This window comes from Onychostoma macrolepis, chromosome 15 (assembly GCF_012432095.1).
Source record: "Onychostoma macrolepis isolate SWU-2019 chromosome 15, ASM1243209v1, whole genome shotgun sequence".
In the NCBI taxonomy this organism is placed as follows: Eukaryota; Metazoa; Chordata; class Actinopteri; order Cypriniformes; family Cyprinidae; genus Onychostoma; species Onychostoma macrolepis.
In genome coordinates this window covers 5,835,258-5,957,153 of record NC_081169.1, presented here as the reverse complement: position 1 = coordinate 5,957,153, position 121,896 = coordinate 5,835,258, and the positions used below count along the sequence as shown (strand labels likewise).

The window sequence follows — 121,896 nt, the reverse complement described above, 5'->3', positions numbered from 1 at the left end:
TATATATACAGTGGGGCAAAAAAGTATTTAGTCAGCCACCAATTGTGCAAGTTCTCCCACTTAAAAAGATGAGAGAGGCCTGTAATTTTCATCATAGGTATACCTCAACTATGAGAGACAGAATAAGAAAAAAAAATCCAGAAAATCACATTGTAGGATTGTCGGTAAAATAAGTATTTGGTCACCTACAAACAAGCAAGATTTCTGGCTCTCACAGACCTGTAACTTCTTTAAGAGGCTCCTCTGTCCTCCACTCGTTACCTGTATTAATGGCATCTGTTTGAACTCGTTATCAGTATAAAAGACACCTGTCCACAACCTCAAACAGTCCAACTCCAAACTCCACCATGGCCAAGACCAAAGAGCTGTCAAAGGACACCAGAAACAAAATTGTAGACCTGCACCAGGCTGGGAAGACTGAATCTGCAATAGGTAAGCAGCTTGGTGTGAAGAAATCAACTGTGGGAGCAATTATTAGAAAATGGAAGACATACAAGACCACTGATAATCTCCCTCGATCTGGGGCTCCACGCAAGATCTCACCCCGTGGGGTCAAAATGATCACAAGAACTGTGAGCAAAAATCCCAGAACCACACGAGGGTACCTAGTGAATGACCTGCAGAGAGCTGGGACCAAAGTAACAAAGGCTACCATCAGTAACACACTGCGCCGCCAGGGACTCAAACCCTGCAGTGCCAGACGTGTCCCCCTGCTTAAGCCAGTACATGTCCGGGCCCGTCTGAAGTTTGCTAGAGAGCATTAGATCATCAACGTTTGACCTCTGTCATTGCCAACAAAGTATTGAGATGAAATTTTGTTATTGACCAAATACTTATTTTCCACCATAATTTGCAAATAAATTCTTTAAAAATCCTACAATGTGATTTTCTGGATTTTTTTTTTTCTCATTTTGTCTCTCATAGTTGAGGTATACCTATGATGAAAATTACAGGCCTCTCTCATCTTTTTAAGTGGGAGAACTTGCACAATTGGTGGCTGACTAAATACTTTTTTGCCCCACTGTGTATATATATATTTTTTTTGAAACCAAAGAACCTATATTATTCAATTGTTTCATCAAAGAAAATTATGTTTGACTTATTAAAATATAATTTTAGTTTTCCTTTCAGTGACACATGCAGAGGACATTTAATTGCTGACATGTGCGATAAATAGTGACATTATCCACCATTATACAGACCTAAAAATGTATCAGAGGTGCAATCTGTCTGAATTTCTATTACATTGCAGAAGCTGTCGCAGCTAAATTTTATGTAGCTGAAACTTCAGCCTCTCTGCCTGCCAAAAACTAACACAGTTCCATTTATCAGGACAAGGAATTTCAGGGGACGTCTAAAAGAGTCAAGACTTATTTGCTGAAGTGACAGCCTGCATTTGGCCTGCCGTCTGCCTATGTGTTTGCCATCTGAGCCCAGCTCTGACAGATGGGGTGCAGTGGCACATATGGAAATGCCCCTGCTAAACTGCCCTCGGACAAGCAAGGAGTCTGACAAAGCTTCTGGGCTAAATGATCGGTCATCAGAATGGGCTTTGAATTAAATTAAGTGGTGATCTATCAACAGTGTCACTTTTTTGATGACCTCAGATATTTCGGTGGTAGTGGGAAGATGTGGAATTGGTAGAAAGATAAAAAGTAGTGCCCTGTATGGTAACACCATAGTACTTTGATATATGCCATGCTACTGAATGATTGCCATAGTCACATACCATGGTATTTATACAGTACAGTATTTATACAAAACTGTGGTATTACCAAAAAGTAGTTTTCTCTTGAATAGTTGTTTCTCTATGTGTATGTTTGTCAGTTTTGCTGTTATACTATACATTTTTATATTTCTGTGAATGTTGTAAATTCCCAAACCCATATTATAAATATGAAATGGCATGAAATCTTTGCTGAGCAATTAAATAATTTTTTCATGGCTGCTTATTGCCCAAAGCAATTGTATTTGAATTGATGTTCCATGAAAACTCTTTTCTCCTGCATTTGTTTTGCGGACACAATAGACTTCTCACCAGTTTAATTGTGTTTCAGAGCATTTTGCCAAAGGTGAGACAATTCCACTCAATGGTTTTGTTGTACCGTATATGTTCCGGCTGACTGCTGCATAATTGCTAGTTATTGTGCTGTTGTGAAAGGTATATTTTCTAGTAACATCCCAGTGACACCCAAGAAATGAGATGTGAGGCCAGCAACAGAGCTTTGTGATGAGAGATATTTGTGCATCACAGTTGTAACGTGAAATAGTGATTTTCAATTAAGAACAATTTACTGCAACATTGACTTTCCAGGGAAACAAAGAAGCTGAATACACCAGTCAAAAGTTTTGGGGATGAGATCAATTGATCTATTTTTTTTTATCCCAATAATCTGCATTATTAATTAATAATAATAATAATTCCTTACATTTATATAGTGCTTTTCTGGGTACTGAGCAGCTGAGTTCTTAGCCATCTTCAAGAAACGGCTAAAAACACATCTCTTCCATCTTTATTTGACCCTCTAACTCTAGCACTCTCTATTCTTATTTATTAGTCTTCTTTGTATCTATCTGACCCTCTAACACCAGCTTTCTTTTTTATTCCATCTACTTGTTTTCTTTATAAAAAACACTTGCTACGTGTACTGCGTTAGGCTTACCGAGACTCGTCATAGCGCTTGCATATTGTTGCTCTTTCGTTGGTTTTGATTGCTTCTATTGTCCTCATTTGTAAGTCGCTTTGGATAAAAGCGTCTGCTAAATAACTAAATGTAAATGTAATGTAAGTGTACTCAAATGGTGTATAATGTCACAATTGTTAAGACATTAACAATAGTCTTTAATAATAAATTATAATACATTATTAAATTATTAAGCAAAAAATATAACTTCTTAACATTTTTATCAATTTATTTTAGCTACATTTAAATAAACAAATTTAGTTGACAAACTTTCAACTAAATTTGTTCATTTAAATGTAGTTAAAGTAAATTGATTGCAACCGCTTACCTTAAAAAAATTTAGTAAATTCAATGAATCTTTTTGTGTGTGTGTGTGTGTGTGTGTGTGTAATTAAACACAGCTAATCAAGGTCTTCGTGAACAGTGTGTTGGAGCAGTCTGTAGCTGAACTCTGTAGAGCATTGGCCTTCCAGAAGCAGCATCGGACACCGTTGCCGTAAACCATCAGCCGACCGGTCAGAAACTTTGCATTATTTAGTTGCCAAAACCTATTTTTATTTGTCACATGCTGACTGTACATTTTGGAGCCTGCATGAGTATTTGGAGCAAATGTGTTGAGTTTGATACCTCAAGCTTCAAGGAAGAATTTTTTGTCCTTCAGCAAATTGGGTTTGGTTTTGTCGGTACGCATTCTCTGTGATGAAACTCTGGGTTTCTTGAAGTGTATTTAGTCAGACAGGGCTGTTCACTTTGGGAAGCCAAACAAGGCTTCAAGTGTTCTGCTGTTAGCCTGAATTCACATGGTGGCCATTCTCTGAGCTCTGAGTTTACACATAAAAGAAACACTAGATCTCAAATGCAAAGCTTTTCTGCATTTCCTCACCTCATCAGTTTTTAAGAGCCATTAATCTGCTAATTACGTGGACCTTAATTATGCTAACAGCACCATGTCAAGGGCTCCTGTCTTCAATTTCCTATAATAGCTAGTCACTTAATACAGTGGCACCTAACTGACTTTGGAAGCACTTAAATGCCCTGTTGTAAGGATGCACTGGAGAGGATTGCATTTCAATCACAGAGAAGACATGCTAAGTTATTCATCAGCGTTGCAGTGAATCGCGCTGTGTAAAGCAGACTGCAATTGTTTCAAAGTACCGTGACTGATTCCAAAAGGGTTCATTCAGATGAGGTCAATTACATAAAGACTGAATCATTGTTTGGAGGTGAAAACCTTTATGTGGTGGCTGGGTTCTAATATGCATGAATAAAGATTTATGGTGATGATTAGATGCTTTCATTTACATGATTGCAAACAGTGCCTGCATCTCATATGTTCCAGATATAACACAAATGTGTTTCTGAGATACACTGTAACATTCACTGCACATTAGTATGTGAAATAACTGAATGAAGTTGCATATCATAGAACGTTTAGAAGATTTTAAAATTGTAGTTTTCATTTTTTTTAAGAAGGGTTACTGTTGTTAGCTAAAATTAAATAAAATTAAATTAAATTAAATTAAATTATTTCTTGGTAACACACTAAAAATAAACCTAAATATGTAACCTAAATATATTAATATAACTATAACGTTTTCAGTAAATAAAGCATATATATATATATATATATATATATATATATATAACTATATATAAACTGAAATAAATATTGAACAACAATGAAAATTACTAAAATACTACAATAAAATTACTAAAAATCAAACCGAATTAAAATGAAAACTGCAAATATAAAAATAAAAGCTAATTCAAACTATTAATACAACTATGAGTATATTAATAATACTAAAATAATACTGCTCTAAAGATCATTTTCTCAGAACAGAGAGAGACAATTCTGTGAAATCACGTGAAATAAAACAAGACGAAAGTGGCGGAGAGAAGGGAAACAGACTTCAAAAGCAATGATGCAGAAGTCTTCGACAGACAAACAGTGGCCTCTGTAAATCACCCCAGAGAAACAGTCTGCTTGACCCTGACATCAATCCACCGCTTGTGAATGGCAAATGAAAACCTCAGTAACACAAGCAGGTCTCGGAAAGATAACACTGGTCTGGAGACCCAAACAAAAACAAAAGGGTTGTGTTATCACCCTCTCATATCACGACAGCTTTGTGTGACCTACTAAGGGTGACCCTAATTTATTCAGCAGTTGCCATCCATGACTGACGAGCAGCCAGCAGGAAAAAAACATGAAGGGAAAGAAATTACTTACCTTACATTACTTGAACCCTCTGAGAAAATAATAATATATATATATATATATATATATATATATATATATATGTTTTGGAATACTCAAGGACACTATTCAGTATACAAAGCAATACTTAACCGTACAGTAGTGTACTGCAAAGATACACTGTAACACTAATTTTCTTTTTGAAAATAATAATAATAGAATAAATAAAAGCAGCGAAATTAGTTCGCAGTTTATCACTTTGGGTTCCATTGCCCAGAAGTCAATGTATTTTTTGAATGGGTTTGTGGTTAAATGCTTTCATTAAAAAAAAATCAAGAATTTTGACATTTGATTCTATGACAAAAATAAATAAAAACACATATGCATAATACCAACTTTTTTTAAGCTTTTACTTTCTTGTAAAAGGCGGCTGCTAACAAGTTGCTAGATAGAACTACAGAGGATGTCGAAAAGGATAAACTCAGCTACTACTTACTAGTTCACAGCACATTGTGTTTATAATCGTTCGCTTGCAAACTATTCTATGACTCAAACTTTTCAGGGATTTTTTTTAATAAGGACTGAAAGAATTTATTTATAGCCTATATTTATCTTTTTACTTCTGCCGATTGCATTTAGGCCTAAGTTGTGAAGATTTGTGAAAATTATCATGATGAGCAAAACGTGTAATTATAAACTTTTGTTGGTCTCAGAGCTTATTTTCCAAAAACCAGGGTAATGCCAACTTCCAGTTTGGCCCACAAAAATACACTGCAGCCCTCTATACTGATAAAGATGCAGACTGATGTACAAAATTGTGTAAAGTATTGATCAACAAAAAATAACTTAAATATTTTCATTTGAACAAGGTACAAAATAATCACATCCAATGTCATTGTCTATGAAAAAGAACATATGCAGTGTTGATGTGGCTGATTTAACAGCAGCCATGACTATAAATGACTGCAGGGCTCATACAGTATGATTATGTCTCATGCAAGCCACCGCATCTTCATCTTCAGCATATAAGACCTCTTTGGAGTAACAGTAAGGTCAGACTGAATGTGTGGCGTCTCTCTGAACAGAAAGCTGGCTCTTTCTTGCAGTGGGTGGTTGATGTGGGGTTGACCCTGAGGTCAAACAGTGGTGACCCGACGGACTGTCTTTCCTCCCTTGTAGTACAAGGTAGACAAATCTTCCTCTTTCTGATTTTGTGAGCGGAAAATTATGATATCAGGAACCTGTTGAGAACAATAAATCAATTTTGCATTTATTAAAATGTATCATCCTGGCATAGTGGTTCCCCTAGTGTCTATGATGATTATGAACCTGGCGGTTTTCCTGAGAGTTCAACAGTTTCAAATGAAATGCTTAAAAGTTACAAGGTGGTTTCCTGAAAATGACCCAGCATACAATTAGCATTAATGTGATCTTTTTTTTTTTTTTTTTAATTATCTAAAAATGGATTACAGAAAGTATAAGACATTTTCAAAAATAAAAATGATTAGATCAAAGTATCATTGTGCATCATTTACAGCACTGAATCTTCCTTCACAAATACTACAGTACAGAGAGATGATCAGTGTTTTCCCCAGGTGTCAGAAATCCCACCACTAGTTTTGAATAATGCAGAGGCAGTAATTCTCGCTCCTCTTACCCGCGGAGGGCTGATGATGTTTATCGTGCCGTCAGCTCTGCTCCTGAGGTCATGGTGTCCTGAACCTGAGAGGTGAAGAGCAGTTGTGTGTGTGTGACTTTACATCTTACAGACATAACTAACACTGCACAGTGTGCTCTTATGCTGCACTTAAATACAAACATCATATTTAGTTTGCTTATCTGGTTTCCCAGTAGAAATAAAGCAACATATTTATAATAATATAATAAGCGTTATACCTTTTTTGTATTCTCTTATATATAAATAAAACTTTTCAGACAAAGAAATATCCAAACTGCAAAAAAAAAGAAAAAAATATGTTCTTAGTTTTATTTTATTTATATTGTTCTCATGTTTTCTAGTACAAATATGTAAAAATTCTTGCATCAAGATACATTTACTTATACAGGTGCTGGTCATATAATTAGAATATCATCAAAAAGTTGATTTATTTCACTAATTCCATTCAAAAAGTGAAACTTGTATATTATATTCATTCATTATACACAGACTGATATATTTCAAATATTTATTTCTTTTAATTTTGATGATTAGAGCTTACAGCTCATGAAAGTCAAAAATCAGTATCTCAAAATATTAGAATATTACTTAAGACCAATACAAAGAAAGGATTTTTAGAAATCTTGGCCAACTGAAAAGTATGAAAATGAAAAGTATGAGCATGTACAGCACTCAATACTTAGTTGGGCCTCCTTTTGCCTGAATTACTGCAGCAATGCGGCGTGGCATGGAGTCGATCAGTCTGTGGCACTGCTCAGGTGTTATGAGAGCCCAGGTTGCTCTGATAGTGGCCTTCAGCTCATCTGCATTGTTGGGTCTGGTGTCTCTCATCTTCCTCTTGTCAATACCCCACAGATTCTCTATGGGGTTCAGGTCAGGCGAGTTTGCTGGCCAATCAAGCACAGTAACACTATGGTCATTGAACCAGCTTTTGGTACCTTTGGCAGTGTGGGCAGGTGCCAAGTCCTGCTGGAAAATGAAATCAGCATCTCCATAAAGCTTGTCAACAGAAGGAAGCATGAAGTTCTTTAAAATTTCTCGGTAGATGGCTGCGTTGACTGTGGACATCAGAAAACACAGTGGACCAACACCAGCAGACGACATGGCAGCCCAAATCATCACTGACTGTGGAAACGTCACACTGGACTTCAAGCAACATGGATTCTGTGCCTCTCCACTCTTCCTTCAGACTCTGGGACCTTGATTTCCAAATGAAATGTAAAATTTACTTTACTCTGAAAAGAGGACTTTGGACCACTGAGCAACAGTCCAGTTCTTTTTCTCCACAGCCCAGGTAAGATGCTTCTGACGTTGTCTCTGGTTCAGAAGTGGCTTGGTAGCCCTTTTCCTGAAGACGTCTGAGCGTGGTGACTCTTGATGCACTGACTCCAGCTTCAGTTCTCTCCTTGTGAAGCTCTCCCAAGTGTTTGAATCGGCTTTGCTTGACTATTTTCTCAAGCTTGCGGTCATCCCTGTTGTTTGTGCACCTTTTCCTACCCAAATTCTTCCTTCCAGTCAACTTTGCATTTAATATGCTTTGATACAGCACTCTGTAAACAGCCACACCTTTCAGTAATGACCTCCTGTGACTTGCTCTCTTTGTGGAGGGTGTCAATGTTCGTCTTCTGGATCATTGCCAAGTCAGCAGTCTTCCCCATTATTGTGGTTTCAAAGAACAAGAGATACCCAGAATTTATACTGTAGGGATGGTCATTTATTCAAACTCAAATGTAAATATTCTAATATTTTGAGATACTGATTTTTGACTTTCATGAGCTGTAAGCTCTAATCATCAAAATTAAAAGAAATAAACATTTGAAATATATCAGTCTGTGTGTAATGAATGAATATAATATACAAGTTTCACTTTTTGAATGGAATTAGTGAAATAAATCAACTTTTTGATGATATTCTAATTATATGACCAGCACCTGTATAAGTAAATGTATCTTGATGCAAGAATTTTTACATATTTGTACTAGAAAACATGAGAACAATATAAATAAAATAAAACTAAGAACATATTTTTTTTTCTTTTTTTTTGCAGTTTGGATATTTCTTTGTCTGAAAAGTTTTATTTATATATAAGAGAATACAAAAAAGGTATAACGCTTATTATATTATTATAAATATGTTGCTTTATTTCTACTGGGAAACCAGATAAGCAAACTAAATATGTAATGTGTAACCTGTAATTCAAACAAAGATTATAAGTTTTACAATATATGAGAGAATACTATTTCAGTCTTTCTACTTCAAAATGTCATGGTTAATTCAAATTTGCTAGCACCATTTTCAGTGTGCAAAGAGCCAGCCTTATTGTGGTGCAGTTTTCTTTTTTTTTTTTTTTTTACAAAAACACTTAACTAACTTTTTGGTTAGTAATGTATATTTGATATCCCAAAAACTTGCTTTCTTGTTTAATTTCTGTAAAAATATATTACATAAATTAGACATAATATTTTTGCATAACACATCATTTCACTGGGTGTTCTGTTTGGAGATGTATTTTGGTGCTTTTACTTTTTACATCTTCAGCGTGGTATCCTAGGTTAACTTTTCCTCTAGTTTCATCAGCAACAGACCTCCTCCTGCTGCTTAAATTGACAGTCCACAAAGAGGGGCTGGAAAGACAAACGCAATACATTAAACTTTTTCTCAAGCCACACTGTAAAAAGTGCTAACCTGCAATTATTACCTTAAAAAGCCATTGCTACCTGATTTAACTTATAAAAATAGGTTTATTGATATAAACTTGTGTGTAGAAGTTGGTTTAGTGATGTTAAACAATATTTGACTGCAAAGTGGAACACTATAGTAAACTGTACTGTATAGTGTGCAGTAAATATCATAGACTGATTTCTGTACAAAACAGTATTTTGTATGAATACTTCGCCACATTCTGCCAAATGAAGTAGGACATCAGGTTGTCTTTTGCATAAAGGAACTAGAAATATCAGTAGTATGGTAGTACGCTAAGTACTAGGGTAGCATGTAATTTTGTAGCAGTGTTTGGAATTTATGGAAAACGCTGTATTTCTCTTCAATATTTCCATGATGTGTTTCAAGGCTGCTGTTTCAATTGCTTGAAAATGTGTAATGGTACTGTGTTGTTACAGAAGATGTTGTAGTCATTAAGGTCATTCACTTGTGTGTGCAATTACTGTCAAACATAAAGCTATCTGTTCATATAGTACAACAGTAGTGTGATATGATTATCGTCTTTGTATGCCTGTCAGTACTAGCAGTGTAGAACTGGGAAAGCAGATGCAATGTTCAGAAAGATTCACTTATGGATCATTTTCCTTCTTCTGGATGTTATATGTTTAACAGAGGTCCAATTGATGCATTCAGGAAAGCTTCAAAAACATGGCATGGTATAAACAAAAATGTCTTACCTGACTTTATTTTCAGAGATCGATTCTGTAAAAGAAAAGAGAATAACATACATGTAACTTGATATTTCTGGTTTTAACCTCAGGCAGCATTAGTCAACTGGTAGCAAACTTGACCAGCAGTGACATCTTAGTAGCTGGTGCAACAAGAGGATATGAGACAGTAACAAATTCCAGAGTTGCATTGTGTGTGTGTGTGTGTGTGTGTGTGTGTGTGTGTGTACTGGTTTTTGTGGTATACGGGGACAAAATTTGTATAATGACATGGGTATGACAGAGGTATTACAATTTGAAAGTGGTTTATGAGGACACTGCCTATGTCCCCATAATTCAAAAGGCTTAAAAAACATTCTAAATGGTGTTTTTTTGAAAATCTAAAAATGCACAAAGTTTCCTGTAAGGGGTAGGTTTAGGTGTAGGGTTGGTGTAGGACAATAGCACATACAGTTTGTACAGTATAAAAACCATTACGACTATGGAGAGTCCCCACAAGGATAGCAAACCAGACGTGTGTGTGTGTGTGTGTGTGTGTGTGTGTGTGTGGTGTGGACAACACTATATTTTGGCCTGTACAATTCCATATATATATACAGGTGCATCTCAAAAAATTAGAATGTCGTGGAAAAGTTCATTTATTTCAGTAATTCAACTCAAATTGTGAAACTTGTGTATTAAATTAATTCAATGCACACAGACTGAAGTAGTTTAAGTCTTTGGTTCTTTTAATTGTGATGATTTTGGCTCACATTTAACAAAAACCCACCAATTCTTCCACTCAACTTTCTGTTAACATGCTTGGATACAGCACTCTGTGAACAGCCAGCTTCTTTGGTAATGAATGTTTGTGGCGCACCCTCCTTGTGAAGGGTGTCAATGATTGTCTTCTGGACAACTGTCAGATCAGCAGTCTTCCCCATGATTGTGTAGCCTAGTGAACAAAACTGAAAGACCATTTTGAAGGCTCAGGAAACCTTTGCAGGTGTTTTGAGTTGATTAGCTGATTGGCATGTCACCATATTCTAATTTGTTGAGATAGTGAATTGGTGGGTTTTTGTTAAATGTGAGCCAAAATCATCACAATTAAAAGAACCAAAGACTTAAACTACTTCAGTCTGTGTGCATTGAATTTATTTAATACACGAGTTTCACAATTTGAGTTGAATTACTGAAATAAATTTCACGACATTCTAATTTATTGAGATGCACCTGTATATAATAACATATAATATATAATAACACATATATATGGAACTGTACAGGTCAAAATATAGAGTTGCTGTTCCTCAATGTCATTCTATACAGTCTTAAAAATGTATGGAGCACAAAAGGACAGGGTGGGGAAAAAATTAAATGTTCTCTTGCAGAAAGTGTGTGATGGAAATAATATGAGGTGGGAAGAAGAGCTACATTTCAGTGCTTTTGTGAACAAGTGCAAAGTTTTGTGAGCAAACGCAAAATCATTGAAATCTTATGTTTTCCTCCTATCTCACTTTTTTTCATCATCATGTCCCTCCATAGGCATGCTATAAAACCCTACTGAATATTCTTACTCTCTAAACATTTATTAACATTTTCTTGAATTGCATTAAACATATAAAAATAAATATTTGCATTGAATGTTTTAGTGTTGAAACTTATACTATAATAAACTTATAGGAGACAAAAACAGGTGACGTTCCCATTTTCAAATCTGCCAGTATTCTTAATGAATATGTAATACGTCGTACAGTTGGAAAAAAGAAAAATAAAAAAATAAATAAATCAGCTGTAAAGAGTTTTAATGGCATTTTAAAGTCCAGGGAGCATATTTTCTACATTTTTTTTTTTTTTTTTTCACATTTGTTGTTAGAACATCTCTCTAATTTAACTGAAAATGAGTAGAGAAAGATAATAGAGCAAAGCCATCGTTAATAGGTTTGTCTGTTTTCCTAAATGCTGTGCAAGCACATTGCAGGACAAGGTGAGTGATGCAGTAAAAGCTTTAAACTGCCTCACTGCTGACAGCTCAACCTACAAAGTGTCCTTGCTGTTGGTCCAATTTATGGCAAGCACTGCTTTAACTTCCCTCCTCATTGGTTTAATAACTTGCAGGAGAGTTTTAAAGGGAATTTTTAAGAGAAATGTAAAATGGATTTGCTTACTTGTCACTTTTTTTCTATAGCATAAGATCAGGATGAGCACTGCCAGCAGAATGATCGTACACACCGACACTATCACAGCGATCACAACTGTGTAGTCCTGTGGGGTTTTCGGTGCCACTGCAAAACACATTTGTACATTTATGGCCATTTTATATGGACAAAGTTGACCCAGTGCATTTATTCATTATTTTGTAGCTATAAGGAAGAGAAATTATTTACAGCCCACTGTAATTACTGTCATTTATATCACATAAACTGTCATTTATATCATAGCATTAGCTCTAAAATAAAATGTAATTGAAAACATATTTTTTTCAAATCTATTTAGCTTTTATGAATTTCATTTTGGGATATTGTGCATCTTTTTAGCGTTTTAGAATTTAATGTGATGTGAAGCTGAAAGAGGTAGCCGTCCTCATAATAAATAACCTCCCCATGTTGTATACAATTGACAATGGACACATTTCTCAATGCACTTACTTTTCCTTACAGCTTGTCACTGCAGTAAATTTTACTTCCAAAATGCACTAAAATTACCAAAACAATTCAAACATGTCTCAAACCCTTACCCTTAAACAAAGCAAAAATATGTTTCCTAATATATGAATGATCAATATATTAAATGACATAACAGTATATAGGAAATTATACAGAATAATATATTGTGTAAATACAGTGTATTGCAATATATTAAATAATAAATAAGGAATTGCCGCTTTCGTATCTTGAAAAATATGTGACAATATATTTACTTATATATCACAATACATGTAATTTTATATTCAGTAATATACTTTATAATATATACTGTAGATGTATATGTGATAAGTACGACGGCGTTTTAGTGCCTCGTTAAAAAATAAAAAATCGAAGATTACGAGAATAAAGTCGAAACTACGAGAATGAAGTCGAAATATTACGAGAATAAAGTCGAAATACTACGAAAATAAAGTCAATATTACGAGAATAAAGTCGAAATACTACGAAAATAAAGTCAATATTACGAGAATAAAGTCGAAATGTTTCAAAAATAAAGTCGAAATGTTACGAGAAAAAAGTCGAAATGTTTCGAAAATAAAGTCGAAATGTTACGAGAATAAAGTCGAAATGTTTCGGTCATTTAAATCGTAGAAATTAAAGTTATAATATTCTGAGAGTATAGTATTGCGCATGCAAATGGCCCGCAATGAGAGCAGCTGGAGAAGTTGCCAGGCCACCGGAATTGATTTGAATATTGTTGTGTCCGAGCGCCACATTATCTTGCAGAGATGTCAATTTTAAGGACTCGCGGAAACAGCTTAATATCAAGAATATGATATTTATTAATAGACTGAACAGGAACAACTGTTTATCTTAACATCAGCTCACACACTCCATCGATATTCCTTTGGGGGTGCGCTGTAGCTCTCTTATTTAACCCTTTTCTAATACACTACAAATATATGTGGGATTATTAGCAGAAATCATACCATGTGTCATACTCGCGAGGACAGTATGCTTGGAAATAATATTTCATGTCTTCCATTGCATTCATTATTTGTAGTGCGCCAGCCACACAATAGCAACAGCTTAAGCTTTGTGCTTTTAATATAAAACAAAGTCTCAGCTTTCAAAATCAGTTTTATAACGAAACACAAATTATGTGTCTTACAATAATGTGATTTTCAAGATCTTTAATGTGGCGTGACAGATCGCTGTATTTATGTGAATAAATTCATTACATTATTGTGAAAATTCCACCACCTGCTCCGCAAAAACGTCCCAAACTTTCATCCCTCACACAGCCTGTTTCATTAAACAGCAATAAAACGTTCTAAAGGTTGAAGTGGACTCAAATTTGTTAACATACGTTATATTGTTGTCTTTTCTGCTGTAAACGTTAAGTGACTATTCACAAACTGTTTTATTCATGGTATACTGTAAATGAGGACATAATATTTAACGTTCCATTCATTATTTGTAGCGCGCCAGCCAACCAGTAATCGCAACAATTCTGTGCTTTGTTGCTTTTACACACAGCTCAGCTTTCAAATTCTGCCAGTTTTATAACGAAATACAAATTATAAATGTGTTTTTGCTCTTTATTTCAAGTTTATAGCAAGATATAAATTGAAGGAACATCAAGGCATAAAAAAAAAAGTTTAGCCTAATTTATAATGAAAATGTCTCGTCGTTCATTATTGTAATCGGAAAGATGATTGACTCGCATGCCGCTTAACAAACACATTATTGCAATATAGCCTACATATTGTTTGTATTTCGCTATAAAACTGACAGATTTTGAAAACTGAGATTTGGAATATCTCCCGGTGCTTCCAATCCGGGCCATCTGCATGAGCAAAAAGCTAGAATAGCCTATCTCAAAATATTACAGCTATATAATCTTTATTCTCAAAACATTTCGACTTTAATCTCGAAATATTTCGACTTTATTCTCGTAATATTTCGACTTTATTCTCGTAATATTTCGACTTTATTCTCGTAGTGTTTCGACTTTATTCTCGTAGTGTTTCGACTTTATTCTCGTAACATTTTGAGTTTATTCTCGAAATATTACGACTTTAATCTCGTATTCTTAGATTTTTTTTTTTAACAAGGCACTAAAATGCCGTCGTAGATAAAATATGGTACTGCATGTGTAAAAATATTTTGAACATATATTTACTCATGCAGTATATACACACATGTGTGACCCTGGACCACAAAACCAGTCATAAGTGTCAATTTTTCAAAAAATATATAAATAATAAGCTTTCCATTGATGTATGGTTTGTTAGGATAAGACAATATTTGGCTGAAAATCTGAAATCTGGGGGCTCAAAAAAAAAAAAATCTAAATATTGAGAAAATTGCCTTTAAAGCTGTCCAAATGAAGTTCTTAGCAATGCATATTACTAATAAAAAATTAAGTTTTGATATATTTATGGTAGTAAATTTACAAAATATCTTCATGGAATGACCTTTACTTAAAGGTCCCATGACATGCTGCTTTTTGGATGCTTTTATATAGGCCTAAGTGGTCCCTAATACTGTATCTGAAGTCTGTTTCCCAAAATTCAGCCTTGGTGCAGAATTTCAGCCACTATGAGCCAGTCCCACAATGAGCTTTCCTTAGGACGTGCCATTCTGTGTCTGTATCTTTAAGGACGAGAGAGGCGGGGCAAGGTGGAGGGTGGGGGTGTGGCCTTAACCAGCTTGCGCTACCATGCGCTAATGTTGACAGTGGATGTATCGCAATGGCTCATAGACATGCAGTCATTCAAGCTTTTCAGTTTGACCCAGAATCTGATCCGGATGGAGAAGCACCGGATGAAGAAGTTGCAACTCAGCGGCTACAGCAGGACGTCTCCGAATGGTTAGTTTAAAATATTGTGTCTGGATACGGTACTTTAGTTGGTTTGTTTATGTATGCTGTTACAGTTATTATCATGTAGCTAATGCTAGCCATAGGCTGGGATGAAGGAACTAAAAAAATACTTCGGTGTTCATTTGTACATCCAAACACTGAGCAACTATCATGCTTCGCTCGTTTGCAAGCCATAATATCTCTCGAGGAAAAAAAAAATATTGCGCTCGCCTCGCACAGTAGTAGCTCATTTTCTGATGGGCGGGCAAAGCAGAGAAAGGGGAGGTAACCTTTCCCCGTATGACGACATAAAGGGAAGATTCCAGATTGGGCATCTGAGCTTTCATTTTCTCAAAGGCGAAGCAGGATACCCAGGGCTCGGTTTACACCGATCGCCATTTCTAGCCACTGGGGGACCATAGGCAGGCTAGGGGAACTCATATTAATGTTAAAAAACCTCATAAAGTGAAATTTTCATGCCATGGGACCTTTAATATCCTAATGATTTTTGGCATAAAAGTATTTTTGGCTATTGCTACAAATGTACCCGTGCTACTTAAGTCCAGGGTCACATATAAAAATATGTTTCTTATGATATACATGTTTCATATTTTAAAATATAGCTAGTTTACAATAGCATAGCACACCTGCTCATAATAAAGCACTTAGTGAACAGACTATCAGACTAACAGACTGTGCTGAAAAGCCATTAATTTTTTTAATAAAGTAACACAGGCTCTACTCTTCTGCACTTACCAGAAACCCATTTAAATTTCAAAATAATACAACATTAAACACTAACAGGTCTCCCCCTATATTAATACTGAGCAAAAACAGATGAAATAACACTTAATTTTAATTTTTTTACTCTCCTTTAACAGTCAGAAGCAAAGCATGCTGGGAACTAGAGATCTGCTTTAACTCATTCAGTACTCAATTCATACTCAATAAAGGATCAAACATTATGAATATTAGATTTATCTTTGTCTAAATATATTTGCATATATCAATATATAGCCATATATTGTCAATGCATAAATTGCTGTACATTGAAAAATATAAGCTCTAGTTTCCAATATATGGAAATGTATTATGTAATATATCACATTACAGTTTGCAGTATATTCCCATATATTTTTGTTTCTTAAGGGTATAATGGAAAAAAAAAAAATCCCAGTTTAGCCCACATACTGTGGTTGTGCTCACTGTGTGAAGAGTACTAATAAAAATGACCTTGAGAAATGGGTCCTAGCAATTGTAAAAAACTGAAGACAACTCATGCTTATTAGTTTATGTGCACGAGGAGCTCATTAATATCCATTCACTCTTACCTACAGTCAGCTCGACACTGCTGCTCTGGTGGGCTCGAGCGGCAGACACAGATGCCCAACACTCCACCGTGGTGCTCGTCTCTGCTTTCATCTGAAGCACACTGGTGGAGTTGAAAAGGCCGCTGGGGTCCTGAAGACTGCTGGTGTTGCAGTCGCTTCTGTCCACAGTGGTGCCATTGACCACCCAGGACACTGAAGGGTCTGGATACCAGCCACTCGCTTGGCAATGGAAGATAACAAACATCCCCTCTTGAACTGACTGATCACTCTCCAAAATCCTGACATTGCCTTTTTCTAGATTTTCAATACAAGACATGAGGATTTTGAGTTATATTTTCTCAAAAGGTTGAAATATTTCAAATACTATTATTTTATAAATGTTATTATGTTTGTGTGCACTCTGATGAAAAAAAAAAAAAAAACATTTACATTGTCTTGCAAAGCTTGCAAGTAAGCACAACATTCTCAAGGTATGCATAACTTTTGTGAGAGAAGTTTTGCACTCTGGCCCCATTATGTAGATTTGGAAACTCATGGCACACCTAAATAATTGTTAATTTTATTGCATTATATAACAAAACATCAACACTCTATAAATGTCTGTAAAAACAGGGCGCAGTGTTTATATGAAAGAATTTTCAATATTGATTTTTCACAGGTGTTTTCCCCTTCTTCTTTTTTTATTATGCATTGTATTGTGTTGTCTATTTTTGGGTTTAACCCTTGTGCGTTCTTCGGGGTCTTTTTGACCCGCAAATGAAGTTTGCTAAATTTAAAAAAAATGTTCTCTTTTTCCAAATGGCATGAGACTTTGTACGGTCGTCAACACTTTCTAGATCTACAAATAAAAAATAAAATTGGAATGATTTCTTGATTTTATGTTAGTGTGAAAAAACTAGTGTGACCCCTTTGGGGTCTCTAGAGATGCTCCAGGCAACAAAATGTAATTTTTTAACAAAATATATATTTTTTTAAAACAAATGTAATTTTACTCTGTTTATTAATGTTTTTACTCCACATTTGTGTAGTTTTTGGAAGACTTATGATATATTTTAAATTTATATAAATAAATTAAAAGACATTTTTATATAGGTTTTTATACAAAAAACAGCTTTTTATGTAAAATTCGATGTGTCAGTGTCACCAATTTATTTTTGTGGTGGTTTTGCATTTTGGATTATTTTATTTGAAGAGACCCCGCATAGAAAATGGACAAAATTCATCCTCAAAATCAGAAACAACACAGAACACACATGGACAGAAATGAAGTGTCACACTTCCAATATTGCAAAATGATCATGCTGTGAACACACATACAGTCACACACACAAACACAGAGGAATAAATTTGTGAGACTAAAAAAAACTGCTCTTTTATAATTTGTCAAATAAAATAATCCAAATGCAGAGCCACCACAAAATAAATTGGTGATACTGACACATTGACAATGCACACACACACAACCACCCCCCCCGCCCCACACACACACACACACTTTCAAAATTATATGAAACACAGATGATTGAAATAAATGATGAACTCTAAAGACTCCAACCTTTCTCTTTGTAACATCTTGTTCAGGTTTGATTCGAATCATAATGTAACATTATTGAAAATTTGATTTTTTTTCAGTTCTAAAAATGCAAAACTTTGACAAAAATCATTTTTATTGTTATAATTGTGATTTTACAATATGTAGATATGAATCCAACTGAAAAAAACTTGTGAAAAGATATCTTTCAGTTGGTCAAATAGCAAATAGTAAATAGTGGAGCTCTGCAGCCATCTAGTGGTAAACATGATAATTTTTACTTTTGAAACTGCAATTTCCAAAATATGGACAAAAATTTTACACTAAACCATGTCAAATGATCCATGTTATCCCCATGAATGAAAGTTAGAAATGTGGGCCTTTTATTAAGTGAAATTTACATAAAAAGCTGTTTTTTGTATAAAAACCTATATAAAAAATATTTTTTAATTTATTTATATAAATTTAAAAAAATATCATAAATCCTCCAAAAACTACACAAATGTGGAGTAAAAACATTAATAAACAGAGTAAAATTACATTGGTTTAAAAAAAAAAAAAACTATTTTGCTACAAAATTACATTTTGTTGCCTGGGGTCTCCAGAGACCCCAAAGACCATAAGTGCACAACCCAAAATGAAGACCGCACAAGGGTTAAGGAAATGTCTGTAAACTTAATCTATTTATTTATTTATTTATTTTATGTATTTTGGAAAATCTAAAAAAAAAAAAAAATCATTTTTTTTGTTATGTATATATTTTTTTGTTATGTGTCATATTTGATGAATCAAGCTTTTATGGCTCATATAGTCTTAATAGCAGTATAACAGACATAAAATAAATACAGATATGTATATATCACTCTATATCTCGCATAGTATAATGTTTACACTATAGTACATATATAAAACAATACAAACAAATGTTCCTCAAAAGCCTAATGTATCATATTTGATGCTCACACTTCTAGAAAGTGGCATATGCTTAATCAAGTGAATCTATGTTGCTTCAGTCCAGTAGCCTAAATGTTCATCTTCAAATGTTTCTAAAAAATATTTTTAAAAGTTACTTTTATGTTTAGTTTATAAAAATCATTAAATATTTGACAGCAAAAAAGACGTGTTCCACATCTTGAATAAGGGCATTTTTTAAATTTAAAAATAAATAAATAATTAAATGTATTGCTTGGGAATCATTCTTCTGCTGTTTTTTTTTTTTTTGTTGTTTTTTTTAAATTAATTAATGTCACTTGGTTTGATGTTTTGTTAAATATTGCAGTGCGGCTCAGGTGTTAAATCTTTTTTGGAGCCACTGTATATGTGCGTTCCTTTCCACTAAAAGCAGACGTGATTGTATTCTTTTTAAATGATTGATGCTTCATAATTGACTGGTTGATGTGTGACTGGTAAATGTGTGACAGCTAAATTGTCTCTTTTATAAGCCCACATTATGGGCATTTTTATTCACCCTGGAAAGAGAAACAAAAGGTGCAGTGGTGGATTGTTATAGACAGCTGCATAATTAAATTTTCGCTTTCTCTTAGTGAATTGCATGGCCACAGCAATTCATTTGTAAAAGCTTTACTGTGTAAGGTTACTGATTGTCTTATAATGTAAGCTACCTTATAAGTCATGCCATAAACCTTAGAGTCTTAGTTAAAAATATATATATATATATATATATATAGCCTTTCAGACAGTGCACAATGTGGTAATAATTAAAAAAAAGATCACTTATACTAATAGGTATTATTGAGGTATTATTACTTTAAAGCTACACTTTAAAATCTTAAAATGAATAAAATTGATTCTATACGAATATATATACAGTATATATACACATAATACATCTTTATTGTCAACCATGGTTGAAATTTGTCTTTGACCACACCAGCAAAAACCAAATACAAATACAGACACATACTACAAAACACATATCATACTGAATCACATAGCTTTTGATTAATAAATCCAATCACATCAGGTACAACGGATCTTTTATAAATATTTGTCTTTGCTCTAGGCATTAAAAATCGTCTCCCAGAGGGCAATAAAACAAACTGATCGCACAGAGGATGAGTTGGGTCTTTTAAAATACACTCTGCTTTCCCAACACATCTTGAGGTGTAAACCTCACCCAAATGACTCTGTGGTCTGCCAATGATTTTACTAGCTGTATTAGTGACTCTTGCCAGATAATTTTTCTGTTTACAATTAAGGTGTCCATACCATGAAGTTAAATTATAGGTCAGCACACTCTCTACCAATGCTTTGTAAGCAATCTCCAGTATGTTCTGACTCACTCCAAACCTACTGATTCTCTGTATTAGGAATAGACGTTGCATGCATTTATTTCAAGATATTATTAGTGTTATCCACAAAACTCAGTTTACTGTCTATATATAGGCCAAGATATTTAAAATGATCTACAGTTCCAGCTTGCAACAAAGCCTGGAATAGCCTTGTCAATACACATTTCAACTGCATGGTGGCAGTTATATATATATAAATATTTAATATACATATAAAATGTTTATTATATTTGCCATTGGACAAATCAGCAGATCAGTTATCTCAATATGCTGTGGATAAAAAGTACTATAACATACACTACTATAAACAGTAAACACACTATAAAATGATCATAAAGTTAATCAGTTTTATTCTTACACTGTATTGTGTGAGAAACAGAACCATTTAGAACAGAAAAGTCTATAGTTAATTTATTCAGCGATCTACATCTACAACCTCAGTAGCTACCGTAACTGAAATCTTTCTAAAAATGTACAATTTGCTGAATGAAGTGTTACAACAAAGGCTTGATGTCAAATATCAAATACGGCTTCATCATTTTGGACTACTTTTGCTTTTTGCCATTTTTGGGATAAATTATTATTGTGGGATAAATTATATATTGTGATTAAACTTGTCTGGGTGTTTTGTGTGTACGTGTGTGTGTGTGTGTGTGTGTACTATATATAATATATGTATATTAATTTTTCTGTCTGTTTTCTTTTTTATATTGTTGATATTGTGCTTATGTTTAGGTTTGGGGCTAGGGTTAAGGGATCTAAAATATATCTACAAAATACTAAATGATATAACAAATTTATTCCACAAAGTATGTAAATATTTTAAGATTCTAGCAGTATATATGTAATACAGCTTTTGTTTTAGATGTTGCCAGTATATTGTATGTTTCAGCATCTACCCAAACATTCATAAAGGTATATTTTTGTACCTTACGTGTAAATACATATCAACAATGACACCAGGCTGATCAGTCACATCCATAGCACAAACAGTATGTGACTTATGAGTCAAGTTATACTCTTACAAATTCAAATCAGAATACAAATTGAGTATTAAATACTGTATTTTTTGGTGATAACAATAAGAGTTACATAAATATCGTCCGCTAAGCCTGTGTCTGGTCCTGACAATGTAATTTGAAAGCAGGGCAGCTCTTCCCTTGTCAGCTGGGTGGGGTTTTTTTCCAGCAGGAGAGCCAGGCAGGGAAAATTACTGTGTATGAGACAGCATTTAATCTGGAAGAAGTATGGCTGCCCATGCCCCTAATGAAAAGCTTTGTGAGCAATCCTGTGTCCGAAAGGCTGACACACGTTTAGCCTTTCCTGATTTACATCCTAAATCTAATTCTCCTGCCAAGCTAATTCATTGGGGAAAGCCATACCTAAAGTAACTATGGATAAGAGACAGGCTAAATACTATTCACAATTACTATTCAATATAGTTACGAGCTGCCATGTGAGTGTGTTGATATATACTGCAGTAAATTGCACGTATAGGTTGGTTTTTAGAGATGTAGACAAAGACAAAATGTTGACAAAGGCTAACTAGATCTCACATGAAAACGTAACTATCAGGTTGTGGTTTTGTATGAAATCACATGATGTAAATCATTAAAGGGGACCTATTATGCAAAACTCACTTTTATAAGGTGTTTGAACATAGTTGTATGGCTGCAGAACTAATTTTTTTATAAAACCAATAAATCATGAACAGTCTCTCCAAATGAGCTTTTTCAGATTCTCCCTCTGTTCACGTCACCGAGGGGAAAAAGTCCCGCCCATTTGTGACGCTCTCTGCCCTATTAGCATAAACACTGGAGATATATACAATGTCAGCACCAAAGAGGCATTACAAGTGTGGGATGCACTAATGAACACAGGAGTCGCCATAATCTCCCCCCATCTGAACCGAGGACACTGTGGTTAAATTTCATTTTCGAAGGAAATATCCCGGAAAAAATCAGTAACGTTCCCTAAATGTTTAGGAATCAATACCAATGCTTCATGCGCGAACGTCAGCTCCAGACAAAGTATCACGCGTTTGTTTTCCAAATTGCCTTTCTGAAAGAGCTTCTTGATACTCTGTAAGGATAATTGCTAAAGCTATCAGTAGCTGGGTTTCTATCACCCTGTTTTAATGCGCATTTTGAAGTATCGCATGAGAAACAAGTGATAGAAACGCCAAATTTCGAATAAAAATCCCTTAATTCGCAAAAAGGTTTTTACGTTTTTACACGACTGTGTTCCCAAACAGTATTCACCTCCGAAAGCAATGACAGCATTTATTGTGTTTCGTCTGCTAGCTCTGAGGTGCAATTAATTTTTCATATATGAAAATTATTATATTCAGTAGCTTATCCTAGTTTTCTATAGGCTATTTAGTGCCAGTTTACCAGGAAGTGATAATTTTGTTCTCTTTGACTCGTTGGATGGAAACAGTGCTCATTCGCAAATGTTTTATGCGATATTCCAATTTTGCGCATAAGTTAAATTCGCAACTTTGGATGGAAACCCGGCTATTGCCTGTTTTCGCTGATGCTGCCTTGAAGTGCTATCAGAACGATCGTGAATAGGAATGTGGTAGTTAAAAGTTGCATATGAAAGCAATGTGAGTCAATCGCTTGAAGTTGTCGAGCTCATAATCAGAAGTGGGACTTATAAAGTTTGTGATAGCATGAGACCAGCTATGTTGTTATTTTTATCTCACCGTGCTCCCCGTCTGTGTAATTCATAAACACAAATTTATTATGCACAATATAATCAGATGACTGACTTTGAAACAGAATATGTTTTCTGGAAAGATAACAGGCTTGTACTAATAGTGGAATGTTTATTTGCAAAGGCTAGCACTGCTAATGCCGGAGCTTGAGCTCTTGAAGCTCCACCCTCTTCTCCGGGAAATCAGCGCGTTTTGGGCGTTAGTGGCAATTTTAACAAGCTATAAAAATTTATCTGTGGGGTATTCTGAGCTAAAATTTCACATATAAGCTCTGGGGACATCAGAGACTTATTTTACATCTTGTAAAAAGGGGCTTAATGTCCCCTTTAAATAACTTCCAGTTTTTAGGGGGAAAAAATATAAGCATGAAGGTCCATCCGGGGCGTGACTTAGACTTATGCTGTATCCCAATTCGCATACTATCCGTCCTAAATAGTATTCGAAAATAGAATTAGTATGTCCCAAATCGTAGTATGTTGAAAAGTGTGTGTCAAAGATTCCCGGATGGTTTACTACTTCCGGTTAGAATTCGAAGTGCAGATCGATGCACACTCTAACGGCTAATATTGCCCACAACACACTGCACGTTGGACGAGGATCTGATTAGAACTACAAACACGCATATGATGTTGAACAACTACAAACATGGTGGATATATGAGACTAACGGATGGGTAGAGAAAGGGGTTTGAGTGATAAATAATCAATGTCTAACCTAATAAAAAAAAAATATTTAATGTTATCTGCATTATATTTTATCTGGTACAACATTGTAAACTTTTATAAAGATAAGTTTGGCCATGATCTTTTAAATGCATCATTATGCAAACACATGCTTGCTCTCGGCATTGTTCTCAAATAGCTGTTCTCGGCATGAAAGTCCCGCAGCTGGCAGATCAACATGCCTCTTCATTTCTCTCCAGTACAGTACGATATAAAATTAAACGAAATGTGGATTATGTTAACTGTGATAAGATGATTGACAGGGCAGTTTAAACGGCAACAGAATGCACGTAACTAAACAAATTTACACGGAAGTCATGGTCTACCTCAAAAAATGTACGACCTCAAAAAATGTACATCCAAAAAAAAAAAAAGTACAATGTTCAAAACATTGTGGTACTTTTTGACCTTTTTTCATTTTTTTCTTAGTGTCTCCATCAATACAAAAGCCAATACAGTAATAGAAGGCAAAAACAATAACAATTGTGAATCTCTGCACACATGCCCACTCACACATGGGCCAGTCTGTTTGTCTTGAAGAGAAACAGCTATCGCGTTTAGTCCTGCACATGCAAATGAATAGAAGTCTTTTGTAATGAGAGGAGAGAGGAGGATTTGTGGTTCCCTGAAGATTTGTGGGTGCCCTCCAACTGTACGTCTGACCCAGTGTGCCACAAATCACTGCGAGAGATGCTGACTGCTAACTGAAAACGCCAAGACGCCAAATTAATTCCAAAGCTCTGTTAGTCACAGACTTGCCCCACATCCACAGGGAACAGCTCTATTAAAAATGCAGGACTGTTAATAGGGACATATACCAAGTCAAATTTGTGATCTTGGTGACAAATAGGCTTACTCCATAATATATAGAGAGTGTCAGGTCACTTCTTTGCTTTTTAGCTGAGCTATGGTTTAGTTGCAGTCACAGAATAGCTGAATTAATGAGAAGTAAATCAGGTTGGGTCTTAAAAACTGATTGATTTGGTGTTGTATCTTTAGATCGACATTTTTTCTCTATGGAATACTGAGAAAGATGGGACATTTAGTGAGGCAAGGTATGCCAGATTATTATAGACAGGCATATGTCAAGTGAATCCTGGAATTCTGCATGATCTCAGTTTTTCCTATACTGCATGTTTGCATGTACATAAGTATGTAGCCCCTAAAAGGACATGGCTTTTGTATTTCCTCACAAAGCATCTTGGGAAATGAAACAGTTTTGTGAGAGAACACAAATGTTTTGTGAGCAAGTGCAAAGTATCTTGTAGAAATGCAATAGTTTTTTGAAAGAACACAAATGTTTTATAAGTGAGAGCAAAGTATCTCTTAGAGATGAAATAGTTTTGCAAGAGAACGCATGCGGACAAGCACAAAGTATCTTGTGGAAAGGCGATAGTTTTGTGAGAGTGGAATGCAATAGATTTGCGAGAGAACGCAAATGTTTTCCGAGTGAGTGCAAAAGTATCTTGGGAACATGAAATAGTTTTGCAAGAGAGCACAAATGTTTTGCTAACAAGTATCTTGTTGAAATGCAATTCTTTTGCAAGAGAATGCAAATATTTAATGAGAGATTGCATGAGTGACACCTACATGCAACACTGGTCTCAAGTTTCACAGAGGAGCTCCGGATGTAAGGAGGAGTGATGACAGCGGATGGAGACAGAGGATCAGGCCTGGGATATTTTATGATTTGTGTGTGCGGCGGTTGGCTGTGACGTAGTCGCTGCTTCCCTCTTGGTTTATTTTATAATTAATAGTCTGTTTACTTTGAGCCAGTACCCACCTCCTTCTTCTTGTATCAAGAATCGCTGCATTGTTGCTGAAACCCAGGAGGAAGGAGTAAAAGCGACGTGGCGTGTAGTCAAGTTTGGTAATCCAACCAAGTGCACACACACACCACAGTGAGTACTGAACACACACCCGGAGCAATGGGAACCCCCAGCTGTTGCTCTTGCTCAAGGGCACCTCAGTTGTGGGCATTGAATCCAGAAAAGAGTGCTGTTCATTCACTCCCCCTACCTATATTTCCTGCCAGTTCTGACACTCAAACCCGCAACCTTTGGGTTACAAGTCTGACTCTATAACCATTAGGCCACAACTGACCCCTAAGGAAGAACATGCTGTCAAAGAGCTCTCGCTGCTGAGGGGAATCATAGTGCCCAGAAGGATGGGCTGGTGGTGACTACTACCTATTGCTGCTCGTTGCCATGGTGCAGGAACGACGTGCCCAGAAGGGACGAATGGGCTCACTGCGGTCTGCTAGATTGTGGAAGGGTAGCTGCTATCTGCAAAGGGCCAGAGGTGTCGCTGTTGTTCACCAGAAGCCAGGGCCTGTTGCCATCCACCATCATGAGAACCAGTGACAACAAAAGAATGGGGGGGGAACTCGCTGTTGGCTGCCCAAAGATAGAGGGACCGTTGTTTTGTTTTGTTTTGTTTTGTTACGATTATTTATATAGCACTTTTTACAATACAGATTGTGTCAAAGCAGATTTACAGTATTAAACAGGAAAATAGTGTGTCATTCTCCTCTGGCCAGACGAAACCAGCAGTTTAATTCCAGGCTGCAACAAAGTCAAATTGTGCAGAGGACTCATCTGATTCCTGTGGTCTTGTCCTGATGGCCGTCTAGATGACGAGGTCTTCTCTGGGGATCTGTCTCTGGGGGCTCATCTAGTTGTCCTGGTCTCTGCTGACATTCAGGGCTGTCAAGGTCGTCTCTAGGTGCTGATCCACCATCTGGTCTGGATACAGGCTGGATCCGGGTGATTGCAGTGACCATCTGATCTGGATACAGTCTGGATCTGGTGGCTAATATTAGCATAGATGCCATTCTTCTTACAATGTAACAAGTACATTGTGTATTATGGGAAGTGTTCCCGGTTCCGGTTGACATAATTAACACAGCCTAACAATCCTTTAAGAGATGTGTTAGTATGTTATGTGTAAGCCAGGCTAAAGAGATGGGTCTTTAATCTAGATTTAAACTGACAGTGTGACTGCCTCCCGAACAGTGTTAGGTAGATTGTTCCAGAGTTTGGGAGCTAAATAGGAAAAGGATCTGCCGCCCGCAGTTGATTTTGATATTCTAGGTATTATCAAATGGCCAGAGTTTTGAGAATTCCGCGGACAGGAAAGACTATAAGGCGATAAGAGGTTGCTGTCCAGGTGGAGGAGTGAAGCCATCCACCAAGTGATATCCTGTTCCACCGCATCACATTGCAAGTGTGGGCCTCTTAGCTGATGGAGGACCAAGTGGCAGTGTTTCCGGGAGCTGGTCTCTTCTCTTCTGTCTCCTTTCTCTCACCTGATCTGTCCTTACCCCCAAGGTGCCAGGATTTCCATGTTGGTAGTAGGGGTATGTGGCAAGCAGGGTGGGGCAAAGAGCTGTGGAAACAGAGGGAGACCAGTGGCACGAGTGATAATGAGCACCACACCTGTCTTGAGTTCCACGGAGGAGTCGTGAAAGGATGCAAGGAGGTGTGATAACAGTGGAGGGCAAGAGAGGACCAGGCCTGGGACAATATATGTTTTGTGTGTGTGAGGTGGGCGTGAGGCAGATGCTGCTCCCATTTTTGTTTTTTGTTTTTTTTATAATTAAAAGTCTGTGTATTTCCTGCCTTCTCCTTACCGTGTCAATGAACCTTGCTACAAAAATACAATATAATATAATAATATAATATAATATAATATTTTTTGTGTGAACACTTAAAAATATTGGCTTATTTTATTAATTAAAGAACTTAAGAACTGAGAGTAGAAGTCTGTTCCAATAGCAGTAAAAAGTAATATGACTGTCATTTTTGGTTCCCATGAGAGTGACAAGTTAGAGTGAGAAATGAGTGGACCAGATGGACGCTGATGGCCACTGAATCCAAGATTAGAGTCGAGCTGTGCTTTCTGTCTCTGTTTCCCGCCCGGTAGAGTGGCTTAGCAGTAGGTATTTTTAATGGCTGCCAATCGATTCCCATCCCAAGAGCCCTTGCTCTGGCATCGACAATGTCATATGCTCCGTCAAAACTGCCAGAGCAGCAGTCTTTACTCCGGCCAGCAGCAAATGAATTCTCCTGCATGAAAAACACCTTAGTCGATGCTTACCCCTAAATCAGCCATCTCGTATAAAAACCAACAGCTCCTCTGCATGCAGAAGGCTTTGGCCTTTATATCAACATATAACCAATGTGTGAGCAAGATTATCTTGATTTCATTATTATGGAGCTAAATAGTCGTTGAATGGTTGGTGGAGACTGTTTTTTGCTCATTCTTAGAGAAACATTTTTTATTCATGTTGATACACGAGTCATTCTGCGGAATGGTGTCAGTATCCCCATTATTAACGATATAACAAGAAATGGAACTTTTTTTGTCATGAAGGTTAAAAACCTTTAACATCAGATTAGTTACAGCTGTTTAAGAGATTGTCAGCAGGATCTTTGTTTTTTTGAAAGAAGTCTCTTCTGCTCACCAAGGCTCCATTTATTTGAACAAAATGCAGTAAAAATTGTGAAATATAATAATCTCTTATAGCTGTTTTCTCTGTGAATATCTGTTAAACTGTTATTGATTGCTGTGATTAAAGATGAATTTTCAGCATCATTACTCTCATCGTAGCATTCTCTATTCTAATTCTATTCTTTAAAAATAAAACTTTCCCCTTTTAGACTTGCACTCTATTCATTTACTAACTGCTTGTTTTCTTTAAAAAAAAAACTAAAAAAACAACTAACATTAGATTCTCTATTCTTTTTGTATTCTATCTGTTTGTTTTCTTTTATTTATTATACAATTAACAAAAAGCAAAAACAGGCCTCTAACACTATATAGCTTGCTCTATTCTTTTTCTATTCTATTGGTTTTCTTTTTTATTTATTATGTAATAAAAAAGAAAAAAGAAAACCTTGCTACATGTACTGCGTTAGGCTAACTGAGATTGTCATAGCACGTGCATATTATTGCTCTTTTGTTGATTTTGATTGCTTCCATTTGTCTGCATTTGTAAGTGGCTTTGGATAAAAGCGTCTGCTAAATGACTAAATGTAAATGTAACTCTTACTGCTTACTGTGAAATGTACAAAAAAAATTTTTTTAATGTTAGTTATTCATAGAAATGTCAGTCTTGTGTGCGCCGTTCAACGCCACAAAAAATGCAACACACTAATCTTAAGTTTACTAAATATTTTCTTAAAATTGTAAGAAAAAACAGAGTGGTACCAAATTTACAAGCTGCACTGATAAGTGTTTGCACTTCTTGTTTAATGTTATTTAAATTTCAAAGCGAAAATCAAATTGAAAACACGTTAAAAAGAATGAATAGCATGGGAGGGAAATTAGTAATATTACCCGAATTTACTATTAAAATACAGGGATTTTGGATTTGTGTTGTATTCATGATTTGAGATAATAGAAAAAAAATCGTAATTGTTGATTTCTAATCTGAATATTTGATGGTGGTACATTCTCATATGGTTGACCCCCAGTGTCTATGGCAGGTACAGCACTGGTGCTTATGTTGTTATGTTATGTAAATGGAGCGCAGCTGGAGGAAAACTAAATTAGAGGTATTTCGTTTAGCTTGGCGGAAAAGTACCCTATCCTACAGAAAAGCATTAAAAACTGCTAGATCTGATTACTTTTTGTCTCTTCTAGAAGAAAACAAACATAACCCTCGGTATTTATTCAATACAGTGACTAAATTAACGACAAATAAAGCATCAACAGGTGTTGGCATTTCCCAAGAGCATAGCAGTAATGACTTTATGAACTACTTCACTTCCAAGATCGATACTATCAGAGATAAAATTGTATCCTTGCAGCCGTCAGCTACAGTATCGCATCAGATAGCGCACTATAGATCCCCTGAGGAACAATTCCACTCATTCTCTACTGTAGGAAAGAAAGAATTGTATAAACTTGTTAAATCATCTAAACCAACAACATGTATGTTAGACCCAATTCCATCTAAACTACTAAAAGAGCTGCTTCCAGAAGTCATAGATCCTCTTTTGGCTATTATTAATTCATCATTGTCATTAGGATATGTCCCCAAAACCTTCAAATTGGCTGTTATTAAGCCTCTCATTAAAAAAACACAACTTGACCCCAAAGATCTAGTTAATTACAGACAGATCTCAAATCTCCCTTTTCTGTCAAAGATACTAGAAAAGGTAGTATCCTCACAATTATATTCCTTCCTAGAGAAAAATTATATCTGTGAGGAATTCCAGTCAGGATTTAGATCGTATCATAGTACTGAGACTGCTCTCATTCGAGTTACAAATGACCTGCTTCTATCATCTGATTGTGGTTGTATCTCTTTATTAGTTCTACTGGATCTTAGTGCTGCGTTCGACACTATCGACCACAACATTCTTTTGAATAGACTGCAAAACTTTGTTGGCATTAGTGGAAGTGCCTTAGCATGGTTCAAATCGTAGCAGTCAGTTCGTAGCAGTGAATGAAGAGGTATCATATCGATCACAAGTGCAGTATGGAGTACCTCAAGGCTCAGTACTAGGGCTGTTACTTTTCACGCTTTACATGTTACCCTTGGGAGATATTATCTGGAGACATGGTGTTAGCTTTCACTGTTATGCTGATGATACTCAGCTCTATATTTCTTCGCGGCCTGGTGAAACACACCAAATTGAGAAACTAACGGAATGCATAGTCGATATAAAAACTGGATGACGAGTAATTTTTACTGCTAAATTCTGAAAAACAGAGGTGTTAATTATCGGACCTAAAAACCCCACATGTAATAACCTAGAACATTATCTAACACTTGATGGCTGCTCTGTCAATTCTTCTTCATCAGTCAGGAACCTAGGTGTGCTGTTCGATAGCAATCTTTCATTTGAAAGCCATGTTTCTAGCATCTGTGAAACTGCGTTTTTTCATCTCAAAAGCATATCTAAATTGCGACCAATGCTCTCAACGTCAAATGCAGAAATGTTAATTCATGCGTTTATGACCTCAAGGTTAGATTATTGTAATGCTTTATTGGGTGGTTGTTCTGCACGCTTGATCAACAAACTACAGTTAGTCCAAAATGCAGCAGCTAGAGTCCTTACTAGAACCAGGAAATATGACCATATTAGCCCGGTTCTGTCAACACTGCACTGGCTCCCTATCAAACATCGGATAGATTTTAAAATCTTGTTAATTACTTATAAAGCCCTGAATGGTTTAGCTCCTCAGTACTTGAGCGAGCTCTTATCACATTATAGTCCTCCACGTCCAATGCGTTCTCAAAACTCTGGCCGTTTGATAATACCTAGAATATCAAAGTCGACTGCGGGCGGCAGATCCTATTCCCATTTAGCACCCAAACTCTGGAACAATCTACCTAACACTGTTCGGGAGGCAGACACACTCTGTCAGTTTAAATCTAGATTAAAGACCCATCTCTTTAGCCTGGCTTACACATAACACACTAATACGCTTCTATTATTCAAATCCGTTAAAGGATTGTTAGGCTGCATTAATTAGATCAACCGGAACCGGGAACACTCCCCATAACACACGATGTACTCGTTACATCGTAAGTAGAATGGCATCTACGCTAATATTTGTTTGTTTCTTTCCTATTCTGTTTCTCAGTCCGTATCCGATCAGATGGTGGATCAGCACCAAGAGATGATGTCTACAGCCCTGATCGTCAGCAGAGACCAGGACACCCAGATGACCCCCAGAGACATATCCCCAGTGAAGACCTCGATTAAAATACAATAAAACTAAAAATATAATAAAATACTTAACTACATAATACTACTATTGTTAGAAATTGCAACAAAATTAAAATAGAAATATAAACTTTTGAACTGCGGGTTTCGTCTGGTCAGAGGAGAACTGGCCCCCCGACTGAGCCTGGTTTCTCCCAAGGTTTTTTTTCTCCATTCTGTCACAGAGGGAGTTTTGGTTCCTTGCCGCTGTCGCCTCTGGCTTGCTCAGTTGGGGACACTTAATTTCTAGCGATTATCGCCGATTTGATTGCACAGATACTATTTAAACTAAACTGAGCTAGACAATGACATCTCTGAATTCAATAATGAAATGCCTTTAACTGAAAATTGAGTGTTTAATCTTATCATTATACATTACTGACACTCTATCCTCCAATTTGATACTGTTAAGTGCTTTGACACAATCTGTATTGTTAAAAGCGCTATATAAATAAAGGTGACTTGACTTGACTTGTTTTTATTGAAGCAAAAAAAAAAAAAGTTATCTAATACCAGCTGGGCCTGTTTGAAAATCTATTTGTATTTATTTATAGTTCTAATTTCCAAATCTATGAAACTGCATTCAAAATGGGGTTCAGCTGGACACTGCCAGGCCTGTTTACTGCTAACCCTGTTAAATCAACACTTTTTCAACAGCATGAAGTTGGTTACCCACTATTAAAGAAATTCCAGAAATGATGCAGAAAAGGTGACAGAAATACATCAGTCTGGAAAGGGATACAAAGCTATTTCAGTGTCTCTTGGACCCCAAAGAACCACAGTGGGAGCCATTATCGCCAAATGGAGCAACAGTAGCAAACCATTGCGGACCTTTCAAAATTGGCCAACCTTTCAAAATCCCTTCAAGAGTAAAGTGAAAACTCATCCAGGAAGTCACAAAAGACCCAAGGACAGCATGGAAGGAACTGCAGGCCTCTCTTGCAGGTCACTATTTATGACTCCTCTATCTGATGACACTGGCTAATGTGGCAACCCAGGAAGAGTGGTAAAGATGCTTTGCTGCTTCAGGGAATGGGCAGCTTGCAATAATTGAGGGAAACATGCTCTCTCCCTGAAAATCTGAAAGGTGAATATCCGGTCTTCGGTTTGTAAATTGAAGCTCAAGTGCAACTGGATTATGCAGCAAGACAATGGATCCAAAGCACAGGAATAAGTCTACCTCTGAAAATAAAGTTTTTGGAGTGGCCTAGTAAAAGTACGTTAACGACTAGAAATCAACTGAGATGTTGCAGTGGAAGGACCTTAAATGGGTGGTTCATGCTTGAACCCACCAATATAACAGAGCTAAAGCAGTTCTGCAAAGAAGAGTAGGGCAAAATTCCAGCACAGCACTGTGAAACACTCATCCTTATTATCAGAAGAGTTTGGTTGTGGTTATTGCTGCTAAAGGTGGCACAGCCAGATTTTAAGTTTAAGGGGGAAATTATTTAGGTGTTGGATAACTTTAACAACTATAACATTTAAAGAAAATTAGGTAAAATCTACCCAACATTTGTCAATACATTACACTACTAACTACTTATAAAAATACAATAATTATGAACTCTTTATTATTATTATTATTGCATACTTAAAGTAGTTTTTTATAGCAAACATGCAATAAAGAAATATGAACTTACTTGTCATTGCACTGATGCTACACTGTAAAAATAATAATAAAAAAGTTGAGCCAACTTAAAATTTTAAGGCAACCAGCTTCAGCAGAATTTTTAAGTTTGCTCAACTTATTTTTGTGGGAGATTCTCAAATTTGTGTTGTATAAACTTAAAACGACAAGTTGAGAAAACTCAAAGATCTGCTGAAGCTGGTTGCCTTAAAATTTTAAGTTGGCTCAACTTTTTTTTTTTTTACAGTGTAATACAGCTATTATTAGTCATTAAGTGGCACAACATACGCATACTTACTTCATGAAGCCACCCACAACCCAACCATAGCTTTTTTCAGTTTCTCAAAAGCACAGAATATAGAACTAAATTTCAACATTCTCCTGATCCAGCCCTATGCAAAGCATGCTGGGAGCTAAAAATCAGCTGCGCAGTTTCAGTTAATAAAATAAAAAAGCAACCCTGAGTTTCATCCCACTTACCTTTTCAGATTAAGTAATAATTAATATAAAATATAAGAGATAAAAAGGTTCAATTTTGATAGTTTCCTGAGAATGACGCTAATAATTGATTTGCAAGTATTTAAGTAGGTGTGCTTTACAAAAGCGCACATACCTTGCACAAACAGAGCTGATGACGATCTGCCGAGTTTTGTTGGCAGTAGTTCACATGTGACTTCCTGTACAGTGGGGCTGAAGGAAGCGTTCATCAGAACTAACTCCCACACTGACAGAGATGACATGGAGTGATTGACTGTAGACACACTCTCATCTCTTCCCAGAGGACCATGTTCCACCGAAATAGTGAGGAATGTCCTTCCACCCAACAGCCAAGTCATGACATCCCAGGATTCATCGGTGCTGCAGTTAAAGTGGACCTCACTGCCTCGCAACACAGTAGCGTTCTTGGGTTCTAGATGGATAAAAGAGGCTACAGCTGTGAAGAGGAGAGACACAACTGAATTATCTGAAGACAAAGGAATCTGTGATATTTTCTGACATGACACACATTCTTTGTGTTCAGGTGTATTACCTTATTTTAAAAAAAAGAAGAAGAAAAAGAAGATGCATTCATCCATCTTCTTTAATAAACACCTTTTCAATTTCTGATTGACTGTTTTAAATGTGTTCTGTACTGTTTAAATTGAAATAATGTTCACCAAGGCTGCATTTATTTGATCCAAAAATACAAAAACCTGTTTTGAGAAACATTACAATTGAAAAGAACTGTTTTATATTTGAATGTACTTAAAAATGTAATTTATTCCTGTGATTTAAAAAAAAAAAAAAAAAAACTGAATTGTCTGCAGCCATTGCTCCAGTCTTCAGGTAAGCCGAATGATATTCTGTATTAACGTACATTCCACTTTAATCCTACAGCAATTTTTCTTGGAAGCAAAGTCGTGTAGTTGGATAAACACACAAGCCTTTACTTAGCAGATGACACACTCACCTTGGATTACACACAGCTGGAGGAAGTGGCCATGCATATTGCCAGAGAAACAGTCAGGCCATTGTTCTGCACAGCAAGGACACAGTAGAGAAAATATTTGCAATTGCCACATTATATAAAATTGTAGAGACTTTTAGCCTTGTTTACAACATCAGCCGCACACATGAGAATGGTGCAGTCACACGTAAACAAGATACATTAAAGCGTTGTGAAATATAGTCCAGATGCGTATGTTTCTCATTCTATTTAAATAATCAAATTAATTTTATTGAATTACGTATGTCTAATGGAATTACATTTATGTATTGAAAATACATAAAATAACTGAAACTTTAAGATATATGTATGTTATACATTATACGTTACATATGATTCACATTACAAAATTATCCTGTCTGGACAAAATGAAAAATTAAAGCCAGTATTAAACAATACTGCCTTATATATAAATGGTAATTGGCGTGAAATACCTCTGAAAAGTTTTGTAATGTTGACTGATGCTCCAACTAAAACTACCAAAATTCCAAATTAGTACTATTTTGTGAATGTAATTTTTCTATGAGCTCATGTTACCTGAGAAACTATGTGAAATAGTTGTACTTAAAAATATATTTGTCACCACAGGCAAAAAATAAATAAATCAATAAAAATTAGAAATGGTGACCAGTTATAGGGCTTAAAAATATACACTTTCCTTTCAGCATTCATGTAAGTGTATAACCTAAATATGGACATTAATAAAACTATTTTGTATGTATAATAGTATAACGTGTGAAAACAAATCTGTTAAGAACGTGTGTTATCGTCATGAAAATAATGTCACTAATAAGGAAAGAATAGACTAAATATCAATTCTTAGGTGAAATATGACCTGAATCTACTGCTAACACAGTAACAATAAGCTAATTCATGACAACATATGAACAAAATACTGTTTGACCTTAAAATCACCGAGTCACCATTTACACTTACGGCCAAACATTTGTCTCACTTATTAAAGAATTGATCGTATGTGTACCAAAACACATCACAAAAGCGTCATGTGAATTACAAATGCTGCTGCTGTATTCTTACCTCAAGTATTCCAGGATGGGTTATACAGCATTCCAGAGAGGTTGAACAGAAATCATGTTTCCCACAGTCAATACAGTAGCAGTTTCTTGGGCACTGTGGGTTGTGGCCAAAACCAGCCAGTTAAACATTACTGAAAGCAAAACAGCCTTTTTAGCCTTGAACTGACCACTGCAAATATCCACCAGTGACTCGCGGGCTGTGGTGAATATTTTAGCGATGGCCTAAAATAATGGCTGAAATTTGCTGCTATTGTTAAGTCACATGTGAGGCCCACTCCTTGTCTTCCAGTCACTATCTCTAGGGAATCTTTTTAAGGTCACATCCTGTTTGTTGAATTGGCACCACCCTCGTAGAACATTTCTGCTCTTTAAATACACACAATGTGTCAAGAATAGAACATAATGAAGCAGACAGCGCCTGTAAAACTCACTCTTTATTGGTAAATCAGGGTATTTCCAACCATTCATCTCTGTCTGCGTACAAAGTGCATAGAACGGCCAACCGACAGCAGAGAATGGCTTCCAGCAGGTACTGACGTCACATATTCAGACTGAAATAAGACACAATAGACTCAAAAAGGGAATTGTGACTGATGTCCTTTCACAGTGTTTCTGTCTAATTTTAACTTCAACTTCACTGTGGTTGTAACTACAATTCTACATCCTAGAACCATATTGGTAGTCTAATTGAAGTATGTATGCATGTACAAGACCAGTGAAGTACAGTGCAGTACAAATTTTGGATACATCTACTCAGGCTTTATTATTATTATTTTCCGTATTTCAGGATAATAACAGAAATATCAAACAAAATTCTACAATCAAAATTGTAGCTTAATGTATTTTCAATGTTGTTTCGTCTTAGGGAGCACATTTTAAACTTTACATAAAGTGTTTGTATTTTTATTGTATTAAAAAAAAATCCCTCATTTCATATGCAATTAGCTCAAATGTTTAGGCAATTTCCAATCATTCTGTAAGACAATCAGACATTTCATATTATTAATATTACCATGAGCTGTATAGGCTCAACAATATGCTAAATCCTTTTTGGAAAATATTATAGATAATATTGGCTTTTTAAATTGAATTCTGTCAAATTTTGACAAAGTTACATGGTATTAGCAAAACAAACTGTGGTCATCCTTTTTTTTCTGTTACCTTGTTTTCAATAAGAGTTTTCGATCAAGTACCTGCTCATGTTAGCATCTACAAAAGATAGCTTATGGCTAGCTTAGCTTGGCTAAGTGCTTGACGAATTTGATTGAACACACAACAAGTTTATAACTAATAATTTCCTATGACTTCAGTCTATTTTTAGCATTTAGCGCTGTGGCAAAGTGCACTGTAAAAAAAATAATAATAATTTTGAGCAAACTTAAAATTTTAAAGCAACCAGCTTCAGCAGATTTTTGAGTTTTCTCAGCTTATTTTTTAGGAAATTTTTGAGTTTTCTCAACTTTTTGTTGTATAAACTGAAAACAACAAGTTGAGAAAACTCAAAAATCTACTGAAGCTGGTTTCCTTAAATTGTTCAAGTTTGCTCAACTTTTTCTTTTTTTTTTTAACAGTGCTGTAAAAAATCTAAAGTTGAGAGAACCTAAAATTTTAAGGCAACCAGCCTCAGCAAATTTGAGTTTTCTCAACTTCTTGTTTTAAGTTTATACAACAAAAAGTTGAGCGAACTCAAAAATTTCCTACAAAAATAAGTTGAGAAAACTCCCTTAAAATTTTTTGCTCAACTTTTTTTTTTTTTTACAGTGTGTCCAAAATATGACTGGTAGTGTACTTCATAATATAAGACACACAGAGAGGTATTTGTAAGTATTAATTTGGCACATTTGAGTGGTTTGGCACAACTATTTGGGATTCTATAGAACAAAGTCACAAAATATTAGTTTTAAAAGTAGTAGAATAAGCAATTTTCTATATGTACAGTAAGAAAAAAACACATCCCTTTAAATTCACTTGAAACTCGCCACTTAGGATGAAGCAACTTTAGCATAAAAAGGCATTTTGCAACTTCAAAAATGCACAGTTATCATGGGGGCTTGAAGTTGGGGTCCTGAGTGCACATTCTCCAGTGTTTCATTTGGCTTGGGCAAAGCTGCGGTGAAGGTATTTGTGGGCGATTTTTGATGGCTCCAGGGCAAGTGGGGTGTCACTTCAAGCTGAAATGTAAAGCACAAAATAACAGAAAATGTGTTTATAGTAATATGCTAACAATTGAAGCCTTGAAGGCATGTGTTTTAGAGAGTTTAAATCATTTATAGTGTGACTCATCACCACAGCCAATTTTGTCCTCAGCACTTTATGAAATAGCTTGAGGCAGGGTGTAAAAATCTAATACGTAAAAATCATCTTCGATTGTAGAGAAGATTTTCATTTCATTTCCTTAGTGTGTGTCATTTTTAATGTTTTGCTGAGTGAACTAGTGTCCGAAAATGACAGCCGCAATATTCTCTCGCAGCTCTCAGATGAATCTATCTGTTCTTATGAAATCACAAAACAAAATCAACAAATGTGTCGCCACCCTTGACATTCACTGGCGTAAACCTTTGGTTTATTACAAAAAGTTATTTTATAGCGGGTCAGAACCCAGAACCTTCAATGCGAAAAGATTAATGGCGGACCAACAAATCATGCTTGACATTCAAATGCTGATCCATGCATTTATTCACTGACCTATAAAACCCTGCGACGGACTGCGGCAGAAATATGCATCAAATAAAATATTTCACAAGTTCAAGTGAGCATTTAAATTTGGTCAATAAGAATTATTTTCTCCTCAAATCACAGTGTAATGAGACATTATACAAAATTAATATCTCATTGTACTTTTAAAATTGCTGGTTACAAGATTTTCGAACTTTTCTAATAGTCATGATATTGCATGTTGTTCATTTCATCAACACATCACAAAGACAATTCATCAAAACAGTAAAAGTACATGTTCAATTATTTATACATAATAAATATTTATGACTTCACAACCAGCATGTCTATGCATTTATTTATGGTTCAGCCCACTTGCCTGCTAGGAATTCACTGTAAGGGCATTACTGTAAATATATAAATATATATTTACAGTAATGTAAATATGTACAAATAATATAGTTAATATTCTATAACTATACTCATAATTAAAACATTTTAAAAAACATATTTGGAAAAAAAATGACCATTTGACTGCAACTGTCCAGTGCTATACTCTGTCTCTCTCCCTCTTTTCAAACTGGAAGATACAATTGTTGCCACCTTCTGATTCAAGACAGTAAGTCAACTAAATATCACACATCCATGTTTTTATTCAAGTAGCCATGCAATAAGTGTAATAAATATAATGTACGGGCTGGTCATTATCAAAATATATATATATACACTCTCATGTACCAAACATGTACCAAAATGGACCCTTTAGGTACAAACATGTACCTTTTGAAAAGGTACCGCCCCAGTGACAGCTTTTGTACCTTTATTTCTGAGAGTGTGTATATATATATTAATTCATTAATTAAATTAATTAGTGTAATAAATAAATGTAATAAGTGTAATAAGTATAATGTACAACCAGCTGGTCATTATCACAAAAATAAATAATTAAATAAGTGTAATAAATAAATGTATAAACAAATGTAATAAGTGCAATAAGTATAATGTACAACTGGCTGGTCATTATCACAAAAATAAATAAATAAATAAAATACCTTTGCTTTCCATCAGTGTCCTGATCAATCTGTTATGGTTTATTTTAAAACAATGACCAGCTGGATGTAAATTATCCATATAAACTATGAATTACTATTTAAGTTCACTTGGCACACTTGTAATGTTAGTCAAGTTTTTTTTTAACAAATTTTCAACCTCTCTTAGAAGTCACCATTTCCTTAGAATTAAACAGTGCATTTTTGCTGTCTCTCTCTGTAAACTGAAAAGCAGCACTTTGAAAAATGTTACTCGTATCGATAGATCTTGTGTTATTCACAGTGGCTGTGAGGGCCAAATCTCTGAACACGGAATTTCATGAATTAATATGCTTAGTATCAATAAAGATTGAAGCTATTCATTTTACAGTAGCTTTTCATAGTACTCAATGAACTCTTCTGTCTTTAAAGGATAAATAAAATTGAAGATACATAAGCGAGCCATTGCTGACAGGATTTTTCTTTTGAGCAATCCTTGATTCACCGATATCTTCAGTCCTGGACACTTGTGTTTTATACTCTAGCAAATGGTATCCTACAACGCCACCAAGTGGCAGAGAAGACAGAAAAAACACTCGCATTACCTGTGTGGGAAAATCCAGGTCCAAACTCCTTAGCTTCAGAACACTAGTCTTCCTGTGAATGACAGCAATCACACAGTTATTTGCATATTGTTCCTAGATGTGCTATAAATGCTTCCTGTATAACATGTTTGGCCATAATTCCATAATTCAAGAGTTTTGTTCACTGTTTTGGTATAGCCTGGCTCTTATTGGTAAACAATACAGGTCTGCACCAAAACTGTTATAACTACATAATTGAGTTATTAAACAACTTGAAAAGTGCATGGATTAAACATTATTTTATTAATTTAGTTATATCTTCAAACAGCATCAGCAGTATAGAATGCTACCAAATTATGAGAACATTTTTTTGCAAGACAAGCATCTAGATTACCTGGGGAAAATTCCAAATATGTTGTAATAAATGCCAACGTTATATGTTGGAATATGCCATTCCACCCTAACATCAGACTCTCTCTCATTCATTGAACATACACTCTGACCCAATGCTATAGAGAAACACATCACAGCATTTCCTTTTTACTCCACATCAAAACACCAGTCACTGCATTGCCTTCCCTTCTAGATGTCAACCATGCCATCCTGAAAGAGCAGAGTCCATGTCCTGCTTATCTCAATTCAACATTTTCAAACCAATGTGTATTGCATGCTGATGTCTTGATCAACATCTGAAAGATGTTCTTAATGCAACAACATCATGATTACATTTGTTCAACAAACTCTTTGATGCACTTTGAACAATGCATTGTCTGCATCATGGGCCTTCAAACAAAAGAGTTGTGTGTATATTCCATTAAAAAAAAAAAAAAAAACAGGAAGAATAATAAAAATAATAAAACTGAAGCCCTGAACCTCAACAGTATTTGGCCATCCAGACATGATGACAGCACATTTCTATAATGACACTGGTAACTGAAAATATTTGCATGACGTTGCCAAGAACCAAGAACACTGTCATATCGGCCAGCAAAACAAACAAACAAACAAAAAAATACTAAGTGCACCTTTAATAGAAATATATATTTTTTAAAAAGGACAACATAGTAACAAATAAATGACAAAACAAGGTTCAAATACTTGTTAGGTAGTACGTTCAATAATAAATCAACTCTGATTAAACAAAACACATAGAATAAATACTTTATGTCTTTATTGAACACACAGGACTCAGCAATTACCATGGCAAACATTTTAAACTGTTCATGTGTTCAATAAAAATATTTCAAAAGTATCTTATTTTTGTGGTATTTGTTTGATCAAGTTAAAGCTGCTGTAAGTGAAGTTAGTCGTCCTGCTGCTTTCTGCCAGTGTTAAGTGAATTAGATCACTACATATTCTGTTTCCAAAACCCACCCCCTACAACACCGATCTCATGAAATGCTTATAAATAGTACGCCAAATAAAAACAAAAACTTGTGGTATTGATATGCAAAAATTGACTTTGGCATGTGTATGCTACGCAATGGGTAGGATTAAGGTTGCGGGGTAGATGTGTATCATATGCATGCGAAAACTGCGTATCATATGCACGCCAAAGTCAATTTTTGCGTATCAATACCAAGAGTTTTTGTTTTTATTTGGCGTACTATTTATACGCAGTTTCATGAGATGCGCATTATTTATAATTTATAATGCGACTATTTATACGCATTTTCATCCCCCTAAATACACGCAAAATGACAGACAGGTAGAGCACCACGTCTAAGTTTTCAGATTGGCTAACTGTCCATTTAAAGGAAGTCAGTTCACTTGTGTTTTTTTTTTTTTGTGTGTGTGTTTTTTTTTTTTTGTATTCTTCTCTAAGCAATTTAGGAGAAAGTTCTCATCCAAAGTTGATACTTCAAAGAAATCTGAAACCAGTGTGATTTTGAGGGTGCCTATATCAGTGCCTATAACAGGGACATTTTGTTTGTAATATTGAAAAAGCTAATCATTTTCAGCAGCTTTAAACACTGTAACAATAAGTTTAAATTGCTTGACTACTTTTTTTTTTAATCAAGCAATTTAGTGACACAAATATAAAGGCAAAACTTATTCAGATGCAAGTATCTAGTCCAGTGGTTCTCAACCTCCCTGACTCAAAGACAATATTATAGAAGGTTATTATATTATATATTATAATAAATTATTAATTTTAAGATTGTAAGCAATTTCTGAATGAAAATTGTTTCAACGCAAATTTTTTATCCAGTGTACAGTATATAACATTTGCCCAGGAGTTTCTGAAGGTTTTCAGGTTTTACGTAGGTACATATAAGACTTTTAAAGACCTTTTTAAGACCAAGTTGAAGGGAAAATAATATGCCAATATGTTCTGTAAATGTAAATGTCCTAGGAAGCAGAAAATGAGTTCAACACAAAGGTCAAAATACAACTTCGAACATATTACTTTTTCATTATTCCATTATCAACAAAATGCTTAAGGCTTGAATACCTGTGCTCCCAACCACCAGAATATGGAAATAAGTTTTACTGTACCTTCTTCCCACACTGAAAAATAGTGATGTTCTTCCTCAGTATTTTTGTTGTTTTCCAGTGCTAATGTCTAAAGATTCTTAAATAAAGATACAATTACTTGAGAAGCAAAATGACATTAGATAAAGAAGTCTTGTTTCTGTGAAACTGATCAAAATTAAGTTTAGAATTCAATAACAAATATCTGCCAACAGGCTAAGAAAATCAATACAATTTATACAAAGGGAAAACAGGTTACCTCATAAACAGATATTTTAAGTTTAAGTATAAACTCGCTTAAATTTCAGTTCAGCTTTTTAAAGACTTCGTTTCGCATTTGTATCTCAACGAAATGTATCTTGATTTAAAGAGATTTAGACATTTGTATTGGAAAACAAAAAAATAAGGAAGACAAATTTTTTGCAATGCATGGAACATTTAATGCTCTGACTTAAGACTTTTTAATACCTAATTTTTAATAAAATTAAATTTAGCCATTTTAGCTTATTTTAAACCTAGTTTTGTGGAATTTAAAATTATTTTAAGCCATATTGTGGGCCCATTGTAAGTGTACCAAGGCGCCCTGGTTGAAAACCACTGATCTGGAACACAACTGATGACATGCCCCGATCTCCACCGACCACAACATGCTGAAATGAGCTAAGATATGCTAGAGTACCTCTGAGCCTGGTTCCTCTTCCTCCTGCGATGAAGGAATTCAGTATTAAAACAGAAGATAATGCATCAATGTATTTGAGTGACAGAAACAGCTACTGAGGTAGAAGGTTATGCTACACCCAGATTGAAGTTCTCTGAGCTAAAGGTACAAAAGAATGGGCAGTGGAAAGGAGTTTGACTGGATATATGTGTGTTTTTCCACAGAAAAGAAAGATCTGAAAAGTGACAGCCACTGGATAGAACTTCCTTGATTTCTGCTCCTGTAACATAAGTGAGGGCTGGAATGACTGGATGGGCGAAAAGAAAGAAAGAATCCAGAGAACTGAGAGCGAGGTAGAGAGCTAAGCAGCATGTCTGAGTGTCAGGGAGAGCAGGTGATGATCATGGAGATGGTCTGCAAAGTACATTGCAACTGAATGTGAGCAATAAAAAGATAATGTGTTATGTCACAAAAATAAAATCACATAGTGCACATGCTTTCACACATCGAGTAGTGCTCATGTGGCTGATGAGTAAATCTGGTCCGCAGTATTTCCTGATCATGTGCCATCTTTGTGCAACACGATTGCTTTAGTATTCAAAGGTATTCAGGATTGTGCAGTCAGGATTATTTGTCTTTGTACTTAGTAGCATTTAGGAACTTCTTAATAATGTGTGTTAGTGTGTAACTAAATTTTGTTAAAAAAAAAAAAAAAAAAAAAAATACAAGAAGTATGCACATTATGTATATCTATGAATATTTCAATACAAACAGAAGAGTAAAATGTTTATGACCTTCAGATGTTGTAGTGTAAAATTTTTGATTACTGACATTACTTTCCATTTGAGGCAGTGTTTTTTTTTAGGTTTTGGGCTGTATTACGCAAATGGAATATAGGCCTAGGTGTTATTTTACTAATTACATCAAGTAGTGGAAATATTTGCTCTGACAATGATTTGATTGCAATTCTTTACTAAATGTGATGCATTGTGAAATGTGAATTTCGGTACATGACATGGTTCGGTTCAATTTGCATAAATTATTTTAGTATGATTTATACTTATTCAAAAATATGTTAGAAGAACGTCTCAGTTACGTATGTAACCCTCGTTCCCTGATGGAGGGAACGGAGACGTTATGTCGTGACTGCATAGGGGGTTTACTTGAGAGCACCAATCCGCTCTGATTTTAAGAGAAAACGCCAATGAAATTTGGCTAGTGGATTTTGCATGCCTGAGCCACTCCCCGTGCATACGGGTATAAATAGGGGACAGGTGCATCCACTCATTCAGTTGTCGTGACGACATGGGGGTCCAATGTAAAGTGCCACAACCTGAACCCCGTCACAACCTTGTGGCGCTGCAAATGTTGACAAGCAGCCGTGTGTCAGACAAATGCTACGCAAAGGTCGTAACCTTCCCAACACAAATTTGCTGACCTTGGCACCCGCAGGGAACCAAAAGGTGAGTACATCGCTGCTGGAGATAGCCATGCTGCTGTTCCTACCACAGAAAATCTTTTCTTAAGAGAAGGGATTTCGACCTTCGTGAAAGGTGCTTCACACCTTCCTTGTTTGTTGTTTACAGCTTGGCAGTAACATTGGGGAAGCGAGCCTTCCGGAGAAAGGCGCTACGGAGGCCACATCCTACCCATAGGGAGGTATCATATGGAGACACTGATATGGACTGGCCCAGGCCTGGGGCAGTAATACATAAGGAATGGACTCTGAAGCAGGTCCTACCTGAGAGTAGGGAGGAACGACTGCCAGCAGAGCCTGACAGAATGATCTGTCAAAGGGAGGACACGGGTTCACCAAGAGGGAAACCTTACTGTGGAAGAATACACATATGGGATCACCCGAAGGGAATCAAGTCATATGGACACCTAGTCCAGTACAGAGGCTGACTGGACCTGGGCAAGCTTACACCGATACTGGGCCTGGCGTCAGACTCTCACGGGGGAGAGTTTGCTCTTTTCCCAGTTGACCCGAAACACCAACTGGCTGAGGTGCCAGAGCACCAGGTCCCTGTGATCGGACAACTGCTCTTGTGACCGGGCCATGATGAGCCAGTCGTCGAGGTAGTTGAGGATCCTGATGCCCCCTTCCCATAACGGGGCAAGGGCACCCTCTGCGACCTTCGTAAAGACACGGGGGAAGGACAACCCGAAGGGGAGGGCCCTGTACTGCCATGCCCGACCCTCGAATGCAAACCATAGGAACGGCCTGCATCGAGGAAGAATCGAGACATGAAAGTAAGCGTCCTTCAGGTTGACCGCTGCAAACCGCCTGGCTAACTGAATCGCGTAGCCAAGTCAAACTGTCCGAATGAGCCAGCGGGACGGGTTGGGCAACACAAGCCATGCTTCCAAGCTCCGTCCGTGTGGCACCAAAGGGACAATCGACGCACCCGTGGTGGTGCAGCGGTGAGAACGGCTCATCACAGCAGGACTTCCCATGTCAGAGATGCGTGGAGAGGCAGCGCGTCCCCGAGCCACGATCTCTTGGCTGCTGGTGATAGGAGGCATTGTGGGCAAGAGTGAGGAGGCAACGCGTCACTCACTGCCAAACTACGAGCCTGATAACACGGAGGAAAAGGAAGCTGCTCTTTTTTCCCAAAATGTGGGTAAGGAGTGGTGCTGTCCTCGCCATCTCCTGAAAAAGAGCAGCTTCCCACATCTCCAGGTTGCCCATGTCAAGGCTGCTTCGTCGTCTTTTTAGAGGACTTAGGAGCCAGCTGGAACACGGGGGGCGCAGCAGTCCTTCAAGAGGCTCAACGTGCCGGCCTCGACGGTGTCTCAGCACGGGGCGGAGGCGCACTCGGCGACGAGCAGGCTGAGGCGTGGCCCGCGGAGGAGTGGTGGAAGCTGGAGGATCACGCCAGGGCAAGATGTGCTGGATGGCCCAGTCTCTGCACTGCCGAGAACTGCTGGGCAAAGTCCTCGACAGTGTCGCCGAATATGCCAACCTATGAGATGGGAGCGTCAAGAAAGCGGACTTTGTCAATGTCTCTCATCTCAGCGAGGTTAAGCCAAAGATGGTGCTCTTGGGCCACAAGTGTGAACTTTACCTTCCCGAGGGACCGCGCCGTGACTTTCGTCGCCCAGAGGGCGAAGTCAGTCGCCGTGCGCAGTTCATGCATCAACCCTGGGTCGGAACTACCCTCATGCATTTGTTTGAGTGCCTTGGCTTGGTGGACCTGCAGGGCAGGGCAGAGGTGACTTGGCCCGCAGCACTGTAAGCTTTAGTGGTGAGAGCCGCTGTCAGCTTACAGGCTTTGGACGGGAGACGAGGACGATTCCTCCAAGTGGTGGCATTTTGCGGGTACAGGTGGACCACAACCTCTGTCTCCACCTGGGGAATGTCAACATACCCCTAGCCGCCTCGCCATCAAGGGTAGTGAGGACGGAGGAGGCAGACGAGTGGCTTCTGGCCAAAAAAGGGGCCGACCACGACTTCGTCAGCTCCTCACGCACATCTGGGAAAAAAGGCACTGGTGCAGGACGCAGTTGTCCAGCCGCGAGGGCTTGAGACTGGACGGTGTTTCGCAACACCCGAGGGGGGCAGCCCCACCGAATCTTCATCCTCGGAGGACGATAGATCCTCTGGCGATCGATCCTCTGGCGGTGCACCAAATTAAATGCCGGGACCATCACGAGCCGGGCCAATGAAATCACTCGGGAGCCGCACGGGACATTCGCTGCGGGAGGAGTGAAAGGTCCGCGGGGACGGACCCGGCGGAGAAGCTCTCACTGTAATCCTCAGATCTCCCTGAGCTCTAGCCAGCGGTCCTCTGCTCGTGACAGAGAAACCGGGTAGAGACAGTGGGAGAGGCGAGATCGCAGCGAAGCTATGCTCATACGCTCACAACGAACACATGAGTCATCCACAAATGCAACTTCAGTGTGTTGGATGCCCAGACACTGAAAACAGGGTGGACAGGTAACGATCGCAACCAAGAGAATACGGACAGAACGGCATCTTTAAAAAGACGCGAGCTGTCCGTAATGAGAAACTGCTCTTTTAGTTGAAGCACCCAGGGAAGTCGCTGATTCAACAGGGACACTGCTGTTTGTGCCATAACGCCAACCAGGAACAGATTCTTTCTTCCAGTCAGAATGAAAAGGCTTTGTTGAGAAGAAATCATTCACCCACTCGGCTCCGAAGCAAAAATCTGAATGAGTGGATGCACCTGTCGCCTATTTATATCCGTATGCATGGGGAGTGGCTCAGGCATGCAAAATCCACTAGCCAAATTTCATTGGCGTTTTCTCTTAAAGTCAGAGCAGATTGGGGCTCTCAAGTAAACCCCTATATCGTCATGACATAACTCGTAGTGACCGACAGATAGGGAACTACTTAAACTATTCAAATGTTCTTTAAGATTTTTTTATGTTTTTGAAATAAGTCTCTTATTATTTAATACGCTGATTTGATATTTAGGAAATATTTCTTGTTATTAAACATCTGCTGAATATTTTTGTGGAAACATTCTTTGATGAATAGAAAGTTCAAAAGGACAACATTTATTTCAAACAGAGTTTGAATTAAAATGTCTTTGTTATTACTTTTGATCAATTGTATGCATCCTTGCTGAATAAAAGTCTTTATAAAAATAAATTTAAAAGCTCAACCTTTATACTTTTGATAGGAAATTAACATAATACAGTGGCTAGTATAATAGCAATTAAATCAATTATAAAATTATTAAAAATACAGTTATATACAGTATATAATACAGTAGTTTATTTTACCATGTCCTTGTTACCATGAAAATACATTAAAATACTGAGGAATATTAATTATCAGCATGTATTTAATATATGGTTAGGGTTTTCTTCAGGGTTAGTTGCATGTAATTATGCACATTCTTCCCTCAGGCAATCCATCTTATGAACACCTGACAATAATTGTGGAACACACAACACTATTTATACACTTATTTATCTAACACACATACTTAGTTTACATTTCAAATTTGCACACAATATACCTGTACATACAAAACTGTCTATTGAAATATACCTGTACATATTATTGTAAATTTGCATATTGTTATTCCCTATTTACTTGTTCTATTTTTATTCTTTTATTATCTGTGTTTTTGTCCTGTCACTGTCATTCTGTTGCACTGTGGAAGCTTCTGTCACGAAAACAAATTCCTTGTATGTGTAAACATACCTGGAAATAAAGCTCATTCTGATTCTGATTCTGATAATTGACTTTTTTAGACCCCTACTTCCAAACTAAATAAGCTAAATTTATGTCATGTTGTATAAATGATACACTGATGGGCTTGAGTGTATCACTTATGTCTCTGGTATGTTAAATTTGGTCCAAAACAGGACTGACAATACAGGTGCTAGCAGTGAACGGATATCTTGTGCAGTTAGAAGAAAAACAAACACAAAGGCGAAAGAAAAAGAGAAGCAATACAGAGACAAAATTTTAAAGAAAAGGAAAAACATGTATCAATGTACCTCAAGCTCTCTGAGTTCGTCTTCATCCTAGAGGGGAGAACAGACTGAATGAGATGAGAGGAATGTGAGAGCTAAAGCTGAAGAGAGCACCATGAGAGACGCATGCAACTGAAAAAACAGATGGAGAGAAGAAAGAGGCCGGCGGGAGGCAGCTGGAGGAGAGAAGTCAAACAGGAGGTTAGAAGGAAGTATGGAGGAAAATCAGTGGCCAAATGAGGGGGGGAAATGCAAATCATAAGTACAACAACAGAGACAGAGAGACACTGCTCATCAAACCCAAGTTACCTCAGACACCAAATCATCTTCTGCCTAGGAAAAAAAGCAGGTGGGGAGAGAGAAGATGGGATAGAAAGAAGCTTTTAACTTGCTGAATTTGGACAAAAGAAATAGAATGGATTAACTGAATTCAGTACTTTCCAGCTTTGTGTTCAAAACACATCAGACTGTCATTGAACAGCAGGTGTGCTATCTGATATCATTCATTACTTATAATGATTTAAAAAAAGCCTTCAATTAAAAATCAGATACATACAGTACACTCACGTTAAGCAGGATGTACTTATAGCAATCAACTGCTTGATTGTTATACCATCCAAAAATATTATTGCCCAGCTTTTAAAGATGAATGTATAATACATCCTAGCATACATACATATTCTATATTATACTTATTAAAGCTATACATTCAATAAAAATATCAATATAGTGCAGGATTTTTGTCTATGGTTGGATTTTGACAAGTGGGCATTAAATATCAGATTGGTGTCTGATATTTAATATCAACATAAACCATTAGAGTGTATTACTACTATTAGACTACGTAATTATTGATGATGATTAGATGACAACATGATTTAAATCGCCAATGAGCTTTGTTAATGGTGACGGTTCTGTGACTGGCACTCAATTTGCCCAGGTGTGTGTGAGATGGAATTTACTCCACAGGATCTATTCAGTCTGCTAAATACACTATCGGTCAGAAGTTTTAAAACAGTAAGATTTTTAATGTTTTTTAAAGAAGTCTCTTCTGCTCACCAAGCCTGCATTTATTTGATCCGAAGTACAGAAAAAAAAAAACAATTAAAATTTGAAATATTTTTACTATTTAAAATAACTGTTTTCTATTTGAATATATTTTAAAATGTAATATATTCCTGTGATTTCAAAGCTGAATTTTTAGCATCATTACTCCAGTCACACGATCCTTCGGAAATCATTCTAATATTCTGATTTGCTGCTCAAAACGCATTTATTATTTTTATTATGTTGAAAACAGCTGAGTAGAATTTTTTTTTTTTTCAGGTTTCTTTGATGAATAGAAAGTTCAGAAGAACAGCATTTATCTGAAATAGAAATCTTTTGTGACATTATAAATGTCTTTATCATCACTTTTGATCAATTTAAAGCATCCTTGCTAAATAAAAGTATTAATTTCTATAATTTCTTTACCAAAAAAAAAAAAAAAAGATACTGACTCCAAGCTTTTGAATGGTATGATATACAGTGAGGAAAATAAGTATTTGAACACCCTGCTATTTTGCAAGTTCTCCCACTTAGAAATCATGGAGGGGTCTGAAATTGTCATCGTAGGTGCATGTCCACTGTGAGAGACATAATCTAAAAAAAAAATCCAGAAATCACAATGTATGATTTTTTAACTATTTATTTGTATGATACAGCTGCAAATAAGTATTTGAACACCTGAGAAAATCAATGTTAATATTTGGTACAGTAGCCTTTGTTTGCAATTACAGAGGTCAAACGTTTCCTGTAGTTTTTCACCAGGTTTGCACACACTGCAGGAGGGATTTTGGCCCACTCCTCCACACAGATCTTCTCTAGATCAGTCAGGTTTCTGGCCTGTCGCTGAGAAACACGGAGTCTGAGCTCCTCCAAAGATTCTCTATTGGGTTTAGGTCTGGAGACTGGCTAGGCCACGCCAGAACCTTGATATGCTTCTTACAGAGCCACTCCTTGGTTATCCTGGCTGTGTGCTTCGGGTCATTGTCATGTTGGAAGACCCAGCCTCGACCCATCTTCAATTAACTGAGGGAAGGAGGTTGTTCCCCAAAATCTCGCAATACATGGCCCCGGTCATCCTCTCCTTAATACAGTGCAGTCGCCCTGTCCCATGTGCAGAAAAACACCCCAAAGCATGATGCTACCACCCCATGCTTCACAGTAGGGATGGTGTTCTTGGGATGGTACTCATCATTCTTCTTCCTCCAAACACGTTTAGTGGAATTATGACCAAAAAGTTCTATTTTGACCACATGACTTTCTCCCATGACTCCTCTGGATCATCCAAATGGTCATTGGCAAACTTAAGTCGGGCCTGGACATGTGCTGGTTTAAGCAGGGGAACCTTCCATGCCATGCATGATTTCAAACCATGACGTCTTAGTGTATTACCAACAGTAACCTTGAAAACGGTGGTCCCAGCTCTTTTCAGGTCATTGACCAGCTCCTCCCGTGTAGTTCTGGGCTGATTTCTCACCTTTCTTAGGATCATTGAGACCCCACGAGGTGAGATCTTGCATGGAGCCCCAGTCCGAGGAGATTGACAGTCATGTTTAGCTTCTTCCATTTTCTAATGATTGCTCCAACAGTGGACCTTTTTCACCAAGCTGCTTGGCAATTTCCCGTAGCCCTTTCCAGCCTTGTGGAGGTGTACAATTTTGTCTCTAGTGTCTTTGGACAGCTCTTTGGTCTTGGCCATGTTAGTAGCTGGATTCTTACTGATTGTATGGGGTGGACAGGTGTCTTTATGCAGCTAACGACCTCAAACAGGTGCATCTAATTTAGGATAATAAATGGAGTGGAGGTGGACATTTTAAAGGCAGACTAACAGGTCTTTGAGGATCAGAATTCTAGCTGATAGACAGGTGTTCAAATACTTATTTGCAGCTGTATCATACAAATAAATAGTTAAAAATCATACATTGTGATTTCTGGACTTTTTTAGATTATGTCTCTCACAGTGGACATGCACCTACGATGACAATTTCAGACCCCTCCATGATTTCTAAGTGGGAGAACTTGCAAAATAGCAGGGTGTTCAAATACTTATTTTCCTCACTGTATATATATATGTATAGAATCTATACATAATACACGTGTTAATTATATCTATCATAGATAGATAGATATAATTAACACAGTGAAGACTAATTAATTTACACAATGCATGTAGCGTTTCTTATTTACTGTAGTTTTTTGTCCTATTGCTTGAGCTTGAGTTTTTTTTTTTTTTTTTGTCTATTTTTAGGCTTGTATTAGTTTGATATTGACATTGGTGACAAGGATTATGAAAATTCTATGGTATCAAAGATTTTAATATAAAAACCTTTTTAAAAGAAAAAAAAATACTATATTGTGATATATATCGTTATCGTGATAGAAAATTAGTCATATCGTGATATAAGATTTTGGTCATATCGCCCACCCCTAGTATAGTGTATAATGTTACAAAAGCTTTTTATTTCAGATAAATGCTGATCTTTGGATCTTTCTATTCATCAAAGAATCCTGAAAAAAAATTACTCAACTGTTAATAAATATTGATAATAATACTAATAATAATAAACGTTTCTTGAACAGCAAATCAGAATATTAGAATGATTTCCGAAGGATCATGTGACTGGAGTAATGATGCTAAAAATTCAGCTTTGAAAATATATTCAAATAGAAAAAAGTTATCTTAAATAGTAAAAATATTTAAAACTTTTACTGTTTTTTCTGTACTTCGGATCAAATAAATGCAGGCTTGGTGAGCAGAAGAGACTTCTTTAAAAAAACATTAAAAAGCTTACTGTTCCTACTAAACCTGGGGTAGTGTATAATTAAGCAACAAAGTTTATGTTCATTAGATGATGCATTTAACCGAATTCAGTGCATCTTGAACTTGTATTTTTTTGTTGGATTTGCAGAACAGGCGTCACCCTAATGAATGATGATTCATATTTTTCCTGCTTGCTATTTTAGTAACTGCAAACAGTTAAAGAACAACATTTTTTCTGAAGAACTGTTTTGATGGAGAACTTTTCAAGTAAAAGGCTTTTAAAAACTGAAAATGCATCCATCACACCTGTAAGGAAAAGGGGGAAGGAAAATGAAGCACAGGCAAAACCCAATGCAAACGAGTCGCCTTCCAAGAGAAAACGCTTCGAGTAAATGACATGGATGCAAAATAAATAATAATAATAATGGAAATGTTGTCAGAGAGATGAGAAGGAATGGATGGGAGAGAATAGTAGAGTTAAACACACTCCAGATCTACAATCTGTTGATTCTAGAATAAGAATCACCTCTGAGACCAGATGGTTGTCCTCAACCTGAAACAATGAATAGTGAACATTAGCTTTTTCTTTAATGATCTTTCTGACAAGCGATTAATTGCATTTTTAACTGTCAACCTGACAATTTTTGACGAGAGATCATTTAAATAACAATAATAACAAAAAAACAAAAGAAATCATTTTAAAAAACAGTGTTCTCACACTTTTCCATGATATCTGAAATGTGTTCATGATTCCTGGATCTTTCTTAAAGGATTTAAAAATATATATATATTTTAATAAATACGCAAATGTCTTCAATAAGACGTAAGATATTTCACACTGACTTGTGGGCAAGCTTTACACCATCTTTCACATTAAATATTAGGCAGAACAAAATAATAAATAATATATGCACTAAAAGTACGTATTGTTTGTTTGTTTGACTAATTTGCATGACTTTTCTAGGCCTGTAAACCATAAGTGTTCTCTGATATTTCCAGGCTTTCCATGACCATGAGAATCCTGAACAACTCCAAACACATCAACAAAATTCAAATAAAGCAATTCTTGTTTTTGGATGAATGACTTCCACTGTTTGGCAGAGCAAAGAGACAACTGTCCCTCCACCTTGTGATACACACATTTTTTGGGGCAAGAGCAATAATTTCATTTTGATTGGCGAAGGAAGCATGCTGCGGTCCAATAAACCAGAAGCAGTCATTTAACTGCTATGAATGAAGTCACAGACTAACATAAACCTTCTTGAAGTATAAAGACTAAGGCCATTGTTGTTCAAATTGCTTCTTAAGAGAAGAAAATGATAGATTTCAGTCTTACCCTGTCCTCTTCTCCTTCCTCCTGTGAGTCATAGAAGAAAAGAAATGGTTCAGTCAGAATAGTAATCTACATAAATCTAAAAGAATTAGGTTTAATCATTGTTTTACTACTATTACAATTCCTTTTAATAGTACAATTAAACGTTTATAATAGTTTTAAGGTAAATCAACACAATAAAACCACTGGAACACATATAATTAAGGATTGAGTGCATTAAATGTTAGAAATGTATTAATTACAATATTCATTATCCAAAACAAATCTATCTATTATGTTGATATACAGTGATCAAGACATGCAGAATTGTTTCAGCAGTTTTTTCTTACCTGCTCTTCCTCCTCAGCTACCTTTCTCTATCAAAAAGAAAGTTCAATATTAAAATGAGCAAAATACATCAGGCAGAAAACCACACTTACTGAATAAACACGATAAAATCCACACAATCTTGCAAGTCACACTGTCAACCGGAAACACTAGCAAGAATCAAACTACAAGAGAGGAGATGGTAAAGCAGAGAGTTAGATGTTAATTTCAGTTGCATGGGAGAGAACCTGCATTAAAAAACCTGGAGGTTATTAGATGAAGCAAAGGATGAGATTATATGGAAGAAGAATGAGCTGCTATGGGAAAACAGGTGATGTTTGAAGAGGAACGAGGGTTAAACAGATGTTTTAATGGTCAGTTACACTCTCTTCATCTTCTTCTGCCGGTTCCTCCCCTTCGGTGTTCTCTTCTTGAGCATCTGTCTCTGCCTTCTCGCCTGGATCGTCTTCTTCCAGCTCTGCTGTGTGTGCATCTCCATTCTGCTCAGCCTCTGCGATTTCTTTTTTCTAGAAGAACAAACAGCGCATCCCAGGAAAAGAGAAATTACTGTTTTGACAGTACAGGATCTGCTAAGGCACTGGCATAAGGCACCATGGGTTCCTAGGTCATTTTAGAACTGGACCCTCAGGACGAAAACAGGCACGAGTTAATGAACTGGAGGAACATTCACCGGTGAAAAGTGAAAAATAGTAGAAAGAAAAGAGGGTTTGTTGTATTAGACAATGGGAATGTTGACAAACTACATGTAAAATGGACATTATCAATCAGTTTGCAATGTAACAGGAACAGCATGCTACTTGTGGAAAGGTTTATGTTTGGAATGGAATACTAGCAACGTACATTGTAATTTGTTAAAGATATTTCACCCAAATATAAAAATCATCATTTACTCATCTTCATTTTGTTCCAAATCTGAATGAGGTACTTTCTTCTGCATTAAACACAAAAGAAACTATTTTGAAGAATTTTGGTAACCAAACAGTTTCTGGTAGCCATTGACATCCACTCTATGGTTACATCATTCATCAAAATATCTTCTTTTGTGAACAACATGAGGGTGAGTAAATGATCTAATCACTTTAATATTAGTTAACTACATAACATGCACTAATGGCCAACAATACTACAATATTTATTCATCTTAGTTAATGTTCATTTCTACATTTAATCGAAATACCTGTTAACATTGGTTAATGCAATGTGAACTATAATGGACAACTTTATTTTCATTAACTTACACTAACAAAAGTTAAATGCTGTGTATACTAACCCAAACATAGGTGTTAAGTTAGGTTTTAATAGACAGGTGAACAACAACCCAGCTGATTCGAAAAGTAGATGAGGGGCATACAGTAAAGTGCAGTGTTGACGTGTCTGGAAATGCACTGAAAGTGAATATCAGTTAAATATGATTTTTAAAAAATGATCGGATATTACTGTTGTTTCATCATCAAGATGTTCCTCTGTGCCAGATCCATTATGAAGCTTTTGTGCATTTTCAGCTTGTTGTGCCTCCTGCACCAAGAGAGATTTTTATTAAAACAGTGGAGAATCAATTTCATCGCTGTCAGCAAGGGAAAGTTTCACCAAAAATGCTAAAAAGAAGAGAGGAAGAAAATAGATGTACAGAACTCTACAGCCGATAGTGATAGTGACAAGGAATTCACTTCACTGATTTGATCCATTCACCACTGAAGACCCCTCTAGTAATGTTTTTTTCCCTTGTTTTAGAGAATTGCAGGAAGTTTGAGATATTGCATTTACAGTTATTCGATTCAATTTTTCACTGAGAATTCTTAAAAATAAAGGTGCTTCACGATGCCATAGAAGAACCTTTTTGTCTATGGTTCCATAAAGAACCTTTAACATCTGAAGAACCTTTCTGTTTCACAAATGCTTCTTTGTGGTGAAAGAAGGTTCTTCAGATTATAAAAAGGTAAGAAAGAGATGGTTCTTTAAAGAACCTTTGACTGAATGGTTCTTTGTGGAACCAAAAATGGCTCATCTATGGCATCGCTGTGAAGAACCTTTTGAAGCACCTTTATTTTTAAGAGTGAATTTATATAAATTATTCTATTGGTTGTTTGGTAAAGAGTTTTTGGCTCAAGATCTGCATTTAAAGTCACACCAGAGGTGTTCAGCTTGGATTAGGACTTGGCTTTCTGCAGACCAGTCAAGTTCTTCCACACTGACTAAATCAATCATTTCTTTTTGAACCTTGCCTTATACACAGAGGCATTGTCATGTTAGAATAGAAAAGGGTCCTGTCCAAACTTTTGCTTTAAAATTAGAAGCACACAATTCCCTAGAATATCATTATATGGTTAAACATTAAGATTTGTACTCATGCAAATTACTAAAGTAGTCAAACCTGTTCATTAGAAGGGGGTGACCCAATACTTTTGGCAATATAGTGTACATCAAAGTGGACAAAGGATTTAAAAGAGTTTTGAGAAAAAGAAGTAAAACATCTTTCTCTTTTTACCCTAATGTCATTCAAACATTTACAGGATAGCTGAGGCCTAAAATGGTACCAAATATTTTTTTAACGTTCATGTCAAACAACAAAAGGAAACACACAGAAATACAACCTTAGATCCTGGTGGAGGTGTCAGACCCAGAAATTCATACACTGTGTTGTCCTCTTTGGCATCAAAGAATGTTTCATAGTCCTGCAGTTTAGGAAACTATTATTAGCATTTTATAGCAATCAAGGTAGCAACACATCAATGTCATTTCTGTAAAATTCAAAAGAAGCTATCAAACAGAATGTTCATGCTGCTTTTTTCTATAAAACATGAATGTAGACTTATTTGCACTATATTTAAAATCTTATGAAGCCATACAACACAATAACTAAATTTCAAGCCATTATTCACTAGATTCGATATTCTGTGGTTTCCAGGTATTGCAAACAAATAAGTTCCCTGTGTGTATCGTGAACACACAAAGTTAAGGTTTCAGAAGACATGAAATACAGCACACAACTTTTGCTCATTTTGTGTTCAACAGAAATAATAATAAATAAAAAAAATACAGGTTTTGAGCAAAATTAAGGGTGAAGGGGTTTATTTAGATAGGACAGTAGAGAGACGACAGCAAATTACTGGGAGGAGAGAGGGATTGTCAAAGGACCTCGAGATGGGAATCGAACTCTGGTCGCCGCGAGCACAGTTACGCTATATATCGACACACTAACCACGAGGCTATTGGCGCAGACGGATTTTACATCTCTTAACCTGGATAAACAAAAAACCTTCAGTCTTGACTCACATTGTGATTCTAACGTTTAGAAGAGCAGTTTTATGGGAACCTCTATTCTAGCAGGTTCTTACCCCACAATACATCTCCTCATTGAAAATCTGTGGAGGAAGAGGAATTCCATTGGTGGGCTTCTTTTCTCCAGGGACATTTTCCCTCATCCACATCCGGTTGTCCTCGTTTGAAGCAATGTCAAGCTGTGTGTAATCGATTTTAAGTGCCTCAAGAAACCCGACAACATCTTGCTGTTTCTTTTTGATCTGTGGTATTGGTAATAACAGAGTAAAGACAATATTTTCAAATATTTCTCCACATTCTAAACACATTCACATTCAAAACAGATAATAAATATGTGTGAACTGTAGAAGATATCTTAAAATAATGATCAGATGATAATACCATGTTTCTTACATGTCAAATTATCACATAGAGAAAAACCCGTACCAGGGTTATAACATGTACCTCTACTGGACCCATAATCATTGTACAAAAAGAGATAGGCTGACATCTTCCGCATGTAAGACGAACACACACACACACACACGGTTTCAGATCAAATAAATTGCCACTTTGGAACTATAAGGTTCTAGCTGACAATTTTGTCAAAATTGAGTTATTCACATTCCGTGACAGCTTATTTACATTATGTGATTTTTAGGTTTTAAGCGTACATTTTGGGACTTTTTATTTAGGAAACAAAAAGTTATCTACAAAATATATGGAATGCGAAAACCTTGAAGCTCAATATCTCAAAACCACTCAGAATACAGAAAGATCCTTATCATTTTTTGTTTTGTTTTGTTTTTTAGTAGGACAAGTCAGATTTTTTTTGTGTGTGTGAACTGAACAAGAATACTCTAAAAATGTTTGTAACAAAAGTTGTTTTGTCGACCTTACTTAGATACTCAAGTATTTGATCAAAACCTGTTGTCCTAACCTTCCAAATTGAGTCAAATGAGTGAACTGAACAAACTATTTTACCTTGCTTAATATTGTGCAAGTTCCCAGCATGCATTGCAGCTTGACAAAAATGTGGTAACTATTATTTTAAAATGATCACTGCTTTACATTTTACTTTCTAAATGTATGCTGCTGCTGTTGTCACTGTTAGCTGTTATAACAGAGTTATTTTTTTGATTGAGCTAACTTAACACATTGATTATGAATTGTATTTCTTTAATGATTGATTGATTTGAGTTAGTTAAACTTTTTGCAGTGTAACATTTTAGGTGTGACACATTATGCTTTAACAAATGTAACTCTGATGTAACTATTTACATCAATTTGTTTTTGCACTATTTATTGCTTTGAAATTGACCACTTATCCCTAAACTCTAATATAAGAAGTGCATTAATTACTGCAAAATAGAAATTAAACATGTAGGGTTTTGACATTTACAATGTTAGTACAGAGATAAAGACACCTCATAAGAACAAAATGTCATTCTGGTCTATATATATGTGACCCTGGACCACAAAACCAGTCTTAAGTCGCTGGGATATATTTGTAGCAATAGCCAAAAATGCATATATGGGTCAAAATTATCGATTTTTCTTAGTAAAGATCATGTTCCATGAAGATATTTTGTAAATTTCTTACCGTAAATGTATTAAAACTTAATTTTTGATTAGTAATATGCATTGCTAAGAACTTCATTTGGACAACTTTAAAGGCGATTTTCTCAATATTTTGACTTTCTTGCACCCTCAGATTCCAGATTTTCAAATAGTTGTATCTCGGCCAAATATTGTCCGATCCTAACAAACCATCCATCAATGGAAAGCTTATTTATTCAGCTTTCATAAATTCATTTATAAATCTCAATTTTGAAAAACTGACACTTAAGACTGGTTTTGTGATCCAGGGTCACATATGAATGTATGTATGTGTGTGTGTGTGTGTGTGTGTGTGTGTGTGTGTGTGTCTGCAAAAATATCAATAACTGGTACATTTTTGTGCAAAAAGCAAGTTTGGTCTAATTATTTCCAATAATGACCACAATAAATTGAAAATCGAAAAATGAACCTGGTGTGTTACAACTTTGTATTGCGGTCTGTTGTAACACTCACTTGAATGCTAATTTACATGGTTCTGGGAAAGATTGTACATTTCTAAATTAGGCTACTTGAATTTCTAAAAGTCCCAGCTCGCTGACTTGTTAAAACATGATTGTATCAAAGTAGCTTAGATTTTTTGTTCACGAAATAACAAGATTAGATCATTAGCACTGTTAATTATCTCTAAAAAACACACACACAAGCCAATAAATAAACATATTTACCAATACCAGCAAATAAACATTCGTTCTGATGAGCAACTGAAATCAATTCTGGAAGTTTCCTGTTTAAAGGAATAGCTGCTGCAGTCTGGAATGTGATCTCAGAGATATTTAAGGAAACTGGCGGAGCTGCTACTGTTATTAGGTCACTCAGGATTATTTAAACTGACTTGAGTTAAACCAGCTTTTATTTGAGAGTTTAAAACACATCCACCGCTGGTTACTGTTACTATGCTTTGAACTATCGATAGATTCATTCCGCAGTCTGTATAAAACACAATCAAAGCGCTTCGGCGAAGTGACCTGTTGAATGACTGAACAATAACACACTTGCTGTCCAGATTCTTACCGCCGTCGACCCCGAGGAAGATGCCAGGAAGACTTTAATGACCATTTTGTGGAAATGCAAAATAAATGATCAGGGGGGAAAAAGTGTTTAAAGACACCGTGATCCGCTGGAAAGCACACGGCGCTGCAACCTCGACTCGAGCCTCTCGGTGTCTATTTCTGTCCCCGGCGCATCATCGTGTGGCGGGATTGGTGCGTTTGTCCCACTGCTGTCTGAGTGATTGGCAATTTCAGCTGTCTGTCCACATCAGGAGCTGCTAAAGTTAGTGTAAGGACTTGCATATATGGACAGAGATGCTGTTTTTCAAGAAACGTGTCATTTGTAAACGCGTAAACAAACAAAGAACTATTGACTGGCCACTCTGTTAAACGAGTTGGCACTATACCTTAAATACTGTAATATTGCTTTTATTATATGATATGATCTTCATCTTATGATCAAATGAAAAATTCCCCCAGATTTAAATTGGAAAGTTCCCACACTCTCAGGGTTGTTGTCAAGGGAAACAGCAGAGAATGTTGTCCTGGGCTCTGTGATGAGGGGGAGCCACTGGGGTCTTCTAAACTAAAGTATGACCTACTGACTGGGCCTATAGGAAGAGAGGGCCTAGCCATCAAAATTTGCTCCTGGGCTCTGTCGCAGAGGCTTGAGGGAGTGTGGTTTTGAGTGACTCTGGGCAACAAGAAACCACCTATCAATTCAATTCAAGTTTATTTGTATAGCGCTTTTCACGATACAAATCGTTGCAAAGCAGCTTTACGGGAAATTAAGTTTCTACAATATATTTAGTAGCTTATCAGTGGTATGTCAAGTTGATGTACATATGTATGGTAAAAATCAGTTAATGACGTAATCAAACAGACGATGAACACTATTAACAGCAATGATTATATGTTGCAATCAAACTTATAGCAAAATTTGGTAATTCTATGTGTTGTTTCGGGGTTGGCATCATCTCTTCTCAGGTGTTCTGGATCCAGATTGAAGCTTGTAAAAACCAAGTAAAAATGATTTGTTCAACCCAAGCTAAAAAAACAATAATGTGCATTTGATCAGATATAACTGCAGTACAAGATTATGAGATGCATTATATGAATGCTTGGCTAGAGATGTGTCTTTAATCTAGATTTAAACAGAGAGAGCGTGTCTGACCGCGCATGTTATCAGCAAGGCTATTGCAGAGTTTGGGAGCCAGATGCGAAAAAGCTCTACCTCCTTTGGACTTTGCTATCTTGGGTACTACCAAAAGTCCAGAGTTTTGCGACCTTAGGGAGCGTGATGGATTGTAGCGAGATAGAAAACTAGTTAGGTACGCAGGAGCTAAACCTGCAAAAAAAAGGCCTTATAGGTAAGTAATAATATTTTGTAACTATCAAATAAATAACAATAATACAAATTTTTAAAAAACAGTGTCTACACTAAGTGCAAACAGCCTGCCTTGTTGGCAGAGGCTATTTGAAGAGTTAATGCAAAAGCCTCTAAAAGCCATCTTGGTCAAAAATGAGATAACGATACTGAGTGAATGCTCTCCACACATGTTCATCAAGTACTTTCACTTCAAACGTGCTAAATTCCAGCCTCAACCCATTCAGAAATACCTGTACTTACATAGAAACCTATACATAGTAGCCAGAAAGATGTACTTAAGAGGCTTTTGCATCTGAACTCTTCATTAACACTAGTCAACAGTACAAAAGGCGGATGTCGAAGAACAGCAAAGGTAAAACACATAGCAGACTTTTTGACGCGATCAACCCGAGTTCAAATCTGCCTTTTGTCAAACTCGTTTTTGTCCCTTTTCACATCTCATAGCACATCGGAAAGGCAGTTATTTTCAATAAAAATGATGGAAATAATCGAGAAGTTGATAATGAAGTATCGGCATGTAGGGAGAGCTTTATTGTGCCAATAAGGCAGCATCCGTTTAATAAAAATAAATTTACACTCAATACATTATTACTGCATACCGTTTTATAATGTAATAAAATACTGAGGTGCAGATATTTGCCACTATGTGCAATAAGTAGTATAAATAGCAGAAAACACTGCTATTTTTACATAGCCTATAGCATAAATAGAGTCTATCGCTATTTGCACTTAGTGTAAACAGCATATTGCAATAAGAAAGTACTGCTATTTTCAATTAGTGTAAATAGAATGCATTGCTATTTGCACTTAATGTAGCATCTATCGCTAAGAAAATATGCTATTTTCACTTATTGCAAATAGCCACTCTCCACTTCTTATGTTAGTGTTGAAGGAACTTTAATAAACTACTAAATTGTGAATTTGTTGTGATCTAATTACAAGCACCTTACAGAGACCCCATATTCACGATCTACATACATTAATTAAGACAACCATTAATGCACCTGCCAAGTGTGCAGCCTAATTAAATCAAAGGCTTTGAAGTATTCCCATTTATGCCACACAGCAGCGCTGTATTACAGTGCATTTTTATTGCACAGTACATATTATTTTTAAATATTATTAATATTACTGATAAAATATTCTGGCAATATTTTACAGTGAAGCAAATTCTGCAGTGAATTTGGTTTGATGCCATGCTTTTGTTTTTTGTAATTGTTGGCTTTTTACCAGTCAGACCATTGAAGGGTGACAGGACATACAGGGAACTGAAGATAGATAGGACAATGGGATACAGTCATACAACAAGTCAGACAAAACTGTGTGCCATTATATGCTTATGTGCCAAGAGTCAGTTCTTGGTGATTGACTCAAAATGTTGAGATAAAATAATTTGGTTTTTTTTGTTTGTTTTTTTTACAATTACATATTTTAAACTAAATACAGTGTAAAGAATATCTACATTTCTGCTATGATTACACATACATTGTGGCAGTAATACTTTTCAAAATGTTATTTACGACATTGAGTGATCATTGACAGGGAAAGTTAGAAAATGTCTGGACTGTTGCTATACCAAGAATCCAGAAAAGATCACCATTAGAACACATCAGGCAATCCTGAAAGAGGTGAGAACCAACCCAAGGAAAATATTCTGTGAACAATTGAGAAAAGTTGAACCTTTTAGCAAAAAGACAAAAAAGGGGCACTGTAAACCAACTAAAACTTCTTCCCAACTATGAAGAATGGTGGAAGGACCATCATGGTTTTGCTGCCTCGGGGCCTGGACACTTTGCAATCATCGAAGGAACAATTAATTCAAAAGTACATCAAGACATTTTGCAGGAGAATTTCAAGACAGCAGTTCATGACTTCAAATTGGGCAACGCAACAAGACAATGACCCAAAGCACACAAGTAAATCAAATAAAGGAAAAATGTGTTTTTCTGTCCTGACCTTAAACCGATTGAGATGTGTCATAACTTAAAGACATTTGTGCCATCATAACAGCCCATAAATAGTGATAAACTGAAACGGATTTATGGGGAGGGATGGTACAAAATTGGTCCAGAAAACCTTTTTTGGAGGCTTTGCTGTTAAAGGAGCATCTACAAGTTATTGAATTCAAGGCTCTTACTTTCTCCAGCCTGCACTGTGAATTATTACTCAATATTCAATGAAAATGTAGAAAAAAAAATTCAGTTGTTGGTGTGTTATTAGTTTATTGAGATTAAATAAAATCAGACCAAATTTTATGGGGGTCAATGCAGAAGTCCAGACATTTTCAAAGGGTTCACAAACTTATGTTTATTAATGCACGGACATTTTTCTTTGACAAACAATAATCAATAAATATATTTATAACACTGACAAAAAATATAATTATGGTGCAAGCATACAAGCAATAAATAGAAAATATTCTGCTTTGCTTGAAATTACAACATAAAAAAGAAAAAATTCGCAATTTGTTAGGAATGTTTTCATGTCAGCATTTACTATGCAAATAAAACCTTTAAATGCATTGAACAAGAATTTGTAAACAATGAAAGCTAAAATAATTTTACTACAGACTTAAATCACTGAACGGAATGGTGAATGGCATTAAAACAAAAAATAGACCAATCAGTTTGGACAAAATGTAGAATACAGCCTGTTTTTTAGCAAGAGAACTGAATCAAATCTGTACCTGTAAAAATTCAGCGACTGCTTATTCATGTTGATATAACACTGTTAGATTAACTGACTGCATGTAGAATGATGGCCACAACCTTGTTGCAGACAACTAGCCAGCATGTGATTCCAACACCACCTGAGATGAAGCAACAAAAACACTTTAAACTCCACGTAATTATATTATTTCATCCAGACGGCACGTAAATCATGTATTTAAGATTTTTTAATCAATTTATTCCACCATCCAAAAGTGGCCATCGAATACCACTGGTGACTTGGACATACCTGCAATTCCAGAAGGAAAGGCTACTAGTCTCTCCAGTGGAGCAATCCATTTACTGGGCACCACTGTGACCGGGTCTGCATAATACTTCAATATGAGCGAGATCATGAGGGCCGCCTAACAACACACAGCAGAAAACAGAACAAAGTGCCATTAGGAGAGAAAATGAACAAATGGTACATACAGACAGACAGATGAATCTTACATCAATCATGTCAATACGCAAATTAAAAATGTGCCTCACTCACCTGAAGAATGTAAAATACAATATTTACAATCCATTTCATTTTTGCCTGCTGTGCAGTTCTTGATTTGACTGTAAGAAAAGACAGTAAGAATACAACCAAAATTTCTGTCTAGTCATGGTTTCCTTAAAAAAAAGGCTTCTTCAAGTCCAGCCCAGGAGAGACGGTGCCCTGCAGAGTTTAGTTCAAACCCTGTACCAGTAATTTTCTAGTAGCCCTGAAGGACTTCATTATCTTGCTCAGGTGTTTGATTAATGATGGAGCTAAACTCTGCAGGGCAGTGACACTCCAGGGCCAGATTTGAGGAACCCTGCTTTAAAACAAATCATTTATTCCTGTCCCAATCCTGTTCCTGTAGAGCTACCCTCCAGTGGATTTCAGTTCCAACCCTGCTCCAACACAGCGGTCTGTTATTATCAAGTGCTCCTGAAGATCTTTGCAGAAAGGTAGCTCTCCAGGAACCAAGACTGGACACGCCTGATGTACAAGAATGAGATTAGAGATAACAAAGACAAGAGGATGATTTTCAGATTTTCATAATTGAATGTAAATTTTCTTCTGTTCCTGAGAAGTATAAACTACATTTCAGGTACATTTTCATCCTTTTGGAAGTCAACAGTGTGAACCACTCCATGTTTATTATAGGTAGATTCAACTGACAGATCACTCATGGATCAAAATCACTCTAGACAATGCATACTATATCTAATATAAAACTCTTTAAGGGTTAGTTCACCCAAAAACTAAACTTCTGTCATGTCACTCCAAACCCATAAGACTTTTGTTCATCTTCAAAACACAAATGAAGACATTTTTAACGCAACCTGGGAGATTTCTGAAAATCCATCACAAAAATAAATAAAATAAATCCATATGAATTAGCGGTTTAATCTAAGTCGCTTTACATGTTGAACTCGAACACATATGGTAAACAGAAACTCAAATGTGCTTGTTTAACGTGAGAACAAACCTCACGTGTTTCTCAGGTGTCATGCAAGCACTTTGAGCTTCGAGTTATACACACTTCATGTTTTAGAGAAGTGTGCCACTGTGTTCTTTCACGAGCAGGTCATTATCTGCCAGAGTTTGCCACGTTTTGCAGTAAACCAATTCCATCTCCACATCGGCTGAGTTTTTTTTTTTTACAGTTGTAATGTCAAAAAATATGATTCTGTCATCTATATTAATTACTTTAAACCATTAAAAAATATTTTACATTTGAATATTGCAATAGTAATATTTTGTTTTCATTTAATTGTTATATTTTAACAACAACAATAATAGTGCAGCCCTACAAACAAGCACAGCAAACCTAGAATTTTTTAAATCACAATATTTTTTTTTAAAAAAGAAAGAAAAAACGATTTGATTCACAGCTCTAGTACAAAGTGATCATGTCTCTTCAGTAGACTAAACACGATTATCTTTTGTTTGAATTCTTATGTACAACGGCTATGCTAATTATTCTCCATTTGCTTTTGTGTTTTTCCCATAGCATACCCATCTAAACATAACTAGCTTCAGTTTGGATCCAGCCTCTTACGAAGATTTTAGATGACACCTGTGAAGAGTTGACGCCAACCCCCACGAGGACCTCAGATGACGCCAACTCTGAATCATCATAAAAACTGCCAAATATATTGAAACTGCCCTTATATTGTAATCATTACGATCACACCACGTATTTGTTGCTTTAATGTGTTCACTGTTAAAGTTCCTAAAAGAAGAATTCTTAAAAGAATGTGACACTAACTAGCGTCATGGTTTGTAAAATCTTAGAACTGTACATTTATGCCATATGGATATTACTTCTCTGATCACTCTTAATAGCAGAAACATTAATTTTACGTGATCCTGCACTATTGTGAAAAGTGCTATACAAATAAATGTGAAGTGGATTGAATTGAAACCACTCGATTATAGATACAGATTATTTTTACAATTTTAAATGGATGGACAGAAATCTCTCAGGTTTAAAGTATCTTCCTTTGTGTTTCTAAAAGATGAACCAAAGTCTTGTGTGTTTGGAACGACATGAGGGCGAGTAAATGATGACAGAACTTGTTAAAGGGATAGTTCACCCAAAAATGAAAGTTCTATCTATGCTATTCTCCAACAACATGAAGGACAGCAACAGGCAGCAGCCAAGACATTTGTCTTCCTTCATGAATGCTGAAGCCGTTATCTGAAACCCACCTGCCATTTTCCACACTTGGCCAGAGACTTTGAATTCTCCACTGCAAAGTGAAGAAACTTTTGGTTTCTCAGTTCTTCTCACCCCACTATAAAGTGGACAAAGGCAATTTATATGCTTCCAGTGAGGTGTGCTGGTGACTGTAATATCTTAACACTTGCCCATTGCTTCTTGTTTGCAACGGAGCTATATTACACGTGTTGTTTGCTATACAATTTGGCTGTTTTGTGGGCTTCTTTCTGTATTGTGCTGGTTAGAAAGCAATAGTTTGTCACTTCATCTGCAATATTGCTGCACATGCTCGTAAATGCACGACATACCCCTATAAGAAAAGCACAAAATCATTTTTACCAAGAGTCTTCAGTTGATCGGTCATCTTGTTGATCTTGCGTTCCAGTCTAGCGTATCTGGCAAACTCGTCCATCATACTGATGGCGGACAGCTCCATCTTCATGTTTTGGATATCCGTCCTCATCTCCATCTCCTGATCAGCATCCTTCTGGAAGATCTTCGTCAGCTATGAAAACAAACACACAAGATCTTAATGCACATCTGCTCATTCATTTTTAAATTGCATTACTTTTTACTCAAAGCTTTTACACTGACTATTACCAAAAGAGAGAATCAAAGGGTAACATTAAAGAAGGCAAAACATGATATTTGTTAAATAAAATTTGGGTTGCAAGTGCATACGTTTCTCCAATGCATCCATTAGTAAGCATACACTGAATGTCATGATTACAATTAATAATAACAACAATAATCAAGATATTTAACCAATCAGACATTAGCCAGTTTTGGAGAAGGGACTATGATAAAATGATATCTATTTTTTGACATATAAGATGGTACAAGTATGTTGGAGTACCACGTACGTGAAATGGCTTATTATATATATATATAAACAAATAATCATTCAGTACCATTACATACATCACAGTACCATGGTACTGTTATCTAATACCATGAAAGAAGTGCAGTGTTTTTTGTTGGTTTATCGAAATATTCCCAGCCCACATCAAACGTTTACTTTAGCATTATTAACTGTTCGCTAGTTGTGTTTATGAATGAGTCTGACTTAGTTAAAACTAGACACGGTGGTAGTTAAACAGAGCAGCTTTTGTTTGCTGTGACTGCGAGAAGCTCCTGTAGGGGAGGCAGACATGCTGTATCACTGAGCATTTATGGCATTACGACTAATGTACGTTTGAAATTATATATATGTGTGCTTAAGCGTCCCTAAAACTCTTTTGAATCAGTACTTACAAATGAAGAAATAGACGGCAGCAATGTTTTGACGAGGTTGCACAGAAATACAGAGCTTAGTACAAGGAACCAGTTAAACCCGGCAGCCATTTTCTTTTCATCAACCTGATCCTCCCCCAATAATACAAGCACACTAGCGCTTCTTTTTAACCGGTTCCTCACGTTAAATGTTTAAAGTACACTTATATTATCTAAAATAACACAGTGACAGTCAAATATCCGAAGAGGAAATGTTTATAAAACATCAAGTTTTTTTTTTTCTTTACTAAGCGGCGTGTTTTTTTTTTTTTTTGGTTTTTTTAAATGCATTCAAATAATCTGAATATATAACCAATGCGAATAACACTAAATATATATATTTGCATGCTTACAGGAACAACAAATGCAGAAAGTGGCGCCTAAAGTACATACAAGCAAATCTGTGATTGACATCTCAACCTATCCACACAGGTACTTTGCTTTGGTTTGAAATGTGGTTGCCAAGACGTTTCAGCCAATCACCGCTGAGAAGGGGCGGAGCGTAGCTCGCATCAGGTTAGTGCTATAATGAAAAGAATATAGAAGGGGAGATCCAATCCGGTTTCAGCTAGTTTCTGTTCCGATAGAACATTAATGCTTGCTTCAGTGTTTCCTAGACCTGGTTTTTACACTTTACTTATCAGTGCGTAAGCTATTTTAATTTATTTCCTTTTTTGTTGTGAAAGCGTACAAGCTTTAAGCAGCCATGCCTAAAAGGAGCAAAGTAAGTAGAAAAATATTGGATATTTTATTCTCTTTTACAGTATGGTTTTAATAGCATGCAATAATTAAATGTGCACGTCCCTAGGACGCTTTATGTAAAGTTATGTGAGTGTTGACTGCATTGGTGCGTGTGTTAATTCGTAATCTAGGGCATGTGAGCCCGTGGCATGAATCTGGCGCCTTTTTACTTAGAGCTGTGCAATATTCTGTTGACTGCGTGTGGATGTTTAAAAAATACACACCACAAAGAGCATTCTCGGCGCTACTTACATTAAAATCGTGAACTTATCGAACACGCAAAGTAATGATCAGACAAAGGGGTGTAACCTCGTAACGTTTGGACATGTTATTCCTCATAGAGACCGAAGAAGCTTGTCCTGCGAATTGTTTTGCTTTTAACCGCGGTGTTTCAATAGCTATATAACCATACACACGCGAATCAGTCGAAGTTGTAAGTTTAAAGACGTTGTGGGGGTTTTCTTAGACCCTCGTGTAACTGTAAATACATGTAACGTTATAACGTTAGTTGTGTGTTGTGTACGACTCCATATGCTCCTCGAGTAGGACACATACACACTATAGTCTTGAGTGTCATGGCTGCCTTTGCACTAAACACATTCGAAGCCTTATATCCAACCGAGTTTTTTTTTTATCCCAGCAGGTTTATTATTTATTCATAATTCGGTTTTTGCTGCGTATCCCGCCTTAATTTTTCAGGTGACCTTTGAAACGGACTTTGTTTAGAGTGGCTTAAGAAAGTTTTCGCCGACTTTATTCGCGTATTTGTGGATTAACCTCCCGTTTTCACCTTTCTGTTTTAATTTCGATGCAAACCTAGTTTATGTTAACGGTGCTGGGTAAAATGTGTCGATGTTTAATGTTTTTGCTCGTCGAAAGTGAATGAATTCTGTCTGGAGGCGGAGCTACTGTTCCCCTCCTCCATGTGAACTACTTAGGGACGGAAATTTTTCGGTAACATTGTTACAAGCGACGATAAGTTAGCTATGCTGCGCGAAGCTAATGTAAATAAATGCGCATAAATCATCAGTTGCACGATTTTGTTATTTTATTTTTGTTTGTTTTCCCCAGTTTGCATTTTATTTCGCGATCAAATTAACTCGTACAATTGAGTTGCATGTATAACGGGACCCGTCGTCTCCCCTCCCCCATGCTCACTTTTAGATTACATAATTGCCCATAACTTGGAGGGGGTTAAGGGGTACAACACCTCCCCCCTCAGACTTGATCTATGTATACACAAACTAACAGCTTCTGTTTCCTCTGGTACAGGCTAACAATGACACTGAAGCAGCTGGGGTAAGTTTGAATCTATTATTGTCATGCAACACGTTTTTGCATGTAATTGTGATACTTAACGCTTGTTTGTTTTGTTGCCTTCCCATCTTCTCCTCATCAAATAAACACACAGCCCAAGAGGCGGTCCGAGAGACTTCAAGGTGTAAGTTGGCTTTGTCAGTCCCTCTGAAGTCGTATGCCCACAATTATCTTTTAATGACACACATAGCTTACGCTGAATTCTGTTTTACAGAAACCCCAAACGCCAAAGTCTGAGCCCAAGCCAAAAGTGAAGGTAAATCGGTTATCAATATAAGATTTACTATTATTAATAAATGTTATCGGAAGTGGCTTAACCGTGTATTTTTCTGAAACGTCTAACAGAAGGCACCTCCAAAGGGCAAGAAGGCTAAGGAGGTAGAAAAGGCCAAACCAGAGGAGAAGAAAGAGGACCCAAAGCCAGAGACTGAGTCCGAGGATGAAACTCCTGCGGAGAACGGAGAGACCACAGCCGAGGTAGCAAGTCATTTTAGGATTGTGTTAGAATAATGAGTCTAACCGGGTCTTCTAAGACATTGCCTACTTATTTGGCCCCGTATCTCATTGTAGTGCTAGAGAAAATAAATATCAGTTAGGGATGTAGCTATGGTTGAAAACATTTATTTATTGGTTTTGTTTGGTTACAGGGGGACAATGGAGAAGCAGGAGACGAGGAGGAAAAGGCTGACCAGAAAGAGGGAGCTGCTAAATAACATTAAAACATTTCACAAGAGCTCCCATACCTCTTTTCTTGTACAATACAGAGGAATATTTTTATTGACTATTTTCTAAAAAGCAGGTTTTTTAGTAGTTCAATATTAGAAGCTCATTTTATAGACAACGATCAAGAGAAAAGCCTTAGGATTCCCGTTTTTCCCACTCCAGTTTTTCCTGAAGAAGAATTGCAGTCATGAAACAACTAATGACTTCCTCTTCTTATTATTATTTGATTATTTTATTTTATTTTTTTCTGACTCTGTTTTGTTTTTAAAAAGGGAGCGGAGTGGAACAGGTTGCGACAGATAATGTAATGTGATCATGCCATTTTTAACAATTAAAAAAAAATGAAATTTCTTAAGTCTTTCAATTGAAACTGGGAGAGTTTGCCTGAGACACTAACATTCCATAGGCAATATGAGGGACACCTGTATGTAGCCTGTATTGTATGGGAAGGGGGTTCTGTAAGAAAATGCTTTGTTTTATTGTTTCTGGGGGGTTGGGATCGATTGTAAGCTGTATTCTATGAATTGAAACCTCTTTATTCAAACTGTTTTATGAATCAACAGCTTTGATTAATGGTCCTGCTCACTAGTACTGGAACACTCATCGGATGTGTGATTTACATTGACTTTTGTCTTTGTGTGGTGATAGCATTGCAATAACATTGTTGTATAGCTGCTGTGAAAAGGTTTTCATAATTTCTATATGCAGTATGTGATGGTACTTGAAGAGGATGAAAAATGGAATTGTGTGTTAGCAAAGCTAATAACAGCTGTGTTACAGTGTTAAACATGCAGGTCGTAGCTGACGTTATACAAAAATTACTGTAATTTCATTCATGTGAACATGCCAGCAGTAGCTATATCACTCAAGGTTTTAGGTTAAAAGTACACATGTACAGTTTCTTTTCTTTTTTTATTTCCATTTTTTTTTTTATGTAGCTGTATCTGTAATGATTGGTATGACATACCAATAAAATGGTTGTAATTCCACCTTGAGATTTTGCCGTTCTGTTTTCCTTTATATGATTTAAAAAAAAAACAGTAGATAAGATATAAATAAAAGTCCAAATGAAAGCGATAGCTAGAAAATTAATGCTTCGTTGACAATGCTGATATGTGAAGGACATTAAATAAAATAATGTGCTTGACAATGTGTGTGTGTCATTCAAAAGTTTGGGATCAGTACGATTTTTTTCTTGAATATTGAAATTTTAAATAATGGTTTTCTATATTAATATAATTAAAAATATAATGTATTCGTGTAATGCAAAGCTGAGTCAGCCATTACTCCAGCCTTTAGTGTCACATGATCCTTCAGAAATCATTCTAATATGCTGATTTATTATCAATGTTGGAAACAGCTGTGCTACATTTGATAGATTTTCAGGATTCTTTGATAACTAAAAAGTTATAAAGAACAGCATTTATTTGAAACAGAAATCCTCTTTAACTACACACACTACTGTTCAAAAGTTTGGGGTAATTTTGTTTTAAATATACTTTTATTGAGCAAGGATGTGTCAAATTGATAAAGGTCCGGTTTCATAGACGGGGCTTAGCCTAAACCAGGATTAGGCCTTAGTTCAATTAGGACATTAAAATAATTTTTATAAACGTGCCTTAGAAAAAACATTACTGGTGTGCATCTTGAGACAAAACAAAGGCACTGATATGTTTTAAGATCAGTCAGTGCAAGTTTCTGTCATTTGAAACAGCTCAGACTTGCACTTAAGCCTTGTCTGTGAAACCGCCGGGGGACTAAGTGATAGTAAAGACAAATTCTCTGAGAATTACCAGAAGGATTTGGAATTCATTTGTATGGTTTGTGAACATCATCAAAGTTTCTCTAATAATGTTTTCTGTTATAAGAAGATTGAACATTCAGGCAATCTAAATGGGTTTTAGGGTCTACATTTTTGTAAGCTTTTATTTTAGTGTCCTAACAGTTAGCCTAAAAGATTGTGATCAATAGTCATAAACACTTCCATTCAAATGGTGTTGTAATCATCATGTGACCATTTCTTGGGACTATAGTTGTCAACACTGCACGTACTTAGATCTTATTATATTCAAACCAGCTCACATCACAATAGAATAATATACTAACAATTTGACTACAGTTTCACTCCAGTTTATTCATTGGCTCTAAAATTAATCAGGACATTCAAGACACATTTAAAATGTCACTAAAATCAAGTGGCATCCGAGGAGAAAAAAAATCTACACCTCTGAACTACCTTTCTCATACATATTTACAATGTTTTTTAAACAGCTTGTTTCAAGGTGATTTTAGTGGGTGTGTTTTGTTCAGTTTCCCTCAAGCACAGTAACCACAGGTGTAGTTCATTCCAATATCAATAGTCATAGAAAATGTGATTCTGAAAATCAGAATATCTCCAAATCTGAACAAGTCAGTTTTATTTAAATAGACATTTCACTGTTTCAAAGCAGCTTTACAGAAAATTGGGGTAATTCAGAAAATATGTATTCCTTCCCTTGCCAGCTTGTACTTATTTAAACAATGCCTGAGACTTGGTGTTACAAGCACTTCGTTTGTCGGATTGCCTCTTCAAGATGAATCACTTTATGTATTCCCCAAATTGTAAATCGCTTTGGATAAAAGCGTCTGCAAAATGACTAAATGTAAATGTAAAATCATTATGTTGATGTTTGTAATATCTGCAAGTTTTTTTTAATAAATTATATAATAAAAAGAAAACAGATAGAATAGAAAAAGTATAGAGCAAGCTAGTGTTGGCCTTTTTTGCTTTTGTTAATTGTATAATAAATAAAAAGAAAACAAATAGATAGAATACAAAAAGATTAGAAAAGCTAGTGTGTGTTTTTTAAGAATAGAATTAGAATGATATAAACAATCAGGCAGATTGAGATTTGTAATGTAGTATCATTTTACATAAGTAAAGTGTGGACATAACCAACATATACAAAAGCTGTTTTATAATTTAAAACCCACCAACCTTATTTTGCAAGAAACACATGCTTTCTGGTGTTAACTCTTTTAAAGCACTTATTTTATTATTATTTTAAATGCAAAGGCATTTATACATTTTATGTGTCTGGATACTTTTGGGGGCCACTGTAACTGCTTCAGTATTTAAAGGGGAACATATGACACTTTGGGATAAAAAAATAATAATTTTTTCATTTACAAATTTACAGATTTTTTTTTTTTTTAATCACAGGATTTGTGCCGTCTCTGTCAGAGGACACATTTGTGTAAATCCAGTCAATTTAGCATAATACACATCACGAAATCCCACGTGCGTGTGATATTTGTTGTTTGGCTGTCTTTAAATATTCAAACCGTCGCGTTCTCAGACTGTTTTATAGACAAAAGATGAACGCTTCTACTGTCGCCATTCGGTGTGACGTCACGAACCAGCAGTTCGAACAGAACGCGGCTTTTTTTATTGTTATTCGAGGAACGTTTCGCGCGGAACGACACAGCAAGAAACGTTTCGATCTACACCGACGACTCGAACGCTGAATGTTTAGACTTTTAAATCTCCGCGTGACTTCTGTTTTGCTGAAGAAGACGAGGAGTTTTACCCCCTCCCCCTGTTTCCGGCGCTCAGGCGGAAGTAGCTGTGAGCTCAGGCCTCATACTTCCAATGGCGACCGAAAACTGGCCGAACAGAAAGCGGGAGCAATCGTGGAGGGGTACGAAGCGTACAATCGACATTAAATAATTATATAATTTACCAACTACACATAAAGTTCGTCTCCAAACACCGTATTCTTTGAGCTATGGCCGATACTGCAGCTAGAAATGGGAGTATTTCACCCCTTGAATCAGGTAAGACCCAAAAAGTAACATTTAGGAATATTATTAAGAGGTACTTTTCTAGTTCCTTCATCGTAAATCAAATAATAAACGATCTCGTGGTGTCCTTTCGCAGAGTTATATTACTTGATATCGCGCTATTTGAGCACGGGGCCGTGTCGGAAAGCGGCCGAGGTGAGTTGACTTGAGTCATCGAGACTTTAATAAGAGTATTGTGTTTAAAATGATGCTCGTCTGGATGAGAGCACTGAACAGAGCCCATTCTCATCTGTTGCAGGCTCTTGTGTGTGAGCTGGAGGAAAATCAGGTGTGTTGCTCGATTACTTCATCTTTATGTCCGTCCGTCAGTGTTCAGTCCCTCCTGGATTGAAACATGGATTTGGCAGTATAATACTCGGCATTATCGCTTGCTTTGAACTTGTTTACGTTTTCCGTTATTGTTTTTATTAAGATAAATCGTTCGTCGATTTCCTTTCGACCTTATTAACCCGGCTTATTTTTTTTGATAGCTCCTTCCACGTCGGTTGGATTGGGAAGGAAATGAACACCCGCGATCTTATGAAGATTTGGTAAGTGTTTTGATTTTGTTTCTGGAGCATGTGTATGACATTTTTAATTCTCACACGTGTTCATTTTGTGACCGATTTTGGATCGGCTTTAAATGACAGGCATCTGATTTTTTTTCCTTCTCGATTGGTTAAATTGGCGTAACATATTCGACCACCTAGTTTACACTGTACAGCGTTATTATTATGAACAGTTCTTTGGGGGCTCTGTGTTTTGACTGCTTCCCTATTATTTAGTGCTGTATTGCAGTTAGGGTGTGGCCTCGTCGGGTTGTGGCTACGTCAGGGCGTTGAAGCGTCCAATCAGATTTCAGGAGTCGCCGTCGGCTTTTTATTTTGCATGTGACCTGCGCTCTGATTGGCCGATAAAGGGACTGCATTTACATAAACTCCTTGCCCTCAGCCACATGAGACAGGCTTTTATTTATGTTTTCCTGAAGGGTCGCAACCGCGGTCAGTTATCTTATGGCTTTATTAAGTGTGTAAACGGTCCCGATTTAACAAAACATCTACTTAAAGTCTGCATTTAGTTGTCTGCTTTGTTAAAAACACATTTAGAGAAAGCTAGACATCAGATACAGCAAAATGGTATTACTTGAGCATGCCGTGAAATACGTTATTAGTTAATAGCAAGGCAAGGTAGACAGGTAGATCATTCCTTTTTGAAACTTGCCTTATACACAGAGACATTGTCATGTTAGAATAGAAATGGTCCTGTCAAAACTGTTACTATAAAATTAGAAGCACACAATTCCTGGAATATCATTATATGTGACCCTGGACCACAAAACTAGTCATAAGGGTCAATTTTTTTAAATTGAGATTTATACATTATCTGAAAGCTGTTTTCCATTGATGTATGGTTTGTTAGGATCGGACAATATTTGGCCGAGATACAACTATTTGAAAATCTGAGGGTGCAAAAAAATCAAAATATTGAGAAAATTGCTTTTAAAGTTGTCCAAATGAAGTTCTTAGCAATGCATATTACTAATCAAAAATTAAGTTTTGATATATTTACAGTAGGAAATTTACAAAATATCTTCATGGAACATGATCTTTATTTAATATCCTAATGACTTTTGGCATTAAAGAAAAATATTATAATTTTGATAATTTTGACCCATGCAATGTATTTTTGGCTATTGCTTACAAATATACCCCAGCGACTTACTAGTTTTGTGGTCCAGGGTCACACATGCTTAAATCTAAAGATTTGTACTCATGGAAATTGCTAAAGTTGTCAAACCTGTTCATTAGAAACAGTTAATTTTTTATTTTGGTCATTCATGACATAACGAAAGTAAAGGATCCTTTATTCTTTGTTAGGTCGCTGCCAACAGACATATTGCACCAAACCACCTGTTGCAGATATGCAAGCAGATTGGTCCGATTCTGGACCGAGAGGCTCCGTCTGGTGTGCCAGGAGTCCACTCTCTACTCGGGGCCGGGAAGCACTCTTTACTGCGAACGTCTAAAGGTGAGATAAGGCTGGAACTTTCAACCCCTTCTACCTTGGTGTGTTTGTCAGCTATCAACTTTGTCATTTACTCCATGTGTAAATGGCACTTCTAGTACATCTGTTTAGTTTAGGGATGCAACCAGGGTATTTCAACCATCTGGCAATTCTGGCAAATGCCAGAGGGGCCGGACCATTTTCTTTAATGTTGGCCGGTTAGATTTATATAAATTGTTTTATATAATTTATTTAAATAAATAGTTTTTACATGCCAACGGTGCGTATGATGTCTTTTTATCGTTTGCACGATTTGTTTTCCCAGTGAGCCGCTGTACAATGTGGACCGGCCCATTCCGAAAATATATAAAGAATGAATTATAGTAAATGTAGCCTACGTAGCGGCCCACTTGAGTCAAACATTCTAATTAATGTAGCGTGCTCAGGCTTAGTGCAGCAGCTCAGAAGTGCTCGTCAATGTCAAAATGTTTGAAATAGCCAATCAAAGTGTAGAAGGTGGGATTTACCGTTCACAGAGCTAAACTGCACGGCACTTGAATGCGAGCTGAGGTAAAATGTAAGCAGCTAAACATGACGAGACAATTCTGTAATATTTGCTAACTATTTACGATATAAAAAATGTTAAACCACAGACACTGTTTCAGGTATGCAAACTACTACTGTTATTCATCACAACATAAGATAAGTGAATGTTTGTAAATCCAGGCTTTCATCTTTAATTTCACGTGTCTAAGAAAATGTTAAAAAACAAACAAATATAGGCTACAAAAAATAAAAAAATAAAAAACACGCAAGCCTAAAATATGATTCTCAAACGTAGCTACTCTAGAACATTGTTAATCTGAAGACTTTCACTGTCAAGTGCATGAGTAGGAAAGTGACACACATTAGGCTACAATAAAAATATAATTTGCTATTTCACATGAATTATTTTATATAGGCCTACAAATTGGTGGTCAAATGTTTCAAATAATTAAGACTTTATATTTATTTATTTTTTAAAAGAATTCTGAATTTATATGATCAAAAATGCAGTAAAAAAATATTAATATGAAATATTATACTTAAAATAGTGGTTTTCTGTTAAAGGTATTTTAAAATGTCGTTTATTTCTGTGATTTAAAGCGGAATTTTCAGCATCATTGCGTCAGTCTTCAGTGTCACATGGCTCTTCCGAAATTATTCTAATATGCTGTTTTGCTGCTTAATTGTTATCAGGTATTATTTATGATCAGTTATTACTGATGGTTCTTATCAATGCTGAAAACGTTTTTTTGTTTAATATTTTTGTGGAAACTGTGATACTTTAACTTTTTCAGGATTATTTGATGGATACAAAGTTAAAGAACAGCATTTTTTGAACCATAAATAATTTGTAATAAGTATAAATATCTTTGCTGTCTTTAAAAAATTACATTTATAAAAAGATAGCATTTTATTTCTGTATTGTTATATTTTTATAAGTAGTGTTAAAAATTGCTCTGTGCATAATGAGCTGGTGGGTTTATGGTGTGGTGTGGTGTGTTGTGGACCGGGTGTGGTGGGCCGCTCTGTGCCAGAAAGTCCAGGGCCATTTTTTATCCCCCGTCCGCCACTGGATGCAATGATACCATTTTTTTCAGATCCGATACTGAAAATGCTGAGTATCTGCCGATACCAGCGCAGTTTAAAAAAAAAAAAATCAATGTAGAATATCTATACTTCTGTGTGTTGACCTGATCGTCACTCTTTTGTGTGTTAAACACAATCTACTGCATATAGATAACTTAATTTTAATGAAAAATAACAAATGAAAAAATATATAATCATAATCGACGACGAATACTATTATAAACTAGGTTAGTGGATAATTCAGCAGCAAAAGATACTCTAGAAAAATCACGGGTGCACAATTTTATAAAACCTAGTTACAAATAAAATTGAATAAGTGTAGGACTAAATCTGGTAAACTGTTACACATTGCTCTTTGTATTGTTGTAAAATACATTCATGGAAAAAACAAGTAAATACATTTCTTTTTATATACACTATAAAATTTAAAGACATTTCTTTTAAATGTATAGCACAGTAATGAAGGCAGCAACATATGATAGATGGGACAGAACAAGAAAGACTATTAATAATCTTTCATTGCGCAAAAAAATATTGATATGAAAGTCTCAAATACAGAGTGGCACAAAGCGCTTATGTGCATCCCGAGCGCAGAATGATGCTCTTGAAACAACACGGAGACAGCGCGCAGGTTGCAACAGTTTTAAACCTCAGTTTCTGTGCGCTCTTGAAGAGAGTTTCATCGTTTTGACTGTAACCGAGCGCAACACGCAGTTTGATTGCTGAATGGAGGATGACAGACAGCCGCAGCTGAAATGTGAACTTTAATATGTGAAATAATAAATGTAAAATTGAATGACTTTAATATTCATCTGTACCTCACATTGAACTATGGAACAGCTTCAGAACACTTGAAATACAGTGCACGAAAACTTTGTTGCTTTCTGACGTTTTAGTGCCTTTCGTGGGGTTCAACAATAACACAGAATAGTATACGGACAATATCGGATTTGGATCGGTCTCGTCTGCCCGACACCCGGATCGATGCATCCCTAGTTTAGTTGTGCATTTACTGAATGAGCACTGTGCTACGTCCGAACTGATTGCACTGTGTTTTATGTGTAATCATTATTATTCTTAACTATTTTAATTAATTTGAAATCAATTTAAATCATTTTAACACTTTTTTTATTTTTTTTATTTCTTGTTTTATTATTTGTTTTCTTTCATGATTATTTTAAATCCTTTTATATGTAAAGCACTTTGAATTACCATTGTGTATGAAATATGCTAAATGCAGTACATAAACCTTGCCTTGCCTACTGTCTGCCTTCTCTCAACATCTCTAGACTGCGGCAGTGGCAGATGGAAAGCCTCCACGTTCGCGGCCCTTCATAGAGGGAGACCACCTGAGAGGCCTTTAAGCTGCAGGGATGCCAATATTGGTAAATACCTTCAGTTTGCTGTGTCAGGGCTCATTGATGAGGATTTTTAGTTCTTTTTTTTTTTTTTCTTTTCTTGGCTACATTTTTACTGGCTCATAAAAAAAAGAAAAAGAAATCAGCAATCTTGTTTTTTTGTTTTGTTTTTTTCAAAGTTGACATGACTCTGTTGTGACGCATATTTGAGTGAAATGTTTTCTCGAATGAGAAATGTAGGGCAGGACTTTTTTCTTCAGGAATTGATTGGATGGTTGTTTGCTAATTGCTATGATCTCATTTGAGTTACAGGTTGCTGGAAGAGAGGAATTACAATTATTTTTATTATTGTTAGGATGTTGATTATTTGTGGATATTTTTCTTAGCAGTTATTTTAGATCACGAGCAAATGAAAAAATATGTAAAGATAAATAAGTTAGTTGCATCTTAACAAATAACTTATGATGGTCTATGATATGCAGCAATACCTAAATTATAGCGCTGCAATGTAACTACATAGAGGACACATTAGACATGAACCAATATCTATTCTGTGTATAAAGACAGCACAGAAGCACATGGAGATCCAAAGTACTTGACATGAAATCATCAAATTAGGGCGGCGAATCATTTACATTTGTTAATAAATTAATTGTTTTTCAGTCGATCACAATTAATTGCATCTGCAATTAAAATTGTAATCGTAAATATACCCATATAAGCAAAGTGTATTTAATCAATCTTTCAATTTTTAATTTGAAGATAAAAGTAGTTAGAGCCATTTTGAAATTTGAAAGACAGTTTGTAACATTCAATAGTCGGATCATTTACAGTTCAGATGTACTACAGTAAATTTACAGTTCCACATTTACTCTCCCTGATCCATGTTGAATGTACTTAGACTTCTGTCCTGGCAAACAGAGAGCTGAAATGTTGAGTGATTTGAGTGATTTCCTCTCTGTGGTTGTAGTGGAGGTGTGCCGAGGCAGAGAGCTCACAGGAGCTCAGCGCTTCAGCTCCATCAACCCTGTCAGCAATTATCAGCACATGAAGATGCACAGGAGGATCCTGGGACATCTCTCTGCCGTGTACTGTATAGCCTTTGATCGAACAGGTTCCAGGATTTTTACGGTGAGCATCAGTAGTTTTTTGGAGTACCCTCAGACTCGGCTCTTGGTCTGCTGTCCAACACTTGTCCCTGTTTGTTTCCTGACCCTCAGGGTTCCGACGATGCCTTGGTGAAGATCTGGTCCTCTTTTGACGGAAGGCTTCACTCTACTCTCAGAGGACATTATGCTGAGATATCAGATCTAGCAGTTAACTTTGAGAATACCCTTATTGCGGCCGGGAGCTGCGACAAAACCATTCGAGTCTGGTGCCTTCGTACTTGTGCCCCAGTGGCGGTCCTGCTGGGCCACAGTGGATCTATTACCTCTTTACAGGTAAGAGTGACTTTAGTGTCCTTTTTGTGTTTTTATTAAAGCTAAATCAATGTAGTAGCTTGTCAAGTGAATTTACCAGCATTATAAATCTTACTGACCATGAAATAGGCTAGTATTTTTTTTAAAGGGGTCATATGATGCGATTTCAAGTTTTCCTTTCTCTTTGGAGGGTTACAAGCTGATTGTACATGGATAAGGTCTCTGAAGTTGCAAAGACTAAAGTCTCAAAACCAAAGAGATATTCTTTATTAAAGTTAAGACTCTGCCACGCCCCCCTAAAACGGCTCATTCAAACACACCCCCACATGTCTACGTCACGATGTGGAAATATTTGCGTAAGGTGTGGTTTCAGTAACCGCAGCCGTGTCACGGAGAAGCTGTGTGTTTCTAGGCGAAAGCAAAAGCACTTTATTTGGCCTTCCGAAAATAGATGCATTTAGGAATCGTTAAGATTACTTGCAACAGAACAGCAAAGCATTTTATGGATGACGGTTTCATCAATCTAGGAGAGGAGGCAATTCTGACTTTGCTATGACAATCTGGCGCTTCTGAATCAGCGACTATGTTTTGTTATTAGTTTAAGTATTTGCTATTGACTGTTCAAATGGCTTGTGTTTGTGTGTGTGTGAGAGAGAGGGTCGCATCACAGTGGAGTGTACAGCCCGTCAGAAATCGTCTTAATCGCGACTTGTGTGCAAATTGATACGAGCATCATCACTGTGTCTGTTATGCGACTCTGTTCCCCTCTCGGGCTTGAACTGATGGTAAAACTAAGGACTTTATTAACTGTTTTTACTTTAATTTTGAAAGCTGAAGCTCCTGATTATGGAAAGGGGCGTTGTGTTTGGCCAATCACAATGCACTGTGTCAGTTGGCCAATCAGAGCAGACTGGGTTTGAGAGAGGCGGGGCATAGAGGACCTACAATAATGTACAGTATTTGAAAAATTATGTTTTTTGAACATTAAAGCATGTCAACACATTCTGTTACACCAAATACACCAAATAACGATCTTTAAAAAAGCATCATATGACCCCTTTAATTTATTTTTATAAAAAAATATATATTTTAATGCAGTTTTTGACAAACATGTTAAGACATACGTAATGTTACAATATTTTTCTTCTGGGGCGGGGGTGGAGAAAAAAAATCACAGTTTCCACAAAAATCTCAAGCAGCAAAAACTGTTTTCAACATTAATTATATATATAAAAAAAAAGTATTCTTTATAATTGAGCACCAATTGTTAATGTTATCGTCTACTGACAATTTACTCTCCTAAGCCAGTTAAGATTTTTCAAACAATCTGCTAGGGGTGTAACGGTACACAAACATGACGGTTCGGTACGTACCTCGGTTTTGACGTCACGATTCGGTATGGTTTCGATACAGCAGGAGTGTATAGTGTATATAGATATTATAATTTTTTTTTATATTATAATTTCTTTTTTTTTTTAATTTATTAAGCAATGTTTTACTGAACAAATAACTTTCTTTAAAAAAATTCAATTATAATTAACATTTTCAATAAATCTACCTCAAAAAAAAGAAAAATCTGTAGGCCTAAAAATCTACCTCCGCTGCGGCTCTAAACTATAGGGAGCCCTTTTACATTACTTTTAAGGTTACAATTAACAACAGAGCCCAAACTTAAATTTAACTACCGTACTATTTATTTTTAACTATAACATGTAAATTGCACTCAGTGCAGTTTTTAAATTAACTTCTAAATTATAGGCTACAATTTCTATTTCATTGTTGAAATGTAATCATTTACACAGTGCCTGTCATAACTTGTTTCATAAAAGATTTATTTAAATATACATTAAAAGATTAAGACATCACTAACAGGTAAAGTAAAATATAATGAGTATATAGCTAGTCTAATATTTGGCGAAATGCTCTTCTCTAGACTTCATTTCTCTGGTGAACTGACGAGCTGTGGACACTGATGACTTACCTGAGGTAAATGAAATGCTACGTGACATTTGTTTACAAGCCGTTTTAATTGCATCTTTCCGCGAGTGAAACACTGAATGAGGCATGAGATGTTAATTCATGTTTATTTCGCGTTAAAACTAAAGTAAAGAGGAAGGGATGATCGCGCTCACCGTCAGAACTGTAGCGTTTACACAGCGAGCTGTCACGCCTCATCAAAGAAAATCTTTGGTACGAATACGTGTACCGTTTCACCCCTACAATCTGCACTAAAATTTCTCTCCTTGGACTTGACTTAACATAAAATGTGACCACAAGTAGTGGGAACTAATTTTTTTTTTTTAATTTGTGACCACAATATCTATTTTAAACTGCGTGTCAGTTGTGAAAATCGTGGCTACATTGTACAAATTTCTTACGTTGATTTAGATGATAACATGCTCCCATGTTATAAATAGTATTTAACATTACCAGTGTAGAAGTGCAGTAAATTCCTCCTCTCAGTGTCGTTGCTTTACGTTAGATTTCATAAAAGTAATTTAATTTAATCTAACTCCTCTCCTGAAGTGTTTGGGATTACGCAAACGTCATTATAAAGCGGAGGGCTTTGTGTAGTTCAGTCTCCAGTGCAGTTACTGAACAGTGTGATGGGAGGAATCTAGATGTGAAGTGAATAAAGTGTTACATCCAGACTACAGCATGTATAAGAGTGTGTTTTTTTTGGCTGATGGGTTTGCTAGGGGCAAAACGTGGACATTGTATCTCTCCGCTGTGCTACAGGTCAACTCGCTTTCATGTAAAACGAGAGTGTTTTCGGTAGCGTATTAAGGTCCTTGCACACTGAGTCCGAAATTTTCGTCATCCTTTCCTATCAAAATGCTTGCTACGGATGCCAAAACGCAGAAAATCGAACCTGATCCGAATTTTTTTTATGATGGAAGCAGTGTGTAAACGTGATTGACACAACGTGAGGTCGTATTTATTTTTTACATTTTGGACTCGGTGTGCAATGACCTTTAACATTGTGTACAGTTGTGTCATTTTCATGTTTCTTTGCTGCTTATACAGGCATGTCGTTCTAACAGGTATTTCTACTTCCTCTTTCTCTTGTAGTTCTCTCCATTAGTCAAGGGCTCCAGAAGGTACATGGTGTCCACAGGAACTGATGCAACAGTGTGTTTCTGGCAGTGGGATGTTAATTATAACAGTTTCAGGTGAGGGCATCACATTAGAATGAAAAGATGAGAAGTGGGACTAGTGTGTGTCAAAGATTGAGGTTCATTGTTTGTTTCCTTTATTGTTCATCAGCGATCGTCCACACAAATTCACAGAGAAGCCGAGGCCTGGCGTTCAGACTGTCTGCTCTTCCTTCAGCCCTGGTGAGACGACTGAATGTTTGAACTAGAGCTGAAGGGTTTTTCTTTTTCCTTTTGACACGTGTATGTTTATGTAAGGTTTTTTTCAGTGCACATTTTTTTTTCTCTTTATACAGGTGGCATGTTCCTTGCAACAGGAAGCACAGATGATGTCATCAGGATATACTACCTGGGCAGTGGCAGTCCAGAAAAACTAGCTGAGCTGGACTCTCACACAGTAAGAGCGCTCAGTTTTTAGGAATAGTTGCATAATCAACCAGTTGTGAGAGGATATCTCACATGGTGTGCCATGATTTACAATATTTGGTTTAATTTGCAGGACAAGGTGGACAGCATCCAGTTCTGTCATGCAGGAGAGAGGTAATATTGCTGGTTTACCATCACTTTTTTAGTGATGCACTCAGAATTTATTGTGCCAAAACCGTTTTAGAGGTCCGGAATCATTGACCAAAACAGTGACATTTAATTAGCGCCTCTCCAATGGCACGTTTTAACAGTGTCAGTGTTTTTTTTTCATGCACACACAAGGCTGTGTGGATGCTAGGGATGGGTTGATCATATCGATCTCTTTTTTTATTTTATTTTTTCATCATGAGATCTTTTAGTCCATGCTGTTTTCAGTTCGTTCAATCAGTGTTTCACCTGCAGACAGATGTCAATAAAAGTTTGTAAACACTGGCAATATTCATAACAATATTACATTTACTACAGGAAAGCCATTTAATGTCCGTAACTCATTAGTTAGCCAGAAAAATGAACTCTAGAGAGAGTTTAGTACAGGCCTGTTTAAATGTTTATAAATGGAATGGAAGCAATTATATCATTAATCATTTGCTATAAAAGTACTTTATGTGCAATTAAAATGTTTAATTGCAGTTCAGTTTTTATTTGAGTTTTGATTATTAAATAAATGATTAATTAGTTTTGAAATAAAATCTTTTAAAAATCATTCTTTGGGCTTTTTTATACATCCCAAAATCATTCTTTTAATGTCTCTCTCTTAGATTTGTGAGTGGCAGTCGAGACGGCACTGCTCGTATATGGCAACTGCATCAGAGACATCAATGGAAGAGCATTTTATTGGACATGTCTGCTACTCTTCCAGGGTATGAAAACTCAAACAGATGTTGCATTGACTTTGACTTGATCTCTTAACGAAATTGCCCCTCCTTTGTTTACTGTAGGTCTGCACCTTTAACAAAGGATGAAAATTTCTTCAAACCCAAAGTCACCATGGTTTCCTGGGATCGCCACGATAACACAGTCATCACTGCTGTCAACAATCATCTGCTCAAAGTGTGGAATTCCTATACTGGACAGTTGCTGCATATCCTTAAAGTAAGACAGCTTCCACCGCTCCGATTCTCAGATACACCCTCGATTTCCGGTTTTATTTTGTAGAAAGCCTGGAAACCCCAAAGATGCTTCAACACACTCAAATGTAGTATGATAAAACAGTGCTGTTTTTTACCTCACATATGCATAACTGGAAGAAGCGGAATCGGTCGACTGTGGCATAATAAAAGCTCCGCTGCTTTCAAGCTGTGTATCGCGCTCGTCTCTCATTAGCAATCGCTCCAGCGGCCTCGTTTCGCTTTCATGACTTTAAGACCCACCCTGCTTCATACTACGGTGACCTTAATAAGTCTTTAATACATTAGCTCATCAATGAACATGATTTCTGCCCGAGTTCCGTTGGATTGCATCAGCTGTGAGGAAGACAACAACTCCCATGATTCATCAAACTACGCCTTTGTTTCTTGCTTGTTTTGAATATGCGCCCTCTAGTGGCGCAAACTTGCATATTGTGCCTTTAAAACCTATATAATTTTATGCTATATGGAGATTAATGCATTTCTCTTCACCTCACAGGGTCATGAGGCCGAGGTGTTTGTTTTGGAGCCGCATCCCTATGACCCTCGCATCATGCTGTCTGCAGGCCATGATGGGAATGTCTTCATATGGGATCTCATCAGAGGCACCAAAACCATGCATTACTTTAATATGGTAGAGTATCCCAATGTTCTTTCAGTTTTATTTACAGAACTTAAACATCCACAACTTTAAAACTGTATCAGTCATTAGACATGCCAAAAATAACTTTTGTTTTTGTGGTAAAGATTGAAGGTCAAGGACATGGTGCTGTATTTGACTGTAAGTTCACCACTGATGGGCATCGCTTTGCAATGACAGACTCTCATGGACATCTGGTTATTTTTGGTTTTGGGAGCTCTAAGCCTTATGAGAAGGTTAGTATGATTTCTAAATGAGAAATCTAAAGATGATGATGATTTGGCATCTTTTTATATATCTGTTTTGCTTTAAAACATCATGTATAAACAACTCACAAGCTTCTATATATAATTTCATCTATTAATTTCTTTCTCCAAATTCATCCATAGCTTCCAGACCAGGTGTTTTTCCACACTGACTATCGGCCTCTGATCCGGGACTCAAATGGGTTTGTTCTGGATGAGCAGACCCAGCAGGCCCCACACTTGATGCCTCCTCCCTTCCTGGTGGATGTTGATGGTAACCCTCACCCTCCCAGATTCCAAAGACTGGTCCCAGGAAGAGAAAACATTTCAGATGAGCATCTAGTCCCTCAACTGGGCTACGTCGCTACAAGTAAGTTCCCTACTGTTGTCATAACATTTTTTTGTAGTGTGTCCCTGTTGACTGCTCTAATATGACGTGGGGTACACTGTAAACAGAGCACTGAAAAAACAGTTTCAGAACCGGTTCCTTTGTTTAAAAAAAATAAAATAAAATAAAAGTGTGATGCAACAATTTTTTTTTTTTCTTTTCTTTTTTTTAATAGCTGAAACTGAAATTTAGGTGGGTTTTAAGTTTTTTGCCAAAACTGAAAAAGCTTATTTAAAAAGCAATAAATCAACTTATTTAAAAAGCAATAAATCAACTTATTTAATAATCAGTACTCAAATAAAAAGAGTAATAGGGTGTCCGCGGGGTCTTAAAAAGTCTTAAATTTGTTCAAGAAAGTCTCAATTATGATTTCAAGAAGTCTTAAATTTGGAGACGGAAAGACCAGAATTGCGATATGGCTGAATGTGACGATTAAACTTCAAAAGGGTATGTTTTCATTGAATAAACATGAGCGCTGCAAGTTCAAATCTGAGCTGCTTTGTGTTCTACCTTTACCGGGAAAACCGTTATATTTCTGCCAAACGCGACACCTGCTGGCAGAGAATGAATAAGTTATGAGTGAGGAATGAGTAACGTAGGTTAATCTAGTACGCGTACGAGTGCATTTTTTCACTGCACGATTCAGTCTATTAAAATGCATTTAGGATGATCACATAATTTAACACATGGGGGCAGAAAATGTATAGCCTATATTTATATCATTTCATATAGTTAATATCACACGAAGAGTGCCTTTTTTTTTCTTTTTTTTTTTTTTTCTCCAAAAGTCAGCATGATTACAAATGATTTTATGCAACAGTTCAAAAAATAAGAAGTTAATATTAAGAGACTTACGTTTTAGACACCATATTTCCTGCTTTTGCTCCATTTTGCCAACAAAAATCGTTTCAAACAGTCACATCACTGTTTTGTGTCTCTGAGCAACATGACGGTGTTTCGTTCCTGAATGAATCAACCGTTTAAATGATTTGGTTCAATCGCAATGACTCGCTTAACACTGACTTACTGCCACCTACTGTCGGTTTTGGGTTCACATTTAAAGTATCTTAATTTTTTTTAAATAATTTCAAACATCAGTTTTCAACGGTTTGTTTCAAATATCAAAACATTATTTATGCATTTGTAACTGCAGATTAGCATTCTATGTCCCTCTGAGCTGCATTAAACAGTGTGTAAATACATCTAAATGCCACATCAGATGCTTTGCAAAGATACATTTTGTTGATGCTGATTTCATTTGCTTGGTAACAACCCAAATGCAAGAATTTGACTCAAAAGATGATGCACACTTTTAGAAAAAATGGCTTAAAGATGAAAATGCCCGTAAAACTTATTGGAAAAGATTAATTTCCATCACTGCTGTGAATTGACCACACAGAATATGAAGAATATCAAAAAAATTCAAAAGTCAGCTGTCCACGGTAATATTTAAGATATCCGCACAATAACACACTCAGCAAAATATTGTCTAATTATCGTTATAGATAAAGTCCCAGAAAATATCAAAATAACATTTGTCAATATTGCACACCCCTAATTCATTTTATTTAATTTTTATAATAATTTATTGATAATAATTGTTTAAATCAATATAATTAATACTTTTGACTTTCGTAAAAAGAAAAGTAAACTGCTTTTTACAGTTTAATATGGTACTATAGACATTACCCTCCCCCGCTCATATGGTATTAATTTTATTTGTGCAGGTCTTAACAAAGGACCTTTTCAAAAATTACGGTAAATTTGTTCCGGATACTTTTCACTAAGTTGTCCTGTTTCTTTCAACATACCTTCTGATGTTCATCGATGTTTATTTCACATGTGCTTTGCACTGCTGTTTGAACAGAGGTAGCAACAGCGAGCTGTCACACGAAATTAAATCGCACCAAAAACCACATTTATTGTTTGAATTCCTTGATAAAACTGGCAGAAAAATAACAAAGCACAAAACTTAAAGGCACAGGCAAAAAAAAAAACTGTATGATCATATGGAGTGTTTCTAATTGCCACCTTTAAAAATGTTTCAGGTGATGGTGAGGTTGTGGAGCAGGTGATCAGTCAGCAATCTACAGAGAGCGAGGAGGTTCGTCACAGCGCTTTGGATTTTGCCATCCGTCAGCTTCAGCAGCACCAGGACAGACATGTTGTATCTCAGGCAGAAGGCGGCTTTCGTGCTCCTGCCCGTGTGCCAGAGCCTGGAACTCCCCGCAGAGGTGCCTATAAGTTGAACTCCATTAGCATGTAGTCTTAGAGCGACATCCACTTCTGTACATTTGAAGTTGAAGCTCCAAAGAGTTTCATCTAATATAGCTGCGTTTGATTGCACAGTGTCGCAGAACGAGCGGATGGAGGTTCAGTCTCCACCTAATGTGGGTTTACGGCGCAGCGGACAGGTAGAGGGAGTCCGGCAGATGCACCAGAATGCTCCACGCAGTCAGATGGCCACAGAGAGGGACCTTCAGGCCTGGAGACGCAGGGTGGTGGTGCCTGAGCTTACAGCAAGTGGCTACAGGTGAGTTTCATCATTTAATGTTTCTACTCATTTATTTTGTCTATATACAAATTACACATGCAGGTATTTGGAAATGATACATCATTATAGTGAACTTTAACAGTATTGTTATTGCAGCCACAAAATACCATAAATAATTCTAGATGCCATATTACAAATTGTTTGGATTTCTAGAATGCATTTTTTAGAATACTACTTTTCCATTAACCTTTTTTAATTTAACAACACTGTGTATGCTGTGTAAAAGAGGCATACGCTCAGATGTAAACAACATGAAAATCCAAATTCACTTTCTGACAGTAGGTGGCGCTTAGAGAAAGGCAGAAATAAAATGGTAACCCCATCAGGGAGAAGGAAGTCAAACAGTATTTACACTTTAAAACAGTCGTTCAGATTTTTGTTTGCTATTGTGTTTTTCGAACAACACCAAATACTTTTTAAAACATTTGTTTACATGACATTTTGTTCTTGTCTAAAACATGCCAGATATGATTAAATATAAGATATAAGATTCTTTGCTATTGTTTTTTTTGTTTGAATCTGTTTGAAACATTTGTTTAATTACATATTGTTTTATTGTATTTAAAAGTTTTTCTATTAAAAAAAATAAACTTTGCGTTATATGCAACTAATGCAAGTACATTAGTTAAAATTCCTTCAAATAGTTATGATGGTCATGAACTTTGGATTAATTTTTTTTTTTTAAATGTAGTTTTATGTTCTTTAGCTACTTAAACTGTTAAATTGGCCCCTATTATGGGTTATGAAAGGTTCATATTTTGGTTTTGGGAGTCCCCAACAACAGGTTGACGTACATGCAAGGTCAAACAACACTTTCATTGTCTTATAATATGCACTTATTTTTGCCTTATTTGCTCAACGATTCATTTTTCCAAACCCCTCCTTAGAGTGATGCTAATTTGCGGTGATTGGACGATTTAATTTCCATTTCATCTGGCCTGTAATGCCTGATAAAGCAGCATTTGTGAGTGCAGTGCTGCTTTATGTACAACGTTACCAGGGAAACAGATGTTTTTACTGCTCCAAAAGCGGCATCTAGTGGCAAAGAATGAATTTGCATTTTCTTTCAGACCAAAGCGAAAATCAAGTTTTCCCAGGTCTGGGCCGCGGGCGGACAATATGCTAATGTTTCATGTTGACTTCAACATGAACAACCCGATCTCATGAAAGTGCGTATAAATAGTACGCCAAATAAAAACAAAAACTCGTGTTATTGATACGCAAAAATGTTACGCGATGGGTAGGAGTAGGGTTGTGGGGTAGATGCGTATCATATGTACATGAAAACTGCGTATCGTATACACGTGAAAACTGCGTATTATATGCACGCCAAACACGTGCGTATCATATGCACGTCAATTTTTGCGTATCAATACCACAAGTTTTTTTTATTTGGCGTACTATTTATACGTATTTTCATGAGACTGGGCTCTCATGAAACGGCCTGGGATTCGTTTTAAAAATGACTCGTTTAAATGATTCAGAGTCTACTCTTTCTTTTGAGAGACAATAACTTTATACACGGTGCACTTTCAGATTTAAAACTTTGCAGCATGTTTTCATTCACTTAGAGCTGTGTTAAACTGCATGAAAGGTCATTTTTAAAAATCCATAATAGGGGCACTTTAATGGAGTTTTGTATATTTGTGTATAGATGTTTAAACATTTGTCACTTTATTGAAAATATTAAAATGGAAAAATTGTCATTCTTAATGCTGACTTGTATGGGTGTATGTTGTATTGTGAGATGGGAATATCTTTGCTAAGTTGTTGGTTATCGGAAAGTAAACAAGAAAGCTATCGGTTGGTCTTCAGATGGTAAAGATGAGGTTTAAGTAAGCAAAAACACCCTGAACAAATTTAATTTAGTGAATGACTTGTTCATTTAGGGCACAGGAGTCATTCAGAATAGCGAAGGGTGATGAGGAGGTCACCCTTTACAACACCAAGAGAAGGAGAGTGACCCACACCACCTTCAGGGTAGGGTTCTGCCTCCTTATGAAGTGCATTATGGGTATTGATGTCAGCACTGAATAAACATCCTGTTCTGCCCATAGGATGATTCTGATGATGAAGAGCCGGGCCTCAAACGTACACAGTCACGTAAACGGCAGAAGAATCAGGAGCGTAAAGAGACTCTAGCTGAGGAGTACATTGAGTTCTCATGTGAGGAGGGGGAGGAAACGGCGTCTTCTGAGGTTGAGTGTTTGTTAATTCACTTTTTAAAATACTGTTATGCCATATTATACATGTTAATAATTATGCGTTAATGATGTAGGCCAGTGAAATTGAGGGAGGTGACGTTGATTCGTCTGTTGATGAAGAGGAATGGAGGAGTGATAGCTCAAGGTATTTATTCTGCCACCGTAGTCATTTTAAAAAGGAAGTGTGTAATATCTGCCACTAGTGACACCAAGTGGAATTGCAATCTGTTTCCAATAATAATGCACAGTAAATCTAATTAAAATTGAAAGCAGAAATGTTCAGTTGACTTTTATTTTTATTTTTTTACTCGTACTCAAAAATCATTGCAAGCAGTAGCGTCTACCTGAAGTAACTTAATAATATTTATGACCTGTTGATAATTTTATAACTTTGATAATCTTATATCTCTGTTAGCGTCATAGGTGAAGCCCTTTCATGATATATATTTAGGTTTATTTTTTAATATTCACATAATTCCAAGCATTTTGCAAATATTGAGATTTGGGGAAAAGTGTTATTGCATAATGAAAAACAATACTTATTTGGAAAAAATTATTATTAATAATAATAATGTATGCAGGCGTGTTGTTCCAACAGTGATTGTAAACTGAAATTAAATTAAATTCAGTCCACCTTTTAAAGACTTTTAAAGTGTGAATGTAAAATCAGGACTTTGGAGCTGTCATTATTTCGAAATGGTTCACTTGGAAACTGTTGTTGTTTTTGTAATTCTGGAATTTGGTCCTGCTCATAACGCAGAAATTATAAACTAGACCTTTAAAGTATTAAAGCATTAGTTCACCCAAAAATGAAAATTCTGTCATTGATTACTCGCCCTCATGTCGTTCCAAACCCGTAACACTTTCGTTCATCTTCGGATCACAGATTAAGATATCTTTGATGAAATCCGAAAGCTCTCTGACCCTCCATAGACAGCAAGGGTCCTACCACGATCAAGGTCCAGAAAGGTACCAAGAACATCGACAAAATAGTCCATGTGACATCAGGGGTTCGTCCATAATTTTATGAAGTTACGATGATACTTTTTGTGCGCAAAAAAACCCAACTTTATTCAACAATTCAAAATGCTGATAGGGTGACGCGGAGGAGAAGAATTGTTGAATAAAGTTATTTTAGTTTTTTGAGCAACAAAATATTCTTGTAGCTTCATAAAATTACGGTTGAACCACTGTCACATGGACTGTTAATGATGCCCTTACTGTGTTTCTGTACCTTGATCGTGGTAGGACCCTTGCTGTCTACGAAGGGTCAGAAAGCTCTCGGATTTCATTAAAAATATCTTCATTTGTGTTGTGAAGATGAACAAAGGTCTTACGGGCTTGGAACGACAAAAAGGTAAATTAATGACAGAATTAAAATTTTTGGGTTTACTATCCCTTTAAGTCTTTATTATAGTTTTCATCTCTAACATGTTCATGAGGAAATATTTACATGTCTCTTTGTTCATAATTAAAGTCACTCCTCCAGTGATTATTCTGACTGGATGGCAGATGCAGGAATAAGTTTGCGACCAACTGCATCTCCATCTCGTCGACGTGCAAGGCGCAGGATCAGCAGCTCTGAGGAAGAGGATGAGGAAGACGAAGATGTAGCAGATGAGGAGCAAACCATAGATGAAGAGGAACAGGTGTCTTCACCCCGAAAGCACAAGAAAGCCAAAAGCAAAACACCAAAGGTGTACAGCACAGCCATTACTGTCACTATTACAAATTCTTATATGGTCCTTTTAAAGTTTATCACCTTAGTACTTAAGTAGCCCACCCTTCCCTCCCCAGTTTTGGTTTCCTCAAATTCCTAGTTGTATCTCTGGAGAGACATTTTTTATTTTTATTTTATTGGCTAACTATGGGAGTTTTAATGCCCTTTTTAAAAATTTGTTGTCTTTAGCCACCAAAACCGAGACCGCCCATTAATAGAGAAATCTCCAATGAGTTCCGTCCCTCAGCATGGATTACTGACGTCATTCCCCGAAAGTCCCCCTTCGTCCCTCAAATGGGAGACGAGGTACAGAATAAGTTTTCTTTCATCTCATCTGTTTTAATGTACAGCTAATCGGATAAAAAGCCTTTTTAATTAGGGCCCGAGCACCGAGGTGCGAGGACCCTCTTGGAATTGCTCCGTTTATTATGTTTGTTTATTTTTTTGAATCTGTCCACAGGTCATCTATTTTCGTCAGGGTCATGAGGCATACGTGGATGCAGTCTGCAGGACTAACCTGTACCCCATTAACCCAGACAGACAGCCATGGAAGAAGATGGAGATAAGAGTAAGATCAAAACAATCCTGGGATTTATTTTTTTTTCTTCTGACACAGTTGATTTTATGAGATGCATCCCTTCATAAGTGATTTGCAAAACTTTGCATTGATCTGATCGTAACAGTATGCATATATACATTGGTAACTAAACTAATACCAGTCATGATCTGAAATGCCTGAGCTAGAGTTTATCATCAAAATGATCTGTATAATTACCTCCCAGAAGTGTCTCGCAAAGTATTTAACCTTGAACATGCTTTTAAACAATACATGCAACTTGCCTAACTTTTAATGTTTTCAGCATGTCTGGCTTTGAAAATCATAAATCATTTGTTTTTACCAGGACCAAGAGTTTGTAAAAATAACAGGGATCAAGTATGAAGTGTGCCCTCCAACCCTGTGCTGTCTGAAACTGACCCAGATTGACCCTGGAACAGGCAAAATAACAGACCGATCCTTTTCAATAAAGTAAGTTGGCAAGATATGAGTTGAAATTTCAATTATATTGGCATCGATGCGTCTTTGTGTAGATTAAGCAAAAGTGCATGTTTTGGTGCCATTTTTTTTCTTAGATATCATGATATGCCGGATGTAATTGATTTTCTGGTGCTGCGTCAAAGCTACGATGAGGCACGGAACAGAGTGTGGACATCGAGTAAGTTTGGAGTCATGACCTGAGAACAGAGTCCATTGAGTTTTTATTTTGGTAGCCTGCATCAGTATTCAATCATTCAGTTTTCTACAGAAATAAAACGTATTGAGTCATGTCTGTCCTGGTTTTCGTGCTTTGTTTTCTGCAGGTGATCGGTTTCGCTCTGTGATCGATGATGCCTGGTGGTTTGGGTCCATAGTTTGTCAGGAACCATATCAGTCCGAATATCCCGACAGCCTTTTTCAGTGCTTCAAAGTCAAGTAAGCCCAAACTGAATTATTGGATGGTGTACTCTCTAGTCCTTTGGCAGTGGTTTTTAACTTCATGTTTTTGCAGGTGGGACAATGGTGAGACAGAAAAGCTGAGTCCATGGGACGTGGAGGCTATTCCTGAAAACGGTACTTCTGACCACTCGAGCATTATCTTAAACCAGATGCACAATGTTTGTTTCTTGCAGTGTTTTTTTTTTTTTTTTCCTTTGAGATGAATTTGCATATCAGCAGTCTTTGCACTAAATATTCAGAGTGTGTATGTTTACTCCATTTCTAACAGAAAGGTACTTTGTCATTGTGTTTTAATTAAGCGAGTGGTTTATTCATTGGGTTATTTGGGTTTCTGCAGCTGAGCAGCCGGAGTCGGAGAGTGCAGGAGTGCCGGTGACAGATGAGGAGATGATCGATATCCTGTATAAACCTCAGGAGGGTGAATGGGGGGACAAGGGTCGAGACCAAGAGAGTGCACGCATCGTTGCAGGCATAGAACAGCTTGTGACTGTGGGTGCGTTATCCTATTTTGTCTTTTCTTCTTTTTTTGTCATTTAAGCAATTCAAATTTTGATGAACTACTTGTGCGTAATGGCGTTCCAGTCCCTTGACTCATAAACTTTTTGAAGCTTTTAAAACTTACTAAAAATCATTTAAGGAGATTTGTAAAAGTAATCCATATGAATTTAGCAGTTTTTTAATTTATTTATGTTTTGGATTACGTAGACTTTCATTGTGTGGACAAAATTGAAAATGAAAAATATCTTCAGTTGTGTTCCAATGATGGACTTCTGGGTTTGGAACAACATGAGTGACTAAATAATGACAGAAAACATCACTTTTCAGTAAACTAACTCTTTAACTGTGACCCTCTGATGTATGAAGTGTCAATTTCTGTCCTTTTCAACAGATATCGCAGCGCCTTTCTCTGGTCCGGTTGACCTTGCTCAGTATCCAACATATTGTGCTGTCATTGCATATCCCACCGACCTTAACACCATCAAACTGCGGCTCAAGCACAACTTCTACAGGTTTGTAGCTTAACCAGTGCAGTCCACCTAAAAATAAAAATTGTCACCATTCACTCATCCCTGTAACATTTCGAAACCTGTATGATAGTCTTTGTTTCATGATGCACATAAGTAGAAATTTTGAAGAATGTTCATGCTGCTCTTTTCCATATAACCCGTAAGACTTTCATTCATCTTCAAGAAACAAATGATTTATTTATTTTTTTTAATAAACCTGAGAGATTTCTGTCCCTCCGTCAGAAATCCATACCATCAAGACTTTGACTCAAAAAGTTTATAAAGGCATTGCAAAAAGTAATTGAACTGAGTGGTTTAATTCAGGTCTGCTGAAGAGACACGTTATATGAACGGATTTAATTTAGGCTTTTATTCATAAACTTTGATCAGTGCACATACATGGAGCACTTCCAATATTGTCACCTGCAGCTTGACTATACTTGCTTGACATGCAAGAAGAAACTTTGTTGGTTTTTGCAGAAGCTTAAACATGCTTAACCCCATTGGACTCACTACTGTTATGATCATTTTTGTTGTACAAAAAGAGTAGTTTGACCATTCTTCAAAATAGATTCCCACAGAAAGAAAGTGGAATGACTCTGAATGAATGAGAGTTTGAATGTCTTGTTTTTTTTTTTTAGGAGACTGTCTGCATTGATCTGGGATGTAAAACACATTGAACAAAATGCCAAGACTTTTAATGAGCCCCGCAGCAAGATTGCACAGTCTGCAAAAATCATAACAAATGTTCTTCTGAAGTTCATAAGGTTGGTCTTTAGTGAAGATCCATTTGTGATATTTATGTTTTGTTCTGTAATTTAATAAACTTTTTTTTTTTTTTTTTTTTTCTTTTTTCCCTGGTGGCCACAGTAAACTTCACTGTACAGATATTATGGAGATCTACAATGCCGTTGAAAACATGGAGTACTCTGACGATGAGGTGAGTGTATTTGTTTCACCTGTATTTTCTTTGCCTTTTCTGGAAAACCAGAGATTGACTCAGATGTGGCTTTTAGGACATGGATGACATTGATGCACCTGGAACCTCTGCAGGACAAAGACTTCGCCAGGTAGTGCGAGATATTAAATGTATATAACTGTACTGTAATCCCAATTTTTGGGTGGAATGAGAGTATATACTGCACATTGGTAGAAATGTCGCCAGAGATCATGCTGCACTGTTGATTATCCTACTATAATGATTCATTTTAAAAATTCCATCACTAAACAGAAAACGAGAAGTTTGTTGAGATGGAAAAATGAATGCGTTTAAGATGCTGTTGTGTGTCTTGATTTCGTCAGCCATCACTGGAGGTTGTGCAGGACAGGGATGCATGGAAGGACAACTGCAAACGTTTGCTGAACTACATGTTTGAGTGCGAGGATTCAGAGCCGTTCCGGGATCCTGTAGATCAGAGAGAATATCCTGTGAGTCAAAAAAAAAACAATCAATAGAATCATGTTAGGGAAGTGGTTATCTGTCTTAATTGGAGATGTGGATCTGATTTAAAGGTGGGATCAAGCATTGTCAGTAGAAGCAGGAAGTTAAATGTGTCCTCTTTGTGTCTCCAGGATTACTGTAATATTATCGATACCCCTATGGACCTTGGAACAGTGCGGCTAACTCTTGAAGAAGACCGCTATGAAAATCCTATAGACCTTTGCAAGGACACCAGGCTTATTTTTGCCAATGCTAAAGCCTACACGCCAAGCAAACGGTCAAAGGTAATGCATTAATGTCTTGGATAATCCTTTTCTTTTTCTGCCTTTTCTTCTTTCTGCTTGCCTTTTTGCTTAATTCTTGAAGACACATTAATGGTCTTGCACTATTTGTGTTGACAGATTTACAGTATGACTTTGCGACTGTCTGCGTTTTTCGAAGAGAGTATACGGAAAATAATTTCAGACTATAAGACTGCCATCAAAAGTAGCTTGAAGCTGCGACGCAGTCAAAGATTCAGGAAGAAATTACAGCATCAGGAGTCGGCTCCTTCTATCCAAGGATCCACACGGTAAGCGGATCGCCCTGCCATGTTTATGCTGCGGTCTCTTATTTGTATTCTTTTTATTTTATTTTATTTTTTTCCTGAATTGTTTACATTCAGAAAACAAACCGGTCTTTTTTATTTTTTCCCTCTTGACCCTAGTCAAAAGAGGGCTACTACAAAAACTCAGGAAAACACAGAACAGTCTACAGCCAAATCTACCTCAGCCAAAGTGTCTGGACCAGAGCGCCGCAGAGTCAATGAAGCCAAGGATACCTTCAGACGGAGTTGCTCATCTTCATCTGGTAAGACAGACAACTCATGAAAATTATTTGTTTCTGGTATTAAAATATAAGGCGCACTGTTGCAACACCACCTGTGTACAGGTCAGTTAAATTTAAAAATAAAAGTTGATTTTAAATTTTCGTTTTCAGTGAACTGTCCATTCATATGAAGAGGTGGAATTCTTATGTGGAATTTAAAAAAAAAAAGGACACAAAGCATTAAAGGAACACTCCACTTTTTTTGAAAATAGGCTCATTTTCCAACTCCCCAAGCGTTAAACAGTTGAGTTTTACTGTTTTCGAGTCCATTCAGCCGGTCTCCTGGTCTGGCGGTAGCACTTTTAGCGTAGCTTAGCATAAATCATTGAATCTGATTAGACTGTTAGCATCTCGCTCAAAAATGACCAAAGAGTTTCGATATTTTTCCTATTTAAAATTTGACTCTTCTGTAGGTACATCGTGCACTAAGACTGACGGAAAATGAGAAGTTGCGATTTTCTAGGCTGATATGGCTAGGAACTATACTCTCATTCCGGAGTAATAATCAAGGAACTTTGCTGCCGTACCATGGGTGCAGCAGGCGCAATGATATTACGCAGCGCCTGAAAGTAGTCCCCAGCTAGGTAACTAGTTATGATATAGCTGGGGACTACTTTCAGATGCTAACGGTCTAATCAGATTCAATGATCTATGCTAAAAGTGCTACCGCCAGACCCAGAGATCGGCTGAATGGATTCGAAAACAGTGAAACTCGACTGTTAAACTCTTGGGGAGTTGGAAAATGAGCCTATTTTTAAAAAAAAGTGGCGTGTTCCTTTAAAAGTGGTTTTTATGAGCAGACTTGAGACTGCATTATTCACTGACAGTCTTCCCCTCCAATGAGTTGTAAACTCTACAACCACTCGAAATCCAGATCAGTACAAGTTGTGAGTGAATAATTCAGCCTGGTTTTATGAACTGGATCCACTACTTCCACCAATGGTTGTTCCTGTTGAATGCACAGTGCTTTAATGGGATCCATTCTTTAGAAACCCACCAGGTGGAGCCATTTATCTGTTGACCAGATATTATGAGGAGCGTCTAGCTGCAGCTTACAAGATCCAGGGAGCGTGGTTTGATCCAGATCCAACTCCTCCCACCTTACATATACCTAAACCTACCCATCTCCACCCCTAAACCTACCAATCTCCACCCCCTAGATGTGGATCCAACCACTCCCCCTGGATCTTGTGGACTGCAGCGAGCCCTACTTGGATATTATAGACAACAATTAAGTAGAAAATACTGGTCAAATTGATTCCTTTTATAACATGGGACTTTCAGAAACTCTGGAATTACCGTCAGGTGCTAAAGACAGTTTGTGCTTTTGATAATAGGGTCTGATCATGACAGCAAACAATCTCCGAGTCAGTCAGAAGAGGATGAGGAACGTTCATCCTCATTTCGTGTCTTCAGACGAGAGACTAGAGCCACAAGAAGAGCTGCACAGAATAATGGAGCAAAACGCAGACATGGTGGGATCTTTTAGACAAACTGTTAAACAAACCCTGTGTGTGTCATTGTGTGCGGTTGAGTAGAAATTTCAAGCACTTTCAGCTAGTGGAAAATGACACATACTTATTTTGACAATAACAAATTACTTTTCAATTTTGCCTTGTGTATCTTAGAGGGCCATGCCAAGATGAATGGACATAGCAGGTCACACGAGCGTCAGAGAGCACGACCCTGCAGCGATTCTGACCAAGAGCCTTCGCAAGGCTCTGACGCCTCAGAGAACGAGTCGTCATCATCTGTCAGTCGCCGACCGAGGGCTCGCAAGACTGCCATGGCAGCAGTTAATAAGATGAAACTCATGGATACCCTGGAAGACGATGAAGGCTCGGATGAGGAGGGGCATGGAGGCAGCACCCGACCTGCGACCCGTGCTAGCAAACGCTCTGCTGTCATTCAGAGCAGTTCTGATTCAGAAGAAGAGGAAGAAGGTATAGACGTCTACACAGCTTAAGGTCCTTGCACACCGACTCCCAAATTTTCATATTTGTTTTTTCGGGGGTTTTTTCATGTTGGTCATCCTTTCCTATCAAAATGCTTGCTAGGGATGCGAAAACGCAGAAAATCGAACCTCATCTGAATTTTTTTTTTTTTTTTAAACATGCTAAAATTTCGGACTCAGTGTGCAATGACCTTTATATGTTTTTACCGCTTTTACACAATTTCAATGTAATGTAACTTGAATGTACATTCCCTCCTTTTATTGTTATTGTTGTTCTCACAGAGTCAAATGAAAGTGACGTTTCAGCCAGTGAAGAAGAGAAAAGTGATGGCAGCGCAGACAGTGATTTATCTTCTCAAAACAAAGCGGAGAGTAGAACTGCTGGGCGCAGACCATCTAGAAGATCAGCAGAAAAAAAGGGTGCGTTTGGTAGATTCCTTGAGCTCTATTATCAACATGAAATCCAGATTTTATTCATCTGCACATTCCTGGTTTTGCACAATTTGTTATCAAGCATTCTATTACAAAGAAAGTCTGTCATCTTAATGATAATAACACATTAAAGGGTTAGTTCACCCAAAAATTAAAATACTCACACTGGAGGCATCCTAGGTGTATATGGCTTTCTTCTTTCAGACAAATCCAATCAGGGTTATATTCAAAATTGTCCTGGCTATTCCAAGCGGTATCATTGCAGTGGGCTGGTGTTTCTGTACAACAGTCTAAAACACGTTAAATAAAGTGCGCGCATCCATAAGAAAACGTGCCTCACACAGCTCCGGGTGGGTGAATAAAGGCCTCCTGTAGCGAATCCATGTGTTTTTGTAAGAAAAATATCCATATTTCAAACACAAACACTTTTGTTTACAGGAGCAAAGGAAGCACAATTTAGCAAAGGAAAACCGGTCTCCTCTTGGCTTATATCGAAATCCTCCAACATTTTTCTTTACAAATCCTCGGTTTCTACTTCTAATTTGTGACCGGTGTTTTGTTTTGTTCTATCTCTGTGTTTGTCACTAATCGGAACGGAACGACTTCCGCGTACTACAGTTAGATGAAGTGAGAGAAAAGTGTTTGTGTTTGAAATATGGATATTTTTCTTACAAAAACACATGGATTCGCTACAGGAGGCCTTTATTCACCCACCCGGAGCTGTGAGGCACGTTTTCTTATGGATGCGCGCACTTTATTTAACGTGTTTTAGACTGTTGTACAGAAACACCAGCCCACTGCAATGATACCGCTTGAAAGAGGCAGGACCATTTTTAATATAACCCTGATTGGATTCATCGGAAAGAAGAAAGTCATATACACCTAGGATGCCTCGAGGGTGAGTAAAACACAGGCTAGTTTTCATTTTTGGGTGAACTGACCCTTTAAAAACATGCTTGGCTTGTTCAGGCTCAAATAAAAATGGCTTGATTGCTAGGACAAAAGTTTAACCTCCTTTGCACAATCCAGTCAGTTCCTCTACAAAATGAAGTATGGGCCTTTAACATTAAACATTAATGGGTCGCTGACACTAAAGAAAGGTGCATTTCTGTATTTCTATTTTTAGAAACGTCTCCTTTCATTAATGGGCACAGCACCAAACGGCAACGAGTGGAAAGTGAGGACAACACAGATGATGGGGAGAGTCAGAATGAAAGTGTGAACGGGGAGTCGGACGAGGATCTCGTTGTCAGGCGGAAGTCCACCAGGAAGACTGCAAAAGCCGCTGTCACTAAAATAAAAAAATTGAATGACACTGATGCTGAAGAAGAGAATTGCTCCAGAGACCGACGTCAGAAAAATCGGCCAAGCAAGCAGGATTCTGAAAGGAGTTCTGATGAGGATGTTGAGGTGCCCAAAACTCAAAAGCACCCTTATCAAAACGGAAGGAAGGTGGATGCAAAAGAGCTGAAGAGGAGTAAAGCACCATCAGAAAGCCAAGAACAAGCTTCTGCCACAAAACTGCAAGTTACCCGCAAAAAAACCTCAACCACAGATGCATTAACATCAACCACCCAGGACTCAGAGGAGCTCAGTGATGTTTCAGAAAAATCTGTTGCTCGCAGGAAGAGAATTAAATCAGAAGACGAAGAAAATCAAAGTGATGGTGAAGAAAGAAGGTTGCTCAGAAACAGAAAGTGTGCGTCCAACGCTCGCAAAAAGAAGCTTGAAGCAATGTCGGATGCCTCCAGTTCGCAAAGTGAAGAGGAGGTAGACCGAAGACAGAGGAAAAAGGAGGATACTTCCTCTGATGAATGGCAAAAGAGCGATGCATCAGAAGAGGACAAGAAGGCACATCCGAGGAGGAAGCCTTGCCTTAAAGTTGCATCCAAAGGAATCTCTCTTAGAACTCTTCCCAAGAAGAGCTACATTATGGAGGACTCGGATGAAGAATTCAGTCCTGAGATGGAGATGCAATCAAAGAACGGAAAGAGCAAGGAGCGGGCCAACTCCCGGGTGAGAAAACCATCAGGTGGTAACTCCAAAAGAAAACGTGGTGGCTCCTCTGAGTCTGAAGACGCAGACAATAAAAGTAGTAGGACCAGTGATGAAAACGAGGGCATGACACCTCAAAGAAAGCATGCGAAACGCTACAAGCGCTTAAGGGGCTCAACGGACTCTGAGAGTGACTCCGAAACTAGGTGCAAATCCGAGAATGGTCGGGAGCGATGGTCTCAGGAGAAGCTTCCCAAGGCGGCCCGGCAACGACGGAAGCAAAGCGAAAGCGACGAAGGAAGCAACGAGGATGCCAGCGATGATGGAAGCGACTCTGAGAGCGAAGAGTCTGGCGAGTCTGAATCAGATGCCAGCTCATGTTCACAGAGCAGTCCAAAGAGAAAGCTAAGGGACCGTGGCCGAGGAACCGCACAGACCAGGAAACACCAGAGGGATGTTTCCGATGAGGATAGCGACGTGTCGTATGGGAAACCTCAACGGGCCACACGCATCCGGACCAGAAACAGAGGCAAACGGACTGTGAATTACCAAGACAGCGAATGAAGGACTTGACAGTTGAGCCATGCAAGAGACACTAACTGGAGACCTTGAAGACACACTTGATTGTCCCAACATAAAAACAATGGTAGTAGCACTGGAGTCCTCAATATACTGTGAATCAGTTTCATTCAGGGATATTTATGTTTTCTATGAAAAAAAAAATAAAAATAAAAATCAGAAATGAATTATAAAATGTATTTGATCTACTGGTTTGGCTATGCAAACCAGCCCCACTCTGTGATTCGGCCAACAGGAAAGACTGCATAGAGAAGCATTGTTTGCTTGGGTGCTATCCTAATATACCTCCTGTTTAATCGAGCATATTTGCTGGCTTGCACTAAAAGGCACACTGTAATGAGGTATTTTATACACTAGTTCTGCATTAGAAACTCAGGGGTCAACTACGTTTACCATATTCTCAAACTTGCATTTGTTTCTTGTTTCAATATTTAGCTCTAGGGTTCTAGTGTCATATTTTCGACATGAGCATTTAGGTCCAAAAACACTTTATGAAAACGAACAAGTCGTCTTTGACTCTGACACACAAATTCTGTATTGTCACTGTTAAAGGGATCGTTGAGCCAAAATGTACAAATGGTTTTCTTCCTGTCATCTGTCACTTTTTGGTTCCTCTTTGGTTTTCTTTGACCATATTTCCAGGTTTTTGAGAGTCGGTTTGTAGCAAAGCATTGTATATTTAAATTCCTTTGTCAAGCATTACTTTTTTCTTTTGTATTCAAATGAGATGAATTACCATGCCATGAACTATTAATTGGTACCTTTTTGCTAAGTACAGTAAATCAAATGAGTACTTCCAGCAAAGTACTGTGATTTCTCATATTGGGAAGACGTTTTAGTGATCTGTGTTGCATACTTTCAGTATTAATTCCTTTTCAGACTTAACTTATGAACAGCAATTAACTTTTGTATGCAGTCTTTGAATTGTGCTTCGCCGTTTATGTAATGCAGTTGTTATTTGGCATTTTGCTTGATGTCTTTTTCATAAGAGCTTCTTTAATACAAGTTTCACTGAGGATGATAAGCCTGTTGGCCGCTTAAGTGAGAGACGGAGGACTTCCTATGAATAAAGTACTGTTTCAGGTTGGAATTGTTATTTGTTTTCTTAACTCGATTGCTTGAGAAATAAGCGGTTACAGGACAAATGAAAGACAAATCTCTCATTTAATTTACCAGTTATAACTGATCACGATGACATGTACAGGTTTTTATTTTTTTTAACTACTTGCATGGGCCTAAATGTAATTTGATTTGCAATTTTTCCGGGTGCGAGCCTGTGGCAGATGCATGTGAATCAATGATCCTGCAAGTATAAGTTAAGATTTTAAAGGTACTAAAAGTTCTTTTAAAAGTCTACTTTTCAAAAATGTAAAAGTATTTTTAGGGTAGCTGTTTGCACATACACGTGCCACCTGAAGCTCAGGATAAGGTCGTTTATTCATGGATATAATGATTGGGATCCAAGGGGAAGGGAAACATTTTTTATTTAAAGCTGTAGTCCGTAAGTTTTGCCTCTGTCGCCATCTTTGTTTGAAACCTGCAATTGCCGTTTTTGCAGTTATTTATTTTTAATTTAGGTTTTTGTTTTTTTAAATGTGGGTTGTGCAGGGCTCTCAGCACGGATGAGTGCGCGGATGTTCATTGTACTTCGGAATCACAGAGGCTGTGTTTGAAACGGCATACTTGCTTGCTACACAGTACATGCTGCCTACTATTTTTTTAAAGAATAGTGTGTGAAACTGTATACAATAAGCAACAACTGTTTCAGAGTAGTATGCTTAAGTGTTGGCACATGACAAACACTGAGCATTAATTCAGGACAGCTGTCGAGGTTGTTACCTTACAAATGCACTACCCATTCTTTTTACAAAGGCTTGTTAAGGCTTCATACTAGTAAACAATGCTATTTTGCCCAATTGAACTCATTTCATAATTGATGAACTTTACATATTGGACAGAACCGAATCAACACTGAGCTGTATTTAACTGAACGATGATATTATCATACAGTATCTCACAGAAGTGAGTACACCCCTCACATTTTTGTAAATATTTTATTATATCTTTTCATGCGACAACACTGAAGAAATGATACTTTGCTACAATGTAAAGTAGTGAGTGTACAGCTTGTATAACAGGGTAAATTTGCTGTCCCCTCAAAATAACTCAACACACAGCCATTAATGTCTAAACCACTGGCCACAAAAGTGAGTACACCCCTAAGTGAAAATGTCCAAATTGGGCCTAAAGTGTCAATATTTTGTGTGGCCACCATTATTTTCCAGCACTGCCTTAACCCTCTTGGGCATGGAGTTCACCAGAGCTTCACAGGTTGCCACTGGAGTCCTCTTCCACTCCTCCATGACAACATCACGGAGCTGGTGGATGTTAGAGACCTTGGCTCCTCCACCTTCCGTTTGAGGATGCCCCACAGATGCTCAATAGGGTTTAGGTCTGGAGACATGCTTGGCCAGTCCATCACCTTTACCCTCAGCTTCTTTAGCAAGGTTGTGGGGTCGTTATCATGTTGGAAAACTGCCCTGCGGCCCAGTCTCCGAAGGGAGGGGATCATGCTCTGCTTCAGTATGTCACAGTACATGTTGGGATTCATGGTTCCCTCATGTATCTCCCCAGTGCCGGCAGCACTCATGCAGCCCCAGACCATGACACTCCCACCACCATGCTTGACTATAGGCAAGACACACTTGTCTTTGTACTCCTCACCTGGTTGCCGCCACACACGCTTGACACCATCTGTACCAAATAAGTTTATCTTGGTCTCATCAGACCACAGGACATGGTTCCAGTAATCCATGTCCTTAGTCTGCTTGTCTTCAGCAAACTGTTTGCGGGCTTTCTTGTGCATCATCTTTAGAAGAGGCTTCCTTCTGGGACGACAGCCATGCAGACCAATTTGATGCAGTGTGTATGGAAATTAATGTGTATGGTCTGAGCACTGACAGGCTGACCCCCCACCCCTTCAACTTCTGCAGCAATGCTGTCAGCACTCATACGTCTATTTCCCAAACACAACCTCTGGATACGACGCTGAGCATGTGCACTCAACATCTTTGGTCGACCATGGCGAGGCCTGTTCTGAGTGGAACCTGTCCTGTTAAACCGCTGTATGGTCTTGGCCACCACGTTGCAGCTCAGTTTCAGGGTCTTGGCAATCTTCTTATAGCCTACGCCATCTTTATGTAGAGCAGCAATTCTTTTTTACAGATCCTCAGAGAGTTCTTTGCCGTGAGGTGCCATGTTGTACATCCAGTGACCAGTATGAGAGAGTGACCAAATTTAACACACCAGAGACCTTGTAACACTAACGAGTCACGTGACACCGGGGAGAGAAAATGGCTAATTGGGCCCAATTTGGACATTTTCACTTAGGGGTGTACTCACTTTTGTGGCCAGCGGTTCAGACATTAATTGCTACTCACATTGTAGCAAAGTGTCATTTCTTCAGTGTTGTCACATGAAAAGATATAATAAAATATTTACATATATATATATATATATACATTTTATTAGATGAATGCCACTTTATTGGGACAAAAACCTCCCTATATCAGCTAAGCATACCTAATAACACTTTGTTATTAATGAGGCGTTTTATTTCCACTTTTCACATATTTAATTTTTATTGAAAATAAATGCCTTTCTGATGTGGTATTTGTTCATGAGTTTGATAAAAGGTGTATTTGAATGTGGGTCAATCTCACTTCTTTTACTCGCTGTGTTAAATGTTAAAAATTTATGACATTGACATTGAATTAATATCACTTTTGCACCCGCAATTAATGATGAAATTTTTTTTAAATTTCAACAAACTACCATTATTGTGAGCAGTGTTTGTTGGGCTATTGATTTTTGCTTTTCATTAAGTTAATTCTCTTTCAGTGCTTAAAATAGTGTTTCAATATAAACACATGCATTAATAAAGAAAGACATGTTTTAAATTTAAGTTGGAGTATAGATTACTTTTTGTGATTGGTGTCAAACCTTAATAAAGTTGAGAAAGAATACTAAAAAATGTTGAAGTTGATCTTTCATTACTGATGTAAATGTTATGTTTCACAAATGCAAAGACGCGGTGGCAAAATATTCAGAAAGATTTAGACATCAACACTCATCATACAAACCTCAACAATAGTGACAATCATCAAACTAATTCAGATAAACAGATCAACTGCAATGCATGCTGGGAGTCATGAATGAGTTTTGTGCTATGTTGATAACCAGCATGCATTTCAGCATAAAATTTTGTTGTTTGTCACCATTTTTGAGTTTCATACGCTGATTCTTGATGTCTAATTCAGCAATTTAATGAGGTTTTTTTTTTTTCTGTTAATTCATAGAAGTATGATAGCCGTATGACTGGTTTAATCTCACACTGTAATATCACACATTATTCACACATAAAAAAAACAACACTTGTGAGCAATTGTATAAGTAACCTCACAATGATTACAGTCACCATCACCTGATCCCAATGGATCTTAGTTTTCTTTGCCTCAACAAATATATTTTAGCACACCTGACAAGAGATCAGAGACCATTCCTTCATCCAGAATCACTCCAGACCCTTCAGATGCCCAGCTCTTCTCTTCAGTTCACGTGCTTCTTCTCTTCAGTTCACCCACTCATTTTCTACAGGGTTCAGGTCAGAGGACTGGAATGGCCAGCAGAAGCTTGGTTTTGTGCTCAGTGACCCATTTTTGTGTTGTTTTTGAGGTTTGTGTTTGGATTATTGTACGGGTGGAAGATCCAAACATGGCCCATTATAAGATTTCTAACAGAGTCAGTCACTTATTGATTTTTTATCTGTTGGTATTTGATAGAATCCATGATGCCATGTGTCTAAACATGATGTCCAGGACCTCCAGCAGAAATATAGGCCCACATCATTAAAAGTGCATGGGGTACTTTTTATCCCTGTGTTCACCAAACCCATCTTGAGTGTTTGCTGCTAAAAAGCTCATTTTTTAGTTTCATCTGACCATAGAAGCCAGTCCCATTTGAAGTTCCAGTCGTGTCTGATAACTAAATATGCTGGAGTTTGTTTTTGGATGAGCGAGGATAATTTTTCTTGAAACCCTCCCAAACAACATGTGGTGATGTAGGTGCTGTTTGACCTTTTTTTTTTTTTTAAAGCTTTTCTGACCCTGAGACTCACATATTTTCCACAGTTCTCCAGCTGTGGTCCTTGCATATTTTTCTTTTCTCATTTTTTAAGCAAATGAAGTGGCTTACTTCACCATTTTACTAATACAATCAGTGTACTATTGCAGGGATGGTTAAGGTTTAAGTACATTATTTGGCCAGATTTGTCAAAAATGTACTGTGTCTGTTATTAACACTGTGAGCAATGCTGCATAATTAAACTGCATAATTGTTGTCATTATTTAAACAGTAATATTATTTACAGGAAGAATTGCACAAGAGTACATGTCACAGAAAGCAAACTGAACTTTGGCCTACATGATGATGGTATGTGTCTACAGTCATCTCTGTCCTTTTCTCTGCATTTTGCTCCTGTACACTTAGATCAATATTGAAGAACAAATTTGATGCACTTATAATGATTCATCATTCAGCCTAAAATGATTAATTTATATGAGTAGTTTTAGTGTTTGATCAATGCCTTGAAATGTTCTGTGGCTCACATGATTATAAGAAAGACAACATATTGTTGATGGGATAAGAGTTGCTTGATGGTTTTTTAGCACAAACTAAAAAGCTTAATCTCTCTTAAGATTCTTGGGGAAAAAATGATATGAGATTGATATGAAAGAAAACAAACAAGCAAAAAAAAAAAAAAAAAAATGCCCTAAGTTCTATTTCTTAAGCAATATGCCCTTTGACATTGTAACATTTTTTACAGTGAAAGCTGCAAGATCCATCACTCTCATGTTCTCTTTCACTTTCAGACTGGGTGCAACTATCCAGGTCATCATTTTCCCCCTAAATCAGAAGAAAAATTTATTAATTAATATACAAATAAATATAAAAAATACATTTATTTTAGTTGTTTGTGTAAATCAAGTTCGTATTTCTTGTACCAAATTAATAATAATAATAACAATAATAATGAATATTTGATGTTTTCTTTACTGTGCAATAATAATACAATTAATAAACTTAAAGATACAGCACGTGCAATAAAACATCCAATCCCATTTTAAATGAATTTAATCATACAGCAATACATTGTGATTATGACATTAATTGCCTGAATGTGGCAAGTATACACTGGTGAAATCTGAAAAGTGATTGCATTAATGTCATGATCACTGAAACTTCATGATCAAAGACAGCGGTTTACAGGCCTAGTGCTGAGCTGATAATGAGTGTGATTAGTCTCATGGTGACAGAGATCAAATGCAGTATAACTACACTTATCTGAGTTAACTTATCTTCATGTGCCCTATACTGTTGCAGTGCAAGTGTCACACTTTTACTTGCCTGACTCCTGACACATCACTGCCATACTTTGCTATTTTATTGCACATGGGTCATTGCAACAACATTTTTATGAACTTAAACATACACTATCATTCAAAAATTCTGGTTCTGGTTTTTGAAAGAAATTAATACCTTTATTCAGCAAGGATGCATTCAATTGATCCAAAGTGACAGTTTAGACTTCCACATTGTTCTAAAAATTATATTTCAAACAAAATGCTGTTCTTTAGAAGCTGTGTTTCGTCAAAGAATCCTGAATAAGATGTATAAAGGTTTCCACATCTTAAACTCTTTTAACACTGATAATAAGAAATGTTTCTTGAGCAGCAAATCAATATATTACAATTATTTTTGAAGGATCGTGTGATGCTGAAGACTGAAGTAATGATGCTGAAAATGCAGCTTTGCATCACATGAATAAATTACATTTTAAAATATATTACAATAGAAAACGGTTATTTTAAACTGTAAAAATATTTCACAGTATTACTGTTTCTATTGTATTTTTTTTATCTATTTTTACTGTAATTTAATTAATACTTTTTCTTGAATTTAAAAATAACGCAGCATTGGTGAGCATATGAGAGACTTCTTTCAAATATATATATATATATATATATATATATAAAAAAAAAATCAAACATATACAGAGACCAGTAGTGAAAAAGCTTATATTTTGCATGCTTAATACAATATTTTAATAGCAGAATAAATCACCAGCATAGTGATTTGAGTGAAAGGCGAATTAACAATAAATAAATTAATAATAAATAATGACACTTTTAGTATTTGGCTTGTCCCCCTTTTGGTTTGGTTGTTATTGAACTCCACAAGCTGTTGTTGAACTTTAGATTTGGGAGTGTTCCAAAGAATGCCGCAATTGTTTTAAACATTAGAATTCTAATGCACAGTTATTCTACATGTTTACTTGAAAACTTCTGATTAAAATAGTTATGAGGAAGTATAGCATTACAAAGTGTGGGATACTGCTGTCACAGCTTTAAAATGACATGACAATTGCAATATCTTCACAGCTTGTCTGTATCTTTCTCTCAGACCATGTTAAAAGCTGACACAAGTACATCCCATTTCTAAAGCCCACCCCTTTTTCAATGAAGATAAAGGGTCTTATCAAAAGAACTCTGTTCCTACGGTTCATTTGATCACACACCGGTAGTGAAGGCCGTTTTTCACCTCATTCTACTCTTCTCATACACATTATCCAGCTTCACAATGCCGGCTGATTTCAATGGAACGTGGGAGATGGTCAGCAATGACAACTTTGAGGATGTCATGAAGGCTTTGGGTATGTGATTTCTATTACTGAATGCCTACTGGAATCCTATAGTTATCAACAGGAGCATTTACACACCAGAGATGCAGATTGGGTTCTTGTATCTACATGATCTTGCTCTTAGTGGACAGAGATCACTTGTAAACCTGCATAATTGCAATTGTTGCAAAATCGTGGGTTAAGGAAGACGATGTAGTGCAGTGTAATAGAGTTAAGACATTTCATGTCAGTTTTTTGTCATATTCTGTCAATATTCATTTTGCACATTTGAATGCACGTACTCACTTAATATTTGAGACTTTATATGGGTTATTATAATTAACTACAACTAATATCATAACAAAACATGTGTTACTTGAAATAAACATTAAGAGTGATCAAATCAAATATAAAAACCATAAACTTGATAATGAAACTGCAGTTGTTGCAAAATCTAAAAAAGGGGATGTATAGTGCAAGCGTAAGACGTTTCATGCATCATGCATGCACTGGGGTTGCATAAATTTCAGTCTGACCTGAAAAATATTCATTTTGCCACAGATTTTATTGCATGGACTCATTGTGATTAATAATAATAAAAAATGGTGACCAGACTGTTATAGCAATTTGAGGAAAATAAATAAATATGAATTCCTTGTTAATTAATAAATTATTTTAAATGAAGAAATAACTTGTGCAAGAAATTAATCAATAAAAGGGTTGTTTTTTCATGATCAAAGTTCATGCAAGGTCATAGTATCTTATCAGTGGCTTTGATAAAGGTGGGAGATGAGCGCACTTGAACACTTCGGCCACCTTTGTCCCAGCGTATGAATATATGTGAGGTCATTTCTGTCAGTCTGTTGCATCACAGATGAAATATGGCCCTGTTTCTACAGCGTCCCCAGTGATTTCAAAGCCTCCTTTCACTGCTTTCATACATTCCCAGTAGAAATTGATGTTGAAAAGACGTCTAAACACAAGTCAAATAAGCTAATCAAACTGATGTCAAAAACGTGACGTGACATTGTTTTGATGTAAATTGAATCAATCGTATTGGCTTACATATACATTAAACCAATTTCAGAGTCAAACTGATATCAGTGAGAGACCACTGAGATTCTACTTGGATCGTGCTGATTTTTAATATACCGTTCTTTTCCTCCCCTACAGATATTGACTTTGCCACCCGTAAGATCGCAGTGCATCTCAAACAGACTAAAGTCATTGTGCAGAAAGGAGACAAATTTGAGACCAAAACACTCAGCACCTTCAGAAACTATGAGGTCGACTTCACCATCGGGGAGGAGTTTGAGGAGCACACAAAAGCCCTGGACAACAGAATGGTTAAGGTAGGTTTCCAAAATGCAACAAAGTCCAAATCAGGGTCACATGACCCCTGTGCTGTTGTTGTTGTTGTTTTTCCCTTCTTGTTCTGACTTATTAGAAAAATATACTATAGTGGCACAGTCATGGATCAGATGGTAATACCATGCTACTTTGCTATACACCATTTAAAAATATTTAAGATTTATGTATTTGACTTGCATACAAATTTGGATTTTTAACATAAACTAATCAATTTGATGCATATGCATAAATGAAGGTAAGAAAGGTAAGGTAAGAATTTCTGTAATATTACTTAAAAACACTGATTGTGTTTTAAATAGACAATGACCAGGTTCATATACACTGTAAAAAAAAAATTCCGTAACATTTACGGTAAAAAACTGGAAGCTGTGGTTGCCGGAATTCTACCGTAAAATATATTGTAGCAACATTCTAGGTTTTACAGTTTTAACTTAAATTTACAGTTAAATACTGTAATTTCATTATCTGTTTTGTACCTTTGAAATACACTGATAACCACCAAATGCAGAAGGTGATGAGAAAGTCACATGATGAACCAAAGTCCATCACAAGCAGCTTTTAAATAATAACATATATAGAAGGTGCACAGTGTCATTCACAAAAGCACTAAACACCATCATGGTGAGACATCATGGTAAACATAAATTTAACAACATTAGATGTAACATACAACCCTAATAAACATAACTGATAAGAAAAAACATCAAATTCAAACAAAATTTGAAATGCAACGCAGAGAATTCTGGGAACGTCAATTTACGTTTTTCCTGTAAATTTTACATTCTTTTTCACTTCCAAAAGCGGTATTTCACCGTAAAATTGTCTGAAATGTCTATTACAGTTTTTCACCGTATATGTTAGGGGAACTTATCGTTAACCATTTAACAGGTTTTTACCGTAGCTTTTTCACAGTTTTTTAACGTTAAAATCACAGTCATTTTATACAGTGAATTTATAATTAATAAATCCAATTTGTTTTAATCTCATGCATTTTAACTAATGAACTAATTCAATTAAATCAAATAGAAACTATGGCGTGATTTTTTGAGAGCAGAAATCTTACTCTTGCTGGTTTCACAAATTACATTAAGTTTATTAAGTTTATATGAAATGTGCGTTATCCAAATGAGTGGAAATTTAGATTCAAATAATAAATCCTAAATTTAGGCCTAAATACTGTGTATTTGAATGCATTGTTATGAATGATAAATACACAAAATTTGCTGCTTTAATGCACTTTGGGTTCTATATAGTTCTAATTGAACTATAATATTATGTCATAAAGGTGCAGGTCAGGGTCCCGTACATGAGTGGGGGTTTACTCATCTTTTACACTGACAAAATCCTGAAATCTTTGTTTCAGACCCTGGTGAGGTGGGATGGTGATAAACTGGTGTGTGTGCAAAAGGGAGAAAAGGAGAACCGTGGCTGGAGGCAATGGATTGAAGGAGACCTGCTTCACCTGGTAAAGAACTGCACCTGTACAACTGATCAATCAACAAAGGGAGAAATCAATGTTTACCCTGTTGAAAAATCCAGCATATGCTGGTTAGGTATGTTTTGAAGCATGGCTGCTGGTTTTAGCTGGTCCTGAGCAGGAGCTAGTTGCTTATGACCAGCTTAAACCAGCAGCCATGCTTCATTGGCGTACGATGGTACTTTATTATATACCATGGCACTGAATTATTATCATAAAATATACCATTCTACATACATGACACTCCAAGTTCATTATACATACCCAAATAAACATGGTGATACTGTAACTTTTTGTCACAATTCCAATTTGTCACTTTTTAAGTGTATATTAATGAATATTTTAGTGTATATGTCCAGTTATCATGCAAATCACTCTCTCTTTCTAGGAGATCCATTGTCAGGACAAAGTCTGCCATCAAGTCTTCAAGAAGAAAAACTAATGCTCAATAAATAACAGGATATTCACACCTGGGTTTGGTGTTATGCTGTGTATATTTATTAAATCGATTTTAATAAACAGCTTCAACCAAATACACTCATTTTGTGCTCCATGCATGTGGGAGAATTTCAATGCAGCAAATAAAAGTTTCTGATAATCTCACTGTTAATTAATAATTAATAATAGCTCCCATCAAAAGGTGCATAATGAAATTTAATGATAGGTGTGTTTTATTGAGACCAGTATATCAAAGTTCATATGATTCATATCATTTGATGATTTAGCCAGGAATGGGTGTGGATGCATTGTTTCGGACTATAAACTTAATCTTTCTCATACCGGCAGAGGATAATACTTGACATGGAATATAAAAATAGATATTTTCCAAAGAAATAGTGATGATATATTGGCATATATTTATAGTATCCAAGAATATATAAAAAAATCATTCGCAGGAAAATAATAGCCTAATCAAAACTGAATGGAAGTAGAGTAGAAATAGAGGAGCTTTGGTTAGTTTAGTTTAGTTTAAAAAACTACAATAGGTTTGAATTATCGTTTTGCATTAAAAGTTATGTGGCTTATTCTGCAACGTACATCAGTAATACTCCCTTGTGACTTTTTACTAGCTTTTATTTGTATTGAAAAATGCGGTTGCTAACAAGTGACTAAATTGGACCTCACTGTGTTAATAACTGCTCTTGCAAAGTCAAATTTTCAGGGAAAATTGTTAACCATGATGTATTTTATACAGTACATTATACTTCTGCTGATTGTATTAAGGCTTCAAAAGTTGTGAAGGTTACCATGATGAACAAATATGTGTGAGAATCATAAATGTTTGTTGATCACAGAGCTTAATTTCTGCAATGATCCAAAAGCCAATGAAAAAAAAAAACACTTTTGGGGATTTTGTTGCCTACAAAAATACATCATCACTGCAGCACTAAAAACTTCAAAACAAAGTTATTGGAGCTAAACAGCAGAACGCAGGCCCTCCAGGAGCAGGACCGGACCACCCTTGCTATGAACTAAAGATTTAGCTCAGACAGATTCTTATATTCTGAAACTTTGACTCTTTGCTGCCCTCGACTGTCAAAAAGTGTTTTGTTCTAGCTTTTCAAATATGAATGGGGAAAAGAGTTATTACATTTTACAGTCTGTACACTAAAATTATTGTCTTGTTTTCAGAAAAAACATGTCAAAATTAAGTGAGTTTTTGCTTGAAACAAGCAAAATAATCTGCCAGTGGGGTAAGAAAAATAATCTTATGTCAAACAGAAAACAAGATTATTTTTTCTTACCCCACTGGCAGATTATTTTGCTTGTTTCAAGCAAAAACTCACTTAATTTTGACATGTTTTTTTCTGAAAACAAGACAATAATTTTTACTTCTCTAGAAAATCCTTCTTGATTTAAGAATTTTTAGATATTTTGGCTGGAAACAAGATTAAAAATCTAAGTAAGAAAAGCATTTTTTGCAGTGTAGCTATAGGGCTTTATACCAATCTCTAATCTGTACAGTGCAGAGATAAGTATAATTAAATAAAATAGAAAGTGTGTGAAAACAGAAATGTAGGCCCACCACTGCTCATAGTGCAGGTGCAAGTGTTAACTCTCTGCTAGCCTCGAACACATAACTTTATCATTTTTTAGCCCCTTCCTATAGCAACTACACCACATTTACTGGCTTAAACTGATGCGTCACCTGTTCAGCATACTGACCATCTCATAATAAAATAAAAAAGCCAATTTAAGGGAATATATTTGTTTATCCTTGCAAAATAACATTGAAGTCATTAATATTGCCTAAATTATATATATATATATATATATATATATATAAATGTAAATACAAGTTATTAGTGCTTCCAAAATTAACCATGTGACTGATGAGATTTATTTTATTCAGTTCTGTCTGCTTTTGGTACTGTGTAAGTCTGTATTTGACAAATAAATGATGCTTAGTAGGCTAAATGATGTAGAAAAAAAACCTTGTATACTAGATTTGTTCTTAAGCTGTAGAATAGACCTGAAAGAAAAGAACTAGTCTATCTTTTGGAGAATTTGTAGAGAAGAATTTTTGGCTATTGTCGCAGTTCAATAAATCGGTTATAGTCTTCATCAGTGTACAGATCACTAGTTTATGCCACTGGCCCTATTTATTTATTTGTGTGTTTATTTATTTGTTTGTTTAGTAAGTTATTTATTTATTGTCCTCCTGATGATTGTTAACATATTAAATTAACACAATGAATATTCAGTCTTTTTTCATCTCAGTCTTTTTTTAATCTTGCACATTTGTAGTTAAACTAGAACATCCGTTTTTGTGAGAAAACGTTCGTAATCTTGGCATACAATTTATTGTAATGTCAGATCACAGGAACATTAAGTCGTGACCGAGACAGAAACACATTAATATTATAATACACAAGGGCTTCGCTTCCGCATTAACTCGCTGATAGAAGCTGAACGCTGTTCTGAGTGATTACTGTAGTATCCAATCATTGACCTCAACGCAGTGCCACGCGGTTTTTATTGGACTACAGTGGTGATTGACAGTTCCTGTCCGCCAGTAATATCGACGGATTTTCTCCGGAAGGCGTCACCCTCGCCTGTCCCATTTTCTGTAGTTTTCGTCCATTTCATTTTGATGCGCGTGAATCGTAACGGGACAACATGGCGACGCAGACGGCCCGCTACTACAGCGAAGGCGGCAGAGCAACAAAACGCCAAAAAACGGAAAACGAGGGGGGAATGGCGACCGTAAGACAAACCTTTACTTACACACTATCCGTTATTTTATTACGGACTTTATCTGACTTCTCTCTAGTTAGCTAGCTGGCTAACACAACACAGCACTAGTTAGCGAACAAGCTAACCAAACAATTGAGCTACAACACACTGGTGTTTCTGCACCGAAAGCATTACAAAAACACGCATATGAAACCATAAAATGATTATGTAGCGAATGTTGATGTAACATATTAGTAAGAAAAGCCTGTATTTTCCACGCCACACATATGTTCTGATAGGCTGCTGAATGAATGGATTATGCTGCAAGTTAACCGTAAACGCATTTGAATTGTGCGTGATTAATCACAACGAGCGGGAAAAAATATAACGTACATGATAATAAATACATATAAATTTATAGAACGTACTCAATTTGTACACACGAAGGAAAATATACACCGCATGTGTTACACACAAATTGCAATGTTTAGGTGATTTTTTTTCTTGTTATAAATTATGAATACTTACTTATGCCAGTTTACTGGACTAATGTGATGATTTATTTCATAGGAGGACTATGTTGACCCGCACAAGACCCTCCCCTCTCTTGTGGTGCATGTCCGAGGTTTAGTGGACGGAGTTTTGGAGGCCGACATCGTTGAAGCCCTGCAAGAGTTTGGAACCATCAGGTAACTTGTGATACGTCCCCGTCGGATTTGCCAGACCTGCCTGTACTGAAATGCATTGAGGATCATATCTCTCCATTTCTCTGCAGTTATGTTGTACTCATGCCTAAGAAGCGTCAAGCCCTTGTTGAATACGAGGATATGAATGGGTCATGCAATGCTGTTACTTATGCCAACGACAACCAGATCTACATCGCTGGACATCCTGCGTTTGTAAACTACTCTACCAGTCAGAAGATATCCAGGCCGGGTGACCCTGATGATTCCCGCAGTGTTAATAATGTTTTGCTATTCACAATCATGAACCCCATTTATCCTATTACCACGGTAATACCCACATCCACTGTGTAATATTTTTAATGCTTTTTATTATACAAATGAGATTTTTCATACTAATGTTCTTGTTGTTCTGCAGGATGTTCTCTATACTATTTGCAACAACTGTGGTCCTGTTCAAAGAATCGTCATCTTTAGGAAGAATGGTGTCCAGGCCATGGTGGAATATCCTTTACTGTTTCAGACTGCAGATCAAAGCTGTTTGATAGGTTCTTCTCGCTGTAATTTGTGTTCACAAGTCATTGCGCTCTTTTCAGTTAAGTCCACTTTGCATGTGGACTATGAATGTCTTACAAGCTTTGTTAGGAAGTTTCTGTCCAAAGTAGGGATGTCAATTTTCGATCGTTTCCGTGATCGATCGGCATTTAATTTAACGATCAATTAATCGATTAATCGTTAACCTTAATACTGTGAAATGCGTCTATAGCAGTGGCATATAGTCACCGGCATGATAAGATGTGCAAATGCCACTCAAAACGCAGGCCTTCTCTGAATTAAAGGGGTTTTAGTCTAAATAAAAGGCTAGTAGCAGGACAGTAAAATGAATAGATGTGATTATGATCATTTGATAAAATGAAGAGAGCGCGCCGTAGTACGGATCATTTTACTTGGTTGGCTGTTTCAGGTCCCATCACGGAGACCGCTGAACGCGCCTCTTTAAATGGTTTCATTGTACTCGTTGTTGTAATTTAAAACACAATCGCAATGTTTGCAATTGACATTATTGGCATTTAAAATAAAATGAACCCACACGTAACTGCGGCTCGCGGGCCAGAGAACCGCTTCCAAAACCATCGGCGGTGCTGCGGCAAAACACACTGTTACCCATTTGAAACATTTTAATGTGAGTATTATAACACAAGTGAGGTACAAACCTTTGTTTATAAGAGAAATAATGGGTTAGCAGGCAAATGTTACATCGTGATTTGCGTTTGCATCCATGTTGTTCGATGCCTGTACATTTAAAGCCATACGCAGCTTTATGTTCTGTTCTGCCGGTTGGTCACGAGTTTCCAGGAATTTAATATTTACTTTTTTTTCCCAAATCCTCGCCGTCTCACCCTCTAATTTCACAGGTTTATTTTATTGTCGTTCACTTTTAATCACTGCTTTTGTATCTCTTGCTGTGGTAAGCATGCGGGGCAAATGAAAGATTTCGTGGCCATGAATTAAGAATTTGTTCCTATGACTTAATTTGTTCCCTTATTTTAGTTAAATCATGGGTTTTCTTGGGAACAAATTAATGAAACATAGACAGTGCCCACAAATTAAGTTGAATGTAGAAACGAATTAAATTACAAATTATAGCCTAAGCCTTTATATAGACCTGTCCTGCTCGTGTCCCACAGCCCTGTCGAAGCACAGAGTATGAAACAATTATATCTGGGGAAATTATAATTAAACATGACTTGGTTACTACATTTCAATACAAAATAAATTTATATTGTTTCTGTTTTAATGTACTTTTAAAGTTTGGATCACATTAAAAGCATAATTTGTACATTAGTGTATTATTTTTGCCAAAGATCCAGCCCTGTCACATCACTCACAGCCGCTCACGCATGTTTTGCGCAGCACGTAGCCCAAAATTAAACTGCTAAATCGACCATCGATCACTTTAATCGATTGCATCTCTTATCGACAATTAATCGTTGACATCCCTAGTCCAAAGCAATTAACTTAAAGGGATAGTTCGCCCCAAAATGAAACTATTATCATTTAATTACTCGCCTTAAGGTTCCAAACCTGTAAGACCTTCGTTCATCTTTGAACACAAATTAAGATATTTTTGATAAAATCTGAGAGCTATCTGACGCTCCATAGACAGCAAGGGAAACTACCACAATCAAGGCACTGAAACATAGTAAAGACATTATTGAAATAGTCTGTTTGACATCAGGGGTTCAACCGTAATTTTACGAAGCTACGAGAATACTTTTTGTGTGGAAAGAAAACTAAAATAACAACTTTATTCAACAATTCCTCTCCTCCGCGTCACCCTAGGGTGCCATTTTGGAGAGTATCATGATGCATGCGTGTGATTTTTAACAAAAACAAAAATAAAATTTCCTGCATGTAAACAACTGGTGCAGCTGACGTTGAACACGCCTTGTTTACACTTAAAGGAGAGCACGCACATGTGTCGTGATACTGTCCAAAATGGCGCCCTAGGGAGAGAAAAAAGTACTATCGTAGCTTCATAAAATTAAGGTATTTTTACTATCTTTCTGTGCCTTGAACATGGAAGGACCCTTGCTGTCTATGGAGGGTCAGAAAACTCTCGGATTTCATCAAAAATATCTTAATTTGTGTTCTGAAGATGAACGAAGGTCTTACGGGTTTGGAACGACATGAGGGTGAGTAATTAATGACAGAATTTTCATTTTTGGGTGAACTAACCCTTTAAAAGCATGTTGCCTACCATGAATACTTTAAATAATAACCTCTGTAGTCAAGGAACACAAGATTACCTTTGTTTTTCTTTAATTCCTCACACATTTGATTCCGTTCAGAGTGCCCAAAGGGCCAAGGCCTCACTCAATGGGGCTGATATTTACTCTGGCTGTTGCACACTAAAGATCGAGTATGCCAAGGTGAGGTTCATCAAAATTTAATCGGTGATAATGCTACAATAATTCACTCGTTATTTTTCAGGCATTTGACAATACTCTGCATTTTCTGAATGGCTTAAAAATACGGTTTTAGAGGAACCATTTATTTTGTAGCCAGTTAGTCAAAATCTTGAAGCAAGAAGTAGGGTTGTTCCGATTCCGATACTAGTATCGGAAATTCCACCGATACCACAAAAAAATCTGGCATCGGTATCGGCGAGTACTTGAATCCATGTACCGATCCAATACCATTCTTAAACAAGATCTATAGTTATGCCCGCTAGCTTTGCTTACCGCTGCAAATCGGAAATCAATTCTTCTTCGCTGCTCAGAATGCAAACACAGGAAGTTGTGCACAAGCAACCACTATTTAGAGCAGCAAAGAATAAATACAAACGTGGTAGCACATTGCCAGTAAATCACTCGCATATGCGACTAAATCTTCACCCTGGGCGACTAAATAGTGTATAATATTAGCCACTGGCTAATAAATGCTCAGATTATACTCGCCAGTGTGTGAGTTGGAGGCTATGTATAAGTTTAGCACAGATATATTGTCACCGCTGAACACTCTGACCAAGCACTTCAGAGTTTCACTCTCCGTCAAGCGATCTGGGCTATTTTTCAGTTCATCTGAATGAATGCGCAGCGCACCTGTATTTGACGCATCGTAAGCTCTAGTGTGAGCTTGCTTTTTCCTCACATGCAAAGAGAGAGAGAGAGAGTCTTATGTAGCGTCAATTCTGCTTGGTATGTAAACGATATTCTTTGTTGTATTTTCCTGTCAGAATAACGGAGTTCCTTTTGAATTCTTCATCTTTTAAGAACTGCCGGGTTCTCCGGTAGTAGGCGGAGCTAATCATAGCGACAATCTCATTGGCTGGCTCACCTATAATCGTCCCTGTTTTGATTTCAGCAAATCAGTTCAAGCGAACGCAGGCAACGTGATTAATATTCATGAATCCAGCAGCTCGTTAATCCTTAGTGAGTTTTATATTATTCTTAGTAGAATTCATAGTATGATTATTATCTTATCAGTATTATTGATAGTTTCCCCCCCATTTTTC

General features: G+C 36.7%; 7 protein-coding genes across 18 annotated transcripts in view; 4 read left to right on the top strand and 3 right to left on the bottom strand.

Annotated features, from left to right (window-relative positions):
- Positions 1 to 4,529: 4,529 nt before the first annotated feature.
- On the bottom strand, positions 4,530 to 36,193 carry igsf5b (immunoglobulin superfamily, member 5b). 3 transcript variants are annotated; one of them, XM_058745086.1, is made up of 9 exons: positions 35,932 to 36,188; positions 34,858 to 34,923; positions 34,021 to 34,317; positions 16,776 to 17,069; positions 12,099 to 12,215; positions 9,961 to 9,985; positions 9,086 to 9,186; positions 6,542 to 6,606; positions 4,532 to 6,125 (listed from the first exon to the last, which is right to left on the bottom strand). In XM_058745086.1, exons 2-9 carry the CDS (start codon positions 34,892 to 34,894, stop codon positions 6,021 to 6,023), a joined length of 1,041 nt encoding a protein of 346 aa, XP_058601069.1. In that variant the 5' UTR covers positions 34,895 to 34,923; positions 35,932 to 36,188; the 3' UTR covers positions 4,532 to 6,020. The 3 variants fall into 3 exon arrangements, with proteins under 3 accessions (XP_058601070.1, XP_058601069.1, XP_058601068.1); XM_058745085.1 differs by having other exon boundaries at positions 34,021 to 34,341; positions 35,932 to 36,187; XM_058745087.1 differs by lacking the exon at positions 12,099 to 12,215 and having other exon boundaries at positions 4,530 to 6,125; positions 34,021 to 34,341; positions 35,932 to 36,193.
- Positions 36,194 to 36,351: 158 nt separating this feature from the next.
- Positions 36,352 to 60,319, bottom strand: sh3bgr (SH3 domain binding glutamate-rich protein). Of its 7 annotated transcripts, XM_058799713.1 has the most exons (11): positions 60,139 to 60,319; positions 57,585 to 57,770; positions 56,841 to 56,921; positions 55,687 to 55,764; positions 54,612 to 54,755; positions 54,252 to 54,278; positions 53,926 to 53,946; positions 48,809 to 48,835; positions 43,352 to 43,375; positions 40,219 to 40,270; positions 36,352 to 38,101 (listed from the first exon to the last, which is right to left on the bottom strand). In XM_058799713.1, exons 1-10 carry the CDS (start codon positions 60,181 to 60,183, stop codon positions 40,262 to 40,264), a joined length of 642 nt encoding a protein of 213 aa, XP_058655696.1. In that variant the 5' UTR covers positions 60,184 to 60,319; the 3' UTR covers positions 36,352 to 38,101; positions 40,219 to 40,261. The 7 variants fall into 7 exon arrangements, with proteins under 7 accessions (XP_058655696.1, XP_058655699.1, XP_058655697.1 ...); XM_058799716.1 differs by lacking the exon at positions 55,687 to 55,764; XM_058799714.1 differs by lacking the exon at positions 48,809 to 48,835 and having other exon boundaries at positions 60,139 to 60,318.
- A 1,703-nt stretch (positions 60,320 to 62,022) lies between these two features.
- get1 (guided entry of tail-anchored proteins factor 1) lies at positions 62,023 to 68,741 on the bottom strand. 2 transcript variants are annotated; one of them, XM_058799722.1, is made up of 5 exons: positions 68,579 to 68,741; positions 67,253 to 67,418; positions 64,711 to 64,778; positions 64,465 to 64,579; positions 62,023 to 64,315 (listed from the first exon to the last, which is right to left on the bottom strand). In XM_058799722.1, exons 1-5 carry the CDS (start codon positions 68,597 to 68,599, stop codon positions 64,242 to 64,244), a joined length of 444 nt encoding a protein of 147 aa, XP_058655705.1. In that variant the 5' UTR covers positions 68,600 to 68,741; the 3' UTR covers positions 62,023 to 64,241. The 2 variants fall into 2 exon arrangements, with proteins under 2 accessions (XP_058655705.1, XP_058655704.1); XM_058799721.1 differs by lacking the exon at positions 68,579 to 68,741 and adding an exon at positions 68,168 to 68,430.
- A 4-nt stretch (positions 68,742 to 68,745) lies between these two features.
- Positions 68,746 to 71,961, top strand: hmgn1a (high mobility group nucleosome binding domain 1a). Its single transcript, XM_058799723.1, has 6 exons — positions 68,746 to 68,909; positions 70,199 to 70,225; positions 70,338 to 70,367; positions 70,458 to 70,499; positions 70,589 to 70,720; positions 70,891 to 71,961. The coding sequence occupies exons 1-6, from the start codon at positions 68,892 to 68,894 to the stop codon at positions 70,954 to 70,956; spliced, it is 315 nt and encodes a 104-aa protein (XP_058655706.1). The 5' UTR covers positions 68,746 to 68,891; the 3' UTR covers positions 70,957 to 71,961.
- Positions 71,962 to 74,258: 2,297 nt separating this feature from the next.
- Positions 74,259 to 103,588, top strand: brwd1 (bromodomain and WD repeat domain containing 1). Of its 2 annotated transcripts, XM_058799812.1 has the most exons (42): positions 74,266 to 74,782; positions 74,886 to 74,944; positions 75,048 to 75,077; positions 75,280 to 75,339; positions 76,666 to 76,816; positions 79,714 to 79,809; positions 80,753 to 80,913; positions 81,003 to 81,224; positions 84,276 to 84,376; positions 84,471 to 84,541; positions 84,655 to 84,755; positions 84,858 to 84,898; positions 85,543 to 85,644; positions 85,723 to 85,876; positions 86,411 to 86,545; positions 86,659 to 86,787; positions 86,941 to 87,166; positions 89,233 to 89,418; positions 89,534 to 89,717; positions 91,628 to 91,718; positions 91,796 to 91,936; positions 92,017 to 92,087; positions 93,420 to 93,639; positions 93,852 to 93,968; positions 94,123 to 94,230; positions 94,565 to 94,689; positions 94,794 to 94,876; positions 95,022 to 95,133; positions 95,210 to 95,271; positions 95,495 to 95,650; positions 96,047 to 96,167; positions 96,806 to 96,931; positions 97,035 to 97,104; positions 97,181 to 97,234; positions 97,467 to 97,592; positions 97,737 to 97,889; positions 98,007 to 98,176; positions 98,312 to 98,454; positions 99,810 to 99,947; positions 100,101 to 100,415; positions 100,709 to 100,846; positions 101,985 to 103,588. In XM_058799812.1, exons 1-42 carry the CDS (start codon positions 74,734 to 74,736, stop codon positions 103,415 to 103,417), a joined length of 6,531 nt encoding a protein of 2,176 aa, XP_058655795.1. In that variant the 5' UTR covers positions 74,266 to 74,733; the 3' UTR covers positions 103,418 to 103,588. The 2 variants fall into 2 exon arrangements, with proteins under 2 accessions (XP_058655796.1, XP_058655795.1); XM_058799813.1 differs by lacking the exon at positions 99,810 to 99,947 and having other exon boundaries at positions 74,259 to 74,782.
- A 7,454-nt stretch (positions 103,589 to 111,042) lies between these two features.
- rbp2a (retinol binding protein 2a, cellular) lies at positions 111,043 to 114,492 on the top strand. Its single transcript, XM_058744439.1, has 4 exons — positions 111,043 to 111,203; positions 112,344 to 112,522; positions 113,905 to 114,006; positions 114,407 to 114,492. The coding sequence occupies exons 1-4, from the start codon at positions 111,131 to 111,133 to the stop codon at positions 114,458 to 114,460; spliced, it is 408 nt and encodes a 135-aa protein (XP_058600422.1). The 5' UTR covers positions 111,043 to 111,130; the 3' UTR covers positions 114,461 to 114,492.
- A 2,576-nt stretch (positions 114,493 to 117,068) lies between these two features.
- Positions 117,069 to 121,896, top strand: part of hnrnpl2 (heterogeneous nuclear ribonucleoprotein L2) — a 14,737-nt gene continuing 9,909 nt past the window's right edge. For both annotated transcript variants that reach the window (XM_058744437.1, XM_058744436.1), the window contains exons 1-5: positions 117,069 to 117,225; positions 117,766 to 117,884; positions 117,971 to 118,208; positions 118,297 to 118,384; positions 120,717 to 120,811. In XM_058744437.1, coding sequence (XP_058600420.1) covers positions 117,139 to 117,225; positions 117,766 to 117,884; positions 117,971 to 118,208; positions 118,297 to 118,384; positions 120,717 to 120,811 — 627 coding nt within the window. In that variant the 5' untranslated portion in view covers positions 117,069 to 117,138. The remainder of the gene's footprint in view (positions 117,226 to 117,765; positions 117,885 to 117,970; positions 118,209 to 118,296; positions 118,385 to 120,716; positions 120,812 to 121,896) is intronic.

Excerpts from the sequence above, each read along its gene's own strand:
- hmgn1a (XM_058799723.1), top strand. Across the intron at positions 70,368-70,457 it reads GGTCCGAGAGACTTCAAGGT|AAACCCCAAACGCCAAAGTC; the intron begins GTAAGTTGGCTT and ends TCTGTTTTACAG. Across the intron at positions 70,500-70,588 it reads AGCCCAAGCCAAAAGTGAAG|AAGGCACCTCCAAAGGGCAA; the intron begins GTAAATCGGTTA and ends AACGTCTAACAG.
- sh3bgr (XM_058799713.1), bottom strand. The coding sequence starts at position 60,183 with ATGGTCATTAAAGTCTTCCTGGCATCTTCCTCGGGGTCGACGGCG. Across the intron at positions 57,771-60,138 it reads CTTCCTCGGGGTCGACGGCG|ATCAAAAAGAAACAGCAAGA; the intron begins GTAAGAATCTGG and ends CCAATACCACAG. Across the intron at positions 54,756-55,686 it reads ATCTTGATGATGAAACAACA|AAAAAAGAAATCGCAGAGGC; the intron begins GTAATATCCGAT and ends TTGTTCTTCTAG.
- igsf5b (XM_058745085.1), bottom strand. The coding sequence starts at position 34,894 with ATGCATGGCCACTTCCTCCAGCTGTGTGTAATCCAAG. Across the intron at positions 34,342-34,857 it reads CCAGCTGTGTGTAATCCAAG|CTGTAGCCTCTTTTATCCAT; the intron begins GTGAGTGTGTCA and ends TCCTCTTCACAG. Across the intron at positions 6,126-6,541 it reads ACATCATCAGCCCTCCGCGG|GTTCCTGATATCATAATTTT; the intron begins GTAAGAGGAGCG and ends TGTTCTCAACAG.
- brwd1 (XM_058799812.1), top strand. The coding sequence starts at position 74,734 with ATGGCCGATACTGCAGCTAGAAATGGGAGTATTTCACCCCTTGAATCA. Across the intron at positions 81,225-84,275 it reads GATCTATTACCTCTTTACAG|TTCTCTCCATTAGTCAAGGG; the intron begins GTAAGAGTGACT and ends TTTCTCTTGTAG. Across the intron at positions 96,168-96,805 it reads CTCAAGCACAACTTCTACAG|GAGACTGTCTGCATTGATCT; the intron begins GTTTGTAGCTTA and ends TTTTTTTTTTAG.
- rbp2a (XM_058744439.1), top strand. The coding sequence starts at position 111,131 with ATGCCGGCTGATTTCAATGGAACGTGGGAGATGGTCAGCAATGACAAC. Across the intron at positions 111,204-112,343 it reads GGATGTCATGAAGGCTTTGG|ATATTGACTTTGCCACCCGT; the intron begins GTATGTGATTTC and ends CCTCCCCTACAG. Across the intron at positions 114,007-114,406 it reads AAGGAGACCTGCTTCACCTG|GAGATCCATTGTCAGGACAA; the intron begins GTAAAGAACTGC and ends CTCTCTTTCTAG.
- get1 (XM_058799721.1), bottom strand. The coding sequence starts at position 68,257 with ATGGCTGCCGGGTTTAACTGGTTCCTTGTACTAAGCTCTGTATTTCTG. Across the intron at positions 67,419-68,167 it reads TGCCGTCTATTTCTTCATTT|CTGACGAAGATCTTCCAGAA; the intron begins GTAAGTACTGAT and ends TTGTTTTCATAG. Across the intron at positions 64,779-67,252 it reads CGATCAACTGAAGACTCTTG|TCAAATCAAGAACTGCACAG; the intron begins GTAAAAATGATT and ends CTTTTCTTACAG.